Here is a 144,179-nt window from a genome sequence, read left to right as displayed (position 1 = left end):
CCATAAAAACATTGATAGAGAAGTTATGCATTAACTGAATACTTTACTAACTAACGTTAACCAGTTTCTTACTAAAGTAGTTATAGAAACTGTTAATAAATTATTAAAGCACAGACAAGAGGCGTTTAACAAACAACCCCAAACACTCCACAAATAAAAAGAAAACATAACTACTTGCATCATCTCTTATATCAAAATATTGAGGTACCTCCATCAGAAGTTTTGAAAAGTTTGGAGCCAATCACAAAGCAACACAATGGGCTATCTGTACTCTGTTCACTATGGATATTAAAACCGGGTTTCTAGCGTTGTACGTCTGCGAATATACTGCTGTGAAACTGAGGAGCAAATTGGACCTCCATTGGCTCAGTGGTAAATCTGAAAGATTCTACTGTTAAAAGTAGGTTTAGTTACCCGTGGCAACGATACACATAGCCCATGCTCTAGCTTTATACTTAAAAAAGAAGACAAACAAATCTAAATGTCGAGTAAGTGCTCAGTAGCGCTTCGTTGGTTGTTTAATTTCGGCGGATTACAAAAATATCCTTTACCGACAGCAGAGTCTTGTTTTGCGTTTTATCGATTAGTTTAATAAACTAAGGAATTGTACCAGTCACGTTCACTTAGTGCATGCCGGACAATGCTTGAACTGTGTTTGAACCGAAAAAAACAATCGTGACAAGAAGTTTGTTTTGAGCCGCTTTCGATAATTTATTTGTTTGTTTGTTTGTTTTGGAATTTCGCACAAAGCTACACGAGCGAGGGCTATCTGTGCTAGCCGTCCCTAATTTACCAGTGTAAGACTAGAGGGAAGGCAGCTAGTCATCACCACCCACCGCCAACTCTTGGGCTACTCTTTTACCAACGAATAGTGGAATTGACCGTCACATTATAACGCCCCCACGGCTGGGAGGGCGAGCATGTTTGGCGCGACTCGGGCGCGAACCCGCGACCCTCAGATTACAAAGCGCACGCCTTAACGCGCTAGGCCATGCCGGGCCCAATTTATTTGTTACCTTTGTGAACTGTTTAATCCAGTTTTAGCTAGATAGATTGGTCATATGTTGTCTTCTGGCAAATTTGAGGTCCTGAGATTGGAAAATGGAGAATTTGTTTGTTCTTTAAATTTCGTTCACAGTTACACAAGGGCTATCTGCACTAGCCGTCCCTAATTTAGACTAGAGGGAAGGCAGCTAGTCATCACCACTCACCGCCAACACTTGTGGTACTCTTTTACCAACGAATAGTGGGATTGACTGCACATTATAATGCCCCTCACGGCTGAAAGGACGAGCATGTTTTGTATGTTGGGGATTCGAACCCGCAACTCTCAGATTACAAGTCGAGTGCCTTAACTACCTGGCCATGCCGGGCCGACAATGGAGAGATTAGACTATCACTAAGACATGTTAGAATGGTTCAATAGCAGAAACAAGGCGACAAAGCACACAACAACAACAAAAAACAAAACTTTCTGTGACAAGGTCATTGTGTCACTGAGATCTGTAAATCCAACGTCACGGTTGAGATAACTAAATACAAGTGTCTTAGATTTTGTTTTTAGGGACTGGAGAGTACCCCGAGAAAGATAAGTGTGTTTTGTATGCGTATATGTTTCTTATAGCAAAGCCACACCGAGCTATTTACTGATTTCATCGAGGGGAATTGAATCCCTGATTTTAGCGTTGTAAATCCGTAGACTAACCGCTGTACTAGCGGGGAAAACCCTCGAGAAAATCCACTTTCACAAGACAGGCGCGTCCTTGAAACCAGAATTACAGTGTTCTTTTAAACGATCTCCAGGCTTTCTGACCATTGATCAGATGTAAATGCCTCTACACGTTGGGTAATAAAATCCATAAATAGAGGTTTAAACAAACACTGAAGACGAATTTTTTGACAGACTCTGTTGATACAAAGTTAATTTTTTTCTTCAAAACATATTGCAAAAGCTATTACTGGCAGCTCTGGTACATCATGTTTCAGTGACCTGGAAGGATAGAGTTGTTGAACGTATTGTTTGATGGTATAATCTATAAAGTAGCTAAGTTTTAAAACTGATTTTAAACATTAACTGGGACTGATCATCCAGCTTGATCCAGGTGTAAAAGAAATCATATTGAAATGAAGTGGAACAAAAGTACTAAGATGAGTGTAAGATCCGGTGTAGGTTGACTTTGATAACAACCAACATAAATAACAAGATTTTATTTTAAAAAATCCTTAGAATCTTTGTCACGCAGGATGCTAATATAGATGACACTTCAGCTAATATTTTGTACGATTCAAATAATTTACCCTGATGTGCGAAAGGCCATGCCAGAAGCAGTATATAAAAACAGTTAACTGCAGATGAAATGCTATGTTACCCTTTTCTAGTTATAAACCAGCACAGAATGTTATGACTTAAGTCATTACCAGAAATATTCTATGTAATATCAGAGAAAAGTCACGACTGATCATTTTTAATACGCCTTATCTACTGTTGAACTCTTAGGTCATGGTAGGAATTTTGGTTAAATTATGATACTACTTCACTACGAAAAAATAACCAGGGGCGGTCAGAAACTGCTGTTTCTCTTCACCCCACACATGGCAAGAATAACTAGTGTAAGTGAGAATAGGAGTGATGGAGTAAGGTTCCAATTGCTGGCGAATGGTTTATTTTTCCGAATGTGATGGTCATAGATGACCGCGAGTCTAATATGGTATAAGTTTTCATCAGGAGGAACGTCATGGAGAGCTGAGAGTCAGCACGGTAAGGCCCGCCTTTTTACACAAAATAACCTATTGTGGAATTATAAACATAGATTGGAATTTGATGTTGTTCCTGAAATATGGTATTAAATGTTTATATAGCAAACTAAAGTCACCCCCAGTAGCTCAATGTGTAATGTAAGACTCTGTACTTATTACGTTAAAAATTGGATTTCGATATCGTGGTGAGACAGCCGAAACAGGCCATTGTGTAGCTTTGTGCTTGACCACAACAAACAAATAAATGAGCAAGCAAAATAAGTTGTATCTTTAAATTTGGATTTTAAATGTAGTAATTTTGTAATATCTTGAAACATTAAAAACATACTATACCGCATGCTACTCAATAGATTTCTTCTGCTTTTTTCAAACCAACAAATATAAGAATGTTCTCACATCATAATTTTTTAAAGCAACAAAATGTTACTGAAATTATTCTCTGGATGTAAATATTAGAGTCAAAGGTGTGTCCAGTGGTAAGTCTGAAGGCCAAAAACGCTACAAATCAAGTTTCCACACTTGTAGTGCGCATAGTACAGATAGCCAATTGCGTAGCATTGGGCTCCACAATAAACAATAATAATAAAGCAATATCGGTGTACATAGGCTCCAAACGTGAATTACACAGCAGTACGCATGCGTTAAATTCAATCGTACGCCACTTGATTTGCATTCAAGTATAACAGGGTAGTCCAACCTTTTATCTATAAAAAGCAAAACTGTTGAGAATGAAGGCAGTGGAAACCCATAACGTACTACATAAACATTTAAAATGTATAAGATTTGGTGAGTTATTTCATCTCATAGTAAATAAGGTAACTGAAGTTATCTCTAGGTTTAGAGTGTTGTGTTTTGATTAATTATAAGTTCACGACTGAAATAAGATCATTTCTTATGTCGTTTTGTTGTTGTTGGTTTGTCTTCAGTGCTAAGCCACACAGTGAGCTCTATACATCACAAGGGCTTTAATTTTAGTATTTTAAGTCCTTGTACTTATCGCTGACCCACAGAGGGATTGGTTTTGCAGATGCTGCCTGTCAACTAGGTCACGTTGAAGTAAAACAACACATGATAGTTTATTTTTTTCACGTTTAGAAAAGACGAAACAGTGCAGTAAAAAGAAACAGAAACAGTACAGCCACTGCCCCAATTCCTCATCACATCTTTAGTTATTCATATATATAATAAGATTCAGTGTCTGTGTATCGACGTCTAAGTGGTACTAAACGAATTGTCTCAGTCTCATAAGGTTTTCAAAGAGGTAAGATATTTCACCCCACTTTTCGGGATACCCGGAGATTTCTCTACGCTATAATATACACAAACTTCTAAACGATGCCAAGCAAATCGTTTCGGCTCCAAAATGTGCACAAAGATAAGTCTTTTCACCCAATCCCTTAAGGAGCCGGATATTTAGTGAAAACAATTCTACGGTGATTCCCCGAACGTGGAGCCCGAATGTGGCATTGATTTATAATAGTGCACTTAAATAAGTAGGCCTCCGGTTCGTAACTAAGTGAAAAGAAAAACTAAACCTGCTTTATAGCGGTAATGAAAAAGTGGAAAATGTAATATAAAATTTGTATTATAATAATCCTGTAAATGTGGATAATAGGCCCAGGCGTTCGCTGGTAGAAAATATAAATAATGCGAAAATATTTACACAAATATTTGTTTGTTTGCTTAGGAATTAAGCACAAAGGGCTATCTGTGCTGTATCCACCACGAGTATTGAAACCCGGTCTCTAGCGGTGTGAGTCCGCAGACATACCGCTACGTCACTGGAGAGGGGGGGGCTACATAAACGACTTTATTTACTTTACTGGATAAACTTTCTTTCCCGTCGAGATTTCATGAAAAAAAAAATTTTTTCTTTAAATTGTGAGCGCCATCTGTTTTTAATAACAAAAGTTTATACTAGGCGACTTATATCTAGGTATACGTTAGTTTGCGCGCATGTATTTTGTATATATAGTTTCTAGTACGTTCACAGGAGAAGCTCTTCAAATATTTGAAATAGAATATTCGGCGTTATTAAACGAAACACCTCGTTGTGGAACGTATGTAAGTGAAAACTCAAAATTTGATATGACCAACTACGTGCTATAAACATTCCTTCCTGTATTACGAACTATAAACCACAGGCTTTTCGGAGAGCAGGAATGTAAAATAATCTCAGCTAAAGTTTCTGAATATTTTGCACGAAAAATATACACAAATCTTTGAATTAATCAAAAACAAATTTTGTTTTCAAGCCGTAATTTACAGCAAAACATAAACAGAAAGGTAACACAGACATTTTACAACAAGGTCTACGTAGAAGTATAAGATGGGTATTTTAGAACAAGGTATACATAGAAAGATAAGATGGGTATTTTAGAACAAAGTTTATATAGAAAGGTAAGATGGATATTTTACAACAAGAAACTTTTTGTGAAAAGATATTTCATTGTTTGAATACATTTGTTTAAATAACGTTCAAATACAACATCGTATATTATTTGCAACTTGAATGAGTTAATCCGTATTTCATGACGTACAAGAAATACGTGTTGAGAAGGAATAACTTATGTTAATCCTACTACTGTAGAGATGATTATTCACGATATATGGTAACCATTTATTTGCACATTCATTCACATTATTTCTTTTCTTTCCCGTAGATTGTGAATGCATGGGCTAAAAGTCACGTTCATTTTGTACAATTGAAGTTAGGTTTGGGGATTTGCAAGTGTAGACGATCCCTTTAGGAAAGGGTTACATTATAAAACTTTCAAATGCGAGGTTACTTTATTCCAGAATTATGAAAGCATTCAAGACACAGAAGTGTTGAACCGTGACGGTAAAGCATAGTTCCAATAGTAGTAAAACAACACCAACAGCAAAAATAGTTAACTCCATGATTACTAAACTTGTACATTGAATGTAGTGAAGAAGGTTAAACAACGTCCTATCGGAAGTAACCGAACAAAAGTGTGGTCCATTACAACTAAAGTAGAAACCCTCCCTCGTAGTGTAAACAAGATAACACACATGGATTCAAGCAACACAAGAACTGTGTCTACAAGCTTCTTCCAAAGCACATAGCCACAGAGGAGACAAACTTTTGACAGCTTTAAGAACGCTCTCTGGCGCATAACAGATGATAGTATGTCGTCACGTTACACGAGCCATATATTTGCTTAAGTGTCTACAAAACGCTAGGCCATCTATTATATATGGTCTTCCTGGTGATGGTAGTGGTAGAGTGGACAACAATGACGACCTGAACACCCCATACTATCAGGCTGAAATTCTAACACCTTTTTACCACGAAAAAATACCACTTTTGTATGGCTCCATCAAAAGAAAGCAATTAACCAACAGATGTCCAAATCGAGACACCATTTTCTCCAAATGATGCAAACTCAAACAGAGATTCATGCCGTTTCATTTGACATATCCTTCATGAACTTCTATACCTTTGAGTCGCTCAAACAGAAACTGCAAAAGTTGTTGCAAGCTCACTGTTGACGAATTTTGAAAATCGTGTAAAGAGGGGTGGGGAAGATAAAATTGAACTCAGTGTATGGCGGAGAAGTCTCCTGCACTTCAAACTGCAACAGTCCAGATAAAGACGTTTCCAAATTCTTCTACCTAAAGGCGGAATACTTTTGAAACGCGATCTTCTATACTTGCATTTTTACAACAGGCAGTTGCCATCCATTGAATTAAGTTTCATTTTGTTATATTTTGATTTACCAGACCGTACGAATAAACATATATTCTGTTATTTTCAACAGCGTTTGAAAGATGAAATAAGGAAACTTGGCTGTGTTGTTATGACACTTGGATGTTACTACATGATAAAACAGCCATTTGTGTTTCAGATTTTTTTTCCGGCACTGCTTTACTTCCTTCAAACGGTAAAGATAAATAAGTATTTAAAATATAATAAACTAATTCTTCATCAAGAAACAAAATCATAAAAAACAATAAATCGAGAATTATAACTAGTAAAATAGTTTAGATTACTCTGATTTGTAACCAAATTTCTTTGAATTCGAAAACATATTTAAAAAAATTATTGTCACGGAGAGGCCAACAACGTAATTTACTAGATTTCATTGGTCGTGGCTTGGCATGGCCAGATGTTTAAGGCATTAGACTCGTAATCTGAGGGTCGCAAGTTCGAATCCCTGTCCCACCAAACATGCTCGCCCCTTTCATCCGTGGGGTATTATAATGTAACGGTCAATCCCACTATTCGTTAATAAAAGAGTTGCCTAAGAGTTGGCATCATATGGGAAAACATTGTTGCATATTTGCTGTTTTTTTTTTGTAATTCTTACAAATTCTTCAAGAAGTATTAAAAAGAAAAAATAATCGTCACTTTCTTCTAATTCACGTTTTTAAATAACATTGCACAAGAAAGTTTTTGGTTCTTGAACACTGTTGGGTGTTCCTTATAGATTTTTGGCTGCTGATCACGAAAATCACATCCACATTTGCCCATTACGTACCGTGTAATCGAAATCTTCAGTTTTGTCATGTTTTTTTCTTATATTTGTGTCCAAAAATTCTCGTTTCTGTAAGAGACCTGTGAAGAATGTTTTGTGCAGTCTGGGCATGTCCAGGCATGAAATCAGGCCAGGTTGGAAGCTGTTCTGTGGAAGTATGTAGCCTGGGCAGGCCGGAGCCAGCTTGACACTGTCTCAGCAGGCTATAAAAGTGGCTTGCATACACAGATGCTACTCATTGGATTAATATAGTGTGTACGTATTGTTTCAGAATATAGCATTGCGTCAGTCGCACTGTAACAAGTAAGTTAGATGTTATAGACGTTTTACAGGACGATTGGTGTCGGTCAGTATGTCTCGTCAATGTCGTAACAGCCGCGATACATTCTGCTATATTTGTGGCGAGTATACGCTTGTTCATCAGAGACGCTTAATGACTGCTCTTGTGAAGAAAGCATATCATCTCTACTTCGGTTGTAAAATTGGTGATCAAGACCAGGAATGGGCGCCTCACACTTGTTGTGCGACAAGTGCTATCTGTCTGAGAGCTTGGCTCAGAAGCACTCGAAAGACAATGCCGTTTGCTATCCAGATGATATGGCGAGAACAGATAGACCATGTGACGGACTGTTACTTCTGTTTAACTAATGTGTCTGGTTTCTCTACCAAAAACAATGCCGTTTGCTGTCCCGATGATATGGCGAGAACAGAAAGACCGTTGAATACCCTAACCTATCTTCAGCAATGAGACCCGTGCCACATCACGACAGTCTTCCAATTCCGAAACCACCAGAGGAATGGACTTTGGACGAACCAGATGAAGAAACTGCTATGCAAGGAACTGGCAGTGACATTGATCTGGATTTTGAACCGTGCTCCTCAGGCGATCCACATCTCATAACACAGTCAGAATTAAATGATCTGGTCAGAGATTTGGGTCAGTCAAAAGCAAAAGCCGAATTGCTGGGTTCGAGACTGCAAGAATGATGTTTGCTGTCATCAGATACGAAAATTTCTGTTTTTCGAAGCCGCCAAGATGATATAACCAAATTATTTGCACAAGTTGACAGTCTCTGTTTCTGTGTTGACATCAAATGATTGTTTTCTGCTTTGGGTTGTGACCACGACCAGAAAGAGTGGCGTCTCTTTATTGATTCATCAATGTTAAGTCTCAAAGCTGTTCTGTTACACAATGACAACGTTCACCCTTCAATACCTGTTGGCTATGCAGCACATATGAAAGAAACTTACGAGAACATGGAAATGATGCTGAAACACATCAAGTACAACTGGAATATCTGTGGAGATCTGAAAGTCGTTGCTCTGTTACTGGGACTTTAGCTCGGCTATGCAAAGTACTGTTGTTTCATCTGTGAATGGGACAGTCGTGCCAAAGAGTCACATTATTCTGGACAGAGCTGGCCACACTGTAAAAGGTCAGTTCCAGAACAGAAGAATGTGGCGCATGAACCGCTTGTCGAGCCGGCAAAGATTTTTTTGCCTCCTCTTCACATAAAATTGTGACTTATGAAGAATTTCGTAAATGCAATGAACAAAGAAGGCGAAGGTTTTCGTTATTTAAGACAGATGTTCTCAAGATGAAGCCAAGAGCAAAGAGGGCATTTTTGTTGGCCCTCAGATCAGACATGTTATGAGTACAAGTGGTTCGAAGATCTGTTAGTTGGGCCGGAAAAGATTGCCTGGAAAGCCTTCAAAGACGTTGTTGACAATTTTCTTGGCAATTACAGAGCTTCACATTACATTCAGCTGGTAGACAAACTTCTCAACGCATACAAAACAATGAAGTGTAACATGTCACTCAAGATTCATTTTCTCCACTTACACTTGGACTTCTTCCCCGCAAATCTCGGTGCTGTCAGTGACAAACGTGGTGAAAGGTTTCACCAGGACATTGCTACAATGGAAGAAAGACATCAGGGCAACTGGAAACCGTCAGTGCTTGCTGACTACTGTTGGACACTGCAACGTGATGCACCGGACATTGAATACAAACGAAAATCAGGAGCTAAACACTTTTGATTATGTTAAACTTAATAACGTATTAGAAACATAAACGCAATTAAATACGTTATTGCCGGTAAACAGTTAACTGTCTATTTCTCAGAGTTCCTACGTGATGAAGCAAAACTAAAACTATATTTGTGTATACCCACCAGGTACCTGTCACAATCAGCAAAAACTTTTCAGGAAGCAAAACTTTTCAAACAAATTGTTGTGCAGTGATAATTAAAGTTACTTAAATTCACTTTGCGAAACAAAACAACAACAACATTACATTCTTCAGTGTTTAAAAATAAGTATAATAAAGATTGTACATTGTACATTTATGAATCATTAAATAAGATGTCCAAAATATTAAATTCAATATGTAAAGTCAAGTGGCATGTTAAAAATCCGAACAGCAATTTACACATTAGGATCGATCGCGAGGAAGGCATTTATTCCATTCTTTAGAATATTGTCAATATAAATTCATCAAGTAATAACAACATTATTTGGTTATTGTTAAGCGCAAAACTACAGACTGAGTTTTCTATACTCTTCTCACCTCGAGTATCAAAACTAAAACTTTAGAGTCCAGTAAACTTATCGCCGAGTCACTGGGGTCAACTATAGCATTGATATTTGATAAATACTATGACTATACACTTTTTTTTAACGAAATATTCTTTAAATTTTACTTTTAAACCTACTGATGCACAAAACTACAGAATGGATTTTCTTTGCTCTCATCATCTCGAGCATCGAAACCCAAAATTTAGAATTCTGCAAACTTATTGCTGAGCCACTAGGAGTCATTTATGGCATTGATAAATATTACGACTCTGCGCATTTCTTTCGAAATTTCTCTTTAAATTTTGCTTTTAGGCCTACTGATTTATAGAGTGTTGAGTTTTGCAAAAACTTCAGCATGCTTGATAACGTCAGTGTTTTCAAAGCTACGTGTTATTGTACTTTTGCCTTTTGGAATGCAAAAAAAAAAGAAAGAATTCTTAATTTAATTCGGGTATAGTAACATTAAGGGAACAGTTAGCGAAATTCAACGAATGAACAATGCTCGTTTAATCTCTCTCATTCTATTTTGGGCAATTTTAATTTTCCACTCAGGAATACCTTTCGGGAAAGTGAATAGAGCAACATGAAACATCATTACTTTCCAAGTCGTTAATGAGGTGTCACGTGTCTATCTAGAAGCATTTTGTCTTCCAAACCCTCTATATACTATTAGGTATAGTATGCTCTGATTGTCCACTTGTATGCTTGAATTAATTTATTTAAGAAATTAAATAAAAACGGCACCGAAGAGTGTGTTTCCATCTTATACGCAATTTCTGCGAGTAATTTTAGGATTAGTTCCTCTTCACATCTCACAGTCTATTAGATATAATGGAATTTATTCAACGTTAAAAGATTTCTCATAAAGAGCTCATAAATTCGCCCGCATTTTTCTCGAACGAGGTTTGAAACCTATTGAATTTTAAACGCCACATAAATTTAGTTTTATAGATTATTTTTTCTCATCATTCGTTTAAAACTGTTAAAGCATGAAAGGACATTTTAAAACTCTTCATGAATCACGTTAATTTTTTGAAAACTGATATTTAAGGCAACAGTTAAATACTATGGTGTACTAACAGCGTTCCATGGTTTTCGAAAATAAATCTTACCTTCTCTCTCTTTCTCCTCTCTTTATTATGTAAAATATTCTGCAAATTTACGAAAAGAAAGAGACACTACAGGTTTGATTTTTGAAAATAAGCTACGAAGTTGTTTTAAATCTGGGCTTCCTTATGAACGGTGTTTTGTTTTTCCTTCACTGGCAAAGATAAATAGGCCCTTATTGTTCCCCACTCATGAACATCCAAAATAAAGTTGTTCATATGAAAAACATGATGACGTCAATTCAAGTCCCTCTACTTTGTTGGTTGGCATCGCAAAGCTTAATTTGACTGGGAATTGCAGGAGTTTGAACTCGAGTGGGAGTAGGGGTTGTAATTAATGGGATACGTGGGACAAAAACATGCTCCCAATAATAATATTGTTTTACAGGCTAGGTCTACTGTTTGCTTTTTTCACAAATAACATTCTTATTACGAAAACATTTCTTTCGTGTGTGAGGTTAGATGTATGATGTGTTAGTAGATGTATAATTAATAATCTAAATAATCCTATCTATTCTAATACTAATAAAAATATATACTTTTCAAATTGAGCCTATCTTCCATCTCATCCAAAAGCTCTTCCAGTTACACTGATTTGACTTTTATCTCATCGCAAAAAAGTATTATAATTTAAGCCTTACTGTTTTCATATTGTCTATTTTATCTCAGACGGCATAATTGTATTTTATAGGTTAGTCCTACTATTTACTTTTCTCGCACAAGAAGACATTTTAATTCTACATATATTTCTCTTGTGTGTGAGGTTAACTATATGATGTATTAGTAAATCTATAATTAATTATTTATAATTAACTAGACCTATATTACTCTAATGATGTACATATTCTAAATTAAACGTTAACCCAATCTTGCCAAAAAATTTTAAGTGTATGTATAATCATAACCAAGTAAAATATGTTAATTGTAAAGTTACCGGTTCGGTTAGCACACAATAGACGCATATATCAGTGAAATATTTGCGTTTTACGCACCTTCACAACAGAGAAGTGTGACCTACGCAATGAACGCGGGGGATAAACAGAGAAATTTTGAATTTTTTTTATATAGAATGAGTTTTTATCTCTCTTCCGTTTAAGCGTTTACTTTAGTTAATACAGTCTATATAACTATTCCATATATGGTATATAACATTAGGTCATTACTTAAGTTGCATTAGGTTTTGTTAATTACACTGATTACCATAATTACCTTTGTTGTTATTCCTTTTTGTGGATATTATTATTATTATGTTTCGAAACTCATGACTTTGATTTTTCGGTTGTAAGGGGTTGTTCTCTTTTATCGCAAACCTACACAATAGGCTATCTGCATTCTCTCAGTCATGGAAATCAAACCCCTGATTTTAGCTTTGTAGATCCGTAAAACTTATTTCCGACCCTCTGGCTATTACAAGATTTAAGTTTATTCATTAATGCATTTTCCTGTTCCATTTTCTAAGTGGCAGAGGTTCGTTGAGGTCAGACTTACCTCAATTCATGTTTAGAATATTATTTTTCTGCTTTTTATTAAAGTTAACAAAACTAAATTTTAATTAGAGTAACCAATATTCTAACTATTTATTGTATGCTTCAGGGGTTCATGTAAATTGTTTCTTATTATTCTATACTTTCACAAACATTTGTTTTTGGCTGTATTCGCTACTTGATTTCACAGTTAAACAGTAACACCTATCCCATACGTCACGTTTTTCTAATGGTACAGTGTTAAAAAGCTGTTTAGCAGGTTTTTATTAGTCAGAAGACGATGTTAGGGTTAGGTGTGTAACGTTTTGTTTATATACAGTTACACGGATTGCAAGTTTTTCGATGAATATTAAACCTCCGATAGCAGTTAAAGCTAGCATCTAGAGGTCACGTGTTCCGTTGGTGAAGTATTTTTCTTATTTCTTTAACGTTGCAGTGTTGATTAGAATGATTGTTCTATTTTGATTACTTTTTTCGAAAAGTTTTATTATAAAAATAATTTTGCGCTCTTGGCTTAATACGTTAAGTTAGGACTAGCTAAAGACTCTAAGCCGACTGAACCTCCAGATATGTTATAGTGTTTGCGTCCGAAAATGAACTCCCCCCACCTAGTGGTACTTACAACGCTAGAAATCTGGTTTAGATACTCCTGGTGAGCACAGATAGCCCATTGTGTAGCTTTGTGCTTAACTATAAACAAACAAATAAGAACGTCAGGAAATAGCGTTAATATTAATAGTATCGAACTGACGAAACAATTCATTGTAGTGTGTGAGAGAAGTACATTTAATTATCTATCCTCGTTACCAGATTGGTTTCGTTTTTGAACTTAATAGTCTAATAGTTTGTTTCTCTTCAAAAGTTAATGTCGTTCAACTAATTAGTTAGGGTACGAAAAATGCTCAAGTTTTCACTTCTACTTTTGTCATCACGGTCTTGTTCACGTCCTTTCGGTTTTTTGTTTTTATCCTAACAAAATTTTATATCCAGTTTTCAGAACTTCCTTCTTTTTCGTGAGTCATTTTTTGTTAACATATCTAAACAGATCTCAGACGATTTCTTTTTAATTCAGAGGAATAACCACGTTTTATAAGAATGATTGGCTTACGCTAATATAGTGGCTATTATATGCAAGCTCTAGTCCTGGCGCCACTAGCAACACATACTTATAACCTATAATGTCCTATATGATTAATTGGCTTAAGACAAATTCTCGATCATTCGACAGTGCAATGTCGTTAGGATGAAAACTGTCATAGCGTTTTTTTTGTTATTAAAAAAGACTGATGAACGATATATTCAGCCAAAGAATACAACATTTCACAAAAGTAGTGTCTTCAGTACGTTCAATAAAAGCCGAGCAACGTTCACAGAACACCGTTTATGACAATAAAGCACTATGAAACTACACTCTGACTCAATCTAAAGCAACGTTCTTATCCGCAAAATGAAAGCTATGGATATATATATATATATATATGCGTGAAAAACAAACTTCCGAACCCAATAAAACAGATATTGCGACAAGTTTAGGCCTTGTTACTGTTAACAAGGTAACAAAAAAGAAACAAACAACAACAACAAGGGTTTGAAGATGACAACATTTCACAAATTTTTAGTCTAATCTCGAAATCAAAAATTGTTTTCACGATGAGCTCAAAAACTAGAGTTGCAGTCATCTCATTCGAAACAAGACCTCTTAATTTCCGCCTGGTATTTCTGTCTATTATTGTTATTTTATTAATTGAAAGTCTTAGCGCCCGCCGTCTGGTGAAGGATCTATGGAAGGTTTGTTAAGATGTGTACTCCAAGATTGGTGTTTTTCATCCTTCGAGAAATCTTTTTACAATAGAAATTGTCGTAGAAAATAATAATATGTAATCTTGAACATCAGAACCGTTTCGATCGATGATGTATTAGGCAGTTTCAATGACAGCAGAAGAATAGAAATATAGTTTTTACGAGACAAGATATACAAATACCAATGTAGTTTTGTTCGAAAAATTCAAAAATAAACAAGATATACACATACCAATGTAGCTTTGTTCGAAAAATTAAAAAATAAACAAGATATACACATACCAATGTAGCTTTGTTTGAAAAATTCAAAAATAAACAAGATATACACATACCAATGTAGCTTGGTTCGAAAAATTCAAAAATAAACAAGACATACACATACCAATGTAGCTTTGTTTGAAAAATTCAAAAATAAACAAGATATACACATACCAATGTAACTTTGTTCGAAAAATTAAAAAAATAAACAAGATATACACATACCAATGTAGCTTTGTTTGAAAAATTCAAAAATAAACAAGATATACACATACCAATGTAGCTTTGTTTGAAAAATTCAAAAATAAACAAGATATACACATACCAATGTAGCTTTGTTCGAAAAATTCAAAATGAACAAGATATAAACATACCAATGTAGCTTTGTTTGAAAAATTCAAAAATAAACAAGATATACACATACCAATGTAGCTTTGTTCGAAAAATTCAAAAATAAACAAGATATACACATACCAATGTAGCTTTGTTTGAAAATTCAAAATAAACAAGATATACACATACCAATGTAGCTTTGTTCGAAAAATTCAAAATGAACAAGATATACACATACCAATGTAGCTTTGTTCGAAAAATTCAAAAATAAACAAGATATACACATACCAATGTAGCTTTGTTTGATATACACATACCAAAATTCAAAAATAAACAAGATATACACATACCAATGTAGCTTTGTTCGAAAAATTCAAAAATGAACAAGATATACACATACCAATGTAGCTTTGTTCGAAAAATTCAAAAATAAACAAGATATACACATACCAATGTAGCTTTGTTTGAAAAATTAAAAAAAATAAACAAGATATACACATACCAATGTAGCTTTGTTCGAAAAATTCAAAAATAAACAAGATATACACATACCAATGTAACTTTGTTCGAAAAATTAAAAAAATAAACAAGATATACACATACCAATGTAGCTTTGTTCGAAAAATTCAAAAATAAACAAGATATACACATACCAATGTAGCTTTGTTCGAAAAATTCAAAAATAAACAAGATATACACATACCAATGTAACTTTGTTCGAAAAATTAAAAAATAAACAAGATATACACATACCAATGTAGCTTTGTTTGAAAAATTCAAAAATAAACAAGATATACACATACCAATGTAGCTTTGTTCGAAAAATTCAAAAATAAACAAGATATACACATACCAATGTAACTTTGTTCGAAAAATTAAAAAATAAACAAGATATACACATACCAATGTAGCTTGGTTCGAAAAATTCAAAAATAAACAAGATATACACATACCAATGTAGCTTGGTTCGAAAAATTCAAAAATAAACAAGATATACACATACCAATGTAACGTGGTTCGAAAAATTCAAAAATAAACAAGATATACACATACCAATGTAGCTTGGTTCGAAAAATTCAAAAATAAACAAGATATACACATACCAATGTAGCTTGGTTCGAAAAATTCAAAAATAAACAAGATATACACATACCAATGTAGCTTTGTTCGAAAATTCAAAATAAACAAGATATACACATACCAATGTAGCTTTGTTCGAAAAATTCAAAAATAAACAAGATATACACATACCAATGTAGCTTTGTTTGAAAAATTCAAAAATAAACAAGATATACACATACCAATGTAGCTTTGTTCGAAAAATTCAAAATGAACAAGATATACACATACCAATGTAACTTTGTTCGAAAAATTAAAAAAATAAACAAGATATACACATACCAATGTAGCTTTGTTTGAAAAATTCAAAAATAAACAAGATATACACATACCAATGTAGCTTTGTTCGAAAAATTCAAAAATAAACAAGATATACACATACCAATGTAACTTTGTTCGAAAAATTAAAAAAATAAACAAGATATACACATACCAATGTAGCTTGGTTCGAAAAATTCAAAAATAAACAAGATATACACATACCAATGTAGCTTGGTTCGAAAAATTCAAAAATAAACAAGATATACACATACCAATGTAACGTGGTTCGAAAAATTCAAAAATAAACAAGATATACACATACCAATGTAGCTTGGTTCGAAAAATTCAAAAATAAACAAGATATACACATACCAATGTAACGTGGTTCGAAAAATTAAAAAAATAAACAAGATATACACATACCAATGTAGCTTGGTTCGAAAAATTCAAAAATAAACAAGATATACACATACCAATGTAGCTTGGTTCGAAAAATTCAAAAATAAACAAGATATACACATACCAATGTAGCTTTGTTCGAAAAATTCAAAAATGAACAAGATATACACATACCAATGTAGCTTTGTTCGAAAAATTCAAAAATAAACAAGATATACACATACCAATGTAGCTTTGTTTGAAAAATTCAAAAATAAACAAGATATACACATACCAATGTAGCTTTGTTCGAAAAATTCAAAAATGAACAAGATATACACATACCAATGTAACTTTGTTCGAAAAATTAAAAAAATAAACAAGATATACACATACCAATGTAGCTTGGTTCGAAAAATTCAAAAATAAACAAGATATACACATACCAATGTAGCTTTGTTCGAAAAATTCAAAAATAAACAAGATATACACATACCAATGTAACTTTGTTCGAAAAATTAAAAAAATAAACAAGATATACACATACCAATGTAGCTTTGTTTGAAAAATTCAAAAATAAACAAGATATACACATACCAATGTAGCTTTGTTCGAAAAATTCAAAAATAAACAAGATATACACATACCAATGTAACTTTGTTCGAAAAATTAAAAAATAAACAAGATATACACATACCAATGTAGCTTGGTTCGAAAAATTCAAAAATAAACAAGATATACACATACCAATGTAGCTTGGTTCGAAAAATTCAAAAATAAACAAGATATACACATACCAATGTAGCTTGGTTCGAAAAATTCAAAAATAAACAAGATATACACATACCAATGTAACGTGGTTCGAAAAATTCAAAAAATAAACAAGATATACACATACCAATGTAACGTGGTTCGAAAAATTCAAAAATAAACAAGATATCTAAAATTTCTTTAAGGAGATCTGTTCCTATTTGCTGTAGGAGGTGTAATCCGCTAAGCATTTTATAAACTTCTATTAATCATATGTAAGTGAGCTGCGGATAGGAATAGAATTTAAGGAATTATTTGAGATTTTACGATGGAAGAGATTTTTTTCGTTGCTATCTTTATGACGAAGTAAACAGTTAAAAGTAAACCTGCTACTAAACAGTAGTGTTGCAATCCTTGCATTCTATTTTGTTATGACACAGCCAAAGACGAAAACCTTTAGCCACGGCATAGTGACTCATTAAACGGCTCTGAGTTTGTTCTTTTTTCAAGTACAAACGTTTAGCTCATAACTATTTCATATCTAATTACAGTTTTGTACTCAGAAGATCAAAATCCTGCGAATGATGTACTTGATCATGCCCAAGGTCTCATAGATTGATTTACTCTAATCTTGTCTAAAATAATTTAAATTTCAGAGTAGAATGGTAGAGATTCTGATGAGTAGAAATACTCTTGTTTAATATTGCTAACGCAAATAAATAGAGCTAATACAAAGGGGGTTATCATAGATTAATTTACTCTAAAAGAACTTCGAGTGACGCGGCTATTTAGGCTTTCCTTCCGTTTGTGCTCAGTTTGTATCATTAAATGGCTTATCCCATTCAACACCTCGTAGATGTTTGGTTTAAAATCTCTTTTTGAATAAGGAATTATTCTAAGCTGTTTTTTATAATCCAGGTGTCGTTTCTGCTGTAAATAATTACAAGTCAGCTTTTGTAACGTAAAGCATCAATTTTTAAACATTTCTTATATTAATCTAATTATTGCAATGTAATGACTTTTTCGTCTGGTTTATATTAATCGCAAAGCTACAAAACGGGTTATCTGTGCTATGCCCATCTTAAAAATCGAATCCTGATTTTCAGTGCTATAAATCGTCAGACTTGCTGATGAGTCATCAGATGACATTCTTGTTAGTTGAACTTGCGAAAACAAATAGTTTTTAAAACTCAGAAGAATATTTAATATTGAAGTGAAACGAGGTTGATATATATATATATAAATTGACAATTACAGTAAGTTGTCAGTTCCTACATATCTAATTTTTCATGATGAAATGTTAAATGCTATTTCTAATCATGCTTATCACTTCAGTTAATGACTATTTCCTAAACGTATTACGGATCTATTCAAGGGAAAGGATATACAGGAAACTGAGAGAAAATTCAATACTTATCTTAGTTCAAGGCCCGGCATGGCCAAGCGTGTTAAGTCGTGCGACTCGTAATCCGAGGGTCGAGGGTTCGCATCCCCGTCGCGCCAAACATGCTCGCCCTTTCAGCCGTGGGGGCGTTATAACGTGACGGTCAATCCCACTATTCGTTGGTAAAAGAGTAGCCCAAGAGTTGGCGGTGGGTGGTGATGACAAACTGCCTTCCCTCTAGTCTTACACTGCTAAATTAGGGACGACTAGCACAGATAGCCATCGAGTAGCTTTGTGCGAAATTCAAAAAACAAACAAACAAACCTTAGTTCAATGTTTAGAAAAGAAAGTTAATTTTGTATCGATATTAAATTTAAATTATTTGAGATAAATAAAGAAAAACTGCAGAGAATCCTCAATAGCCACGATACTTAAAAGAGAATAAGAGTAATTTAAGACATGCGATATTCTTTTATCTCTTTTTCTATCAGCTACATTTTTATGCACTAACAATATCACGCATGGAGCGCACGAATACCCCATTGAATTTTGTTACTCATCAGAGCCTCTACGAACCTACCCTTATATTTAAATTATTTTAAACAGGATTAGAATAATTTAAACTATGAGGCGCGGTTAAAAACACCAATCGAAATAATTTTTGCCTCCTGAGTTTTAAACTATAATTAGCTCTCAAATCTGTCAAATTGTTTGTTTTTGAATTTCGCGCAAAGCTACTCAAGGGCTATCTGCGCTAGACGTCCCTAATTTAGCAGTGTAAGAGGGAAGGCAGCTAGTCATCATCACCCGCCGCCAACTCTTGGGCTACTCTTTTACCAACAAATAGTGGGATTCACCTCACATTATAACGCCCACACGACTGAAAGGGCGGGTATGTTTCGTGCGACGGGTATTCGAACCCGCGACCCTCAGATTACGAGTCGAACTCCTTAACCCATGGGGTCTGGCATGGCCTAGCGCGTTAAGGCGTGCGCTTCGTAATCTGAGGGTCGCGGGTTCGCGCCCGAGTCGCGCCAAACATGCTCGCCCTCCCAGCCGTGGGGGCGTTATAAAGTGACGGTCAATCCCACTTTTCGTTGGTAAAAGAGTAGCCCAAGAGTTGGCGGTGAGTGGTAATGACTAGCTGCCTTCCCTCTTACACTGCTAAATTAGGGACGTCTAGCGCAGATAGCCCTTGAGTAGCTTTGTGCGAAATTCCAAAACAAACAAAACCTTAACCCACCTTGCCATGCTGGGTCTCAAATCTGTCAAGAGATGATGGAACTATGAGCTAATAGTTTGTATTTGACAAAATAAAAATTCGTGGCCTTTGAGTAAGCCGCTATGTCGCGGCTTATGAAAATGAGTTTGTGGCATTGACATTTCCGATCTATTATTATACACGCTCATGAATTTAGGAATAATCTATTTTTGTAGCTTCTAAAATCTTTTGATTTTTCAAAAAATAATAATTAGTTTCTCATGCAATTGTTAAATAACACAATAACCTTATTTAGTGTTACGTGGTTCTAAACTCTATCATTGCAATTAAATTTGGTTTGTTTTGAAGTTCGCGCAAAGCTACACTAGGGATATCTGCGCTAGCCGTCCCTAATTTAGCAGTGTAAGACTAGAGGGAAGGCAACTAGCTAATCATCACCACCCACTGCCAACTCTTGGGCTGCTATCTTACCAACGCATAGTGGGATTGATCGTAACATTATAACACCCCCACGCTTGAAATGGCGAGCATGTTTGGTGTGACGGGGATTCGAACCCGCGACCCTCGGATTACGAGTCAACAACCATGCCGGACCCTTCAATTAAGAAACATCAATAATATAACCATAACCATTTTTAATAATCTTAGAAGCATAAGATTAGTGGACTGTTTTGAATGTGATTTTGAAACCAGAAACACCTGCTGTTATCCCACGTATAACACTGAATACGCAAAGCAATGTTTTGCAAGTGTTTTCTGTGTAAAGTTACAGATGGTTTTATTAGAGCAGATAAACGAAATAAATATTAGTAGTACGTAGGTTGTTTTTGCATTATGAATAAAACGTACCAGAAAAAAAATATATATATATATTTCAGTTTTTAAGACACAAGAAAAGTGCCACAGTATCCCGTCAGTGATCATCTACATTGCTTATGTTTTATGTTGAATTGGTAATTCTTCATTTCGTGTTCGATTCTAACATGATTTTGATAATGGAGTGAGTAGAAAACTAAACTGGCTAACGCTCTGATAACTAAAACTCAAGATTTGATTGATATCGTTGCTACTGAATCAAGGAGCGCCGTGAGTTTCAACGTTTCAAAGTGTATGTAAGTCATATTTTCTCTTTTTAAATTTCAAGAGTCGGTCGTGAAATAACATTTAGCACGCCGGAATGGGATTCAAGGTTCGCTCCCCGTTACGTAAAATGGCATTCCACATTTTGGTGCCAGGACTGCATTATACGAGTGATGACAAATATCATTATAGAGGGTGAATACGTTGAATTAAAACGCATATGGAACCTCACTACGTCGTTACCGTCAATTTCGTCACTTCTAGTCGTGTTCTATCTGACCACCGTGCATCTTGACGATAGATAGCTCTACAAAAAAGTTTTCATTACAAAGAGTCCCGTCTTAAGATTAGCATGTGTAAATAACACAGCTTGTCCTCGCATCTTTCCCACAATCTGTTTGGTGTAAATAGACGACTGTTTCAAAGCGCTCTTTTCAACAGTCATACTACACATAAATCTATAGACGCTGCATTTGGCGCTTTGACAGGAAGGGATCACATAAATACGTTTCATTCTCTGCTTCAGATACGTGATGGTTAAATGAGAGGTGCGACTGGAAGTCTTATTTTAATAGTTTAGTTTCTTTGTTCTAATTGTCCCTAATTTAGTAGTGATGGATAAGAGGAAAAGCACTACCAACTTTTGAGCTCCTCTTTTAATTTTATCAACGAATAGTGGGATTGCTCATATTATAACGTTTCCACAGCGAAAAGAACGAGCATGTTCAGTGAAGGGGATTCGAACCCGCGAACTCATATTATTGGTCTCGTTTTTAAATAGGGCTGGAAATTCTGTGTAATAAAAATGGTCCAAAAAATCAGTAAGATAATTAGTAGAGTCTATCTTGACCTTGATATTGACTCTTATTACCCATAGCTAGGCGCAATATTTACTCATTGACTGTTATGATCCCTAGCTTGGCAGAATATTCACTAACTGACTGGCTGATAATGGCATGAGACTTACAGTTATGAAGGTACAGAAACGCTTCGTCGAGTTTCACCAAAGACTGCCACTTTCCCTGACTAAGCACCGAGAACAGTTAGCTTTCCTTTCTTGCGTATGTAATAACAATGATTTGTGTACGTATGACTTGTGTTGCCTTTCCTGACCGAGATACTGCATGATTATGCTGCACAATGTCGCCTGAGTATGATGAATGGGTTTTGCTACTGACCTTGTGATCCTGATTTGTAAGGCTCAGCATTTTGTTAACCATTGCTGGGATATGTCTTTTTGTAGGTCCATTTTTGTATAGTCCTGGTATCTCATATTGATTCATATTCCCTTATTGTTGCTTTTAATGCCCTTAAATACAAGTTACATCTCCATCTCGATCTGAGCAAACCTTTATCACATTAGAGTATGAATATTTTGCGTTGAAAAGTGATCAAGTTTCGATGAAATCACACTAGCTACAGAACCTCAAGCAATGTCAAAATACCATCTTGATATATGCCTTTCCGCCACGACTTTATATCGGTTGTGGTTGTCACGTGATATGTGTGTATTCAAAATCGTTTTAATATAGTATAATCAACCTTCTGTAATTGATTATAGTAACCCAAGAGTTGGCAGGTGGAGCTGTTGACTAATTGCTTTCTACTTAATTTATCAGTTCAGGATTAGGAACGACTAGATCAGGTAGCCCTTGTGTAGCATTGCTCGAATGTCCGAAACAAGTAATCTTAATGCCAAAGGGTATCTAAGATATCATCTTTAGTTTATTGTTGTTATACTTATTTCTGCATTCCAAGAGTTCTCCTTTAGTTACTGTATTTATATTCATATTTGGATAATTTTGAAGCTGCTTTATATTATACTTGAAAAGTGTTGTTTAAGTCTGTTTTTTTTCTGTACACAGTCTAATTTATTTAACTTTCAGTTTTTTACAAGCCCCGACAAAAAATTATAAAAAGACACGTTAAAACTTAATATTTGATTTAGTTGTTCTCAAAAGCAAAGTCACACAGTAGGCTGTTTATACTATGTGCACCAAAATATCTAAATCCATATTTAGTGTCGTAAGCTTGCCAACTTACCGATGAGCAACTATATGTACAAAGGTATAAGATCGAAAGCACTTGTGGATCTGAGGTTAAATTATTCGTGTCCAATTTCTTGTCAGATTAAATAGTAAAATTTCACTGTCGCTCTTATAACACATTGGCTTCAAAATGTGGAGCGCGATTTTTATTTTTATTTTGTTTTGCCCATAAAATAACTGGCGGTGACGGTGTTGACTCTTCGCCTTTCTTCTAGACTATCATTTCACAATTAGGAATGGCTTGCGCGGATAGCCCTCGTGTAGTTTTGCGCAAAATTCAATCAATAAACAATGATTTTAGGTGGACCTGTGTAGTTCTCTAAGGCTTCCGTTTTTTTTAATTATTATTCGGTGTATTCTATCTTGGGAATATTGAATAAAACGTAAGAACTAGAGCGTGCTTATATTTGTAGAGCGTAGGAGGAAAATGTCAAAAAGTGAACTTCGTCAATTATTTCATTACTATTGACGTATGTATGTATCCCTTCCCGCCTCCACCTCCAAATCACTGCCACGATGAACTTCGTCAATTATTTCATTACTATTGACGTATGTATGTATCCCTTCCCGCCTCCACCTCCAAATCACTGCCACGAACATTTGGAATTTTGTATCACAATACGGAGTAAATATTATTTCTTTTTAAACTTCATAGATTTTTCCAGCTTTACACTTTCGAAAAAAGAATAAACTAGTAAAAGGCCAGGAATGATCACGTGGTCTAGGATTCCAGTCCCCATCACACCAAACATGTTTGCCCTTTCAGCTGTGGGGGCGTTATAATGTGACGGTCAATCCCACTATCCCTTGGTGAAAGAGTAGTCCAAGAGTTGGTGGTGGATATCGATGACTAGCTACCTTCTCTCCAATATGTCACTGCTAAATTAGGGATGGCGAGCGCACATATCGCTCGTGTAGTTACACGCGAACTTTCAAAGGAAATATTTAGTAACTAAAAATAATCCTAGGACTGAGAGAGTTGTTTATCTAGTGAAAGGGTTAAGCATTAATACTTAAAATGACGTCACGAAATAAGTTCGTTATTTTTTTACTTATTAAAATGAAACCATTGGCCTATAATAACCTACTCTGTACGACTTTCTCAGCAGTTAAAATACCCTAAGATCAACAAACTATAAACCACTTAGTAATACAAATTCAGTAATAATTTCAAATGCTGGTTTTGATTAAGATGCATACCAATAGTAATAACCTTCCTATTGCGTTACAGGTTTTTGAAGTACCAAATGGTTACTTACAGTTCAATAGGTAAACTATAGGAATGAAATTTTTCAGTCACAGTCAGATGGTGTTTGGAAACAGTACAGTAACATAATGACCTATTTGTGTGTTCTGGAAAAACATAAGAACTTCAACGTTTCGGTTATCTATGAATATCAATTAACCGCACTAATGTGTAAGAGTTGCCCCATAACCTGATGCATACAAAAATAAAACACATAAACACACACGTAATATATATACATATTTAAGCAACTATAATGCCAGTCGTCAACTAACACGAAAGTACACTCATCACATGGCAAAACCTTTGTTTTGGAGTGTTAGAAATATATTTCTCTTGAAAGTATTGAATTGGCCATGAGAGAAAAGAATGCTGTGAAACTTAATGGCACTTTTATGAATAGTTTTTTTTCCATCATTAGTTTGTTCTCATTTATCTTTCCTCTTTAGGACACTCTCGAGACCAAAAAACATTGGATATGTAGAAAATATAGCTCAGCCTAATAAGGATTTTCGAGAGAGAAGCAATTGAACGATTCTTTAAATCTAAAGCACATAAGCACTGCTGTAATCAGACACGTAGTTTCGCACGTCTTGCAATCAGGATGATAAAAGGTAAGCAATTAAAACTAAGGTCGTTTTGAGGTTCGGAAATCTGCCTATTCATCCTCCTGGATGGAAAAAACGGTAAACAAAACCAGGGTAATTTACACATTGTTATGATACTTAAGTAATCTCATACCTATCATTACCGAATTATTCAAATAAAATGTGGTTAGTATTTCAGTGTTAATTAATCGTTTATGAAGAGCCTTACGTTCACGCACGTACTTTAGATTTGAATTTTATACTTCTTAGCTTTTGTCATAAAACAATTTTCGATCATTTGGGTGTTGTTGTTTTTTTAACAGCAAAGCCACATCCAGCGATCTGCTGAGCCCACTGAGGGGAATCGAACCGCTCATTTTAGCGTTGTAAATCCGTAGACATACCGCTGTACTAGCGGGGAACTGCAGCATTTGGGTATGAATGCGAGTTTAACTCAAACATATTTTTCATGAAGTATTTTGTACGAAGAATGGTATTTAAAAAAGTTTACTTCCTTTATATATTTTATTTTTTACAATTACATATTAATATTGCACAATTAAGGTGAGTTAATGTATGTACTAAAAATACACCTTTAACTTGAACTGATGTTTAATTTGAAAAACATTATTTGTTTTATGCTTGATGACTCCTTAACGATTCACAAAAGCGTCATTAACAGAGATAACACCTATGTCAGTTGTTTAGTATATTTCCACTGTAATAATATGCATTTCGAAATGGTTCTTTAGCCTTTATTGAAAATAAACAATACGAAATTTTTGTATCAAAAGACACTATATTAAAATTACTTATAAACGGAACCTAAGAATAACAAAATTTAGAAAACATGTTCTTACCTTTGAATAAATATTTCAGCTAGCGATATGCTCAAACAAAATGATTTCAGTTATTCAATAATTGAGTGAACTTCAATTATGTAAAATTAAAAAATATTTTGACATTATTTACTTTCATGTTACTGTGATCTCTTAGTTACTAGGTTTAGCATTCAAAATATTTTTCTTAACTTTAAATCTTTGTAATATTTATGTGGATTTTCGAGAAGCTGATAATTCTTTTCAATTGTTTAATTTCGGAAATTGAAATATACGTAGACAAAAATACAAGTTCCCCAGTGGTATGTAAGCGGACACACGCCGCTGCAATCTGGGTTTCGATACCCGTGGCGAGCAGAGCACAGAAAGCCCATTGTATAGCTTTGTGCTTAATTTTAAACACACAAACAAACAAAACAAAAACAGCCCGACATGGCCAGGTGGATTAAGGCGCTCGACTCGCAATCTGAGGGTCACGGGTTTGAACCCCTATCACACCAAACATGCTCACCCTCTCAACGTGGGGGCATTATAATGTTACGGTCAATCCCACTAGTCGTTAGTAAAAGAGTAGCCTAAACGTTGGCGGTGGGTGGTGATGACTAGCTGCCTTCTCTCTAGTCTTACACTGCTAAATTAGTGACGGCTGGCACAGATAGTCCTCGTGTAGCTTTGCGCGAAATTCAAAAAACAAACAAATAAAACAAAATACAAAAGGAGTTGTTAATAAAATACCTACCTTTCCCCTATTCGTCCTGGTAGCTCAATGAATAATTTTAAACTGTAAGCTGAACAAACTTGGATGTAACATTATTTTCCAAGGAAAAGTCGTTATGAAAAGACATTGATAATTTAAAAAAAAAAAACTCGATCTCGCGATTTTAAATTAACAAATATTTCGATCAGCTTGGAATTATCAAGGAATAAATAAAGTGTCAGTAAGCACTTTCGTGTATCAGTGAAATAAGAGCGAGTGCGCTGTGATGATTTGCAGAGGGAAAACGTGAGAAAATATAAAAACCAACAAATGCAGAAGTAGAAATCATTCTTAAGCATTTGGCTTTTGACGCTCAAAGCGTAATCCACTTTTCAGAATTTAGCCGAATCTATGAAATGCCTATTGAACGAAGAAATATGAGGAAATTTGAAATTACTACAAATACCGAAAATATTCCTCACCTTTGACTTACGATCATTGATTAATGTGTACAGTTATTTAAAAAGAAAGGAAAGCAAGATATATACGTTTATAACAAATCGAATTTTTACAGCAATTGTAAGAATGGACTTAGAGAAGCATTAATATTATATTTCATAAATTATCTGCCTTTACACATCCCTTATATTTCTCTCTGTTCCTCTGGTTACACATCCCTCCTATTAATCTGTGTACCCCTTACTAAATATTCCACCTATTTCTCTGTGTACCTTTGATTACACATCCCTCCTATTAATCTGTGTACCTCTTACTACATATTCCACCTATTTCTCTGTGTACCTTTGATTACACATCCCTCCTATTTCTTTGTGTACTTCTGGTTACACATCCCTCTTATTAATCTTTGTACTCCTAATTACACATTCTTCCTATTAATCTGTGTACCTCTTGTTACACATCCCTCCCATTTTTCTGTGTACCGCTGATTACATATTCCACCTATTTCTCTGTGTACCTTCTGATTACACATCTCTCCTATTTCTCTCTGTATCTCTGACCTTGTTTTTCTTCTTTCAAAAATATTTTGGTACAACCGAATTATTGTTTCTTTCTACATGTCGTGCATGTCAAACTTAACATCTTCTCGTGGCTATACAACAAAGCTTGACTTTCGCATAAGTTCTAAAATGTATAGAGAAGGTGCAGTTTTTTGAGATTCTGCATAATTCTGTGCTAAATATGCTGAATTCGTTCAGGTTTGAGGTATAAACTTATCATTATTCAAGTAACGTTAGTCTATGTGTACGTGAACCGTGAACATGACAATGCTGCTGTGGAAACCATTTACGTGTTAACTTTATATATGTATATCTGCGTATCTCTGTGTGTGTATATATATGTGTACGTGTGTGTGTGTGTTATTTGATAAATCATCCGTCACAAGTTTTAGATATGTCTGTCGGGATTTCCAAAAGCAATATTTAACTAGAATATCACTTTGGTAGTAACAATAAGCACGTGCGTGCGTTAATAACTTGAACATCAAATAAAAAAAGAAGACATTTTAGGCGTTAACTGAAAGGATGACATTTACCGTGGCATTCATCAACTTTAGAAAGTACAAAATAAAATATTAAAGTAACAAATAATTATCGTATATAACTTTTGCATTACGTCTGACCGACGGTGGAGGTGTAATTTTCACTCGTCTGTCTGTGTGTGAGCAGTATAAATAAATGCGTCTTCATTTTATGTTGATCAAATCTGATACGATGGTTGGATTCCCCAGTAATTAGTCGATTCGCTTTTGGTGAGCAGAAGTCATAGGTCAAAGCTACACTGAGGTCAGCCAAACTACTAAAAAATGTTTTACGTGTGAGATCGACCCGCATGGACAAGTGGTCAGGACGTTCGATTCCCCGTCACACTAAACATGTTCGCCTTTTCAACTATGTGTGTATTATAAAGTGACGGTCAGTTCCACTATTCGTTGATAAAAAAGTAACCCAAGAATTGGTTGTGGGTGGTGATGACTCAGCTGCTTTCCCTCTAGTATTACATTACTAAATTACGGACGGTTAACGCAGATAGCTCTCGTGTAGCTTTGCACGAAATTCAAAACAAAGCAAATCATTTGATTTTGGCTGCTTAAACCAGTAAGACCAGCTTATTAACTTTGGGTAAACGTACCTATAAGGTCAGTACCTCAATGATGAAAGTCAATCATTTTAGTTTCAATATTATACGGGATTTTAAATCCACCGAAACTGAAGAATAGGCCCAGCATGACCGGGTGGGTTAAAGTGTTCGACTCGTAATCTGAGGGTCGCGGGTTCGAATCCCCGTAGCATCAAACGTGCTAGCCCTTTCAAACGTGGGAGCGTTATGATGTGACAGTCAATCCCACTATTCGTTGGTGAAAGAGTAGCCCAAGAGTTGGCGGTGGGTGGTGATGACTATCTGCCTTCCTTCTAGTCTTACACTGCTAAATTAGGGACGGCTAGCGCAGATAGCCCTCGTGTAGCTTTGCACGAAATTCAAAAACAAAACAAACAAAAACAAGCAATCTGAAGAACATTTTGAAAAAAAAAAGAAAAAGGCTTTTTGCACACTGAACTACATTTCTGAAAGTGGGGATTTGCTTGGTATATATTGCAGGTTGGATATAACAAAAAACAACAAGCATTGCATGCCAGGAAGGAGTTGTACTTTCAAGGTGCCTTTCTTGTTTTTAATGTATTTTTTCGAGGGAACTGTTAATTCTTTATTTTATTTTAAACTTAAAACTTTCTTTCATGAAAATGATTTCAAGTGGAAATAATTGTGTTAAACTGTCTTTAAAATACTTAAAATATAAGGTACACGTTCTTGTATTTGAAGCGTTTACAACCATGAAACAATTCAGTATGACTGTTAGTGCAGAGAAAGTTTGTGGTATTCTTTAACAATGAAAAGAAAAAACCATTGTTAATTCGGGGTGCTATAGAACAGTAGAACATTGTTAAGAAAATGTCTTTGCAGTTTAATAATTTATATTTGTTAGGAGAAGAAGAATCTTTGTGTTTCTTCAATTCATCGAGAAATTATGTGAAAAGAAAATTTCACGTAAAGACGTTAATAAAAATAAAAATGTATTTTGAAAGTGTTTCTTATGTCTCGTATAGAAGTAAGGACTTCTCTTGATAGTACCAACATTTTAAGCATGTTAAATGCTAAAATGAATACTTTTGTATATGAAAGATCGTTGAAACTACAATTAATATTTTTTCATTCAGTACTTTTGTCGTTACATTTAAAACAAGGAAAACAATACACATTAAGAAATATTTATCATTGCTGTTTTGTTACATTCAAACAAATAAAGAACTCTTTAACAAGGCGTTAATATCTTTTAACCATGATGCTTTTTACATTGAAAATTTAAGTTACAGGAAACGAAATAATCAACTCAATAAGTTACACCAATGCTCTACTAAGCCTTTTTCATCAACAACGCTGAACACTTTATTTAATTTAGAGGAAAACCACGTTGAGCTATCTTTCGTGTCTACCATGGGGAATCGAATACTGGAATTTTGCGTTGTAAGTCCGAAAATGTACCACTTTTTCACTCGGGGACAAGTTAAACAGAACAGTGAGTCAAAAGGTACGTCGAAAATAATTTGAACATTCGGCATTTATACCTCTTCCGGATCCTGTGCAAGGAAGAAGTTGCCAAGCGTAATATTCTGTTTTACTTACGTACAGGATACATATTAAGATTCTTATATTATTAAACGATATTTTCTTGTAAATATTTTATTTGTAACCAACAATGGAAAGTAAAAGAATAGTAAGATTGTTTGTTTTCTTATATCAAAGTCACATCGGTCTATCTGTCGAGTCCACCGAGGGGTATCAAACCCGTTGATTTTAGCTTTGTAAATCCGTATACTCACCACTGTACGAAAGGGGAGACGAAACAGTAAGATCAGTCATAACTGAAACAGGCAAATATAAAAATAGAACTATAAATAATTGAGATGAGATTTTCTATTGAGGAGAAATAAACACTTTATTTAAAAGGTTCTGAACAAAAGAAAACAGAAAAAAGAAAAATAATTTACATTACATTTTGTTGAGAATATTACTGCATGTGTATAGTGAACTAAAAACAATACTCGCTAGAGGGCACAGTCACTGCAGTGAGATGTAACGGCCATGGTTAAATTGTTTAGTGCATGCTGAGGACGTAAAGATGTCAGACGTTAAAACGAAATGTTCGTAGATTTGTCAAACCCATGAAGTCCCAGAAACAATAGTTTATCGTCGATTGAAGAATCCGAGTAAGTTTATTATTGAATAGTTTTATTGGTAAATATTATTTATTAAACTTTAAAGAACAAATAGAACATACAGTTAAAATAACCATCAAGGATAAAAACCTTAAAAAAAGCAACAACAACAACATCAAATAATCCCTGGTGTTGCGGAATGTTGGTTTAAACTGTGTCGGAAGAACACCCGGATGTAATATTTATAAACAGTTAATACTGCTAAGGTTAATACTTCCGACCGACAATGACAACAAAATGTTTTATTTCATTTTGTACAGCATTAAACTGTTCACAAAAAAATGTTGTCACTAGAAATCAGTTTAGCGTATTTTTCTTTCACTCAATCATGTTGTGAGCTTTGTATCGTGGGTAGCAAAAAATGTTTCAAACTTTTTTATTGACAAACCCATCTTTATAACGATCTTTTTCTTTCTCGTTTTCACAGATGTTTGGCAATTAAATTATAATTTCAGTTATAAGTACGAAATCTGAGACGAAAAAATTTATATATACGAGTGGAATTGTTAACGTTTTCCCATCACAGATTCTCATATAACGTATAGTGCTTCGCGGTACGTTTTATCCGTACAAATCTGACAGTACATACTTTTTTTACCTACACTGTTTATCAAAACTTTCTGACTGATTTCTCCATTATCAGCTTTCAGAGACCTCTATAATAGCACGACCCGTTTCAAACTATTGCATTGCACTGTATTACCTACATCGAAAAACAATCAAACACGTTACCTTTTCAAGACGGAAGTATGGAAGATCTCAGAGGGAAAGTACACTTTCTTTTTCAGAAATTACTTTTCGCTTACCTCTGTTTGAAAAAGAGAACTTCTTTGACTCTTGATTTTGATATATTTTCAGAACAAAACCTAAATGCTAGCCTATATTGTTTATTACTTTTAATTTAATTTCAGTATTTCGTATGAACATTTTAAAATCAAACGTCATGAAATGGACTGACTTCCATGCTATTTGTTTTTGAAGTGCGTTTAAACTCAATGAAAGCGGGAGGTGAAGAGAAGATATAATATACTAATATATAATCTACTCTTCTATAGCTTAAAGATAGGAGTATTTTTATAGTCGAGTGTATACGGAGAATGGATGAGACATAAATGTTACTAATGACATTCTGGTTCTTTTAATATCGTATTTATTCATTCTACTCAGTTACTTTTTTACGTTCTGTATTTCTACACTAATTTTATTATTCAATAAAACATGAAGGTAAGTTTGAAAATACATCACAAGCATTAGTAACTAGTTCGCAAGATCAAACAAAAACTTACACATAGTATTACTTAAGGTATCAGTTTTAAGATAGTTAGTGAATTTCGTAACCACTAAAGAAGTATTGTTGATGATAGCACAATATAGATGTGTATTATTCAGTGGATGATAGCGATAGCACAATATATATGTATTATTCAGTGCATGGTGGCTAGAATACAGTATACATATGTAAATATATAGTTTTAGTGAAAATAATACATTTTAATGAAGTTAAATAGTAAAATAAGTAAAATCATAAGGAAGGACTGCGTTAAAAACAACAAATTTAAACCTATGATTAACTATATTAGTTTGTTATAACTCAAAAACAAGCCGAAAGAAAAACGCTGTATCAACTTAAAAGATCTCCTGGTACAAGCTACAGTGTCGCATTATAGACCGTACCCCCAAAACCTATATATCAATTAGTGCATGATGGTCATAGCAAAATATATGTATAGCAATCACATATATAGTGGCCATAACATTATATATATATCGTTCAATGCATGGTAGCCATATATATATGGTTATGTCACATGGAATATGTATGTTAGTCAGTGCACGGTGGCTATATCAAAAAGTATATATATATATATATATATATACATATTCATCTGTTATCACGTAAGTCGATGAAAGATTATATTGAAACTAGTAAACAGAGCAGACTATATAATAATTCTTAAATATTTTGTTTGTTTGTTTGTTTTGGAATTTCGCACAAAGCTACTCGAGGGCTATCTGTGCTAGCCGTCCCTAATTTATCAGTGTAAGACTAGAGGGAAGGCAACTAGTCATCACCACCCACCGCCAACTCTTGGGCTACTCTTTTACCAACGAATAGTGGGATTGACCGTCACATTATAACGCCCCCACAGCTGGGAGGGCGAGCATGTTTGGCGCGACTCGGGCGCGAACCCGCGACCCTCAGATTACGAAGCGCACGCCTTAACGCGCTAGGCCATGCCAGGCCCTAAATATTTTGAGATAGCACAAAAATCTATCTTCAAAGATGAGCCGTATACACCCTTTACTTTGAAAATAGATCATACGTCACTCGGAAGTTACAATATTTTATTTTTTGAGATTTTAACAGCTTCTTTAAGGAAGTATACCAATAAAACAACTTTATTACAAGAAAAACTTACGTGTGGGACAGTTCTGTGAGGACAGAGCGCATGTTGTAGTACAGCTCCCATGTTTACTTATCAGACACCGGCATATAGAAGTGAACAATAATAACAAATCTTGTAGTAAGAGCATTAGTTGTCCTAAAGAACAAAAGCATTGACTAAAGATTCAAGATTATCAAAACATTTTGCAATACATCTTAAAACATTACTTTTAACTAGTAGCAAGGAGTTGTAACGAAATGTTTAACGACTACTTGTTTTGGTTATGATGTATTTCTACTATCTTTGAATGAGCTAATTATTGGGTAAAGATACAACTCTCTACTTGGATTGTTTTAAACTACTTCAGTTAGTTGAGTCTTATCACATAAGTTTAGAAATGTTATTTAAATAACATTTTGCATTTCTTTTTCTTTCTAAATTCTCTAATAAGACCCTTCCAAAAAATGGTAACGCTACGTTTATCCTACAATACATTTATCAAACGATAACAAAATTGAATCATCCGTACAGTTTATTAGTACTATTGTTCGGCATTTTGCTCTAACAGAACCCTCTACTGGCATCGCGATACTCAGAGATGAACTTGTTTAACGCATCCGAGACAACAGTCTGTGTGTAAAGTTGGTCTGGTTGTCAGTGAGCACTCGACTCACAATTTGCGAGTCGCGGGATAGAAACCCAACGCTGAGCATTCTACCATTTATAGCCACAAGAGCGTTATAATGTTGTGGTCAATATTACTATTGGTTAGTAAAGATTAAACCAAAAGTTAGCAGAGGGTGGTCTATGTGCTCTTCTTCAAGTCTATCACTTCAAAATTAGGGACGTTTCGCGCAGGCAAATCTAGAGCAGCTAGAAAGTTCAACAAATACGCATGTGAAGTTCAAAAACAGTGCAGAAAAACGCGTGCTTAAAGAACATATGTATACGTTTGGAATTAGAGGCATTGATTCAGTTTATAGCGCTAAATTTACTTAGGGAAGAGTCACCCATATATTGACGTGTTTATTTATACTTATTTTTGTTGGCACATCATGGCCAGATAATCGAAGTTTTGAATCTCCGTCACACCAAACATGCTCGCCCTTTCAGCCGTAGGGACGTTATTATGTGACGGTGAATCCCACAATTCGTTGGTAGACCAAGAGTTAGTGGTGGGTAGGGATGACAAGCTGCCTTTCCTCTAGTCTTACACGGCTGTATTAGGGACGTGTAGCTTTACGCGAAAAAAAAAAAAAACAAAAACAAATATAAAGCCAAATTTTTTTTTTTTCTAACAAGATTCATCGCTTTCTAAGAGTATTGATGCTAGTAGAGGACACTGTCATGGGAAAGTGCTGAACAGTTTTACTTATAAAGATGTCCCCAATGCGCCGTGGTAGCTATGAAGACTCATGATGCTAGAACTTGGTTTCGATTCCTCTGATGAGCTGCAAATAGAACATTCTGTAGGGTCTTGATTAACTACAAACTAACTAACTAATAAAAATTATGAATGGCTCGTTTGTTTGTTGTTTGATATATGATTTTCATAAAACAAGGAAAAACGTTATGAATTAATGACAGTTTTTGTTAATGACCTTGGAAAAAAAGGACAAACGTTACTCCAAAACAACATGTTTTGAAAGTAATACCATTAGACTCGAGTAACTGTATGAGACCCGAATGAAGAAATACATCGATATCAAGTAATTATTTCTAAAAGTAGTACATTATCACTTGGAGTGCTGAAAATCAAAATATATCTTATTTTTTGTTTGTTTGTAACTTAATCAAAATATTTTAGAAATAATTTAAGATGACCGGCCTTTATTCTATAGCTTGTTTCATGGGATAAGCATGTTTTGTAGGATATAATCCTTTATAGGTTTAGTTAAAGTTTATTCCGGATTGGTATTGAAATATGAATGATAAAGAGTTAAGACTTTTAAATGCAAACATTGTTTAAAATGTTACCATAGTAAACAGAAGTTAACAACATAAAAAGTAATGGTATAGTTTTTATAGTGAGAATCTATAGACTTTAGTGACATTAGTAGATTCTGTTAAAAACAGGAGAGTAAAGCATAATGCGACACTTCTTTGCTATTTTTCTAAGCACTTTCGTAGCTCTACAATTATTCCAAAATCCCGTATATATAAAGAAGGAAAATATTGCTCCAAAAACGCTAACGATACAGAATCGGTACATTATTATTATTAATTTATTGGAGTTGTTTTCGAATTCACTTAGGTTTTATGTACATATATTATTGGAAAGTGACTTTATTTGTTTGTTAATTTGTGCACAAATTCTCAATAGTATACAATAACAAAATATCAACCACGGATCACGCAATGCTGAAATTTTCATATGGTGTTTTGGAATGCGATAAATCGTATTAACCGTAAACTTCAATTGTATATCTATCTACCGCTAGAGGGCAGAAAGCAGGAACTATTGATAATAAGTAACTGCATAACGTTGCTGGACCCGGCATGGCCAAGCGTTGTAAGGCGTGCGACTCGTAATCTGCAGGTCGCGGGTTCGCATCCCCATCGCGCCAAACATGCTCGCCCTCCCAGCCGTGAGGGCGTTATAATGTGACGGTCAATCCCACTATTAGTTGGTAAAAGAGTGGCCCAAGAGTTGGCGATGGGTGGTGATGACTAGCTGCCTTCCCTCTGGTCTTAGACTGCTAAATTAGGAACGGCTAGCACAGATATCCCTCGAGTAGCTTTGTGCGAAATTCAAAAACAAACAAATAACGTTGCTTGTTGCTTTTTTGAAATTTTGGTCCATAGTGAAGCAAGGACGTACAGGTTCATGATCGTCCCAAACTTTGATCTGATAAAATAAGGGGAAGGCAACTAGCAAACAGCACACACCGCCAACTCTTAGACTACTCTTTTCAGACCAAACAGCAAGATTTGATCATCAATTTTATTTATTGTTCACCCACGGTTCAAAAATATGGAATTTGTTTTTGTGGCAACAGGCCACGAGCCATGACCCCTTAAATTTACAATAAAAGCACACTAACCACTGAATAGCGCACGCCTCACCTTAGTGTATTTCAGTTTATTAAGTCTCAAAAACAGTTTATTAGATACACCCATTATAATTTCAGTTACTCTAAAGCAAGTATATTTTATTTATTCAAAAAGCGCCGCCACTAGAAACTCAGTAAAAAAGAACAAGTTGTTTGCAGGTTTGTTTGCAGTTAAGCACAAAGCTATACAATGGGTTACATGTGTTCCGCTCACCACGGGTATTGAAAAGTGGTTTCTTCAAGTTTGATATACGAGTGTGAATTTTGCAGGAAAAAGCACAAGTTTCTTTGGACAACATATTTATTTACTCACATTTCATAAACTTGCCATTTCATGAAAGTGCCTACAAGGTATCTGTTTCGCTTCAAAGTGTATTAAATTACCACACTGTTGTCAAATGATTATGAACTATACCAGTTTGGTTGACATACGTCTTATTTTTAATTGCCATCCCATAGCTGTTAACTATAGCTAATTAGTTGGTCCACAAATTATTTTTAATTGTCGTCCCATTGTTGTTAACTCTGACTAGTTGATTAGCCCACATCTTATTTTTAATTGTCGTCCCATAGTTGTTAACCCCACATCGTATTTTTAATTATCGTCCCATAGTTGTTAACTCTGACTAGTTGATTAGCCCACATCGTATTTTTAATTATCGTCCCATAGTTGTTAACTCTGACTAGTTGATTAGCCCACATCGTATTTTTAATTATCGTCCCATAGTTGTTAACTCTGACTAGTTGATTAGCCCACATCTTATTTTTAATTATCGTCCCATAGTTGTTAACTCTGACTAGTTGATTAGCCCACATCTTATTTTTAATTATCGTCCCATAGTTGTTAACTCTGACTGGTTGATTAGCCCACATCTTAATTTTAATTGTCGTCCCATAGTTGTTAACTCTGACTAGTTGATTAGCCCACATCTTATTTTTAATTGTCGTCCCATAGTTGTTAACTCTGACTGGTTGATTAGCCCACATCTTATTTTTAATTGTCGTCCCATAGTTGTTAACTCTAACTGGTTGATTAGCCCACATCTTATTTTTAATTGTCGTCCCATAGTTGTTAACTCTGACTAGTTGATTAGCCCACATCTTATTTTTAATTGTCGTCCCATAGTTGTTAACTCTGACTAGTTGATTAGCCCACATCTTATTTTTAATTATCGTCCCATAGTTGTTAACTCTGACTAGTTGATTAGCCCACATCGTATTTTTAATTATCGTCCCATAGTTGTTAACTCTAACTGGTTGATTAGCCCACATCGTATTTTTAATTATCGTCCATAGTTGTTAACTCTGACTAGTTGATTAGCCCACATCTTATTTTTAATTATCGTCCCATAGTTGTTAACTCTGACTAGTTGATTAGCCCACATCTTATTTTTAATTGTCGTCCCATAGTTGTTAACTCTGACTAGTTGATTAGCCCACATCTTATTTTTAATTGTTGTCAAATTGCTAGTAACTATTGATATTTGGTAGGTACACATCTCTTTCCTAGTTGTTCATTACCTATTAACTATGACTAGATGGTTGGTACATGTTTTTAATTGTTGTATGATAACTATTAACTATGACTAGTTGGTAGATATACATCTTATTTTAACTGGTTGATTGATAGGTGCTCATCTTATTTGTTACGAACGAGCTTGTATTTTGACATGTTCAAACTGGACACTTAAAATTCGGATCTTGCTAAATGCATCATTCAGTTTCTAGGTGTTTGTTCCCTAACTTCACGTCCATTCAACTTACCGTTAATAGTTTTAGTTAAGCGATTCATTGAATTTAGACAAGAAGATCTCGCAGGCATTTAGAACGTATTATCATAAGATAAGCTGCAGAATAAGTCTCGAAATGCATTATATAGTTATTTTTACTATGCTGGGAACGATGTAGAAACATCGTGAATATAAGAGCTACGTTACTAAACTTTACGCAATAATAATATTAGGTTGTCCAAAAATAAATATCGGAATTCTAACGATTACATTTAGAAGTTGAATATTGAGTAGCTTATCGTTGGTATTGTCGCTTACAAGGTATCTTAATTGTCTGCTGTTTCAACTCTACTCAGAGTAAGTTTCACAACCCCCAAGGCAACATGGACAAGAACGACTTTCCTCTGATTTTTGTCCAAGTTTGAAGTCGTAGAGGAATGCCTGGATCTGTTACTGAATGTACAGTTCAGCGTTGGTTCCAAAGGTTTCGACATGGAGATGGAAGGTCGTGTAAGGAAACCATCCTTAGATGAAAACATATTAATGGAAGCAGTTGAGACGGACCCTTGCACAACAGTGAGTTGCAGAAAAACTAGGCATAAGCCAATCGAACATTGCCAACCATCTGAGTCTGATTAGAAAGACGAAAAAGTTGGATAAGTGGGTTTCGCAAGAGCTGACTGAAGAACAACAAAATCGGCGTTATGCGATCCATCAAGGATGCCGCTCCAAAAGCTAAACGAATTGGGAATCGAGGTTCTACATCATCTACTCTTTTCCACAGATCTTTCACCTACAGATTTTCATTTTTTCAAGCAGTTTGATAAAAGTTTGAACAATAAACGCTTTAAAAACCAGGCAGCTGCAGAAGAAGCTTCCAGGGAGTTCGTTGACAATAGAAACTCTAATTTCTACAGCAGGGGTATAAACAGCATCGTTACACGTTGGCAAAAGTGTTTTGAAGCAAATGGTGCTTACTTTGATTAAAGCATGCTTTACAACACTGGTTTATACTTTTACAAACTTTGCAGTTCCAAAACGACATTTATTCATGGACAATCTAACATCAATGGGAAAACCTCCGTTATTCGGGCAAAATAAATTAAGTTAAACAAATGTATGTTTAAATATGTTTGCTTGATTTGGTTTTTTGAATTTCAAGCAAAGTCACACGAGAGCTATGTGCGCTATTCGTCCTTAATTTACCAGTATAAGACTAGAGGGAAGGCAACTAGTAATTACCATTCACCGCCAACTCTTGGGCTACTCTTTTACCAACGAATAATGGGATTGATCGTTACATTATAACACCTACACGGCTGAAAGGGCGAGTATGTTTGATGTGACAGAGATTCGAACCCTTCATATTACGAGGCGAGTGCCTTAACCATCTGGCCATGCCAACTTCGCTGAACAAATAGACGAGACCAAGTAATTAGCGTACCCGCACTGTGAATGTTAAAGTTCGCAGTCCACCATTGTAATAACTTGCTCCGTTCTTTGGGACCAGAATGCACTACAAACGTGACTGTGAGCGATGGACGCTATTCACTGTCTCCTTTTCTATGAACTTGTAAGTTCTAAATGAAAAATTATTTTTATGTGGAGTTTTGCCCGAGACTCTGAGAGAAACAAACTCTTAACATACTATAGATATAGTATTGTGCAAAAATGTATAGGGCAAGAGAATATTTTTCATTCTCTCCATTTTATTTCGATAATCCTTCTATGCTATCACAAAATGTAAATTTTAACACTATGTAATGTTTCGCTAATCGCTGTTGACAATTGATTGATCCAGAGTGAGAATACTTATCGTTCTTTAGGATTACAATACACTTGTATCAAAGACATGTCATAAGGATTCTGCTTGAATGAACATATTGATAAATTTTAGGGTTTGAAATAACTGTCGTAATACCCCACTGTATAGAAAGAATTACCCCACTGTATAGAAAGAATCTTGCAAAGAGCTAGCATAATGTGCAGGTGTATGCTGAAAAAATCAATGTAATAGTACTCTACATATGAACCTTGATAAAAACAGTGTTTCACATTATATATTAAGTTTTGTCATGCTACGGCCCAAAAAGTGTAGAAAATTCTCAATAGAGCAAAGAGTTCGCATAAAAGCCTTTTGCGGTGCTGGTTGGATTCTTTGACAAATTATTGCAGGCTTCAAATGCTCCCCAAAAACTGTCAAGTACATCCTAGGTCGTGAGACGGAAACAGGTAAATTTTAAAATAGAAGAGAAGATGACAGAACACTTAACCTCAATAATGTTGATGTTATGTACCTTCATTTATTCAGCCTTTGGAAAAGTAGGAAGACTTCCACTGATCTCAAGCATGAGATAAACAATCGTTTATCAAATGACAGAAAAGTGTCCAGATTTACAGTATCAAGAAGACCTCACGAGAGTAGAATATTTGATTGCGTAGCAGTTTAAAAACACCTTTACTTTAATATCTAAATATTGCCAAGATACTGAAATTTGCTAAACTACAAAAACAGAACTGTTAATGATTGGAAAACGGTGTTACGGCCAATTGAAGTCAAGTTTGAAATATTTGGTTCAAAGCATATGCTGTACGTCTGGTGGAACAAAGGTAAAAGATACTTACCTCAATGTATAGCACCCATCATGAAACATGTGTGAAGCAGTGTGATGGTTTGGAGATGTTTTCTGCCGACGTGACAGGAGATATTTGCAAAATGGGTGAAATAATGGACCAACACAAGTACCATCAGATACTGATCCATTATGGTATACCCGGTGGTTTGCGCATTATCAGTAAAGAATTCTACTATCCAAAAGATAATGACCTCAAACACTCATGCAATCTATATAGAAATTACTTAACTAAGAAAGAAGCTTCTGCTAGAGTCATTTAAATGGTGTAATGGTCCCTAAGACTCCGATCTTAATCTGGGATTTGATAGATCACAAACTTGACAAATCAAAAGTTACTTTCAAAGAAACTTTATGAGAGTTTATTAGAAAAATTCGGAGTAAAATCTCAAAGAACAATTTGATTAAATATCTTAGAACAATGTCTGAAAAGTCGGCTGCAGTTTTTAAAGCAAAAGGGGACACTCAAATTATTAACAGTTTGCTTAATTCAAGCACTTCCTCTGAGTTTATGTGGTACGAAGTATGAAGATTTATAACGTTTTGAAATTTCGAAATTACCACTGGATGAAGCTGGTAAAAATTTGTTTTGTTGAATTTTGGGCAAGACTACTCGAGGAATACTCGCACCAGCCGTCCCTAATTTTGAGGCGATAGGCTAGAGAGAAGACATTATCCACCACAAACTCTTGGGCTACTTTTTTGATCAACAAAAAGTGAAATTGACAAGATGCTTTGTTAATAGTCTATGATTTTTAAATCTGGGATGACCAATGGAGACATCTTTCGAGTAGCTTCGCGCGAAATTCAGCACAAAACAACATTGTTAGAAAACTGAAATATCTGTGTAAACTCTGTTGTAATTGCATAAGGTAAACGATTCACGTACTTGTGTTAGTTAACTAAATTAGTTATCAACCAGAAGTTTTAGTTGACAAAACGTGCAAGAAAACCATGCTTTAAGCAACAGTTTAGTAGTTTTAATGTGGGAACAACTGAAACAAATCAAACCATCCTTTCGACAATACTATAGTTGAGCTAATTCGTTGTTTGGAAAATACTGAGGGCGGATAGCGTTTCTGTAAACTATTGCTTCACTTTGTCAATTCTAATAGTTGAAACTCTATAACAATAAATTAAAGTTTATTTCTAATTAATGATAATACACTCAATAACCTTTCGAGTCAATTATTTGTTAAACTAACATAGTTTTCTCAAATTGTCTTTGATTTAGTTATATTTAGCTCCCTTTTAAAACTGCTTTTCTAAACGAGTCATCTATTTTTAAACAGTATTTTTTATTTTTTATTTGAATTAACCCTTTCAAAAACAGCATTTTTTGTTTGTTATTTTCAGATTAATTGCTATATAAAACAAAAATGTTTATTTCCTTTGTCTTCGAAAACAAATTTTTTGATTCGGCTACTTTCCAAATAAATAATATTTCTGTTTTTCTAACTGACGTTTTGTTTGAAGTGATTATGTTAGGCTGTTGCATATGAACTGGCGACCTGGCATGGCCAGGTGGTTATAGCGTTCGGCTCGTAATATCAAGGACGCAGTTCGAATCCCGGTCGCCCCAAACATGCTCGTCCTTTCAGCCGTTGGGGCATTATAACGTCACATTCAATCCCACCATTCGTTGGTAAAAGAGTAGCCCAAGAGTTGGCGGTGAGTGGTGGTAACTAACTGTCTTTCCTCTAACCTTACGGTGCTAAATTAGGGACGGTTAGTCCAGGTATCCTTTATGTAGCTTTGCATGAAATTCAAAACAAACAAAGCACACAAAATGTCTGGTTTTGAGAAGAAAATGTGAAATATGTACATTTTTTGTTGTTTAATTTATTTAATCAAAATAAGATCCTTTAGACTCAACACATTTATAAATGCCATCTTTTAAAAAAATGGACGTCCTTTGATGTAATGAAGTCTTCCTAGACACTTTCAATTGACCTTTGGTTTGCCATCCTTTTATTTCTTTAAAAATGTCCAAATGTTTAAAAAAGTGATAATCTGTAGGGGAAAGATCTAGTGAAAATGGTGAATGAGGTAAAGTTTCATACTGAAGTTCGTTTAGTTTTAGGACAGTAACGCATGAGACATGAGGTCAAGAATTGTCACGAAGCAGTATGGATCCACTGCAACTGATTATTGTTGGATGTTTTCGCGACAACTTTTGACGCATAATTTCAAGTTTTCAACAACATTTCTTTGCTGTAATTATTTCTCCTGGGTTTAAGAATGAATAACGGATAACACCTGTTGACGACCACTAAACACTAACCATTAGCTAATTAGGGTCAGGAGTTGGTTTTGACATATGTTTCTTCATAGTCAAGCCACCGTTTGGTTCATCGTCGATTGTTGTAAAGAACCAATTTTTTCATCACAGGTGACAATCCCATGGAAAAACGGGTCATTTTTGTTGCGAGTAAAGAGTAACGAATAAATTTCAACTCGTCAATTCGTGAAGTACCCATTTATCGAACTTTCTCTCTTCATCTTACCAGTTTCTTCAAGACGCCGAGATAATGTTGAATAATGAACAGTAAGTTTGTTGGCAAGTTCTCTCACGGTTTGGCGGGTATCCAATGCAACTAAGGCCTTTAGTTCTTCTTCATTAATGATTGTCTTAGGACGGCTTCAAGGTTCATTTTGAAGACTTGTGTCATCAGAGCGAAATCTCCTAAACCAACGCTGTTCTGTGCACTCATTAGCTGTGCCATCGCTAAATGCATGACTGATGTCACAAGCTGTTGTCGCCGTATTGTGAACAAGCTTGAACTCGTACAAGAAAATTACACGAATATCAGTTTCATCCATGGTGACAAAATTCAATATAAATATAATTTAGTTTCTAAACTAAAGTGAACTTTAATGAACCAGACAGTATGCTATATTATTCTGACAAATTTACGATAATGCCTCTCTTTCAACCACTAAATATCGAGTTTCAAATTTCCGATTGAAAATCCGACATTTCCTTTGCAGCAGGCTGGTATTTCACTCTACTCAAGTTGATCGCCTTTCAAAACAGATATTTCCTCGGGCTAATTTGCATTTTAAAGTAATTATGTTTTGTTTTTTTGAATTTTAACAAGCTGGCTCTTATTCAAAGTTTATTTCTGTTTGTGTATATTAATTTTTAAACGATAATAAACATAAATTCAGTTTGTTTATTTTTTTAAGTCCAAAACTACACAATGGGTTAACTGAAACTGTGTTCACCACGAGTATTGAAACCTGGTTTTGTCACCAATGTAAGCAATCACACTTACTGCTGAGCCACTAGGGCACAATTTCAGTACACGGTGATGTATCGATAAGCTATATGAATGAAGTAGACAGAATAAACATAGTAAAAAAAATCGTACACTTTAAATCTGACGTTAACAGTAATAATAAGATATATAACTAAATAATAATATATGAAAAAGACCATAAAAACCTATGTGTGCAGAAAAGGTCCTTAGAGGTTGATTCAACATATGGTTTATAAATTCTGACGGTGTTTATAACATCTTGTTCTTTTCTACTTAAGAAACAAGGTTAAATGTTTCTGTGTGAAAAACAAACATGAACCCAATCTTATATAAAAAATATTAACCTAACAAAAAGCTATCTGGTAGACAGTTATGTAGTTATTCTTTCAATACAGATATTAGTATTTTTGTTGTTTCTACAAGGAATACAGACCAGCCAAAAATCCAAATTCTGTGTTTCCTGTTTAAACAGCAAATCGGGGATCGATCCCAGATTTTTAGAATTTAAAGTCCTCAAATGTATGGAGGATTAATTGAGAGAACTGGATTTTTTAAAGATATTTCAAGTAAAGGTAACAACTAATTATGAAATTGATCATAAAATGTCTTTGTATAAAAATTTACATTGGGTTCAGAAAATGTCTAACTAACGAATCTAACTTATAGTAATTAAACTCATTTATGACCTTCAATATTTATTCAACATTGGAAGCTATATATGAAATACTAGTTAAGTAGAAAGATTGTTTTTCCAGAACAGTGAGTACAAGAATATTTTATAGTAAAAAATGTCATAAGACAGAATGATGAGGTATTTCTACAGTTTAAATTAGGTAACAATTAAAAACCAATAAATTTTATGTTTCTCGAAACCGGAATAAAACACATTTTTTCAGTTGTGTTTTGTTGAGTTTGACAATTTTTGAAAACTACTGAGAAAAGTGCTGTTTAAAACGTGCAGGAAAATGTACAATATTAATAACATGATTGGCTGAATGTCTCCCAATGATTAGCGCTAAACTGTGGATTCAAGATTAGATGTTTCGCATGCCGTTAGAAAACAACAACATAAAATCACACAACAATCAAGCTGTGTTGTAAGAGTGATGGTTTCGATTACAACAGACACAGAATTGGCGGTGTATACTGTTTACTTATTGCTTTCACTCTAGTCTACCATTTCAAAATCAGGAAAGGCTTGGGTAGATAACTCGGGTGTAGTTTTGGCAAATATCCCGAACAAATAAAAACGACAGAATGTCATTGCATTTCTAAAATTTCACCAATGCAGTTTTTCACACTCAGCTTGCTTGGTTAATTCCAGTGCTGACTTGAAACGAAGTTTCAAACTATATGTAGCTTATCTTCACCAAGATTCATCCTTCGTCACATGACAACATAAATCAAGATGTCACCTACAGCGTGGTTGTGTGAATTAAACCTTTGTGAGCTCAGCAGATCCACTTGTTACATTTAACACAACAAATCTTTTAACGTCAAAATGAGCTTAACAAAATAAGATTACTTTTATTTTTCGATCATTAAAATCATTATAGAAAACCACTCTGAAAAATAAATACGTTATTGAAGTTTCTTTACTGAACCGTTTAATAATATAATTGGTTAACTAGTTTTTAATGTTGTTTTATAAAGCTTTTCCGGATCACAATAATGAAAGGCAAGCGTGGTCTAGTAGTTAGTAAATTCAGATTGTGAATCTTAAGATTTGTGGCTCGCGACTCGTTGTCACAAAAACTCACTTCATACTCTGAGACTGTGTGAATGTCGTAAGAGTGAATGTGTGTTTTCTTACAGCAAAGTCTCATCAGACTATGCCAAGTCCACCGAGGAGAATCGAACTCCTGGTTTTAGCGTTGTAAATCCGTAGGCTTACCGCTGTACCAGCGGGGGACAAGAGTGAAGGTCAAATTACTACCATTCGATCAGGCCAAAGGTAGATGTCATGGAATAACTTTCCTTTAGTCCGCCAGTTCCAAATTAGCGATGGCTATGTACAGTAAATAGCTTTTGTGTATATTTGCACGAAATTCTGAAGTAAACCAAAGAAACTGCTCTGTAAGAATAATAACTGGATTGATTCTTGACCATTAGCAGTCTTTTTCTTTACCTACATAAAGATTATTTAATCTGTTAGCGTAAGTCCTATGCAGTAACAAAATTAGCCAAAGTTGAAGTTCAACTAAAAGGATTTTTTAAAATGGTCTTTATATGCTTGATTTAATATTTTTAATTTATTGGTTTGCATAAGTAATTCTTGTTTGAATGGAGCGTTTTCTTTTGTTCCATTCATGGAGTTCAGTGTTTAGTTTGTATACAAAATAAATTTCCTAAAGTCTTGTTTTAGATTTTTTTAAAAAAAAGGAAATAAATAACTGAAAGAATTACTTGACTATCGGCCAAGTAATTATTTTGTTTCGTCATTACTGTAAATTCACTAACTGGTCAATCTCTTTTGTTGAGAGGTAACATTGAATTTCGTGAACTTAAAGAAAAGTTACCACTTGAATGGTAAGTATTACTTGTTATTTTAGTAAGTTATTTTATGATTACTCTTCATTTAAAACTATATGTTTTATATTTGTTTGAATTTTTAAATTTCGTGCTAGCCGTCCCTAAGTTTGCAGTATAAGACTAGAGGGAAGGCAGCTAGTCATCACCACCCACCGCCAACTCTTGGACTACTCTTTTGTCAACGAATAGTGGGATTGACCGTCACATTATAACGCCCCCACGACTGAAAGGGCGAGCGTGTTTTGGTTGACGGGGATCCGACCCCGCAACACCCGGATTAGGAGTTGAGTACCATAACCACTGGGCCACGACAGTAGAAACAATTTCATACATCTCTTCATAAGGCATTAAGTCGGTTTTTTCTTTGTAAACTTGATGTTTGAAATGAACCTGCTGCACATTCTTATAAAACACCTTAGCTCATGTTTGAGTAAAGAATTTCTAAACTAACTTTTTAAGAATAAAAACTGTAATATAGATTTATTGATTTGCAAAATTCTTCGTTTTTTTGAGCTAATGTAATAATACCAGTAATTGGTTTTCGGCTTAAATAAAGCAGGTTTAAAACTGTTTTAAACGTATAGTTGACCAAGCATGACCACATGGTTAGAGGCAGGGGTTCGAGTCCCCGTCACATCCAATATACACGTCCTTTCAGATGTCGGGACATTATAGTGAGATGGTCAATCCAACTACTCGTTAGTAAAAGAGTAGCCCAAGAGGTGACGGTGGTTGGTGATGATTAGCTGCCTTCCCTCTAGAGTTTTACACTACTAAATGAGAAACGGCTATCGAAGATGAACACTCGCGTAGCCCAGGTGGTTAAGGCACTCGACTTGTAATCTGAGGGTCATGGATTCGAATCCCTGTCACACCAAACATGCTTGCCCTTTCATCCGTGGGAGCGTTATAACGTTCGGCCAATCCCATTATTGGTTGGTAAAAGAGTAGCCCTCTAGTCTTACACTGCTAAACTAGGAACGACTAGCGCAGATATCCCTCGTATAGCTTTTCACGAATTTCAAAACAAACCTTATTTTGTAGTAGGTTTTTTAGGTTACTATCATTCCCCCACGATTAAAAAAATTGCTCTATGACCTATGTTGGTTGTTAACAAGTTCTATTGTTTCCACTTTCAACTTCCATGAGAACTCGTGAGCTTGGCTAAAGTATATAAAATTTGTATGACAGGTGGTGACCACCGTGAATAAATAAGGAAAATGGACCAGTGGGCTTAACACTAAAAAAATCGTACATATATATATCACACTCAAAAAACAACATTCCTACATTTGATTTGATGAATATGTTTAACGTTTCACGATATGACAGAGACCCTGTATGGCCAGGTGGTTAGGGTTCTTGACTGGCAATCTGAGGGTCACGTGTTTGAAATCCTGTCACACCAAACTCGTTCACCCTTTTAGGGTTATCAAAATATAGGATATGCTTAGGAAGATCATAAAAGTTTAAAGTTTACAATAATGATACAAAAGTTACAACAATGTGTTTAAACATCAGTACCTTATTGATTGTTTCTCATTTTGTTCGAGTTATTATAAAAACAAAACACATTAATGGTAAAAATGTGTAGTTTGCTCGGTGAACATATATATATGTAACTTCATTTATGGTCCGGCATGCTCAGGTGGTTAAGACGCTGGACAATTAATCTGAGGGTCGCTGGTTCAAATCCTCGTCATACCAAACGTGTTCGCCCTTTCAGTCGTAGGGGCGTTATGAATTCCGGTCAATCCCACTATTCGTTGGTAAAAGAGTAGCTCAAGAGTTGGTGGTGGGTGGTGATCACTCAGCTGTCTTTCTTCTAGTCTCTTACTGCTACATTCAGGACAGATATCACAAATAACCGTCGTGTATCTTTGCTCGAAATTCAAACAAAACAGTCTGACAAGAACTAATTCTAACGTGAAGCTAAGAGTTTTTACAATTCTATTACATTCAAGCACAAGTAAATTTTCGTCTCTGTTCACAGAATTAAAAGACTAAAAGAGCAGTCAAGATTAGTATTTAGTTGTATCCCCAGTCTGTCCACGTTTTAATAATACCTCGAACGTCAAGGAACATTCATTTATCACGCAAACCGTCCTAATCATCAGTGTCGTGTAAGCGATATTTCGTGACAAAGACCCTTTGAATGCTCTGCGAAGTCTTATTGGGCAAATTATGCTTTCATGAATGTCAAAAGATTAGATTACTGTATATTAGAATTAAGTGACATATCTATGAAGTTTACAAGTTAAATAACTTCCTAGGTCAAGGTAAGGCGAAAATATCTCCATGTCTTGAATACTTAAAACAGTGTACGGCTACAACATCTCTGTATCCTGAATATTTACTACATCAGTGTACGGCTACAACATCTGTGTAAAGTGAATATTTAATACATCAATGTACGGCTACAACATCTGTGTAAAGTGAATATTTAATACATCAATGTACGGCTACAACATCTTATATCCTGAATTTAATACATGATTTAACTCACGTTTTCAATAAATGTTGTAAGAGTTAAGAGTTTTTTCCTGTTCCTGATGAACGTGATAAAGAACATAAAGCAGGTTCGTTTGTACACTTACAAAGTTTGTATTCCTACACTTAATATTATACGTGACAGTAATTTTGTTCAGTAGTTTGTTGTTTCGTAAACTAACTCTGATATAAATTGCCGTTTTACGTTCATGTCAAACTCAAGGCATGTTGAACGCGAATTTCTGTATCGATAATCTTAGCGTCTTCTAAAACACAGTTATGAGATAATATGCGACGTAATTACAAAGCGTAAAAAGTTTACGTTTTTCCTTATATTGTGTTTTCTAAGTTTACTCAGTTTCAAATGTCTTATGTAAAATGCTAATCACAGTAATGTTTTATTTTATAATAACGGTCTCAAGTGTTTTATCCACTTGGCCAATGTGAAAATGATAAACCTTTGAAGAATAAAACATAATCGTAACTTAACAATACACAGTATGTATAAATAATATGTATAGTAACAAGGTATATATATCAACAATATGGTTCACAACTGTATATGTATGTATACATATGTGTTCTTGTTCAGTTTTCATATAACTTTGTTTAGCCAATAATGAGCGTCTCAAAAACCCCTTCGTATCTCATAAAGGGCTACAGTATCAAAATTTCTTAAGGCTAAAGGTAGATGGTTATTTTCAACAAACTCTTACGTGTTGGTACGAATTTACATGAAAGTTCATGGGCCTCGATCTGAGAACCCCCAAAGCCCATACGATTCTCATACCAGAGGCCAATTTTGAAAGTTACCAAAATCTGAATTTTTTTTAATAAACGCCTTCTTACATGTTAATTCGAATTTCTAAGTTGGTTCTGTCAAACGTAAGAGTATTTTACCCAAAGAAAAACTTGGCAGGGGGACGTTATCGGAAATCTATAAATGTGAGGGAAGAGGAGGGTGCTACTTTTGGAGAGCAAAAAATTAAAATTTATAATGAAATATTCAAAGACGTTACATATCGAAAGTCATTTTGGAATTTTCATTAAAAGAGTGTATTTTGATGGTACCTAATGTTATTTTGAAACATTTTAAATATATTTTATTCATATATGTATATGCGACCGTACCCACCGTACTCCTTCTAACTACGTATACACTTGACCCATGTTTTCAGGGCCCAATTACAATTTTTTCGAACATTCGTTTCTTTATATTCTTTTGAACCAAAGGCCTAAAACTTCAAAATATCAAGCGATTTTTTTTAATTTATGCGAAAGTTTATAAATCAAGTAAACACAGATGTATACAGTTAAGAATTACTTTGTACTTTATTTGTCATTAAAGAAATTAAGTCGTACCAAATGTTCAATCGTTTATTAATTAATACCATCCCTAAACGTGCATTTACTTATTTAGTTTGTATATATAAATAGATACGAGTGTGTTTTATAGCATTTTAAGAAACCATAAGTTAGTTTATACCTAAGCACCAACAAAATCGAGTTTTGTACAACGATGTATTTCACATTATAGTAGGACTGGAACATCTTTACATTGTCTGTAATCGGTTTGTATTTGAAGTTATAATGATGTTATTGAGGTTTAACAAACAATTAATTCAGCTCAAGAAATGTTTTAATATTTTAATTGCTGAGAATCAAGCACATGCTTTGTTTTATATTAACCTGTTGACTGCCAAGTATTTCAGCTGCTACAATGCAACTCTAATGCTTCTTCATTTTGTAGCTTTTTCGTGACGCCATTTTGGATCGAAAGTGAAACAATTTGTAAGTAGGTCAAATGCGTGTATGGTGCTGACATCTAGTGTAGAAGTTAGGTATTACTGAGAACGAATTAGCTCGTCCGTGGCACTGTGTTACCGATCGGCTTGGACGAGTTATCTTATCTACGGCACTGAACAGGTTAAGACAGGCCACGTATAATTCTAACCTCCTTCCTGGAACTCGAAGTACAACGATGAATGACAAAATTTTATTTAACACCAAATATGTTATTTCAATATAGTGCTTGTTCTCGTCAATCGATGTGCAATTTACGTCAGAATTTGTTTCGAAACTATATCTGACGAATGAAGGGTATCGTTAATATGCATATATAACTTTAAAATAATAAGTTATTTTTTATTATTTTCAAAATATTTAATTCAACAGAATGTTACTGAAGTATTTTTTCACACAAACTTTTCCCATTTATAATATTCGTTAATATGCACTTTTTTTATAATCATAGTGATCTAATAAAATAAGCCCCCAGTGGCTCAGCGGTATGTCTGCGGACTTACATTGCTAAAAACCGGGTTTCGATACCCGTGGTGGGCAGAGGTTAGATAGCCCATTGCATAGCTTTGTGCTTAATTCAAAACAGCATAATAACAAAATAATTCCTTACAGAAACGTAGGCAGTCCTGTTGTAAAATACGATACAGTAAAAATTGCTTGAAACGTAGGATTTAAGAAAAAAAGTTTTCAGTGTAATTCGATTTCTTATCATTTCCTAATCGACTAAGATAATGTTACAGCATAAAATTGTGTTTAACGCTTGTCCGTTTCGTATTGTTCTAAAAATAACAGAAAGTATAACTTATGCAGTTCATGATGGCGGCAGGTGAATTACGTTTCAATCATGCATGGCTTTCTTCGCTGTCACTACCATATTAACAAGCATTATACCATTCATGGATGAATTTCCACACATTACAAATATCGATTTGTGTAGGCTTTTGTATCTGAAGAAAATCACTAACCGAAGACGATATGATATAATACATACAATATTTTTACTGAGACAGCTTTAAGCAAAATAAAAATCAACAAAGTATTAGAGCTGCAGGAGGGGCACCTTATATATGTAAGGACCAATTATACATTCTAGTTATTATTTATAAATACTTGATAATGAATGTGAATAATCACAAGTATGATTTTTTAAACACCTGGGTACGTTTAGTAACAAGTATGATAACAGGATGCAATAAGAAAGTTAAATTGTGAATCTGCTTTTTTTTGGTATTGTACCGCCTAGCTCATAGAAACTTTATGAAGTTTCATTAATAATGTTTCAATGCCATGAAATATACACTAAAATTGTAGACTCATGTACTCTCAAAGTTTTTATGTCGACTTTTTGGTCCCCTCGGTGTGGATTCCTGTACGAGGTGAGGGGACCTCCCAGGAAAGGTTCTGCACTCTCAGTTTACCTCCTCTGTGATCTAAACATCCACCTACGTGTTTGCCATGCGTGGCGACCCATCAAGGGGAGGAGAGGATCTTAGTGGTTAAGGGGTCCAACCATAACACACCACTTTGGCCTTGAATTCCTGTAGACGGGCGGCCTTTGGGTGGCCCCCCTTGAGTCAATCGGCTGGCCCACTTGGGCCAGAGTCAACCAAGTACCAGTGTCGGAAGTTCTCAACGAGTGTTGTGGACATTGTGTCTGATGCTGGTGTCATGCAAGGACATTGTAGTGCGTTCCCTCGTAGGGTTCTATGGTGGGTGGGGTCAGTGGGTACCGAAATTTTCCTTTTTTTCTATGGATCCTCCAACAAAAAATTTAAATAAAATAGTGAAAAATCAGTCTATAGGTAAACGACCACGTCTTGAAGACTCTGAGCAGCAATCTTCAACATCTGTAACACCTGTACCCCATGTTCTTTTATTACATTCTTTTTTAGACAAACCTTTAGGGCAAATGTCCCCATTTTTTATTCAAACGGGACTAGAGGGACTTGCTGGCTCTCCAAAGTCAGTAAAGAAGCTTCGATCTGGAGACCTATTGGTTGAAACATTTACATCCCAACACAGGGAACTCCTCTTGAATTCAAAGGCAATTGGGGATGTACCTATTGAGGTTGCTCTTCATGCTACCTTGAATTCATCACGAGGAGTTATTGTTGAGAGGGATTTGAAGAATGTTCCCGAGTCAGAGATTCTCGCTGGTCTCTCCACTCAAGGAGTTTCTGCAGTGAGGCGCATCTCCACTTGCAAAGACGGAGTTACACTGCCGACAAATACCCTCGTTTTGACATTTACATCACCACGTGCACCTGCCACCATCAAGGCAGGTTGTCTAATTTGCAGGGTACGGCCGTACATTCCAAACCCTCTTCGATGTTTTCAATGTCAGAGGTTCGGCCACTCAAAGACGTCCTGTCATGGTTCCCTGACATGTGGTCGTTGTGGTGGCAAGGACCATGATGCCTATGAGTGTCACAGGGACCCACATTGTGTCAACTGCAATGGTTCCCACCCTTCCTACTTTTGTTCTTGCCCAAAATGGTTGGAGGAAAAAGAGGTGCAGCGTTTGAAAACGACTCATAACATTAGTTATCCTGAGGCTCGGAAATTGCTGTCCGCCACTCCATCTCGGACATATGCTGCTGCACCTCGTTCCACAACTACAGTGGGAGTGCAGACAGATCTCTCTGTGTCTCCAAGAGAATCGTTTTCAAAACAAATGAAAAGCCTTTTGACCTCCATGGTTAAAAAGGTTGATGAATCGACCTCTAAACCCATCTCTGTTTCTCCCATACATTCCAACAAATCTCAAGATCCACATCCTTTGGTTTCAAATATAGGCATTTCTTCTGATACATTTTTTCTCTCACCCCACGATGCAAAACAATCATTCGTTTGCGTCCTCAGTCACTGGAATCCCCTTCTAACAACAAAGGCCTGCTCAATCGACCCAGGGCAGGATCCATGGAAGTCGATAGGCGATAGGAAAAAAGACGTGGTCGTAAACAGAAGGGTTCTCCAGCCACTTTGCCTACCCGTCATTAAAAATGGCCATCTTGATACAATGGAACTGTCGAGGTTTACGTTCTAATCTGGATGATATCAAAACACTAATTGCTTCCTACCATCCTGTATGTCTTTCCTTACAAGAAACATTTCTAAAACGTGCTGATACAGTCACCATTCGGCAGTTTTCTCTGTACAGAAATGACAGGCTGTGTGATAGACGAGTACATGAAGGGGTGGCACTATTGGTTGATCAGTATGTGCCCACCCTGTCTTTGTCACTCAACACACCCTTGGAGGCTGTAGCCATCTGTGTTTCCTTGGGTTATACCATCACTGTTTGTTCTCTCTACCTGTCCCCTGAAGAGACATATGATCAATCAGATTTTGATGCTCTCATTGAACAGTTGCCGTCTCCTTTTCTAATCCTGGGGGACTTTAATGGACATTATCCCCTCTGGGGAAGTGCTGTTATTGATAGGAGGGGTCGCTCTGTAGAGCGTATGCTCTCTGATCACAATCTTTCTCTTTTCAATACTGGTTCTTCCACTTATTTCCACGCACCTAGTCAGTCAATTACTGGTATTGATCTCTCAGTTTGCTCCCCTTCATTATTTTTCCATTTTTCATGGAGGGTTGATAATAATCCACTAGACAGTGATCATTTTCCTATACTTTTGAGAGAGACAGGCCGTGGTCGATGCCACTCTACCCGCGTGCCCTGGTGGAAGGTGGATCAGGCAGACTGGTCCACTTTCACTGCTCTCGCAGAACTTGATCCTGCCATCGTAAATCCGCCATCAATAGACGACTGTGTGGCGGCGGTAGCTGACTGTATTATACAAGCAGCTGCTCAGTGTATTCCACAATATCCCCGTCCGTGGTGGAATCCTACTTGCCACTTGGCACGGAAGGCTCAAAAATGGGCCTGGGATACTGACCTTGGAACTGGTGGTAGAAGATATGCTGGTTGTGAACTTAATCCAAGATTCCTTCTGGCTTTGACGTCTTACCCACCTAGCATGTGCACAGTCCCATTGGAAAGCGATGCGGTTCGAAAGGTCAGTGGGCAATACAATTCTGTCCCCCTCTCCATCTTACGCTCTGATGGCCAAGAGGTAGCTGATGTCAGGAGCATCGCCGATACGCTAGGTGAAAGCTTTTGCCGGGTATCTAGCACTTTTGCTTGTTCCTCCACCTTCTTGACCATCAAGACTAGGGCAGAGCGTTTACCTCTTTTCTTTCGAACTGACTGTCTCTTTGACTATAATTGTCCCTTTACACTGGTGAAACTGAAAATGGCCCTTCATCGGTCTGGCAGTACATCTGTTGGACCTGATGATGTACACCATGACATAATGCACTATCTCTCTTCTGCTTTTCTTGATATTCTTCTAACTGTTTTTAACTGGATCTGGCAGGAGAATGTTTTTCCTGATGCCTGGTGCCAGGCTATTATCTTACCTTTCTCTAAACCTGGGAAAGATCCCAAGATTCCTTCAAAGACCTTAGACAGGATAGTTAATGCTCGTCTTGTTTGGTTCCTCGAATCAAACAACCTCGTCTCGCCCATCCAGTGTGGGTTCCGACGACAGCACTCCACCACGAACCACCTAATTCGACTTGAAACATCAATCAGAGAAGCCTATCTCAAACGCCAACATCATCTTGTTTTAATATTCTTTGACATTGAGAAGGCTTATGACACAACATGGAGGTATAGCATTTTGCGAGACCTCCGTATATATGGGTTACGTGGCCATTTATCCATGTTTATTAAATTTTTTTAAAGGACAGGAGATTCCAAGTTCATGTGGGTTCGACACGTTCCCGTTCATTTGTACAGGAACTTGGGGTCCCTCAGGGCTGTGTTTTGAGTGTCACACTTTTCAGTATAAAGATAAATGCCCTCACTGAACAACTCCCTCTCACTGTTGCGAACGGGCTCTATGTCGACGACTTTCACATCTTGTGTCAGTCGTCGAACATGAGATATATTGAGCGGCAACTACAAACTGCCCTCAATCGTGTACTGAAGTGGACTACGGCGAACGGCTTTAATTTTTCTCTCTTTAAAACCTTTTGCAAGCACTTTTGCCGCCAACTGAGTATTCACCCTGATCCTGAACTCCGTATCGGTGAAGTTTCGCTGGCAGTGGTCCCTGAGACCAAGTTCTTGGGGTTTATCTTTGACCATTAGCTGACCTTTATACCACACTTAAAGCAGCTACGGGTCAAATGCACAAGAGCACTGAACATCCTTGTGTCCTCTCTACCGCCAGTTGGGGAGCGGATCGATGTTCTATGTTAAAGATATATCGTGCTCTTATTCGTTCAAAACTCGACTATGGATCAATGGTCCATGGCTCTACACTCGGCCTTAAAGATGCTGGACTCCATTCATCATTAAGGACTTCGACTCTGCACTGGGACTTTCTGCACCTCCCCAGTTCAGAGCTTATACGTGGAATCTGACGAACTTTCTCTGTACCTTCGTTGTTTACAACTGTCTTTACTATATTCTTCAACACTTCGTTCCTTACCAAAGCATCTCACTTGAGGTTGTGTTTTCCTTTCTCAGTGAGCCTTACTTTTTCAAAACAGACGATCTACCATTGCTCCTTTTGGCCTGCGCATTCAGGCGCAATTGGATGGACTGGGTCTGTCTTTGGATAACATTGCAGAATCCATTGGTCAGCCCATCCCCCCATGGCTTATTAGAGCCCCCAAATGTGACCTTTCTTTAAGTCATCTGAAAAAGGCAGATACTCCCGATTGGAAGTACCGTCTTTTATTTACTGAACATCTTTCGAACAATCATTACATTCCAATTTATACGGATGGTTCCAAATCAGGTAATTCTGTGGCTCTGCCATGGTTTGTTGCGGTTTGGTGGTTGCGCGCAGAATCCCCTTTACAGCTCTGTGTTCACTGCTGTTAACCTGATGCCATATCTCTTGCCCTGGATCACATTGAAGCTAAGCAGTACTTCGACTGCACTATTTATACTGACTCCCGTAGTTCTCTGCTGGCGTTGGAATCACTTCACGTTGACTCACACCCTGTTCTCGCCGATATTCAAAAGCGATTGGCATATTTCTCATTAACATCTACTTCTATCCAGTTTTTCTGGATACCAGGCTATGTTGGTGTTCGCGGGAATGCGCTTTCAAACACGACATCTAAATCTATCTGCTCCGACACTATCACCACTGTGCCTGTCCCATACATGGACTATGGTCCTGTATTCAAGGCTCGGCTCCATGCCAGCTGGTAGTCCACTTGAAGTGAGCAACGTGACAACAACCTTTTTCAAATAAAACCCTATATTGGGCTTTGGCCGTCTAGCTTCCATAAGGTTCGGAAGGAGAAAGTTGTTCTAACTAGACTACACATTGGTCACAGTTTTTTAACTCATCGTTTTCTTTTATCTGGAACTGATGCACCAGTGTGTAGTTTGTGTAACACTTAAATCACTGTAAGCCACATTTTACTTTCTTGCCATCGTTACGACTCTAAACGATGGCAATATTTTAAACATGTTTTTTCCCAGGGTTTATCTGTGACATTGGACAATTTTATTTGTGATGGTGACACTGTCCACCTTGATAAAGTTTTTAGTTTTTTAATGGCCATTAATCTTTTTACCTCATTTAAGTGTTTGATATTTATTCATTACACCTTTTTAATTGTGGTTCCCTTTTCAGAATATTAATCTCTCTAGTTCAGTTTGACATTGGAATGGCCAGAACATTAAATAACTCGACACCAGGACTGGAAAGGCCAACTTCAGGTGAGTAACGCTGCTGTTTGAACTACCCGTTAGTCGTCCTGACGAGTTGTTATTATAATTTTGCTGCATGCCTTTTAACACTTTTATTACTTTACTTTTTGGTACTGGCCATAATGACACATAACCCGGAACCAGGACTGGAAAGGCCAACTTCAGGTGACTGATGGTGGTTCTTGTACTTACTTGTTAGTCTTCCTGGCAGGTTATGATCATTATCATTTTGCTACAGAAAGTCCTTTACAACTTCTCTTACTCTGCATTCTCTCTTAACATTGTAGACTAGGTGTCAACATTGGGTTTATACTTTTTCTGTTTTTCAATGATGTTTTGTTTTACCTTCATTTCCTTTATGTATTTTACTACATTTAATTTATTTTTACTTTTTTACTGGACGTTTGGGACAGATAGCCTAGCTGCTTTGTACTATAAAACACTAAATCAATCAACTTTTTGGTATGTTGTGGCGTCTTTTTTTTTGGCTCCAGTTTATTCAGGTTGGACGTATTCATTCGTACTCAATTTGTCAGCGGTAGATTTACAGACTTACACCCCTCAAATCCGTGGTTCGATTCCCTATGGTGAACAAGGTACAGGTAGTCCATTGTATAGCTTTGCACTAAGAAGACAACTTTGTATGGCAACTCTGAACGAAAGCTCCACCTACCATGAACAATAAATCATATAGAATATCCGTAAACACATGGATTAAGATTGTTGGTTTTTTGAGTTTCGCACAACCCTACTCGAGGGCTATCTGTGCTAGCCGTCCTCAATTTAGCAGCGTAAGACTAGAGGGAAGGCAGCTAGCTAGTCATCACCACCCACCGACAACTCTTGGGCTACTCTTTTACCAACGAATAGTGGGATTGAACGCCCCCACTGCTGGGAGGGCGAGCATGTTTGGCGCGACGCGGGCGCGAACCCGCGACCCTTGGATTACGAGTCGCACGCCTTACGCGCTAGGGCATGGATTAAAAGAAATGGCATTACACTACAAACAACCAATAAAAATCAGTAGTTTTCTGAATTCCTCCAATACTTAATCAGCTGACAGTAAAATCTTATCATAGCAAAAGTTATTCTATTTCAGAGATTTAAATTATATTATTAAATTTTCAAAAGGATTAACTTTAACTATCTTGAGTTCCGTGTTGACTGCTTAATGAGTGCTCGTGGACCATGAGAATCAAGTGCATAGTATGACGTCACTATAAGTCTTCGGATTATCTAAATCACGCCATTCTTTACTGATATTTTTATTAAACGGGAGTCTTTGTCGGCGATAGTAGACAACGAATGATACATATAGTTAAACTGTTATCATAACTATTCTGTACTGAAAACCCGTAATGAGGTAATGAAGAATTATTTTATCTCAATTTTCATCAATCTTTTTGTGATGTAATGACGTACATGTTGTTACTAAAATGAAATTCTATTTACTATTACTGAAGTAAACTCAAATACTATTTTGTCGTAAAAATGATTTAAGAAAATTAATCAGAGGTGTTTCTCAACAGTCCACTGAATATGGTATGCAGTATCTGAGACTGCCTTTATCTTTGCTGGTGGTAATATCACTAGTTCTTTCGCAGAATATTACCAGCTAAGACAGGTGGTACCTGTAAGGATGTGAGTACTATTAGAAGTTATAATAGTTATTGAACGGGGTTTATAATACGTAGCATAAGCAGTTTAAATTATTGAAATAATTGGTTCTAAACAGTAATAATACTGACATGAGGGTAAGTTATAATACTGACATGAGGGTAAGTAATAATACTGACATGAGGGTAAGTAATAAAGATATATCCCACTATATTGTTTGTGGGTGATATGGACACACCCGATTCATCACAGAAATGACTTGGTGGGTAATAAAACCCATGGTGTTTGATAATAGTGTTGGTTCAATAATTAGTAATATAGCCTGTTGCGGCTGATACCAGTGTTAATTATATTAGATAATATATCCTGTTCTGATTAGTAATATCATTGGTCCTACAGTGAGTAATATAGCTTATATTGGCAGGTAAAGATTATGGTTCTATAATAGGTAATAATTGTGATTCTGTAAAAGAGAATGACATTTTTTTTCTTATGGAAAATATGTTTTGTTCTATCGTGGATAGTATAGTGATAATAATACAGGTTTTGTAGTACGTAATAATACCCGGATTTATCTGGTAGCAGAGTCGATTCAGAAGAGTAATATATTCGGTTTATCTTATAACATTACGGGAAGTAATAGTTGCTTCATTGTAATTGTCTGATCCAACGATTGTTAAGTAAACTACTTGTGGCTGATGAAAACTACTGACTTTATTAGGACGTATAATAGCTTGAGATAGCTGATAACAGAAGTAGCTGTTAACTTATTAACATAGCTGAAACTAGCTGTTAATAATACTGGTTCTACACTGACTGTAATACAGTCAATTCCGATTAATACTATTACTGGCGATTTTTTCCTATCTCATTTTAATTTAAATGTGCTTCTAACACTTCATAACAAGAGAAGATTTGTTTTATTTCAACCACAGCGTATTTAAAATTCTTTATACACTCGTTTCGAAAAGGAAATTCTCACTAACAGTACGTATTGTTTGTTTGTTTGGCATTAAACACAAAGCTACACATTGGGCTATATCCGCTCTGCTCACCACTGATATTAAAACACGTTATTTAGAGGTGTGAGTTGGCAGTCAAATTGCTGTGCCATTAGGGAGCAACAGTAGGTAAATTCCCAGGAAATAAATAGCATGACTGTGAACGTAGGATCTATAATGATTTACAAACCAAAGAAATTTATTATTCATATATAATACCCTGCAATATTTCCAGGTGGTGGTTGTCATCTCGCGATAAAACGTGATTAAAGTTCGGCAGGTAATCATACAAAATAACTGGCGTAATTATAATTAAAAAATAATCGAAAGTGATCTTAGTACAGCTATGAAACGGCAAAATTACTATTATAAAATAATGCCAGTCATCTTCCTTCTTTCGTTGTTATGAACTTTGTGACCAGAGTTTCGTAGAGTTGGTGTTATGTTCATCAGTTTTAGAACTGGATCAGGTTTGTCTTTCATCCTGCTTCCGTATTTGGACTTCAAGGACGTAAATGAAGAAAATAACATCTCCCACAAGTCTGTAGTAGCAGATGAATTGCTTTGTTTGAGGGTACTTGGTTTTCTCCACTTTTCTGAGTCCCATACTTCAGGCCAGGCTTGGCCAGGTGGTTAAGGCGCTCGACTCGTAATCCGAGGGTCGCGAGTTCGAATCCCCGTCACACCAAACATGCTCGCCCTTTCAGCCGTGGGAGCGTTATAATGTTACAGTAAATCCCACTATTTGTTGGTAAAAAAGTAGCCCAAGAGTTGGCGGTGGGAAGTGATGACTACCTGCCTTCCCTCTAATCTTACACTGCTGAATTAGGGACGGCTAGTGCAGATAGCCCTCGTACAGCTTTGCGCGAAATTCAAAAAACAAACGCGTAACGTGCACATATTCTTACTTGCTTATACGAGTACAGATGCATTTGAAGGTTTTTAAGTGTTAGCTTTGTGTCAGGATCTACAACATTTTCCTTTCTGTAACAATAAAACTATTAAACTGATAACGTGAGAGGAGATCGCGGACTACCGCTGGTCCTCAAATCACAATTTGGGAACCTCTATTTGGACCATACTTTCTCAAATTGTGTGTGTATGAACGTGATATATTTCAAAATCTGCATAAAGAAATGGATTGTTTGGTCTAGGTAACATAATGAGTTTTGAACACATGTCACCTCCATTGCTAATTTTATCTTTGTGTTTTAGTGTCAGATATGCGAAGAATTTATTAATGAAACCAATTAAGTGGCAAGTTAAGTCTTTTGTTTTTAGAAAATAAATTCGTTTTTTATTGTTACTTCTATTTCTTGTTAGTATTCTATTACCTGTTCTTTCATCCTCTATTAACGTTTTGATGTAAGTTAGGGTATCATTGAAATACCGGGAAACCTCGAAAAAGTAACACAAATATAAGGTGTTCGAAAAAAATAAACACATTTTTATTTGGCCCTAAAAGTATAAAATCTTGTGATTGCCAAACAATGAATATATTTATGAAAGACGGATAATGAAAGTTTATGTTTCCCTAACTATTTTTTACACCACATGTTCAACGCAGGTTACATAAACATTTATCGGTTACAGCCTGTATTCAATGTGTTGATAACACCTGAAAAATCAGCATGATATCCATCACTCATGTGAATTTGTTTCAGGAGATCTCCAACACTCATCACCGTCTCAGAAAACAATCTGGTAAATTTCAGTCGTTTGCCTTTTTGCTATGGAGTTAGTTCACTTTGTTAGTGGATTTTATAAATGAATGCATGTAAAGTAGCCATAAAAATGTGGTGAACGGACGTTTTAGGGATGTTTGTCTCTCCTGATCATTATTAGACAGATTTTCTTCGACTATGGTTTACTATGTCTCTTACTGTCTCCACATTTGTAGCGGTGCTAATAATGTGATAAAAAATAAACAATCGTGGCAAGTATTTCAGTATAAAATCTATCGAGGAAACGTTTTGGAATATCACTGGTAGTTTTCTGAAACTTGATGTGGGTAAGGAGATAAGTTTAAATTTGAGGTGTTGGAGTAAGTAAAGTCCTTCTTCTTCTCAGGGCAATGAGGGATCTCAAAGTTCCAATATCTAGGCTTAGATATGGGAGAAGACAGGAGTCCTCCAAGGAAACCCACCTTCACTGGTTAGGCGCCAAAAAGTCTAACTGTTCAGTGTCCGAGTCTTGGAATATTTTAACAACATGATAAATTTTAGTGTCATGTTAGTATGGGAAGGAAGGAATTTCATGATGTAGTCTCAAGAGGATTTATAGTTACCACTAGATGGTCATCTGGAACGGTCGCCATCTGAAAGAATGAGGTTCGTTGAAGGAAGGTTCTTGATTTGTGGTGAGGTTGGATGTGTTCACTTCATCGCTGGATTAAGGACAATGGAAGAAGGAGCTGATTTAAGTGATTTGACTGATTTGAGTGTTGTTGGTGTGTCTGTAGAACCAGGGTGGCTTGCCGAAGGTTCTTATGGTAGGTGCTGGTGTATATGATTTGAGGCCAAAACAGTAATTGTAGAAATCAAGTGTGAAAGGTCGATTAAGTGGAGAGGAATTTATAGACTGTTGATCATCATGGGATGGGAGTGGATAGGTCTGGGTGCCTTTTATCCATTTGTAAGGCTTCACTTTTGTGGATTTGGTAGTGGAAGTAAAAGTTGTGATCAAAGTCGATGAGTCTTTCGTGTTTCTAGAGTTTCAGTTTGATATATGTGGTTTGCTCTGAGGTTTGGATCGACTTACTGATTGGCGGGAAAGTATAGTCGTGATTGATTTGTATGAGAATGGGCTGGCCGGAGCGAAGGGGGAGCGTTTTCGATGGAGCTTTTCTTTTTGAAGTGAAAGCGATAATATAAGACACCATTAGATAGAATATTATCAGGATGACATGATGATTTTGATGAACTGCGACGATGATACTGTTGTTCTGGCGCGAATTCTGTGAACGACATGGAACTTGGTTTTATGTTTTACTTCGATTGATTGGTTGGAATTAAGCACAAAGCAACTCGTCACTGGGGGTGCTTCGGTTGAGTATCGACTTTCTGGAGTGATTGTAGAGTAAACACCACTTAGGAATATAGAGAAGAGATTGTTGGATCTTCGAAGGGTAGATAGAGCATGAAGAGGTTGATCAGAGTTTCAGTGGCTACATAAATAGTTGAAGTCTGTGGTTAAGGAAGATACCATCTCCATGTAAGATCCTGATTTCAGTTAGACCAATTGATGTTCCGAGTTTAAATTTATCGATAAAAGCGATGATTTATTGCGGATAACAATCGATGGATAAGCCGTCAAGGATTACAGAAGAGACCGTAAAAAAGGCCGTTGGAGACTTAACGTATTTTAGGGGCGTAGCTAGCGATAGGTCTGTCTTGCTTGGTTTTTAACATGGCAATGCTCTAGTCCAAGCCATCTGCCTTCTGCCACTATAGTGGCAAACTTGGTCACAGTCCGAAAAATAGTTCTTCTAGTTGGAGCTTTTGTATTAACAAAATAGCTGCAACAGCTGATCCGTATTTGTACCACATTTTTTGCCTTGTAACACCACTCAGTAAAGCTAGTTTATTGAAAAAATGTCAGTCTTATCGTGCTCAAACTTCATGGTTCCCTGAAACAAAATATTGTGATTAGTTATGTGTATCACAGAGTATAGATATTTAAACACATGACCCAAAATAGATACATAATTTTAGAACACCTTACATTGATCATATTGTTTTCTTTGCATTGTGTCCTGATACACACTGAGAAGTTAGATACGTATCTGATACACACTGACAAACTACACTATGTAACAATATTTTTACTTTCTTTTGTTCCTGAACAGCAATTACTTATGCCTAAAGTATTTAAACACATGACCCCATAATTTTAGAACATACATTGATCATACTGCATTGTGTCCTGAAGTTAGATACGTATCTGATACACACTGACAAACTACACTATGTAACAATATTTTTACTTTCTTTTGTTCCTGAACAGAAACTATTATTTTCCAATTACTTATGCCTAAAGTAAATGGAAAAGATCTATTTTTCTCTTCAAACTTTGCTTTAGTGGCCTTGGTAATGAAATTTTCAAATTTACCCATTTTCTAGAACATTTCAGGTAGATTCAATGCTGAGATCTCGATGACTTGATCAGAGATTTTGGTCTAACAAAGTCGAATGTCGAGCTTTTGACATCTAGGCGAAAGGAGTGGGATTTGTTAAATGAAAGTGTGCAAGTCGCAAGTCAGAGGAAGTGTCACCGACATTTTTCAAGCTTCTTCACTCGTCAAGATGGGCTCTGCTTTTGCCACAATGTATCCGGTCTGTGCAAGGCAATTGGAATTGCCTGTAACCCGAACGAGTGGCGCCTCTTTATTGATAGCTCATCCAGAAGCCTTAAAGCTGTGATGCTCTATAATGGGAATAAGTATCCGTCTCTTCTCCTGGCTCATTGGTGCACCTCAAAGAGGAATATAACAGCGTCAAGACCTGTCTAGAAGCCTTGAAGTATGATGAGTATGGCTGGGAGGTTATCGGAGACTTTAAAATGGTGACATTCCTGGTGGGTTTCCAAGGATATTTTACCAAGTTTACCTGTTATCTTTGCCTTTAGGACAGCAGGGACACCGCAGCGCACTACAATAGGAAGCACCGGCTACAACGGACCGATTTCTTTGGGGAGGCACAATGTCAAGTGTGAGCCACTAGTGGATCTCCAGAAGGTGTTGTTCCCACCATTGCATTTAAAATTGGGTCTGATGAAACAATTTGTCACAGGTCTTGATAAGGAGTCTGCAGCCTTCAAATACCTTCGAGACTTCTTCCCTAAGCTGTCTGAGGCAAAGGTCAAAGCTGGTGTCTTCGTTGGACCACAAATAAAAAAGATCCTGGAGTGAATAGAATTCCCCAAGAAGCTCAGTAGGAAGGCAAAAAAAAAGCTTGGGGCAGCTTTCTCGTAGTGGTTTGGGGCATCTTGGGGAATCACAAGGACGATAACTATGTGGAACTGGTTGAGATTCTGGTAAAAACTACGGCAAAATGGACTGCAGAATCTCCCTTAATGTCCATATTTTTGACGTTCATCTTGATAAATTTAAGAAGAACATGGGAGCATGCTCAGAGGAGCAAGACGATCGCTTTTACTAAGATATACTGGACTTTGAATGCCGCTACCAAGGAGGGTATAACGAAAACATGATTGGATACCATGGTTGGAGGCTGATACGTGAAAGTGATTTACATTACAGTCGCAAATCTCGAAAAACTACTCACTTCTAAACATTTTTGTTCATTTTTGTATAATTTTAATATAAATACATGTAAATCTTGATTCGTATATTGTTTTATTCAGACCTTATGCAAATGAAAATGTGAAAATTTGCCCGTTTTTACATAGAAAATAGGTTAATTTCTAAATTCATTATCTAGGTCACGAAAGCAACGTTTGAAGGGAATATTCTGTACTTTTACAGCATAAGTAATTGAGAAATAACACATACTATCCAGGAACAAAATTTGTGTTATGTACGTTTCTGATACACGTTGACAGCGAGACACGTACCTGATACATAAACACACACACAAAACTAATCACGTTGACCATGTTAAATAGTTGAAAAAGTTGACAGGCATCAAAGAATGAAGATAAAAATAATTACAACGCGATCTAACAAACTAATGACTACAATACAGTTGGAAGTGGGCTCGGGTATGGCCAGGTGGGTTAAGGCGTTCGGCTCGTAATCTGAGGGTCGCGGGCTCGAATCCCGGTCGCACCAAACATACTCGCCCTTTCAGCCGTGGGGGCGTTATAATGTGACGTTCAATCCCACTAATCGTTGGCAAAAGAGTATTCCAAGAGTTGGCGGTGGATGGTGATGACTAACTGCCTTCCCTCTAGTCTTACACTGCAAAATTAGGGACGGCTAGCGCAGATAGCCCTCGTGTAGCTTTGCGCGAAATTCAACCAAACAAACAAACAGGTGGAAGTGTTATTTCTCACTATACGTAACTTTACCCCAATGGTGTGTTTTACCATAGCTCAAGTTTCTAGTGTCAATCGAGGCAAAAGTTTGGACTAGACGTACGGGATGAGTTCCCTGGGATATTTTCACTTTGAGTAATTTCATCTATAATTCTTATATTTATTCTTAAGTGACAACAAATATTTCTTAGAAACGTGTTTGAAACAGTAGAATAAATGTTTTACCAGTTTATGTACTTACATCACAGGCACCAATACACTACAACGTCTCGTAAATGAGCTGATGCTACTGACACTTTTTCACTAACTTAACCACTAGGTGGAGCAAGCGTAGGAAGAACGTCTGTATAATTCCTCTGTCTTTCTCTTCCCAAAATGCATTGGGAATCGGTTATAATTCACATTTTTCTATTTATTAATAAAACACATATGATAAACATTGTTCTCTGTAAGTTTTAAGTGTTTGGAATACAGCGTATCAGTAAAAATCGCTGGGTTTTATTCAAACAGGTTTAATTTATCTCACGGTACTCTAGTCCCACAAAGCTTAGATAATACAGGTTTGATCTCACTAAAGCTACTGAGTTGTAACGTTCTTCTACTGTACAGTAAATGTTTGTTTCTTTGTTGAATTTCCAATTGGCTGTTTGCATTAACTGTCATTAATTTTGAATGGATAGACAAGATAGAAAGCAACTAGTCAACAACATGCACCATCAGTTCCCAGACTACCCTATATCAATTAATAGAGTGATTGCCGTTACATTATAATATCTTCATGTCAGAAAGAACGAACATGTTTTTCACCAGTTTTGATAATCTGTTATTAAGAGTTTATAACGCTAAAAATCGCGTTTCGATACTTACGATGAGTATAGTTTAGAAAGTCAATCCTTTGTGTAGCTTTGTGTTTAACGATAAACAAACAAGTTTTGATCCCGGATCATAAGATTAAGTTGAGACCTCTAACCAGATCATGCTAGGAATTGCGTAGTAATTTCAACCGTCAGGTGGCTAAGTTATTTTTTTACTATATTTAACATTTTTAATTTATATCATGCATTCTCATTACTTGTTGTGGCAGGCTAAGACTCATCCCCGCTCCCTGACTATGATATAGTTATCTTTTATTCAGAATATTTATTGCACGCAAATTAACCACCACAAAGCAAACGTAATGTGTGAAAGTATAATATAGATTAGTTACCACTAGGTCTCTTCAGTTCGTTTATCAAATAAACCACGTTTTTGTTTGTTTGTTTGTTTTGAATTTCGCACAAAGCTACTCGAGGGCTATCTGTGTTAGCCGTCCCTAATTTAGCAGTGCAAGACTAGAGGGAAGGCAGCTAGTCATCACCACCCACCGCCAACTCTTGTGCTACTCTTTTACCAACGAATAGTGGGATTGACCGTCACATTATAACGCTCCCACGGCTGAAAGGGCGAGCATGTTTGGCGCGACGGGGATGCGAACTTGTGACCCTCAGATTAAGTGTGGAACGCCACCTGGCCATGCCGGGCCTAGTTTTTAATTAAATGACTCGTATCTAGGAATATATTAGTTTTATATAGAATATTAAGCTCTATACTTGGAACATATTGAGTTCTATAAAGACTATTTATAACGTTTTTTCACTTCTTCAACATTTTAAATTCCTCACACAAATCTGTGTCATATTTGTGGCACAGTCTTATTGAATATAGATAGATCATCAATTATAGAGATCACGTTAACGCGAGTATTTGTGGTGGAGAAGCGACACTTATTGACAGTAGTTTAAGTGTGTGGTTTGAACAACAGAGCCAAGTGTGTTGTGACAACCGTTTCACACCATAAAAAAGTAAGATAGTTTATAAGGTACGAGTCAACAAGTATAGCCCACTGTTCTCGACACTGTTCGATCTATTTCAAGTTTTTTTAAGTATCGGTTAGTGATGGAGGTGATGTGTAAAATTAATTTTATGGCTGGTTAGATCTCATTATCCAGGTGTTACCTTCAGCCATTAAGCCGGAGAAACCACCTTTATAAAATCCGCGAGAAGCGACGTAATACGGAATAGAAATCCTTTCATCTTAACAAGGTTAAATGTCGCAAGTCATTTCTTGTGTGGAACAATGTGTCATTTATATGATAATACCAACACGGCCCATGAAGCCCTGAGGTCTTGTGTAATTAATCGAAATATTAAATAGCATGCTAAATCCATACGTTTAATATTTATAGCTGGAATTATGTTTATCTCTTGCCAGTCACTCGGAACCGGCATTCCGTTATTTAACTTCTGTTAGAAGTACCATAGTTTCCACTTTACATATTTAAACATGTCGCAATCTACGATTTCGGTATAATAATCTGTGGTGACAACACCTTTTGCTTTTTTTTTTACTGCAAAGGTTTACGTGAACATTTTCAACGTTTTCTATGAAAACTCGATAACCAAACTGATAACCGCAGTAAATAAACACTTGATTTTACACTGACTAAATTTTCACCAGTTATTACAACCACACGTCAGAAAGTTGTTGTATTCTTAATTACAAACAGATACAAATTAAATTATGTAGGAGGAAAGGCAGGACTGCTTCAAGGAAGATAGGGACACATAGAGAGATGAGCACTTTAGACTGCCCTTCACATGTAACAAACTACCTCGTACTTCAGACTTTGATGTAACCACCTACCCTTAGTTAATTGGATAGAGACAGCTACTTGTGACACCGAAAAAGGTGTTGTTTTTGTATTTTTGCGAGTATATACTCAGTGGCGGCGCCAAGAAGGGGGCGCTCGAGCCTCCCCCCCCAATATTGTTACCTACATATATTCATAAAATATGTAAAACGCAATCGTCGTTGTTGCTTAACAATTGACATCAAAGAGACATAGATCTGTAGAACTCAACGTCTTCATTAAGACGGAAGTATGTGTCATGCGTCCCATAGGAACGTACTGAATGCACTGAAACTCATGCGCTGTATTGCCGCTCCATGTGTAATGCCATTCTGTCTTGAGCTTTGACGAAGATTAGACAACCTCGTTGAGTTCAAGTTACAACAGATCATCAGGGATTTTACTTGATAAACCAAAGGTTTCACGGGTATTTATCCATTAATTTCATTTATCGTTTATTGAAAAGTAAAACATAGCATGCATGTATAAGTGCATTGCCAAGAAGAAAGACAAGGGGCAGGAAGTATCCACACCATTGGAGCTTGCAACCATGCTGGAGCCATACAAGGATGCCTTCATAAATCTCCACAAACTTGTATGCATCGCTGTGACCCTGCCTGTCACTTCAGCTGCCTGTGAGAGAAGTTTCTCATTTCTGAAGCTTCTCAAGACATATTAGCGCAACAGCTATGGTAACAACCACACCAGCAGCCTTGCTGTCATATCAGTAAACTCCAGGAGGGCAAAACAACTCGATATTGATACTGTTATAGACACGTTTGCTGCCAATCACCAGAACAGGCGCATTGTTTTGAAGTAATATTAACTATAAACACAACATGATGAAAGATAGTTAGACTGATAATGACCTTACTTTTCCTCAGAGTGTATTAACTTCACATGGGATAATTCGTTTCTGCTATGTAAACTATGTCTTTGTGTTATATTTCTTTTGATTTGTAGCTTTACTCTTAATGGTATATTAAATGTTCAATCTAAGCTAATCTTGATTTTCTTTATTATTATGTATTACCTTGGGTGGAATTTAGGTGAGCTTCCTCTTTTACATATACGCATATTTTCATAAACAGATTTCTAATTTGTAATAATGAATTATTAATCAAAGTATGAGTTTCCAATGAAAACTGCATTGAAAACAGTTCAAAATAGCACACCTTCCTGAAATGTAACTTGGTATTTACATTATTATAATTTACCATCTATACTTCATATTGATGGCATTTTGTGAAGCCCCTCCATAGTTTACCTCAGCTCCCCAACGAAAATATCCTGACGCCGCCACTGTATATACTCACGGACTTTCTACACTTTCCGTCCCTAATTTAGAAGTGATAGATTAGAAGAAAGGCGATTAATCAATACCACCTACCGCCAGTTCTTTAGTTACTCTTTATTAACGAAAGGTAGAACTATGGGAAAAAGTCTGGGGAAAGATGGATGAGGCAGAACCTCGATTCCCAATCCGTTAAATTTTTGCAGCGTTATCCTTGATGGGTCTCATAACGCTGATTTTGTTGATCTTCAGTCTGCTCATGCGAAACCCACTTATCCAACTTTATAGTCTTTCCAATCACACTCAGATGGTTGATAATACTTGATTTGCTTGTGCCTAGCTTTTCTGCAAGCTCACGTACTGTTTTGTGAGGGTATGTCTCAACTGCTTTCCTTAACGTGTTTTCATCTAAGGATGGTTTCCTTCCACGACCTTCGTGGTATTCAAACCTTTCATCTCCATGTTGAAACCTTTGGAACCAAAGCTCAACTGTACGTTCAGTAACAGATCCATGGCCGAATGCCTGGTTGGTGTTCCGTGTTGTTTCGGAAGCTTTTCGTCCAAGTTTAAAGTCGTAGAGGAAAATCAGACGAAAGTCGTTCTTGTCCATGCTGCCTTGAGGGTTATGAAACTTACTCTGAATATAACTGAAACAGCAGACAATTAAAACACCTTGTAAGCGACAAACGTTGGCTTAAACAAACCATCGATAAGTTACTCAATATTCACTTTCTAAATGTCATTGTGAGAACTCCAACATTTATTTCCGGACAACCTAATATTATAAAAGTAAAAATACCGATTCAATCGTAGGGTTATCACAATGCCCTGGCTTTTCTATATATTAGAAGTTGTTAATCCAACAGATTTTTACTGATAATTATTCAGTGAAGATGCCACAAATTTATTTCATGAATGATAATAATTTTGATTGGCTCCCAAAGGAATTTACTGATGTGTGACTGCCTTGACTGTAATTTTCTGCGTCTTTATTGGTCAATCTTTTTTCGCAGAATTTATTTCAGTTAGCTATGAGGTGGTGGTGGTAGTACTTCCCCCATCATTTTTGACAGGCTATACGCTAGTATTCTACAATATGCAGTATGTAATCTACGTTATTAATATTAACAGAGAGTTTATTCCATAATATATCTGTGTGTGTTGTGTGTATATACATGTAACTATTATTGTTATTAGTGCCTTACAACAGTATTGGCTAACAAATGGTCATTTTCTACTTGTATCTGACTTTCTAGGTTTGCAGTATCATTTATTGCTTTCATACAGTTGTAGAAACTGTGGTCTGATTTCTTTTAAAATTATTACATTTTTATAATATTTTGACAACACCTATCGGTCATATTATGCTTTCAGTCGTTACACATTTCCAAAGTCAGTGCTTACTCTATGATCTACTTGTTATTGAACAATCTATATGCTTCAAACTAAATCAGGGCACATACTCTCAGGTACCACTGTGTTGTAATTAAATAAACTAACAGTTATACACAGTTTAAACTAGAGCAGGATACACACTACAAGCACCAATATGTTTTATGCAGCATAACATAACGTTTTAGAACAACATAGGACCCACTGATCCATCTTGGCTGTTCCATCCTCTAGACTAAACTATTAACAAATACATTTTTAAAAATCTTAAACTTAGCCCTTATCATTCATGTGCTTATTAAGATTTTAATTAAACGCACTTAAATTTACTGCCTCTACAACATTCTAAGGCAACCCCTTCTGAGGGCCAAACACCCTTTAGAAAATAAAACTGTCTTAGCTGAAGATGCCTCATATTCTGCTGAAATGTGTCACTTACTACTGCTGTTATCACAGTTAGTATGGAAAATGTTGATACATTAACGTTATTGATTACTTTCACAATCTTAAACACTTTTATCATATCCACACTAACTCTTCCTTTTACAAGATAAAACAATTTTAACGATCTTAATGTCTTCTCTGAACTCTTTCCAACAATTCCATGTCTTTCCTAAGATAAGGAGCCCATGATTAGACACAATATTTTAAATGTGGTTTAACGATTCACTCGTACAATGAAAGTATAACCTCTTTAGACTTGTATTCAGTATAGCTACAACATAAAATCCTATTTGTCCTGGCACTAATAACAGCACACTGCTTGGATAACTTTATAGAATGATCGACTATTACCTCAAGACATTTTTGCTTCATAACACTGTTGATGTTACTCTCATCCAAATTAGACTTATAATTCAACTATGATAACCTACATGCATTATCTTGCATATATTATAATTAAAACCCATTTGCCCAACTTACTAAACAATCTAAATCCATTTGTAAATCAGCAGCACCCTTTCTACGGCTAGCAACACCCAAGACCTTAATATCATCTGCAAATTTTCTATCCAATTTGCTAACGTATCCTCCACATCATAAAGATAATTTTTAAAAGCCTTTTAAGTGGAACCTTGCCAAATGCTATCTGAAAATTTAGATATACCAAATCTACACCCTTACCATCATCTACATAACGAACAACATTTTTAAAAACTGTTAAAAGATTTGTAAGGCACGATTTTCCCTATCATAAAATTCTACAGTTTGTTAAACAACTTTGCAAAGTATTTTTTAACGAATTTTCCAAAATTTTTCCCACAACTAATGTAAGACTGATAGGTCTGTAATTATTGGGACAATTGTTATCACCTCTCTTGGAAAGAGGAGTTACATTGGCTAACTTCCAATCCTCTGGTACCTGCCCACTATTCAAGGACTGACAAAAATAGTAGCAAGTGTCTCATATATCCCATCTTCAACATCCTTCAAAATCCTTGAAGGAAATATTATCTGGTCCAGGGACCTTATCATTTTCTAAGCTTCCCAGTTTTTTATTAAACAGATCACAATTAATGCTGTCATTTTGTTTGATCTCCTTTCCATCTAATAGCAGTACAAAACCTGGAATACTGCTTATTTTACCTGAAAAAATAAGTAACTTTAATATCCTAGCCACCTCATAATCACCAGATACGAGCCTTCCTTTATTATCCCTCAAGAGTCATAACCCTATCCCCCTTGAGGGATGGTCATTAAATACATTACTCTTAATGTATTTAAAGAAATCCTTACCGTTAATTTTTACATTTTTCAACCAATCAAAAACCTGATAGTTTTACTCAGTTTAAACTAGAGCAGGATACATACTACCAGTACTAATATATTCCATTTAAAGAATAAAACAATAGTAGAATGTGCTTACATTAACCGAGATAAATGAGTAATACTTCAGTTTTAAACTGGATTATGACATCACAATGATAGACCTAGAACTAGATTATAGTCGTTATGAACTTGTCTTCTTCCCTCCTGCTCTTCTTAGTTCTTGGCATGCTTATCAGATGCCAATCTGTGACTGGTTATCTGTTGGTCTGTCTTGCTGTCTCAAGTTTTACAAAGATTGTTTGGTGCAATGACAATTTATTCTTTTCTTACTTCTGGTGTTCTCGTTTCATTTACTATTTTGAGAAGATTGTTTGTTTGTTTGTTTTAAATTTCGTACAAAGCTACTCGAGGGCTATCTGCGCTAGCCGTCCCTAATTTAGCAGTGTAAGACTAGAGGGAAGGTAGCTAGTCCTCACCACCCACCGCCAACTCTTGGGCTACTCTTTTACCAAAACGAATAGTGGGATTGACCGTCACATTATAACGCCCCCACGGCTGAAAGGGCGAGCATGTTTGGCGCGACGGGGATGCGAACTCGCGACCCTCAGATTACGACTCGCACGCCTTAACACGCTTGGCCATGCCGGGCCACGTTTTGAGAAGAGATTAAGTCATTTTTTACCTATACTTTACCTTTGACCTCAGATTTTAGAAAAGAAGTAGGTTCAATAAATCAATTTAACACAGAGATACGATACTCTACAATCTAAAAGTTTCAAAATGTGAACATTTTGCCCCTGAAATGAAAAGATCCATCTTTCGAAAGCAAAGCGCTCGGGTTATAGGGTATCGTATTAGTCACTATTTCACTAACCTCCCTTTTCCTATTGGGCTCTGATTGTATTCACCAACAAAACTATCACACTAAAATTTACTTTTATCTGTTTTATTTTGTTGTTTAACTCACTGTCTCTTCTTTCCTAAATGTTTCACTTAAACTCCATCTTCCCAGGCGCAGTTTCGTAATCAGCCCTAAATTTTCTTCCTTTTGCATCGCTTGTTTTAAAGTTCGCGCAAAACTACACGAGGTCTATCTGCGCTAGCCGTCCCTAATTTAGCAGTGTAAGACTAGAGGGAAGGCAGGTAGTCATCACTACCCACCGCCAACTCTTAGGCTACTCTTTTACCAACGAATAGTGGTATTGACTGTAACATTATAAGCCCCCACGGCTGAAAGGACAAACCGTTTGGTGTGACGAGGATTCGAACACGCGACCCTCAGGTTATAAGTCGAGTGCCTTAACCATTTGGCCATGCCTGACCCACTTGTTTTGTTTTTCTTATCGATAGTTGGATCTTTGCACTCTCTGTAAAGTTACTGTCACAAATTTTCTGGAACATCTTATTCCTTCAACAGGTCTTTAAAAACTCTAATCGAATCTACATTGAGAATTCCCTTTCTATAACCTTGCTATTCTATAGGTGGGGAGGCCATATGATTTATGTTAAATTCTAGTGTTACAATATTCTTTACTGTTTGTAATGGGTTAAATTTCCAACTCAGTAGTCGTATCTGATACTTTAATACCAAGACAATGTCTTTCTCTATAGTACGATAAATCATTACGCTGCTTCCTTTTCAAATATTCGCCTCTTGTTTGTTTACACAGATCAAGAGATGCAAAGCAATCGAATTGCGTGGTTAAAAAAAGTGAGAAATGTTTAACCGTTAAGTGTGGTTTAGTTCACGAACGTGATCTTACTTGTATTGTGATGCTGCTTGATAAAATTCCATACTTGAACTTAGAGTACTCAAAAGGTGTAGTGTTACAAAAAAATACATTATGTGCACCACAGCGAATCTACGTTCTCAGATGGAGGTTCGACAATGTGAGTATTTAGTTCGTATTTAAAAACTAATGTCTATCGAGAATAAATACATTTAGCGTGGTGTATGGAATAGAGGATTGATTTGTATTTTTTGGCAAACGTAATTATAGATATGATGTTATATTTTTAGAAACTCCTAGTGTCTTTCTAAGGTTAATGTTCTCTATTTTCTTAAATCAAGAAAAGCGACAACCTCGCATAGTAGGAAAGTGTACCTCGTCATGACTAACCTCTCTCTGGGCGAAGCAGTCACGAGAACATATCACAACATTCCTTCATTTCTTCAAAATACGGAGAGAAATAATCAGAACCATCTTTTGAAGTTGATATAGATATTACCGATATTAGCATTATGAACGACACCTACTGGACAATTAACGAACCGTTTCTGAATGTTTCATTGGAGGAGATACAATGCTTTATCAGTTTTTACTCCACAGCCAGTTTCTATATCACCGAGAATGGTAAGATTAATTTATTTTCTAAAATAGATTCATAATTAAATAATCAGTTATCACTAAATCAAACTGCATAATTAGATTCTTTAACGTTTCTCTTTCAGCAAAAATATTATAGCCAACAAACCCAATTGACACCCGTAACAGAACCCGATAGGACCGCTGCACATACGAATGAAAGTATAATGAATAATGTAATTTATTACAGATCACGTAACGATACTTTCTACTTCTATTCATGTTAAATAAATTCTGCTTCTTGTTTTAACTTATTTACCGAATCTCTGAGAACGATATACTGTATAATGGTAACTTTGCAGCAGCTAAATTTGTACCGAATGGTTGGTTATTTCTAGTTGGTTCTTTTCAACGAACCTTTTGCTTCGTTTTCCGTTAGTAACGTATGCCAACATAGCCAGGTGGTTAGGGCGTTTGTCTCTTAATCTGAAGTTTGCGGGTTCAAATCTCCATCACATCGAACATGTTCACCTTTTCAGACGTGGGGCGTAATAATGTTTGGTTAAGCTCACTATTCTTTGGTAAAAGAGTAGTCCAAGAGTTGGATGTGGGTGGCGATGATAGTCCTCGTGTAGCTTTGCGCGAAATTCAAAACAAAGAAGAAAACCCTGAGTAATAGCGTGGTACCAAAAGAGATATTAACTCCTAAAAAATTGCTAACATTTACGAATGACGTTTAACATCTCTTGTTAGAAATTATGAGAGTTTTTGTTAAATATGTAGCTAAAGTATGAAGGTCTCTTACACATTTCCCTCTCTAGTCACTTCGAGGTAAATCTCTCAGGGCTTTTAACGTTAAGCATCGGGTTTCGATAGTAGTGGTGGGCACAAAGTAGATAGCACATCGTGTAACTTTATGCTTGAAAACAAATAAACAGCAAGTAGAAGTAATGTTACAGTATCTAGATATTTTAGAAGGTTTGATGTTGCGGTTGTAATTCTGGAAAAGTCTAATAATTACTTAGAACATGAACATTTGAAAACATTTCAGGAGTCGTTGCGTTGGAAATGTTTTCACAAGCTCGATCGTAATACAATCCCTTAAGCAACTTATTGTTCAAATTTAACAAAATTCATTAGTTTTGAGAACTGAAACTTGTCAGAGCAATCCAACAAGTGGAGATGGTAATTTGTGTGTGTGTGTTAAACCTCGATACATCAAAACACACCTACATGACCCTCACACTTTTCCATCTCGTGTTTTATCTGTTCAAGTCGGACAGAGTAATGAATTTGTAGTTAACAGAATCGGATGATGAATCTGTTGATCTAATCGAACGTTAATATCACAGGTATCGTTGGATTTATGATGGAATTCAAAAAAATAAGTGATCCTCAGTGGTACAGCGGTAAGTCAACAGACTTACAGCGCTAGAAACCGTGTTTCGATACCCGTGGTAGGAAGAACACAGATAACTCATCGTATAGGTTTGTGTTTAACTACAAACAAACAAAATTAAGTTGCTGTTTGTTTTTTAGTTTGTTACAAGTTCCTAGTATTAAACCGATTGATTGCATGGTTCTTGTTTTAAACCTTTTGGTCACAAAATTCCAGTGTTAAACTGGTAAATTACATGGCTTACGTATTAAGCGAACTGGTTACTAGGCACCAGTTTTAAATCATTTAGTTACATGCTTCTAGTGTTAAACGAGTTGGTTATATGGTTCACGTGTTAACCGGTTGGTTAAAAGGTTTTAATGTTAAACCGATTACGTGCAATATTCTTGTGCTCAACAGGTTGGTTGCAAGGTTCATGTGCTAAAGCAGTTGGTAACATGGTTTTAATGTTAAACTGGTTAGTTTTAAGGTTCTAGAATTCAATGATTGATTGAACCAGCTAGTTGCTAGTGTTTCTTGGCAATAATGTAAAGAGATTCCGCGATATTTATCAATTAAATTGTCAATTAATATTCAAAATAATTTGTTTCTATACGAACCAAGTAAAATCTTTGTTTTTAAAAAAATGGCTCAAATCTATTATTTTCTCTAGTGGGTAAAATCAAGAGTTTTTACTTCTACGTTTTTACCATAGTCTAATAAATTCGTGAGGCTCCTCTTTACAAATTTTAAATGAATTAATCACCAATATAGTTCTTTAATGAGGGATGATCTTTGACTTAAGTTGCTTCACCTTTTTCACGACCTGGTATAATAATAATATCTCACTAAAGGTTTTAAAAACAAATTATCTTGCATATGCTTCCCCCTCTCCCAGTAACACAGTGGTGTTTCGATACTCGTGGTAAGCAGAACACAGATAGCCTTTTGTGTAGCTTTGTACTTAATACCAAACAACGACTCTTTCACAACTCCCTTGTTTTTTTAATCTCACGTTTAACTTCTTTCGTCTCTTTTTTATGTTTTCCTTTGGGTGTCCCATGGCTTTATTCTCGCTTCTCATAATGGTTTCATTTACTTGAAAATTTCTATGTTTGTCTTTGCCTTGAAGACTGAGAATCACTAATTCTGATGTCTTGACAAGTTTGTATTTCACGCCATGAATTACAATTGGTTTATTGGAATATCAGAATTAGCGTTGTGAGAGCCCCCTGCTGGTACAGCGGTATGTCTACGAATTCACAACGCTAAAATCAAGGATTCGATTCCCCTCGGTGGATTCAGCAGTCAGCAGATAGCCCGATGTGGTTTTGCTATAAGTAAAACACACACACACACTTTTTGCTCAAGGTATCACGTTTTTCAATATTGTTTTTAACACTTAAAATTTCACCAGGTACAAAGCAAATATTGCGATTGTTTTTTCACTCGTGCTACAAACAAAGACGCAGAAATTCAAATACGGATGAAGCATGATATCTTCTTTCCTTCGGTTCTTTATTTAAAAAGATCCGTCGGAAAACATCACCATCCGTGCCGTAATATCTTGACCAGAAATTTGTGTCATTGTTGTTTTAAACGTTAATTTAGTATTCTAACATTAAATAAACATTAACTTATGTAAATGTTACAGTTACGACCTATTTAACGTTCTGTGCGAAGGTAAATAAATATATTTGCATTATAGAAAAAAGCCATTATAGAAAAGTTGTAATTTATATTCATTGATGCGATTTTCACTTCGACCTTAAGCATATTTATCTCCAGAAATATCTAAAATATAATTATATTATAATATGTACTCGTATACACGTTTGCTTTTTTTTAATCTATACAGCTGTACAATTTCTGTTTTTTGTGTTGTTTTTTCTAATGAACGTTTTAAAATCTTACATAACAATATCAGCGTTTGGGTTGGTCTCCAGGCCAGGCGGGTTAAGACGTTCGACTCGTAATCCGAGGATCGCGCGCTCGAATCCCTTTCAGCCGTAGAGGCGCTATAATGTGACGGTCAATCCTACTATTCGTTGGTAAAAGAGTAGCCCAAAAGTTGGCGGTAGCTAATGATGACGAGTTAGTTGCCTTCCCTCTAGTTTTACACTGATAAATTATGGACGGCTCGCGCAGATAGCTCGTATATATTTGCGCGAAATTTAAAAACAAACAAACCTTGGTCTCCACTGGTAGCCATTTTTTGTTTATTATGCTCAAAATATTATGCTGAGTTAACACTGAGAAATCTGCTCTAATTCCTTTTAAACACTCTAGTAATGTTAACAATTTTTAATTTTAGTAGCGTCACTCTGCTTGGTTTTATTCGTGGGATAAAATTGTGTAATGAAATAAGCAACGCTTGTTATTTTTTTATAATAGAATTAAACTATAGCTCTGATGAATTATGATTTTAACACTTTTTACAGTTTCCGCTGCTATACTATTAACATTGCTTTTGAAATACTTAAGTTATTTATTTAAGTAATTAAAGAGAAATAGAATGTCAGAGAAAAAAACCTTATTATTTCTAGACGACATTTCTGTTTATTATGGTGAAACATTTTTTTCCAAAACCGTCAACTTTCATTGTCAAGCAATGGATCTCTAGGTTCGTTTTAATCGATAAATTATGTCCACAGTATTCTTAATACAAAATATTTGTTTCCGCGCAAAGCTGCACAAAGGATATATATACATATACAGTGGTACCTCGGTTCTCGAACTTAATCCGTTCCATAAGGCTCTTCGAAAACCGATTTGTTCGAAAACCGAATCAATTTTTCTCATAAGAAATACTGTAAATTAAATTAATCCGTTACAGACCTCCAAATATTGCGCATTATGAAGCATTTGAGTAAAAATATTGCTTATTTATACCTGTATAATAATACTTACATGTCCACCACAAAAACTATAAACACAATAAAAAACAATAAATGAAAATTTAACTGCACTTTACCTGTGCTGAGGAGAGCTGATGGCGTAAGTAAAAGGTGGTGATGAACGTGGAGAGTAGGAGGGTTATTATTGTTTGGAAGGGGAGTCACCTTCCATAAAAACGTCAGGTAACTCTCCTTCTGGGGCTCTTTGTCTTTTCTGTCTCTTTGCACTGCTACAACCTGCTTGAAACTCACTGGACCTATTTCTCACTAAAAACTTGTCTAATGAGGTTTGTTTCTGCCTGCATTTTAAAATGTTTCTGAAGTAAAATATGGCATTGTCATTGAAAAGGTTTATGCTGCGGTTTGCTACAGCTTTGTCAGGATGAAATTTTTATACAAAACTTTGTAACTCTCCCCATTTTCCATACATTTCCTTGATTAGTGAACCAGGAACATCCCTTCCCTCTTCCCTCCTTCTCATCTGAAGACACTTCTTCAGTTGCCTTCTGTTGCTGCTCCTTCTGAAGGTCTTGGAGTTCTTCCATGGTGAGCTCAGTGTTGTGGTCTTCCACCAACTCCTCCACATTACCACCACTCACATTCAAGCCCATACACTTGTCTAGTGAGACAATATCCTCGACAACAGGCTCAGCCTCATAGCCTTCAAAGTCTCTATCTGCTACTGAGTCTCGCCACAATTTCTTCCAGGCTGAGTTCATGGTCCTCAAAGACACTTCCCTCCAGGCTTTGTCTATGATCCTCAAGCAATAGAGGATATAAAAGTGATTTTCTAGAACTCTCTGAGGATTAACTCTGTGTCAGAGGTCACTTCAAAGCACCTTTGAAACAGTGCTTTGTTGTAGAGTTTCTTAATGTTTGATATGACCTGCTGGTCCATGAGCTGAATGAGAGGAGTCGTGTTAGGGGGCAAGAGCTTCACCGTAATGAAACTGTACTCCTCCACCAACCCGTCCTCCAAGCCTGGTGGGTGAGTAGGTGCATTGTTTTTCACAAGAAAGGCCCTGAGTGGCAACTGTTTTTCCGTGAGGTAATTCTCTACACTTGGGGAAAACACTTCATGGACCCACTCCATAAAAAATTGCCTGGTTACTCATGCTTTACTATTAGACCTCCACATGACATTTGGTTTACTTTTCAGGACATTATTTTTCTTAAGAACCCTCGGGTTCTTAGAATGGTACACAAGCAAAGACTTAAGTTTTAAGTCCCCACTTGCATTACTACATAACAATAGAGTTAGTCTGTCCTTCATTGGCTTGCGTCCTAGCAGTGACTTCTCCTCCTTGATGATGTAGGTCCACTTTGGCATTTTCTTCCAAAAGAGGCCTGTCTCATCACAGTTGAACACTTGTTGGGGAATAAAACCCTCAGCTTCTACATAATCCTTAAATTCCCTAACAAATTTATCAGCAGCATCTTTGTTAGAACTGGCACCCTCCCCATGTCTCACCACACTATGTATGCCACTTCTCCTCCTAAATTTTTCAAACCACCCTCTACTAGCCTTAAAGGCATCACTTGTATCAGCACTCGTTCCAGGGGTGTTTTTCAGGAGGTCAGCATGCAACTTCTTTGCTTTCTCACAAATGATGGTCTCAGAAATGCTATCACCACCTGTTTTTTGTTTACCCAAATCAACAACAGTTTTTCTACCTCTTCCATTGTTTGTGATCTTTGTTTCGTAAGCACTGTCACTCCTTTTGCAACATCAGCTCCTTTGATGACCTCTTTATTTTTCAGTATGGTGCAGACTGTAGACTTCACCATACCAAACTGTGTAGCAAGGTCTGACACGCGAACACCACTCCCATACTTCGCTATGAGATCTTTTTTCACCTCTATTGTGGCTCTAACAACTTTTTTTTTTTGATTTACTGCTTTCATTATCCTTCTTTGACCCCATGGCGGCTTATTTATTCTGAATATTTAGAAAAACAACAACAACAAAAAGAAAAACGAGAACGTTCACAGCAGATTTTAGCGGGGGTGTGGACTGAGCGACAGATGCAGGTAAAATGTTTTGGGCAAGCTTGGCGTGGGCCGAAGATGGTCGAAGGGTCGTTCGGGTCATCAGTCGGGTTATTTCGGGGGTTCGGGCCACGACAGCTTGGTTCGGGAACCGAATTTATGTTCGACAACCGAGATATTTTTTTCTCAAACAATATGTTCGAAAACCGAATTGTTCGAGAAGGGAGTCGTTCGATAACCGAGGTACCACTGTATATATATATATATATACGTATAGCAGTTTCTGATTTAGAGTGTGGAGGGAAGGCAAGTTATCAACAGCACCCGCCGCCCATCAAACGCTTCGGACACTCTTGTCTGACCGAATAGTGATACTTAACCGTCATTCCTATATATCTCAGCTAAGGTCTTAAAATGCGGAGCGTGTTTTTTTTTTTTTTTTCAGAAACAAAACATGATTCATGAGCCTTTGGGCTAACTTATCGAACACTCCAAATACCGGACCACACCCAGCCTTGAAGCAGAATATGAAATAAACTCAAGATTTAAGCTTTATATTTAGTTCAGTGTAAACCCTGAGTGATATTTTGTCCACCAACGTTCACCTGTTATCAGTATTCGTCAAGGTTGATATCGTTATAGTACTGCGTCGAGAAACAGATTTGTGAGACATGAAAGTAGTCTTGGTAGCGTGACGGTGAGGCACGCAGTAGAACATGTCAAGAACAGCTATCGTACATTTTCTATTTTTAGTAACTGAATTTCATAATACACTGTGCTTACCAGAAGAACAGAAGTTAAAAAGTGGGTTAAAAAGAGAGAGAGAGAGAGGGAGACAGAAAGAAAAATAGAAAATAGGGTTCTTACCCACTTTTGAGTGTCCTGAGGAAAAGTGATCTAAACAATCTAAAGCAACAGGTTGAGGAATCAGCTAGATACCTGATGAAGGCGTGTATTGTGTACACGAATTTATACAATATTACGAAAGTATTGTTTTATGCAAAAGCTACTGAAACTGTATGTGACTTGAATTTATATACCAACTTAAAAAATAATATATATATATATATTTATTAGATGGGCTTAAACATATGGTCCGGCATAGCCAAGCGTGTTAAGGCGTTCGATCTCGTAATCCAAGGGTCGCAGGTTCGAATTCCCGTCATATTAAACATGCTCGCCCCTTTCAGCCGTGGGAGCAGTATAATGTACGATCAATCTCACTATTCGTTGGTAAAAGAGTAAAATAGGGCTTAATAATACAAGAAAAATATATAAGTATTTGTAGACTCCCCACCCCCAAATAAGATGAAAAAGTAAAGTAATTTATGCACCACAACGACAATCAGGAATTAGTTAATGAAGATACGGTTTTGTACATCAAAGTAAAAATGTAATAGTTTATACATTAAACGCCATGCAATTAGCTACAAATGCTTTTGTTTAAATTTCGCGCAAAGCTACACTAAGGCTATCTACGTTAGCCGTCCCGAATTTAGTAGTGTAAGACTAGAGGGAAGGCAGCTAGTCAGCACCGCCCGCTGCCAACTCTTAGGCTACTATTTTATCAACGAATAATAACGACCCCACGGCTGAAAGGGCGAGCATGTTTCGTGCGACGGGTATTCGAACCCGTGACTCTCGGATTACGAATCGAACGCCTTAACCCACTAGGCCATGCCGGGCCTAAGCTACAAATTAAACTAAGCCTTTGTATATCAGGAGAATAAGTGAAGGTGTAATAGATTGTATACCACCATAATAACGGGAAAAAAAAAGCATTTTATGAATTTCAAGTACCAGTGAAGACATGGCAATTCATGAACACGGACATTACACTAAAAAGAAGTACAAATCGTATATTTATTTACAATTTGTATAAACTCGATTTATACTATTATTCATCTATCCTGCTTGATCTGGTACGGTTTGGTGGGTAGGTTGTTCGAATCCCGTCAACGAACATACTAGCCCTTTCAGCATCGGAGATGTTATATAGTGGTGGTCAATCCTACTTTTTATTGATCAAGAAAAATCCAACAGGTGGCGGTGAGTGGTGTTAAGTAATTGATTTCTCTCTAATCTATCGCATCTAAATTAGAAACGGATATCGCAGATAGCCGTCGATTAGCTGGGCGTGAAGGTCCTTAAACAAACAAACCATCCTTCTCTTGTAGGATATACCAAGCTACGTCTTTACTGAACGCAATTGTTATATCGTATGTTGGCCCATAAGCGCACGCATCGTAAAATCAATAATTTTGTTCTTGGCGATTGTCATCAAACTTGGTTACCGTGTTGTATAATAATGATAGAAGAAATAAGTTTGCAATGTTTTCATGTCTATTCTTTTCTTTTACTCAGTAATTTAGACTATTCAGTTATTTTAAATGCCAGAATAAATGGTATATAAATGTGCCACAAAATGTGAGTTAGTTACAGATCCAGGACGATTCTTCCAGGTTTGCAAACTTCACATGCTGTGATTATTCATTTTACCACTTTATAAAAATATATCAGGTCATCCCTTAAGTAATGTCCGATTTTAGGTTCAGAAAAAGAGAAAGGATTTCAAACGCTTTTAATGTTATTTAGTCAATAATGTATGTTCCATTATTATTAATCACTTTCTGCCAACGATTCCCAAGCTTCTGAAGCCACTTGTACACAATTCTTGGAGTTTGAAGGAAAATAATGCAGAGAGAGTAGTTTACATTTCCGTGTGTTCCAAGCTCTTTTCCATCAAGATAGCTCTGCAAACTTTAGAATAGATGATAAGCAGATGGGGTAAGGTCTGGAGAATAAGGAAGATGTGGAAGTTTTTCCCAGTTTAGTTCTTCAATCTTTGCAGATGTGATCCTTGCTGTATGGGGCCGTGCATTATCCTGATGTAACACAACACCTTTGCGATTGATCAAAGCAGGCCTCTTTTCTTTCAGTGCAATATTCAAGCGCTCTAACTGTTTACAGCAGAAGTCTGATGTAATCGTTACATTGAGTGGCAGCAACTCAAAGTGGATCACACTAACAATATCCCACCAAACGCTTAACAAGATTTTCCTAGGGTGAAGATCCATTTTAGGCTTGCTTTAGCAAGTTTACCTGCACTGAGCCATTGTCTGCGGTGCTTAACATTTTTATAAAATATCCGTTTTTCATCTGCAGTCACTAACCTGTCCAAAAAAGGTGAGTTACGTTCACGAGAGTGCAGAGAAGTGCAAATGTCCACTCTTGCTCTGATGTTGGCTTCTATCAAATCACGGAGGACCAATTTTCCAAGTGTAAACACCTTTACAAGCTGTTGCAGATGACGATGAATTGTTAAAAATGGATTAAACGAAGCTTATGTGCTAGTTCTTCAACTATTACAGCACAATATTCATCAAGTGCAGCCAGCAGCAAGTCATTATTAAACTCAACAGGACGACCTGAACGTGGTGCATCACTTAAGCCGTAGTTACCTGATCTGAAATTCTGAAACCACCTTCGACATTTTCTTTCATTGACAGGCTCTGCACCATAAACACTTTGAATGTTTTGTGTAGTTTCTGCTGCAGTATTGCCTTTCTTAATCTTATAAAGCATTATATGCCTAATGTGCTCCTCAGACACATCCATCTTCATGAGGTCTTATTTGATTAATGATCTGAAAAAGTGGATTTGGGTTAGTTTCTTTTATTTGTCTGAACATTTTTATACACGTCCTACTACATATTTTAGTTATTAAAGCCTTTTACAATGAAAAAATGATGATGCACTTCCTGTATTAAATTTTCGAATATGACCTGATACCTTTTTGGACAGAATGATTGTTTTTCCGGATTACTTGCACATCTTGGGGACCTTTTTTTATACACACGATATGGTATTCAATGTTTTACTGTCACTATAATAAAACAAATACAAGCATTTACATCACTTTATTTGCTGTTGTTGTTGTTTTTAACTTCGCGTAAAGCTACTCGAGGGTCATCTGCGCTAGCCGTTCCTAATTTAACAGTGTAAAACTAGAGGGAAGGCAGCTAGTCATCACCACCCACCGTCAACTCTTGAGCTACTCTTTTACCAACGAATAGTGGGATTGACCGTCACATTATCACGCCCTCACGGCTGAAAGGGCGAGCATGTTTAGTGCGACGGGGATTCGATCCCGCGACCCTTGAATTACTAGTCGAGTACCTTAACCCCCTGGCTATGCCGGGGCCCAGAATAGTGACTAAATACACTGTTAAGGTTCAATTAAATGCTATGTACTTGCGTAATAAACTCTGTGAAAAGTTTGTTTTGCTGATCCATGGTGGTCACTATGTTGTTGTTGTTGTTGTTTTGAATCAAGCACAAAGCTATCCAATGAGCTATTTGTGCTCTGCCCACCACAGGTATCGAAACCCGGTTTTTAGCGTTGTAAGTCCGCAGACATACCGCTGAGCCACTGGGGGGCTGGGCACTATGCCCAGAAGATATATCCCATGCATCATATACGCCCTCTCGGTGTTTGTATTATATACACATAACAGAAAGTTAAATCTTTGATTATTAATAACATGTCACCTTCTACAGGTACCTCCCGCTAGTACAGCGGTAAGTCGGTGGATTTACAACGCTAAAATCAGGGGTTCGATTACCCTTGGTGGGCTCAGCAAATAGCCCAACGTGGTTTTGCTATAAGAAAACACACACACAAACCTTCTTCAATATTAATGCGAAACACAATATAGCCAATAAAAATCAACTTTCGAAATTATATCGAGTACTTGTGACAGTTTAAAATAAATTGTGTGTAAAAACTGATGTTGTTTTTGCAAAGACGAAAATCTTAGTGCCTTTCAAGAATAAGCTAAATAACAAATCATTGCTATCGCCATCTAGCGGTATTCTTCTATCTGTTGTGATCTTTAAATGATAACAGATGTAAGATTAATAATTTAGTTACTGTTTTAATTTTGACTATCCTCTTAATAATAAGTTTAATTTTTAATGAGCTATCAACATCGTAATAAACACAATTATGTATTATTTTTATAATTTATACAAATACTAAGTAGGAAATGCTTTAGATAGTGTCAAAAATGTGGTTACCACCAGGTACAAAATAAGTTTTGCAATTATAAAGTTTGTAATTCCTTTTTGGTTCACAATTTAGTAACCTAAAACGATTTTCGTATGTTTTTGTTTGTAATTAAGCACTAAGTTACAGAGTAGGCTCTCTGTGCTCTTCCCACCAGGAGTATCGTAACCCGGTATCTAGCGTTATTAGCCCGCAAACATGCTAGTTTTCCATTGGGGGTACATTTCAATATGTAAACAGGTATAACTACAGTCTATAGCAGAAGGTACGACGTATAAAAGAATGTATCATGCCACTATTTAACAAATTATATTTACGTTACAGATTATATTTTCAATTTTACTTTTAGTGAAAAATAAATAAACCTAGAGTATGATAAATGTAAGTCGTTTGGTTGTTAGCGAAAGCTCACAGTGGTGCAGTTTCTCTATTTCTAAGCACCAATAAAACTATATATACGTCAAGCAGTGATAATAGATTTCACAATAATTTGAAATAACGTAATATCATATATTATCGTTCTTTTCACGTTACTTTATTATTTCACTGCATTATTATAAACCAGCGTTAGTTTTAGCGATAGCTTTGATAAGTATTACAAGTACAAAGGTTATATATCAGGTTTAAATCAAAATAGCTGTAGCCTGGCATAATTTTGTCTCACATTTTTATGCCCTTCCACGTCCAGACTTTGATAGTATTTTTGCACCATCTGTGAGGTGACAGCACTTTGTTAGTTGTGTTATAGTTTACCAACACATATTTCCTATGCCGTGTTACACATCCACAAATACAACGAGATATTTTGTTTACGGCATGTACAAAGTACGTGACTTTAGATAAAAAAATGTACAACTACAGATATCGATGAACATCTGTCGACATATTTTAATCTAAATATAAATCTTTGTTGCCTTAACAAGATGGATAACGTATATACGTGTTAACAAATAGACCTCCTTTGTGGCTCAGGAGTAAATCAGGAGACTAATCATGCTAAAAACTGGATTTCGATACCTCTGGCGAGAAAAGCACAGATGATCCATTGTGCCTAATAATAAACAAAGAAGCAAACGCAATTTCAGTTTCAAGTTTTATTTCGAGTTATATTTTAACTATTCAGGTTGTCTCCGTTTGATTTAAGCATAAGCATGTAATTGAGCCACTACAAGACGCTTATGTCTATAATATTTATGCGACAGGAATCCCAATGCTCAGAGATATATTCCTAATTTAGAGCTTCTGACCAGAGAGAGTGGCCCATTATCTGAGGTGTTTTTTGCGTGTTTTTTTCGGAAGGTGGTCTTTCCTTCAAGAAAGATAAAATTCAAATTTTCGAAAGCGCTCAAATTATGGGTTTCTTTTCTGATGTAAGATTTTTGTGTTTGTCCGTTTTTGAATATCGTGATAAAGAATACTTCAGTCAGTAACCCATAAAGAAAAAGCCTATAAGTTTATTTCAATACTTATTAAATGATTGTACGAGTACATTGGATTTGCTACCAGTTCAAACGCATAATCCGAGACAGTTGGTCGTTTGTTAGAAAATGGATTTCATGGACTGATGCGAGTGAGAAATAACATTAGATGTCCTAAAAAATGCTATTTTAAAGTCTTAAAATCTTGAGACGTTTATTGTCTGCACTGCACGTAAATTTGAAGTTCTGTTTCGGATCTTTTCAGGATTTTTCTCCACGTGCTTGCAGATACTTGTGTAACTCTCTAAACGCCCCTCTAAATGTTCTTTTATACTTTTATAGGCTGTTCCAAACAGCGTGCAGCTGAACCAAAGTAATCTCGCGAACAACGAGAATACACGAAATGATAAACCGCGTAAGAACTTTAAAACCTACCAACCACGTGTTTGAATTTTAAAAAAATATCTGTTCTGTGTGTAGATTTAAAAACCACTCGAAGATATATACGTATTTATAATATTCTTCCTTAAATGCAACACACTGACATATAAAACACGATTATGTCGTAATTTATTCTTTGAGGGGTGATAAATCCACTTAACAACTTCTTTTCGCCCCCTTACCAATCTAGGTTAAACGAAAATCCAAATTTTCAACAATACATTTCATTTGTAATATCGCAGCTGAATGCTGATCTTCTGCATTTAACATAAAATTATGTGCTGAATGTGAATTTATTAATTGAACAATTATTGTAGAAGGGATTTGATGGAATGATGCGAATGAGAGATAACATTTATCAAATTATCAATAATAACGCAACAACAGGACGGTTGAAAATGAAGCCATAGAACTGAAAATATTCTGTACTGAAAAGCTGTGAAGCTCATGATTATAGATAGCCGTTACTTAGTAAGTAATATATAAATTATCCCTTTCGAGAAATATTTACATTAATTGAATTGAATTTTCAGTTAGTTTAATTTACTTAATTAGAGTCAGTGATCTCTTTTAAATTTCTTAAAATCTAATTAGAGTTTTTATACGCTTCGATGGCTTATGTATGTGTGTGTGAATATAATATTTTCGAAAAGTGAAATATCTGTTGAAATTTGTAGAATGTTCAAATAGTTTGATTTAAATAAAAGGTAATCTAGTGTATTTCTTTTCTGTTTGTGTCTTTGAGAAAATTACTTCTGACTGGAAACTTATGATGCTTATTTCTATTTCCGAGTTTATTATTTTCCTTTACGTTCAGTCGGTAAACGCTTTGCATCTTTTCATTGGTTGAAATGTATTGTTCCCCGTTATTTTAGCAGCAAGTCTACGGATTTATAACGCTAAAATCAGGGATTCGATTCCCTCACTGGAGGCCCGACATGGCCAGGTGGTCAAGGCACTCGACTGGTAATTTGAAAGTCGCAGGTTCGAATCCCCGTCATATCAAACATGCTAACCATTTCAGCCGTGTGGGCGTTATAATGTAACGGTCAACCCCACTATTCGTTGGTAAAAGAGTAGCCCAAGAGTTGGCGGTGGGTGGTGATGACTAGCTGCCTTCCCTCTAGTCTTACACTACTAAATTAGGGACAGCTAGTGCAGATAGCTCTCGAGTAGCTTTGCTCGAAATTCAGAACAAACCAAACCAAACAAATCCCTCAGTGAACTCAGGAGATAGCCTAACACTTGAGATGTATTAATTTTTAAGTATTTCGTCTCAGTTTTTGAACTTAACTTAAAATATTTTTAACAATCACTGCTTGAAACTGCTGGGAAGAATTAATTAATGTTTATTAATACCAAATAATTTCACATTTTGGACAATGTGTGTCTGTAAAGCAGAGTATTTAGGTGATTTGGATTAATAAATTCAAGAGTGTAATAGATTTGTTATTGTACATTTATTTTAGTTCCTGTGCTTGTTTCTGTATAGTTTTCTTTGTTGTATGTGATGTATATTCTTGACTGTGTAATGCGCAAGTCCCGCCTGCTCTTGAAACTTGTAGATAATTCTTGAAAGTGAAAACCAACAATATTTGTTGACGAAAACGCGCTAGATTATTGCTGAAAATTCTAGAAACTCGCGTGGTTGGTATAACAAACGACGTACCGAGAGACAATTATTATTATTGAACAGCTACAGGCAAAGTGTTATAAGCCCGCCCCCCAGTGGCTCAGCGGTGTGTCTGCGGATTTACTACGCTAAAAAGCGGGTTTCGATACCCGTGATGGTCAGAGCACAGATAGCCCATTGTGTAGCTTTGGGCTTAATTCGAAATAACAACAACAGTTATAAGCCTAGGAAGCTATAATTGTCATTAACCTTTATTAATCAAAAAACTACAGAATTTGACCAGGAACGTTATGTATTTCGTACATTACAAACCGTTCAATTTCAGTGAATTACATCTAACGTTATTATTTCTATGAGGACATTAAATATATCTTTGCTGAAAGGAGTCAGCTTGTAGCCAGTGTGAGGCCAGCCTAGAAAAAAAACGATCTTAGCTTAGGCGAGGCGTAACATTATCAACTCAGAATTAATTCGCTTGTCGTGGCCCTGGACCATCGATAAAATATTCAGTTCTATACCGGATATAAGACTCAGTATTGTTTGTAAGTTTGTAAAACGTTTGTATGTAAACCATCATTTATAGTAATTATCAGTACTAACCATTATTATAAATTATGTTGTTTTCTTCTTGTTGTTTATATATTAAAATATGTATATATATAATATAAGACTTAGTATAGTTTGTAAGTTTGTAAAACTGTTGTATATGAATCATCATTTTGTAATAACTATTAGTAATAACCGTTATTATTATAAATTATATTGTTTTTATGTTTGTATATTAAAATATATTTGTGTTAAAAAAGGAAATTGTGTGTATCCATCTTGTTGGCAAACAACATAATTTTAATATATATTAACATTTACTTAACTACTAAGCTCAAATTAAAATTGCAGTTATTTGAAATAGTAGTACGGAATATAATAAATCACAGACTCATCCGAAATAAATTATAATGTGTAACGAGAGGCTAAGCCTAGAGATAAATTATTATATATAAAATTATGACAGAAAGACAGAGAAGTTTATTTTGATAATGTGGGTACTTTTCTTGAGTTGATATTACAAAAAAATTATGTTACACGGGTATGAATACCAGTAAAATTTAACATTGTTTAAATAATTCGATAATTCTTGTCATATGTTTTTATTATAAAAGAGGAATATTTTTAAATTCCTTTTGTTTTAATTACGCCTGCGTTTGCTTGTTTATTTGCATAATACTTTCGAGCAAAATTAGCTTAACGTTATCAAACATTTATAAGTTATATATTTTCCTCCATAAAATATTTCCTTTTTTCCACTTGAAAAAACGTTTTTAAATTTTTAATCGCAATAAAGTTAGAGGAAAAACGGAGATAATGAATAATTCAAATCTGAAACGACTGTCATTGTTTGTTTGCTTTTGAATCTGGCGCAAAGCTGCACGAGGTATATCTGCGCTAGCTATTCCTAATTTATCAGTGTTAGATCATAGGGAAGGCAGCTAGTCGTCATCACCCACCGCCAACTCTTGGGCTATTCTTTTTCCAACGAGAGATTGGCCGTTACATTATAACGCCCTCACGGTGAGGATGTTTTGTGTGATAGGGATTTGAACTCGCAACCTTCAGATTACGAGTCGAGTGCCTTAACCACCTGGCCTTGCTGGGTTCGAAACTAGGGTGATATATATAAAAACAAAGAAATAACAAAGACACGTTGTTTTTTCATTTGTCTTGTTCTAAATAATTATCTAGATAAATTTGGTCAGTTCTTAGAAACATTACTAACATGGACGTTTGTAACCAACACTTTTGTCTGTTAGGAATGAATTCTATCTTGGAACCAACGAAGACATACAAAATGGAGAAAGTAAAATCATAGTTTTGTTGGAATGAATATTTCTTTCGGGAAAAATACCACATTTCCTGTCTCAGTCAGATATCAAAAAATAATAAAAAATAGAATGTATTGGGTGTTTGGTATAGGAATAAATTCAAATGTCAACTTCAATTTTAGCTTATAAATAAAACCATTGAAACGTCTAGTTATTTCTCGCTTTTCCATACAGATATTTATCATTCGTGCAAGCAAGCCTGTTAAAGTGTGAACTAGCGTATAACCATAGACTGTTCTTTAATTTTTTTATTTTGTTTGTTCTTACGTAGTAATCGAACTAAACTACTTTTAAGTGTCAAGATATATGTTTTTGCGTGTTTAGATGGGCTGTAGCTAGCTGATTAATTTTATATTGTTTCTAGTTGATTTCACGGATTTGTTTTGGAGCTTGGTAACAAGCAACTAATTCTTCCTTTGAACTTTTCGTGCCCGTATCCGCAAAATCTTCTTTGTATGGGGATTGAAACCTGTACAACATACGATACAGTACCTTAGTTTAATTTTAATTTACGTTTTGATTCATCAGACAAAGACCAGAATTTGATTCAACTTACGTCATGTATGTCATCAAAAATTCATTCATAAACCTTCCGATGTTTTTAACGAAACGATACTTAGTACGCAATAGTGTCGTGCTTATAAGTAATCTGAACTATAGTTATCTCTATAGCAATGTCACTGACTTCTGTTATTTAGTAGAAGTTTATCATAATATTATACGTATTTATCTGCATGTTACTGTTTCCAGTCGGTGTTTATGATAACGTCTTTTTTTTTTTTTTTTTGTACAGGCTGATGAATTAACAATGCAACCTCTCCACGTGACCTAAAGTACAATTAACTACATTGATAATAAAATTTCTCACTTGTTTTTAGGGTAATGGTACTAACTATACTTCCAGATAGTACTTCGTATTGTAACACCACATGGGATGGAGTTTCATGCTGGCCTACATCACCAGGTGGCGCAATGGTTGAAATTTCTTGTTTTGGAGAGCTTCATGGAGTTCGTTATGACACAAGTCGTAAGTACACAAGTCAGGGATATTTAAATTATTTTTTAAAGAAAGATTTTCTTCATAAGTGGCCCATAACTGGCTAAAAATTAAATTATTTAAACTAATAATTTAAAATAAAGTAGAAAGTATAACAATATGTCAGCCACATTATGTGTGTTATATCCAGCAAGCTAGACTTTTCGCTCAGTACCGCTGTTTATCAGTTCGTTTGGGAACATGAGAGACACGGCAGACACGGTAAAGGTTGAGATGCTATTAATGTTATCAAATTACAAGAACAACAACTGTAGTAACATGAAACATGTTAAGTTGGTGAATAGTAATATTTATCACATTTGCTTAGGTCATTTATAAACCAGAATTAGGGTGAGGGCTAATAATACATTATTATTTATTATTCAACATTAATCATTTAATAGTAGTAGTACTCAGTTTTGTTTCAGTACTGATCATTCAGGAGAACTGGAGTACCAATAACACCATTTAACAACATTTTTACTTGTTATTGTTCCTGGGCAGAAAGTGTTATTTTCAATTGCTTATGCCTAAAGTAAATGGAAAAGACCTATTTTTCTCTTCAAACTTTCCTTTTGTGACCTGGAAGCGTATAACGAAATCATGATGGGAGACTATATTTAGGGGCTGTTACGTGAAAGTAATTTACATTACAGTCGCAAATCTCGGAAACTACTCGTTTCTAAACATGTTTCTTCATTTTTATATAACTTTGGTATAAATACATGTAAATCTTGATTCATATGTTGCTTTATTCAGACCTTATGTAAATGAAAATGTGCAAATTTACTCGTTTTTACATAGAAAGTAGGTTACTTTATAAATTTCATTATTCAGGTCACAAAAGCAAAGTTTGAAGGGAATAATTGCCATTTTCTGTACTTTTACAACTTAAGCAATTAAGAAGTAACACATACGATCCAGGAACGAAATCTGTGTTATATAGTGTAATTAGTCTTCAAGGAAACAATCTTATACGTGGAGTGGACCAAAAAACTACAACATAAACTTTGAGGAAATATATATTCCTGAAAATGGTTAAAATATCACGGCATAACTTTCAAAGAAATATACATATATAGAGAGAAAAAACTGAGATGATGTATTTATGTAAATACACAAAGAAAAAATTTTAATTGTGTAATATAACTATACAGGCACTTGAGACATGTCAGTGTTCAGACTGTGCGTTTACACCTTAGTGAGGGTTTAGCGAACCTCATGATACTATAACTGTGGATTGAAATTTTGCAAGACACAGTTATTTAGCTATTTTTCCAGACATGGCTATTCATATCCCAATCTCACTTGCAGTAAGAACATTCTGAAAGTATGAAAAAACATACTAAGAAAATAAAAGATAGACCTGGAATGATGAACTATTCTAAAACGAATGGATTACATGTATGAACTTCATTGTCCCATAAGAACTACAGTTTTTGCCGCTTAACTTCTCCTGAAAGTTCCTTTATTATTATTTAATTTATAGTTTCAGTCGTCGTCTTTTTAATCTAATTCATTTCGCAGAAGAAAAGACTATTGCTATTTTCTAATGTCCCGTCGTTAGCGATTCTATTTAATTATAACTTCTTATTCAGTTCTACCCAGCATGGTATTGTTGCTTGGATAAAATGAGATCCCAGTTTAATACATGTCTGAACAATCGAGGACCACAAAGTCTATAAAGAGAGAACTTTTTGTAAGATAAAGTGAAAACAACCTACACATGCTATTAAAAATAACTTTATAAAATTAAATTACTACGTTTTAATGACTCCTGTACATAAGTATCTATTCTATATAAACAATAAAATGTAATAATGTTAACATACATACACGTAAACATATGTATAAAATATAAATGATAAACATATTTCGAAATAAATACGTAAAGTTTAGAAAACAGCGAAAAAATATCAGTGAATCAAGAAAAAAATGTCAGTTATATTAGCCTAACTTTAGAGGTAGATAGAAAGGTAATTTAAAAACATATTATATTAGTAAATTATATTGTACAATTCGTTAAACTGCTAACTACAACGTCTTTCCAGTAAAACGTAATTAAATGTATCAAATGTAAATATAATTTTAGCGCTCTGGCGCCAAGCTAACTCAACGGATTTAAGTTAGGCCTAAATCATTATACTAAACAATAATGTAATTATTGCTCATTTAAAACTATTGGTACAACGTGAGAGATATATTAAATACATCAAAAATAAATCCCTAAACATTCTTTCTTTTCGTGTTTTAGAGTTTATATTTATATTAAAGTTATTCATAAGCAGTTGCAATAATTACGATAGTACATAATGTATACAATAAATAGAAAATTATAAAAAACTACGACGTTTGATGCTTGGCTTTTTTAGTAATAATAGATAATTTTACTGTTTTTGATATATTGTTTATTTGTATAACTCAGTTTATAATACACCATAAATTATGACTGTTATGAATTTAAAATTTCAATGTTGTGATTTATTTAATACATGCTTTTCCGACACTGTTTGTCCTGGCTGGCTGGGGCGATCAATTCTGTGAATCGCATAATCAAAACCCGTTGCCGAACGTGTTCACTCTTTCTGCCGTCGGGCACGTTAAATGTCACGATCAGTTCCACAATCGTTGGTAAAGAATATCCCAAGAGTTGACTGTGGATGTTTTTGACTAATTGTTTTTCCTATTGTCTATCACTTCAAAATTATGGGCAACTTGCATAAATCGCCCTCGAGTACCTTTGTGCAAAAAGTAGATAATAAACCGATACTGTAACTCTGTAAATGACTTTTTTTTTTTTGTGGCGACAGTAACTAGTCCTTCAATTTTGTATCACTTACCCAATCAATATTGTTAATATTGGCTATTATCTGGGTGTGGCGACATTTATTTAATGGTTATTAACCGATAGTAACTACTCTCTAGATGAGGTTCATGGTTTTGCCCATAATAGATATTATGTGTGTGTGAGGGCAATTACTTAATGGTTTCTACCGATAATTGCCACCACCTGAACGTGGCGACAGTTAATGGTTTTTGTCATTAACAGCTACATTCTAAGTGTGGTGACAGTTATTTAATGTTGTTTTTTTAACCGATAGTAGCTACTATCTTGGTGTTGCGACAGTTAATGATTTTTGCCGAAAGCACCTACTATCTAAGTGTGTCGAATCTTATTTAATGGTTTTATCGATAATAGATACTATGTGGGTTTGAAGACAGTTACTTAATAATTTTTGCCGGCTACTATCTGGGTAACACTTGTTTGATGGAATTAATACGTTGCCGTTGTTGTTTTATGTCAACACTTGTTACGGTATGAAAATGTAAATTTTATATTCTTAAGACGGCTGGTATAAGTATTAAAACTTTAATTAAAATAAAGTACAGAACAACGTCTTGAGAGTACATTGTTACTTTAAGGGGGTTTCTGGTCATCACGAGTGGTAAACTTTATTTAACGTTTCTTATGCAGCACTAAATTGTCTCTGTATATGGCGACTCCAATTTAATATTGTTTTGTGTGTGTGTGTGTGTGTGTAGTGGTTGCTTTGTGGTACCAAACAGAAAATGGGATTGTGAGATTGCTATGGGTAGAAGAGAGAATGTCACGGATAGGATACTTCGCTTTTGAGATATACGGTCACTAAAAAAACTTCTCTATTAAATTTCTTCGCACCACACATAGACAATAGTTCTGTGATATCACTCGGTGGAAGTACACATTCAGCGGTCGCAGTAATAGCTTTAGATCGATTCACCGCGGCTTTAGCTAAGCGGCTCTCAGTGTAAACCTTATATAGGACATGTAGATCGAGATAGGGTGGGAATCGTTCATTCAGAACAAACGTTTTTTGACTGCCCTTTACGCTTGGTTCATCCATGATTTTTCTGGCAGTGAGCCCTGGGATAAAAGCTGTCGACTTTCTACTGTGGGATTCTATCAATCACCAAGTTCGTTTAAAAAGTAACATAATGTAACGACAAAAAGATATTTTATTTAAAGCTGTTGTTGAAAAGGAACAAATGGAAGATAAACATACTTCCTGGAAAAAATAAATAAAAGATTGCGTAGCATTTACTTTGGAAAATTACATGCAATATTTTGTTAATAAAAATCAAGTTGTTCTATAACACATCAGAAAATGTCGAGGACACGTAAAGACAAACATTAATATAATATACATATATAACTGTACGTTTATGTGTACTGTTTATGTTAAAGTAGAGGTTCTTATAAAACGAATAAAACTGGTTTAATATCACGAAACTTCCTGAGGACCTTGAAGAAAGTGGTGCTGTATTAATTAATCTGTGCTAAACTGTTTCTATATTCACAGAAAATGCCAGCAGAATGTGCTACGAGAATGGCACGTGGGCTAGAAGGTCAGATTATTCAAGATGTACACATCTGCAAAACGATCCAGATCTTCTGAAGGTGAGTAATGTGATGAACATCATAACGAAGATACCACAACGTCATTACCCCCTTCCAAAACTGCTTCTCTGCACTGTATAAGTAGAGCAAAAACTAACAGTCAAACATCTTCAGGGCTTCATTACTGCATTATATTTTAACATATTTTTACTACAAAACGTTTAATTTCTTAACCGAAACGGAAAATAGTTTAATTATAAGATAGCATGAAATTGGCATCAGAAATAAAAACGAATGTTTTACACTTATTGAGCTGAATCATTAGCTGAATCAAACTCATAAATCTAGTACGTTTTAAAATAATATTCCGATAATTTTTACTTTTACAATGATTGTGTGACCATTCACTTTCTTTTCTCTTTTTACCAAGCATCTATTTAAATTATATTTATAGAGAAAAAATATATAGTATCATTTCTTCTAAAAGTTACAATAGTTTATGTTTCGTCAGCTTTATAGTAAAACTTTATAAACAGATTTTGGTTTTTGTTGTTTCTCTTTTGTTTTAAGTTCCTAGATGTAGTAGAATTGTGCATAAATTGAGAGGCAGTACCTAATTATGTCTTTAGGTCTTGTGGGATGTGAAGGAAGCCACTACTATTTACTTTGTTGGATACGGGATTTCTCTGGTTGCTCTCTTTATCGCTTTGTGGATCTTTCTGTATTTTAAGTAAGTTTTAATATCTTCTTTTCCCGGATTGTTATTGAGATATTATTACTCGATCTCGTAAAAGACTTTGACGAAATAAAAATTGTTTACATTACGTCAGAAAACTATTTTAATAAACTTTAACATGCAACTTTTAACGGCAAAATTGTAAACACCAGCTGACCAACTCCTTGTTTTATAAATCGCTATCAAGGAAGAAGATAATTTCACAAACGGATGTAGGGTTTTATTTTTACTAAGATTTGTCACAACCGCGTCAAGATAAAACGTACTTTATCCAGTTAGTTAATGTCTATATGAAAATAAATCGTTTAATATGTCGTTAAACATGAAAAGTAAAGTAAATGGAAACTTTAAAAGTAAGAAGAATTAATGTCAAAAAAGGGTAAAATGTAGCATACAATCTAATAGGTATTAGCTTATGATAAAATATTGTATAGGAAACTATCTGAATGTAACAATACTATATTAACAATGTGCAACAACAACATTCGATAACACACCCGAGTTAAAGAGATCAGGTTCAAACCAATTATCAAGAAAAAGGAAACAATCACCAGATGTCATCTAGATATAATGATTGGAATATGAATATTTTCAAGTACGTAAATGCTTACCAGGTGTCATATAGATTTCAACGATTGAGTGTGTGTATTTTTCGTGATGACGAGAAACCCACTTGAAGTAAAAATGTATCTCAAGACGGCTTCCAGTTAACCTGAAGATGACCTAAGAAGGTCGATACGTTGTTCTCTATTTTATTTTAATAAAAGTTTCAATACTCATACCAACCGTTTTGAGATATATTGTGGGTGTTTTATTTTATGTTCTCCGTTAGTACAACGGAAAGTCTACGGATTTACAACGCTAAAATGAAGGGTTCCATTCCCCTCGGTGGATTCAGAAGATAGCCCGATGTAGCTTTGCTATAACAAAACACACACACAGTTTTACTTACAGCAAACCCACATCGGGCTATCTGCTGTGTCCACTGAGGAGAATCGAACCCCTGATTTTAGGGTTGTAAATCCGAAGATTCACCGCAGTCCCAGTGGTGAAACTGAGCGATTGAGAAATTAGGCTGATAACATAAATGTTTAAAGTGCACTATTTTATGAGTAGGTTTTTTGTTTGTATTACTCCACCCATTTTTAAAAATATATATATATATACTATTATTATATTAAAATAATTTTTACATCAACGATATGTTGAAAATGTTTTTTTTAAACAATGTTTTGTTGTTGTTTTTGGAATTTCGCACAAAGCTACTCAAGGGCTATCTGTGCTAGCCGTCCCTAATTTAGCAGTGTAAGACTAGAGGGAAGGCAGCTAGTCATCACCACCCACCGCCAACTCTTGGGCTACTCTTTTACCAACGAAAAGTGGGATTGATCGTCACTTTATACACCCCCACGGCTGGGAGGGCAAGCATGTTTAGCGCGAGGCGGGCGCGAACCCGCGACCCTCGGATTACGAGTCGCACGCCTTACGCGCTTGGCCATGTTTTTTCCTTTTTTAAACAAAAACAAAAACACAAATAAAGAAAAAAATATACAACGATTAAATCATTCGGTTATGACAGGAATCGAACTGCGGCGTCGCTATAAGAGATTTGACGACATTGAAATTAAACATGGACAGGTGTTTAAGGCACTTAACTGGTAATCTGAGGGTCACGGGTTCGAATCCCGGTTACACCAATTATGCTCGCACTTTCAGCCGTGGGGGCATTATAATATTACCTGTCAATCCAACTATTCGTTGGTAAAAAGAGTAGCCCAAGAGTTGTCGGCGGGTGGTGATGCCCAGCTGCCTTCCCTCTAGTCTTAAACTGCTGAATTAGGGACGTTAGCGCAGATAGCCCTCGTGTACCTTTGCGCGAAATTCAAATCAAAACCAAACTGAAATTAAATGTCTAACCAATTATATAGTTTCGCCAGTAGAATACTTGTTTATATCAGAAAACCGTTTAAAACGGAAAATAATTGTTTTGTTTCGGATATTTTCACAAAGCTGCTTAAAGGCTACCTGCAACGGTCGTTCTTAATTTTGAAGTGAGTGTGCGTGTGTGTTTTACACACCGGGCTATATATTGAGTCCACCAGGGGAATCAAACCCCTGATTTTAGCGTTGTAAATCACTAGACTTACCGCTGTACTAGAGGGGGACTTGAAATGAGAGACTAGAGGAAAGCCAGCTAGTCAACAGCATCCACCACCAACGTTTCGGATTCTCTAATCGAACAGTGTATTCGACTGTTTTTTTAAAAAAACGTACCCACCACCCCAAAGTATGGAGTTAATTGTTACTTGTTTTTGCGGCAACGGGACAAGAATCTTGGACCTAATATCCGAAGTCTAATATGCTAATTTGAAGGGCAAGATACGGACCTGAAATTAAATATTTTGGATAATAGGCATTTGTATTTTTTTCTTCTTTTTCCTGTTTAATATTTTATGTTTGTTTGTCTGTTTTCAATTTCGCGCAAAGATACACCAGTGATATCTGTGCTAGCTGTTCTTATTTTAGCAATTTAAGACTAAAGGGAAGTCATCACCACTCACCGCTAACACTTGGGCTACTCATTTACCAACGAATAATGGGACTTAACGTCACCTTATAACGCCCCCACAACTGAAAAGGCAAGCATGCTTGGTGAGAGGGGGATTCAAACCCACGACTCTTAGCTTAGGAGTCAAATGCCCTAACCATCTGGCCATGCAGGGTCTGCATATTGCATAACTGTTTATTTTTATTCGCTAAACTAAAGCAACCCTAACGTTGAGTGACTGACCACAGATTAGTTTTCGTTCTGTTTATTCCTGCCGACTTGACGTAACATTGGTGATGACCAATAAGCAGTCAGTCGCATGGTTATTATTTATATCTTAATGTGAATACTAGCTTACTTTTGACTTCAGTAAGGTTATAAATACTGTTAATACAGTAATAAGGTATTGATATAAAAATTGAAACGAATAAATAAAACATTGTGATTTACGGTTTAACTTTAAAAGATCATTTTTTCGTTTCCCCCAACATCTTAAGCAGGAAATAATATATTATGACGTTTGAGGTAAGCTTAAATAACTTAACGTAGCAGATTACAGAAAACTGCAGTGTTTACCTTAAGTTGAGACGTACGGTTATTGTTTAGTTGAAGTTAAGTACAAAGCTACACAAAAGACTAGCTGTGCTCAGTCCCAACGGTACCAAAACTCGGTTTCTATCGTTGTAAGTCCGCAAACATACCGCTGTACCACTTGGGGTTAAACGTATAGAGAATAGCATTAAGTGTGTAGTCTCCCGCTAGTACAGCGGTAAGTCCACGGATTTACAACGCTAAAATCAGGGGTTCGATTCTCCTCGGTGGGCTCAGCAGATAGTCCGAGGTGGCTTTGCTATAAGAAAAACACTTATCAAGTGTGTTTTTTTCTGTTTTTTTTAGAGATCTCAGGTGCTTAAGGAATACCATTCATACCCACCTAATCGTAACTTACATCCTAATTGACCTAGTATGGATCATCACTGCATCATTGCAGATGGGCCCATCATCATCATTGCTAAAAACAAAGGTATGTTATTATTACTTCACTTTCTACTATCCAATAAAGATAAATATCAATTCCCATGCTCTCTACGTTTTCTAAGTCGTTTTAAATAAAAGTCATAACTTCAAGGACTACAATAAGCACAATTTTGATGGATTATCTGAATTATTTTAATTAACTAAAAAATAAGCGTCATAATTTTATTTGCAAATTTCACTTTAATGTTTTCAGTAATTTTAGAGAGGTTAGATGTTAGAATCAAATTATATAATTCATTAGTAATACGAAGTGTTATATAGGGAAATAATGCAATTCAAATTTTAATGGATGACTTTAATAATGTAATTAACGCAGACAAAAGTGAATGTTTTTCTCATTTAGTTTACTTCTCCGTTAAACTGGGATAATTTTCTATGGGCGGTGTTTCTATTTATGCGTTTTCAGGTCTTACTTAAAACATTGTGTTTCTTTCTCGTATATGTATTGTATAGTTCGGTTTTGTTAGGAAACAAAATAAGTTATAGCGGCCTGATGAAGGTTTCAGCACAAAGACCGGAACGTTGTCCATGTTATAACTCCAAGCAGCTCCACACAAGCACAAAATATATAAATATGCTAAAATAGTGTTTAAAATAACTGCTTGAAATTTTGTGCTATATTATTTAAAATGCAAAAACGCGAGAAGGCTAATGAGAGTTTAAAGTTTTGACAGTTGGTAAAATATTCCATTTTAACTTTAACAACTGCTGTCAGACAGAAACATAAAACATTAGAAGTAGCATTCAAGTGGATTTGTTTGGGTTTTGTTTTTTGAATTTCGTGCAAAGCTACTCGAGGGCTATTTGCACTAGCCGTCCCTAATTTAGTAATGTAAGACTAGAGGGAAAGCAGCTAGTCATCACCACCCACCGCCAGCTCTTAGGCTACTCTTTTATCAACGAATAGTGGGATTGACCGTAACATTATAATGCCCCCACTGCTGAAAGGGCGAATATGTTTGGTGCGACGGAGATTCAAACCCGCAACCCTCAGATTACGAGTCGTACGCCTTAACCCACCTGGCCATGCCGGGCCATACAAGTTGAAGGCTTATAAAACTAAGCTTTAAATACACTTGCGGAGCAATAGACTTGATTGAACTTGGAAGCTAAAAAGGTAAATACGCCCTCTACATGACTGGAAATTGACCACATTGAAATTGGGCAAACTTCATCGTTTAGTAACAAAATATAAATAACAATAGATGACAACCATCTTATCATGTCATATCTAGTGTCAAAAGTGTTAAAGGGTAATCGTTATAAAAATTTGAAAGAACGCATGTTCCTCAAAGGATATGTAGAGATTACCTTTATTAGAACTTATAATTGTCATAGTTGGAGCAACTCTATCTTAAATGTACTTGAAATGTGGGCATCTAGTGGTTTCGAATGGAAATAAAGATCTCCATTTTGAGGTCTTCTTTGATCTAACTCATATAAGTACAGAGCTTTATTTTGAACGTAATTTGTTAGCTATCTCAAATAATAACACCATAGTTCTGTAAAAGTTCCAATTTCATAATCTGAATCAATAGGTTGTAGCTTGTATATATATTTAAGTACTTTAGAAACAGAAACATATTCAAACGTAAAATAGACGGAGTGCTAAGTATTACATTGCATATTCAAGTATTTTGGAAAATACAAGTTTTAAGTCTTAGTTCTGACACAAAATTTAACGTGATAAACAACTGAAAGATCCAAACAGAAGTCCCGGCATTTGCTCTCACCGCTTCACACAAAACGTTGTAACAAATCAAATAGCCGGATGACACAACAGTGTGAAATGATTCGTTACAAACTGTTACAAAGACTTGTTAACGAATTAAATCACAAAAATATACGATAACTTATATAGATTAGTAGAGGAAATGTTTACCGTATTAACTTAATAAAATGAACACTCTGTAACAAACAACATCTGATTTTGTGATTTTTACAAATTGGTACAAAATGTCCTTTAAACAGTAAACTATTCAAATATTAGAGAATGATGCATTACTATTCAGTATAATGATTCACTTCAACAAAATATGAAAATTTATACTGTTAAACAACTAAGAAACTTTGTTTATTGCCGTTGTTTTGGAATCTTCACACAAAGGTGCATGTGGGTTCTCTGTATGTAGTCATTCCTAATTTGGCTGACAGACTAGAGGGAAGGCATCTAACTGAAAGAACCCATTGCCAACATTGGGGCTACAACTCTTGTCAGATTAAATAGTAGGGTTTACTTATCACTATCATAGCGCACTCACAGCCCAAAGAGAGAATCGTGTTTTATTTTGCAGCAACGGGACACAAACCTAGAATTTGCGATGGTTTAGAAGTTCGGGAGGCTAGCAATTCAAATGCACTCGGCATTAGAGTATGACAATCCACCACAGATTCGTACAGAAAAATCTGTTAGCAATTTAAACCAAAATAAACATTAAAACATGATCATTCCATACAGTTACGTACGGGGGGAAAATTAATAACCTAAACCATGATGATATACTACAGCTTCGTACAGAAAAAAACTATTAACAATCTCAACCAATGAAAAACAGTTTTTGGCGTGATAATACCATATAGCTTCGCGCCAAAATAAACCCCTGGAAAACGTTAGTCTGAAACATTTTAGCAACATTATCACGTCATCTTAATTTATTTAGCTGTTTATTAATAATACAGACCTGCAATGTTTTTATTGTCTTGAGTAATACCTATACGCTGAATCCGTAAATTATATCCGTTTTTCTCCATCACGTACAGATTTTTCACAAAACGGCATATGTAGTTTTATACACGTGAACCATTTTCATTGAAATCGGGTCACAATTTGTCATGCTTAAATCTTTCACAACCACTGGCTATGGATTTCTCTATTGTCGACATGACAATCTTATCAATCGTTCTAGAGCCGCGAGGAACAAACTCTTGTATACAAACGCTTAACAGGCCACATGACGTGTCATTTTTGTATAGCATTTGTTTTTGCGTGTACTTTGACATTATTTGTTTCTTCACTCTTACTTATTCGTCACTACGGTAACAAGAAATTGTGTAAATGATCCAAACATATTATATTATATTTGTGGTAAATTTGATCTAAATAAGAGTATGTTTTTTTTCCTGATTTGTAAAAAAAAATCCTTACGTGATTGAGAAAAATAACGAATATTATTTTCGAAATCTGCGGAGCTGAATTACGGAACGTCAGTTATTTAAACTAAAATAAATTTTATAAAATTTAAACCTGCAGGCCTGTGTAATTCTATTATCGGATATTTTCCAGAATAATACATATTTGCATGATAGTTTTAAAATCAAGTGTAATATATCTTGATCTTTTCTTGGAGTACTTTTTACTAAAAGAAAGCAGGGTTTAAAAGCACCACTTTCCGAAATTTGAAAAATTGGTTTAAATATGTTTGCCAATTCAAATTAGATTTGTTTTGGATGCACATCTGGCTTAAATGTTTCTCAATAGTTGGTGTATTATTTTCCAAAAAAAAAAAATGTTTAATACGTATTTTGCGAATATTTATTAAGCAGAATGTTCAGGCTCGAACGTAGTTTAGCGGTCAGCGTGTTGGATTATGAATCCCAAAGTCCAACGTTTGTGTCCCGTCGTCACAAAATGGCGCAAACATTTAGACTGTGGGTAAGTTATATTATTGAGAGTCAAAATCCACTGTTCAGTCGATAATAGTTGTCTAAGTGAATGCTATTTATTAGCTACATTTATTTCTAGTTTAACTCCAAATCACGGACAACCGACTCGGAGAAACCTTGCGCATCTGATGAGAAAATATCCGAAAACGGAAGCAAACAAAAGGCTATAAACATTTTCCTTAATATATTTATATATGTGATCATTTTCCTTGAAACCCTACTGAGTTATAACCTTATTTCTATCTAGACGGCCTGTATCTTGACTATTTTCCTGACGTACCTAATGGGGACGAATTTCTTTTGGATGTTTGTGGAAGGTTTATACCTTTACATCCTGGTGATTAAAACTTTTTCAATCGACTTTATTAAATTTCATCTGTATGCTGCGATTGGATGGGGTAAGCCTGTATGCTGTTTTAAAACATATATATATATGTATACATATGACATAGCCATGTGTTTTTTAAATATTTTTATTGAAAGACAAGTGAATCATTATTTCTTGTGCAATTAGTTTTTTGAGACATATAGCACGGTGATTATTTTCCATATAAGCATATGATTTTAGTACCTTTTTTAAATTGCTGTTAACAAGTATTTAGTTGGTATATCTTTTGTCAGTCCTACTTTTCGTACTAACATTCAACAAGGTAATAAAGTATCAGAAATGTGTTAAAATTGAACATTATAGAACGAACTTACCTTACATTTTTCCAAAAGGAACAACATTTTAGCACTTCCTATGTTATTACTGTATTTGCAAAGAATAAAACAGTGTGTAAAGGTAACTTTATATCACTATAGGTCTACCTGCACTCGTAATCCTTATTTGGGCCCCTGTAAAGGCTTATTTCTCCCCATTGACTGGTGATGTATTCCTTCAACTCGGGTAAGTTACAAAAAGTAACATTAAAGAATTGAATTACTACTTCAATTTCTATAACTTTCTCACCACCTGATAAAGACGTTATTAGACATGAAATTTACAACTGATTTATTCTGCCAAATGGATGAATATCTATAAAAAAAATCGAAGTACTTCTCAGTTACCTCAGAATAATGTATTCGATTAAGGAATATTTATATATATAATTCTTTGTTCTTTTTGCAAGATGTAATTAGTACAAAAAGAGACACTAGAAACTGGCAACACCCTCTGATCATTGAAGAATGACGCTTTTGAACTAAGACAGATCTGTACACTTGGTAAATACACACTACTTAAATCTTTTACGTCTGTAGATTTGCAAAAAGCCCTGTTATGGCAAGGTGGTTAAGACACTCGACTCGTAATCCGAGGGTCGCAGGTTCGAATCTTCGTCACACCAAACGTGTTTGCCCTTTCAGCCGTGGGGACGTTATAATGGGACAGTTAATCCTATTATTCGTTGGTAAAAGAGTAGCCCAAGAGTTGGCGGTGGGTGGTGATGACCAGCTGCCTTCCCTCTAGTTTTACACTGTTAAATTTGGGACGTCGAGCGCAGATAACCTTTGTGTAGCTTTGCGCGAATTTAAAAACAAACCAAACCAGATTTACAAAAAACAACAAAAGAAAACACGATGGCTCTAAGTATAAATTAAGTGAACTTCTCTCGTGAAATAATTAAAAAAGCACTAAATAAAGAAAAGGTATCTTGAAGTGCACATTTTTGGAACATTCAGTTAAAACAAGTGAACTGTTTAAATAAAAACTACACCTTTATTTACGGATCGTTCTAAGGCTTAAAACTACATGCATGTCATTGTATAATTCCACTTGATCAACTAAATGATAAACAATAGGCCAGTTAAATGACTAAATAAATATAGGTTTTTATGCAAATTAGATAAACAGGTACTGTAAGCTAGCAATGAGAATAACAGAGATAGTCCATTGTGTAGGTTCAGGCTTAACAACAAACAAACAAAATAACTCATTTATAAATCTTTTACATCTGTAATAATTTCATTATTACCTAAGGTATTTCAAATATCACTAAAGACTAGTTTACGTTTGGTCAGTTATGCCAGAGATTTATTTAAAGTGGAGAGACATTCGAATATAAAATCTTCAAATACATGTATACAACTGTTACTTACTCTACAATTTTATTGTATTAACTAAAAATAATTAAATTTTCTAAAGTTAAGATCCCAATTCTTAAAGGAGCTAAGTGATAGAACTCAAGATATAATAAGCTAAGGGTTCATATCACAAGTATCATTAAAAGGTTAAGAGGTATCATTCAACAAATGATACAAAAGTTACTAATCCTAATTTTTTTTGGGGAAATAAACAAATAATTTTTTATCTGAAAATATTATCATAATACCAGAATGTAATGTTCTTCAGAAGCCCTAAAGTAACTTGTTTTCTATCACCATTTATTCTAGATGCCCATGGCAGAGCAAAGACAATTACGACTATATCTTTATAGTCCCTGTAATCGCTATTCTCATGGTAAGTAGTTTTTAAAATTATCACATTAAACATCTCTACAAACGCTTGTAAACAATTACAAAGGGTTTGTCAAGAAAGCGTCATACATTCCTTAGATAGCGAAAAGCATTGTTAACTATCGCTCATGGGTAAAGAATTATTGAGAATTCTTTACATGAAGGAAATATTGTTTAATACCATGCACAGGTTAAACGTTGTTGAAGATTTCACACGAGTAGAAGGTGTAGCATATTGTATATTGGTTAAAAATTAAGTATCACACATGGATAAAACATTGTTCAGTACCACACATGGGTTAGATGGCTGAAAATGCAAATAGTGTATTGTGCCAGTTGTTTTATTTCTTATAAGAAATTATAATTATTATTTCATATAAACACTTTTTATAGCGTGCTTAAATACATTGTTATTATTATTTTGTTATAGTATAAAACCTACAGTCACTAATTGCTAAAGAGACGTCTATTTTGATATGGAGAATACCCTACATGTTATTTTACAAAATAGAATGGTTACGCCACAATCGTCTGATTTAACTTAATCAGCTAGACGGCTTAAATCAATACAGTTTCATCTAGTATGCAGTGTAACATGAAACCAAGGCCTATTCCTTATACATACGAATAAACTTAAACCTCAATAAAAAAAACAGTCGTAGTTTTTCGTCAGAAGTTTCGGTCAACGTTAAGCGTACGGTTTTAGAGAAATTATTACTTAATATATTTTAGACTTACATACACACTGCTTAAAATACATGTAATGAAAGTATAGAAATTTTAAACAAAGCGAAATTTATTTAATTCGTGAAGATAATTAATGTACTGCTAAGATATTGTATGAATACCGTAATGAACATATACATTGATACACTTGACTTCAATACTTATTATATTAATAATAAGGATAGAGTACCCTAATTCGCAAGATGTTTAAAAAGGACTGTGCTATTCTATTACCTGCTAGGCCCGGCATGGCCAAGTGTGTTAAGGCGTTCGACTCGTAATCCGATGGTCGTGAGTTCGAATCCCGGTCGCACCAAACATGCTCTCTCTTTTAGCCGTGGGGGCATTATAATGTAACGATCCACCCCACTAGTTGTTGGTAAAAGAGTAGCCCAAGAATTGGCGGTTGGTGATGATGACTAGCTGCCTTCCCTCTAGTCTTACACTGCTAAATGAGGGACGGCTAGCGCAGATAGCCCTCGCGTAGCTTTGTGCGAAATTCAAAACAAACAAACAAACTGTTATCTGTATGTGTGTGCGTTTTTTTCTTATAGCAAAGACACATCGGGCTGTCTAGTATCTGTATATAGTTTTTGCTCAGCTCTAACGTATATTTCTAAATTTTTTGAAAGAAAGTGTAATATTCACATGATATCAATTAACAAGTATAGAAATTTATGGCTGTTTACCATATTATCAATCGTTTAGATAAAATAATTATTTTAGATTAAATCAGTATTTATTTTTTCCTCTTCTATTTCAACTTGGTTTGTATATATATATGTGTGTATAGAATATTAAGAATGAACAGTCAAGTAAAATAAAGTCAAAAGGAAAGACTGCGTTAAAAACACCAAACCAATACCTCTGGCTAATGACATTCTAATAAACAAACCCAAACGTTTGGCTAATGACATTCTAATAAACAAACGTGAGCCCAAACAAAAGTCAAGGACGTTACACAAATCAAAATTATCCCCAGAGTGCAGGCTGTAATGTCGAATATAACATGTATCCTAAAAAGTTTTGTAGGTGACTTAGGAAATAGGACCCACATTGCAGTGGGGATACATCGTCTATCCGACTTAACTTTCGTTTGCCAGGCTCTCATGAAGAAAGTTATAAATATAAACTATACAATAACGAAAATAAAATAATAATAATGAAATAAACTCAAGAACTTTCATTTCTTGCAAGAGAGTTGTGGAAAGGTGACTGTTTACCGAAGTAAAGAAGTAAAAATTAAGGAAATTTTACTGAGAGCTTCTGATAATTATTTTTAGTTGTTAATAAGATCATTTGAACAACTTGGGACTACTTTTGAGCTGATGAACATCTTATAGTATGAAAGGCTTGTTTATAGTCTCTAAATTGATAGTTACAGTGAACTTAATGGATGGTGGTTGGGAGTTATAATAGTTAATTTAATTAACTGGTCGGGATTCTATACTTGTATAATTTGTTTAACGTCTTACTAATTAGTGCTTTAGTACTATAATGGTGACTGGAATGCCATCTTCAGGAGTTAAGCTAATCTTATTCCCAGTTGGTAGTAGCTTAAAAATGTATCTCAGAGCAGCTGGTATGGTTATTAACACTTTTACTAATAAAGCAGAGAACAATGTTTCGACCTTTCTAGGTCATCTTCAGGTTAACAAAGAGAGAGTTTGCAACTGACCGTTGCCGGGCACATGTCTTCGGACGAGAGTATAAAGGGTACGGGATTATAGATGGCGTTGCAATTAGATGTTAGGTTATAACCTAAGCATAATTATTAATTAGTATAGGTGTAAAGGTGTTTCTTTATATAAGTTTAATTTTCATTTTATTTCACAGAAAAGAAAACTAAAACACAAAAAGGTATTAGTTGTATAAATAACTTAAAACAAGACAACAACATCAAAATTCTAAAAGCAGATAAAGGCAGTTCTATGTTATAATGAACACAAATGAATACATTCAAAACATGAACAACATTTTATCGGATGCAAACAAACTTAAAGTGATAAACATAAATCCAATAAAAACACATGAAAACCAATTAAACAAAACACTACTACAAGTGAAAAAATACAACACAATCTCAGAAAGACTGACTCATGCACAGCACAACTATACACCTGGCCAAAATCTTAAGGACAATGAACATGAAGAAAAAATATGCATTTTGCGTTGTTAGATTCAGCTACTTACTTGAGTAGAGCGTCGAAAGATGAAAAAAACAAAAATAAAACACTTTTTAGTATTTAATAAAGAAAATGTGAACACTATGAAATTAGCCTAAATACTAGCTGGTCAAAAGTTTAAGACCATACCAAAAAGAAGTCTTAAACAGGGTAGGAAATGCCCAACAAGAGGTCTCAGTAGTGAGTTACACGGCCGTCATTGCGAATAACTGCAAACATTCGCTTTGGCATGGTCGATATAAACGTTTGTAGAAGGCTGGTTGGAATGTTATTCGAAGTGGTGAAGATGGCTTCACGAAGATCGTGCACTGTTTGGAATTGACGTCCATTTCTATAGACTTCCCTTGCCATCCACCCCCAAACATTTTCAATGGGGTTCAGTTCGGGCGAACACGCTGGATGGTCCAAAAGAATCACGTTATTCGCCATGAAAAAGTCCTTTGTCCTGCGGGCATTGTGGACTGCAGCGTTGTTCTGCTGAAAGATCAGTCATTTCTACACAAGCGAGAGCCTACAGTCAATAAGGATGCTCTCTCCAACATGTCAATGTAGCCAGCTGCTGTTTGACGCCGCTGTATAACCTGAAGCTCCATTGTTCCGTGGAAGGAGAAAGCACCCCAGATCATGATGGAACCTCCTCCACTGTGTCGTGTAGAAAATGTCTCCGGTGAGATATCCTTATCGTGCCAGTAACGTTGGAAGCCATCTGGACCATCCAGGTTAAATTTTTCTCATCAGAATACAAAACCTTCTTCCACTTTTCTACGTTCCATGTTTGTTGCTGCTCAGCAAAGTTTAACCAAGCTGTTTCGTGGTGTGGAAGGAGGCGTGGCCTTTGAAGACGTTTACAGCTTTTAAAGCATTTCTCTCGTAGGTGCTGTCTTATTGTTCTTGAGCTGCATTCTGCGTCTGTAAGGTACTTAATTTGGTTCAACGATCGGCTGGTGTCTTGCCGGACAACCCGTCGAATCCTCCTGCTCAACATTGGCGAAATTTTCTTGGGTCGACCACTTGAAATTCTCGTTTCGTATCCCCAGGGTCTTTTAAGAAATTTCCAACAGCAGTTTTACTACGCCCAATCTCACCAGCGATGGCTCGTTGAGAGAGACCTTGCTGTTGCAGATCGACAAACTCGTTCAAACTCTGTCAACTTTCTAGCCTTTGCCATGTTTTTACCCAATGTAACACAGATGTCAGTGGGAGATGTGGACAACGTTAATGCTTCAACACAAATGACTAAATTTCGTTACGTGTTTACCGATTAACGCTTCGTTTCAGTGTGATATTAAACTTTTGACCAGCTAGTATTTAAGCTAATTTCATAGTGTTCACATTTTCCCTATTAAATGCTAAAAAGTGTTTTATTTTCTCTTTTCTTATTTTCATCTTTCGAAGCTCTACTCAAATAAGTGGTTGAGTCTAACAACGCAAAATGCATATTTTTTCTTTATGTTCATTGACCTTAAGATTTTGGCCAGCAGTGTATACGGCATGCCCAAACCTCACAAATCCGATTGTCCACTACGACCTATAATGTCGACCTATGAATCATTTAACTACAACCTCGGTAAATATATAGGTGGGCATTTTATAAATATGTAACATCAGCTGGCTCCTTTTTCAAAGACTCTTTTAACTATAAATATATTCTTAATCAACTAAATTATAAAGCCGTAATGGCCAGTTTTGATGTGATCTCCCTCTTCACAGAAATCCTAATCAATGAAACCTGCAAGACAGCTTTAGAACTTTATATTCAAGACCCCAACCAATTGATACACATTCTTCACAACCTATTAGCAACCCTTATAAAATTCATTACCACCAAAAGTAACTTTATGTTCAACAACAAAAATAACCTACAAACAAATGGCCTAAGTGTGGGGAATCCCGTGTCACCAGTTCTAGCCAACATTTTTATGACACAGATTGAATCTCAAACGATCAGTTCAGATTTACACCCACCACTATACTGGTACAGGTGTGTTGATGATATTATTGCTGGATTCACATCTACAGAACACATACTTAGTTTTTCAATCACGTCAACTTCATACACCCCAACATTAAGTTCACCTGTGACACGAAAAAAACTAACCAAACAGCATTTATTAGCCTCAAGATCATTAGAACTAATACACAATTCAAAACAAATCCACAGAAAAATCATCCATACTGGATTATACATTCCATGGGACTCAGCACAAGAAAGAAAACAAAAATTCAACATATTAAGAAACCAAATAAACACAACCACAAAACTATGTTCACCCGATACAATTAATGATGGAATCAACATCAACAAATATCCTCTAAAAACCGTTGAAAAAATTTCACACCCTGAGATCAACAGCACAAACAACAATAAATCCCAAGCTACAACAAACTACAAAACCTTACACTGCTGCATACCATATGACACCGAAATCAACGAAAAAAAACATAATTTGTAAAAAAACTTATAAAAAAATTCACCATTGCAGTGAACACCAAATTTATTCAAAAACCAGGTACAAAACTGAAGTTTATACAATGTAAAAACTACACTAATAAGCACAACACCAACATTATTTATAAAATACAATGCAACAACTGCCACGACTTCTGTATTGGAGAAACAAGCAGAAAAACGGAAACAAGATTCAAAGACACAAAAAGAAACCTTTCTTTTGAACACTGCAAGTCAAATAAACACACTATAACCGTAGAAGACACTCAGATACTAATTAGGAAAAAATATATAAATGGAAGCAAAATCAAAGAAGCCCTACTTATACAATATCGGTAGACTCAGCAGACAGCCCAATGTGGCTTTCCTATAAGAAAATACACACAAATACAATACACTTATAAAACAACTAAAACCGAAATTAAACCAATATAAAGGAACACTTTTATAGCGACACTAATTAATAACCTAACATCTAACTGCAACGCCCTCTACAATTCCGTACCCGTTTATACTCTCGTCCCTAAAGCATGTGCCCGGCAACATCAGTTGCAAACTCTCTCTTCGTTTTCTTGAAGATGACCTAGAAAGGTCGAAACGTTGTTCTCTGCTTTATTAGTAAATGAAAAATGTAATTTATTTATTAACATGTACTAAATGTAATATAGAATATTTGAGTCAAAATTCAGTCCTATTGTATAAATGTATAAATTTGCATAGATCTCAAGTTAAAAACAGTTTAATGAATTTATATAATTAAAACATTTTAGGATTCACCCTTCTACTTCTGTTAATACAGCTGTTAAAAAATTGTTAATGAAGACGCCATATACTTCAATGAGAAAACTTAGTTTGAAACTAAGAACATTATACCCTTATGGATTAAATCAAGATTTTAATAATTCTATTGCTTTGAATTTGAATAATGATTATTGCATTGCTAATTTTCACTTTAAAGATAACTTTTTCATAAAAATAGGAAAACTAGAGGTAAAGGAAACAATAAATTAAAATGGGTTAATTTATCAGAATTTTGTAGTTATTTGAATTATAGTTTTTATTCTGGTATTAGTGTACTTAACCTATTTTTTAAAAAAGATTTATCAACTTTATCTTCGCAAAATAAAAGCATTAATTAATGTAATAAATAATTTGATTTTCAAAATGATCAAGCAAAATACTTACTTGTAGATATAGTAAAATATCGATTAAAAGACAATTATTTTTCAAATATTGAAAAAGAAAAAGGAAATTCAAACATTCATATTTGATAATTAATTTTAGACACAAAATATTTAACGATTTGCAGATTTCTAAAATTATTCATCAATCTATAAAAAGTAATACTTTTTCTTGTAAAAACCTAAAGCCTACTGACAGTTATAAATACGAATTTCCAATTGGTCCATTACTATATAATTATAAAAGTTTTTAACTAACCTAAATTTAGGTGAAGTTAATAACTTACCTTGTGAGTATGAAAATAGTTTATTTATTGATACTTTTCATAAACATATTGTTACTGGTAACTTGGAAAATTATAAAAGATATATATATTACGTAAATACTCAAAAATGATCTGAATATAGAATAGCCACAAAAATTTAATAAGAATAATATTCGAAAATGTATTGAAAATAATATTGATAAATATATTTTAAAACTTTACTTTATTACATCTTATCTGCCTAGATGTTTTTTTTGGTTCTGTGTACTTAAAAATTATAAAAATAAAATTATTCCATATAAAATTAAAGAAATACCATACAGGTTTATCGTTTCATCAGTTGAAAAATAAAATTCAAGAATTGCAAGAAAATATATGGTGTAGTTTCCATTGATAAGGCTAACTGTAACAATGGTATAATTTGTAAACATTTTATACATTAATTATGATAAAAGAAACTAATAGTACACAAACATTTTAACTTGTTAATCAATCCAAAGATACAGCAGTTAATAATGTAGATTTACCGTTTCTTTGCTATTCCCAAACTAGATAAACCTCTAATTAAATTTAGATTTATGTCCAGTTCCATAAGAACAATTATCGAACAATATTCTACTTGATAAAATAAAAAATGTAAATGTTAATAATGAAAAACATACGTTTTGTATAATAAAAAATTGTCAACCTATTTTAAAATATCTGAAAAGTGGGAACAAATAAATAATATTGAAACATTTGATTTTACCACATTATACACCACAATTCCATTGAAAAATTTAATCTTTATTTTAAATTCATTAATACAACAGTTCTGTTACCATTTCAAATAACACGAAAAAATTAACTCCAAGAATGTAAAAGATATATCAAGTTCCTGTATTTATAATAATTATGTATTTTTCAATAAACAGGATTTTTAAACAAATAATAGAAGTTCCAAAGAGAGCTAACTGCTCTACTTGTATAGCAAATTTATATCTTTACTATCATATTATGATAATGTATTTAATGAACATTACATAAATCCATATATTTTTACATTAACTTATATATATACATATATATATATATAAGATTTCATTAGTATAAAAAAATCGTGAAGTAAATAATGTTATTAACACTATTTATTCAGCAGAATTAGAAACTGAAAATACTTCAGTATCTATATATATGAAGAAACGGCTAGTTTTGGTTGAAAAAATTTTTACGTAGAGGAGCGAACAACGTTTCGACCTTCTTCGGTCATCGTCAGGTTCACAAATAAAGAAAGAGGTAACTGACCGGAAGCTGACCACATTTTTGAAAGGGGTTATGTAACTGAGTGTCGGGATGTAGAGGGCGGTATTAGATGTTTGAATATGTAATTTTATATTATTTATTTTATTATTATTATTTATTATATTATTTTTAATATAGGTATAAAGGTGTTCTTTGTATTGGTTTATTTTGGGCTTGAGTTGTTGTATAAGTAAGGCTTCTTTAATTTTGCGTTTGTTTATGTTTGTTTCTTTATTTAGTATTTGTGTGTTTTCTATAGTTATGTTATGTTTATTTGATTTACAGTGTTCGAAAACGTGTGAAGGTGACTTTTTATGTTCTTTGAATCTCGTTTCCATTTTTCTACTTGTTTCTCCAATATAGAAGTCGTGGCAGTTATCACATTGTATTTTATAAATAATGTTGGTGTGGTGTTTGTCAGTGTAGTTTTTACATAGTATAGACCTCAGTTTTGTGCCTGGATTTTGTATAAATTTAGTATTAACTGGAATGTCATATTTTGTTACTAGTTTTTGCCAAATGTTGGTTATTTTTCTGCTGATGTCGGGAATATATGGCATGCAGCAGTATATGGTTTCGTGATTTTTTGATTCATAAGATATACTTAGTTTTGTTGGTTGATTTTGCTTTCTGTCTAGGTGTGTGCGTATAATGTTTTCTACGGTTTATGGAGGAAACTTTTTTGATGTTGATAAAGTATTGTTTTATTTTATCTAATTCATCATTAATTTTATCTGGTAAGCATAGTTTTATGGCTGTGTTTATTTGGTTTCTTAGTATGTTGAGTTTTTGTTTTGTTTCATGTGCTGAGTCCCAAGGAATGAAAAGTCCAGTATGGGTGATTTTTCGGTGGATTTCTGTTTTAAATTGTGTATCGGTTGTTGTAATTTTGAGGTTAGGAAATGATATTTGATTGCTTTCTTCCTGTTTACACGTGAAGTTAATGTTGGGATGTATAGAGTTAATGTGATTGAAAAAATTAAGTATGTGTTCTGTAGATTTGAATCCCGCAACCGTGTCATCTACATATCTGTACCAGTATAGTGGTGGATATAATGCTGTGTTAATTGCTTGTGTTTCAACTTGTGTCATAAAAATATTGGCTAGAACTGCTGATACTGGGTTGCCCATGCTTAGGCCATTTGTTTGTATATAGTTGTGGTTGTTGAACATGAAGTTTATCTTCATCGTGGTGAATTCTATGAGGGTTGCTAATTAGTTGCTTGGAACGTCTACAGATGGGTAAGGGTCTCGGATACAGAGTTCTAAGGCTATTTTGCAGGCTTTAGCGGTTGGAACTTCTGTAAAGAGGGATATAACATCAAAACTGGCCATTAAGGCTTTATGATTAAGTTGATTTAGATTAGACTTGAAATTAAAGGAGTCTTTGATGAATGAGCTGGCTGATGTTACATATTTGGAGAAAGCCCATGCTATGTATTTACCAAGACTGTAATTAAACGATTCATGTGTGGACATGTTTCTACATATATATTGTTCTCTACAAGTGGGTTTTTTCGACATCACTGATTATCACTTCTATATCATTACTTAGATATAGAAATCAAAATAATTTATAAGGAGATCAATATAAATATTTTGATAAAAGAAAATACTTTGCCTTTACAATTTATGGTTTACCTTCTTTTACTAGTAATGTACCACACCCTTTTGTTGTAAGCATTATAACTTTACAATTATTCAGTTATTGTAAAATTTGTAATAAATTACAATATTTTATCAGTAGTGTTATAAAAAATAATAGCTAATAGATTTAATAAAGAAACTTTAAATAAAATAATAAACTATTCTGTAACAACTATAAGAATGTGTTAGATAAATATAAAGAAATAAAAATCAGAGAAATTTTATTTATAATTTCTAACAACTATTTTTATTGAATAAGAAGGCCCGGCATGTCGAGGCAGTTAAGGCACTCGACTCGTAATCCGAGGGTTGCGGGTTTGAATCCCCGTCACACCAGACATGCTCGCCCTTTTAGCAGTGGGGTCGTTATAAGGTTACGGTCATTCCCACTATCCGTTGGTGGAAGAGTAGTCCAAGAGTTGGCAATGGGTAGTGATGACTAGCTGCCTTCCCTCTAGTCTTACACTGCAAAATTATGGATGATTAGCACAGATAGCCCTTGTGTAGCTTTGCGTGAAATTCAAAACAAACGAAACCAAATAAAATTATTTAACAACTTGGCACTACTTTATGTGGATGTACACCTTACCGCAGCATACAATGGCTCGTTTAGAACATAATAGTCACAGTAGACTTGGTGAATGGGTGGTGGTTAGGAGTTATACTAGTTTATTTGGATAGCTGGATGGGACGCTTCATGCTGGTATAGTTCGTTTGCTATACTGTCAATTAATGCCTTTCTACCATATTGGAGGCTGGAATGCTAACTTCAAGAGGTAAGTTTCAACTTACTTACTTCCAGATGGTAGTACATAATTTTTATTTCAATTAATTCTTTTTCTTCTTAACTTGGGAGAGCAGTCACCTTCCCACAACAGTCTGCAGGCAGTGAAGGGTGCTATAGATGTGGGATGTTGTGGGCTTGAGCACCCATATCTCGCGCTCCTAATTTTAATTTCTATATCTATTACTATTTTATTTTTTATGTGAGACTGGCGAATGAAGGTTAAGACTAATAGACGGTGCATCCCCACCACAATGTGGGTCCTACTTCCGCAGTCACCTCCAAAACCTACGGTACATTTTATAATCACACATTATAGCTTGTACCCTGGGTTCTTTTCAATTAGTGCAGCGTTTTTTTTAATTTATTTTTGTTTCAGCTTGTTTTTCTAAGTTATAACAAACTAATATAGTTAGTCAGAGGTTTGGATTTGCTGTTTTTAACGCAGACTTTCCTTATTAATTTGTTTATTCAATTTCATTAAAATGTATTAATTTTCACTAATATATATATACATAAATACCGTTCCCTGCCTCATTCATTGAAACTTATTTGTGTAACAATACGTAAAGAAGTAACCAAACAGTGTGTTATACCGATTTAACCACTTGTTTTCTAGGTAAACATTTTTTTCTTGGCGCGGATTATGTGGGTTTTGATAACAAAGCTGCGAGCAGCTACAACTGTTGAACAGAAACAATACAGGTAATCACTCAGAATAATAATAAGAAAGGCATAATGAGCTAAAGTCTCAGAGTTAATAAACTTACAGATAACATTTACTAATTAAAATTTTCGTAATTGTAGTCTATTGGAAGTAGAGAAACCTTAGAAACCCCATGTAATATTTCCTGTATTTGTAAGTTTCTGTATTTTCTTACAAGTTTTGATTATTAGAAAAATTACGCTTTATTTTAAAATACTCAAGAATGTTCGAACTCCTTGAAAACCTAGCACAATACTTATAAATTAAATGCACAACTGGGAAAGTTGGTTTCTTTAATAATATACTGAAACTGTGAATTGTCGTTACATAACTTGCTGTGCCAGCGTTATGCTTTCAAGTGGTTATTTATCAGTTTACTATTATATTAGCATAATATGTTTCCATATACAAATATGAGAGGGCATGTTGTAGCAACAATAAACTGCTGAAAGTCATATCTTTTTACCAAGAAGTTTCGTGAAAATCTGAGATCATTAAATTGTGTTTTTAATTAATCATGATATCTAATCAGAATGACAACCATTCAAGAAACGCGCCGTTCAATTTTATTTGAATTTTGTGAGATGTATATTAATAAACTGATACTGAATGGAGTGAAGAAGAAACAAAACTGCAAAATTAATTTCCATATGATTCAATATGCTTTTGTTATCTCCTCATAAACTTAATTAAGTTTGACAGTCGGGAGTACCGAACAACTTCGTACGTTTATTCAAGTTTTCTTTGACTAAAGAAATTGTGTATCAACTAACTTATAATGTCTTGTATCTTTAATCCACATGTGACTCACTCAAATGAAAGAAAAAATTTATACTAAGAGCATTTTTTGTGTTTATCATAGAATAAAAATACTATTGAAATTACATTTTTTTTATAAGTAGAAAGGCAGCAAAGGCTTTGCTAGTACTAATTCCGCTGCTAGGGGTCACTTATGTCCTGGTCATCGTAACACCAAATCACAGAACTGCAAGAATTGTGTTTACCTATCTGCAGGCAACTTTACTCTCGACTCAGGTATGTACCACAGTGCTTTTACTATCGCTACCTAGTGTCACAGCGGTATGTCAACGGTCTTACAATGCAAAAAATCAGGTTTCGATACTCCTGGTAAGCAGAGAACAGATAACCCACTGTGTAGTTCTGTGCTGAATTACAAACAAACAAAACTAGCTTTTAACTATCGCTACATTATGCTGCATAACGGACTATTTGCTCTATGTCCACTGAAGGGATTAAACTCCAAACTCCAGCGTTATAAGGTCTCAAACTTACCGAGGTGCAAGTAATTAATTATAGATTTTCTCAACGCAGATATAAATAATGTATATATATTCTGTTATTAACCTGGAAGGGTGGAATCTTTCGTTTTTTTCCGTTCACGTAATTTCAACAGAGAAAACACGCATAAGAAGAGGCTGTTAACATGGTTGAAATATTGCTACAGAAACGTGACGTGTCAGATAAAGTGTTCAATATTACTAAAACCTAGTTTCGTATCATACACGTTATAACTCTCAAATGCAATGAATAAAGTCGTTAAACTGTTTTACCATGTTATTGAGGTTTAGAAGAGTGAGGCTTTTTTTTTTTTTTAATTAACTGTAACCAAATTTTCCTTGTTTATCTTTCCGGAAGAGTAGGATAGGTAGACATTAACCCAAGCTTCTAAAACGCTGATATACCGAATAACTTTGATTATTTATTCTGGTAATCCATATTTATTCATTTTTTGCTTTGCTTAATTGCTGGCACATCTCTCTATATGTGTGTGTTTGAACTAAAAATGACAATGAAAAATTATTCAGAATTTATATAATATAATTTCCTTTCTATTTCCATAGTTTGAGATGTGAACTACATAGTGTCATTACACATTTTGTAAAAAACATAAATAGTACCTATCTGTTTACGATGTGGTATTTAGAAGTTAAAATATTGAATTGTGTTTTAGCACTAATAAATGTTTATTTGTAAATAGCAATGCTATTTAACTTCATTTTAACTCGTTCCAGGGCCTTACAGTAGCCATTCTATACTGTTTCTTCAATGGAGAGGTATGTGTGCATGTAAATGAGTTAATTCTATTATTTTCTAATAAATAGAGACGTATAAATAATTTTAACGTAATTCTGATCGATTCAGAGCGTTCTGACTTTTACGTTATGTACCTGTCTTAAAATAAAACTTCACGTTTATGATTTATCATTTGTCTTGAGTTTTAAAGAAAGACAAGATGTCTTGTTTTATCAGGTGCGAAACTCACTTCGTCATCACGTGGAACGCTGGAAAATGGTTCGTACACTAGGGGGCGCTCCTCGTCATTCCATCAGTTACCGACCGTCCCAACATGGTGAAGTCCTAAATTCTTATACTAGCCGCAGATCTCGTGGTAGAGGGAGCTGCATTAGTTTCACTACTACCACGTCCTTCATCAGTGGTAGCAACCACAATGCACACGGTGGGCACAACAAGCACTGTGAGACGTCATTCGCCATGCTTACAACAAAACCCGATGCGATTTGAAAAAAAGAAAGAAAATTTAACACCACCATATATGTGCTTTGATTTAGAGGAATGAACTCAGCCTTTTCTCAAATTTTATCAAACGTAGATTAATTGTTCAACCTGTCGGTGTAAAACTTCAGAAAAACAAAACACATTGTTAGTCTCGTGTTCTGTTATGCATTTTTTTTTTAAATGTGAAACTATTCTTTCGTATTCCACGCTATTTTAAAGATTTAGTATAAATTTGCTCAATGTTGTGGATACATGTGAACAGTTTGCTTTTCCGTTACTTATATCCAAATGAGATAGAGTAATTATCAGTGTCCGTGTATTTAGCTCCTTTTTTTTTTTTTTTTTATCTAAACACATACAGTGCTTGGGAATTTAAATTAGAAAAGAAGTTATTACAGCGTCATGTAATGATGTAAACTAAGGTACTGTCATAAGTGGTGCATTTATTCTATATTAGTTAACTCTACACTGTGTTCGGAGAAACTTTGATGCGTATCCTGGTGGTAGAAAAACAAACAACTTGTAATAAAATTGGAAAAAAAAACAACTCGTGGTCATGTTATTCTTCTGCTTGATGAAGTCGAAAACCCTCCGTATGAAAGGAAATAAGTGGTTTAATTCGTCTCTCACGCACGTCAGCGTCGATTTGCCTCCTCTCCCGTCATCCCCTCCCTAGCCCTTGTCAGGATTTATCTAAAAAATCCTAACCGCTTTGTTAGTGTTAGTGCTAACTTTATAAAACGAGTTAACTTGTATTTTTTTCCCAGAATACATTGCGTTACATCAACTTAATTACACTGACTAACTAGATTATTAACGTAACGTTCAACACATATTCTGTGTTTACAATAAAACATTAACGTGCAACCAACTTAAACCCAGATGTGACAGATAATAGTGAAGCTGTAAAGATTTCTATATAAAAACAGTTAAATCATTTAGCTAGATCCGTCACTTTTCTAGAATTCCATAGAATTGCAAAGCTGTATATAAACAGTCTCCCCCAAAAAGAAATAGGCCAAGTTGTCCTTATCGATAATTCTTCTGTCTAAGTTTTACTGTATCTCTCTGTATAAGTGAAATTAAGGGTGACAAATTAAGTTAACTATGAGAACAATCTTAGACAGAGTAGAATTTGTTTGTTTTGGAATTTCGCGCAAAGCTACACGATGGATATCTGCACTAGCCGTCTCTAATTTAGCAGTGTAAGACTATAGGGAAGGCAACTAGTCACCACCACCCACCGCCACCACTTGGGCTACTCTTTTACCAACAAATAGTGGGATTTACCATCATATTATAACACCCCACGGCTGAAATGGCAAGCATGTTTGGTGTGACGGGGATCGAACCTGCGGCAGAGTAGAAAATTAATTCAAAACTAGCTGAGGCCCAGCATGGCCAGGTAGGTTAAGGCGTTTGACGCGTAATTTGAGGGTCGCTGATTCAAATTCCGGTCGCACCAAACATGTTCACCCTTTCAGCCGTGGGGCAATATAATGTTACGGTCAATCCCGCTATTCGTTGGTAAAATACTAGCTCAAGAGTTAGAGGTGGGTAGTGTGACTTCCCTCTAGTGTTACACTGTTAAATTAGGGAAGCCTGCGCAGATAACCCTCGTATAACTTTATCCGAAATTCAAAACAAACAATTCTTTTAAACGCAAGACTACACAAGCGCTGTATCCGCATATCTGTCCATAATTTTGAATTTATTGATTAAGTTGAAGACAGCTAGTTAACACTAGCAACAGCCAGTTCTGGAGGTACTATTAACTGAGTAGAGAGTGAGATTTGACAGTTCTTTTTAAACCGCAATGACCACCCGAGAGTGCGGGGCGCGTTTCCATGGCAACAGGAACTATTGGCTTTATAGTCCTGGAACGGTAAGCTCTAAAATACGACATCTCTTTGAACTAACAGCAACAACAAAGAGGAGAGTGGCAGATTAGAGATAGAAATGTTTAACTTATTTTGGCAGCACAGTAACACATTAGTAATCACATTAAAATACAGAATCTCTTTGAACTAACAGCATTTAGAAGAGTTGAGGATTAGAACTATAACTCAGCACTTCATTGCATAAGAATTGCCACGAAGTAGATATCAAAGTTTTGAGTTTCGTGCAAAGCTACTCAAGGGCTATCTGCGCCGTCCCTAAAATTAACAGTGTAAAACTAGAGAGAAAACAACTAGTCATCACCACCCACCGCCAACTCTTGGGCTACTCTTTTACCAACAAATAGTGGAACTCACCTTCACATTATAAAGCCCTCACGGCTGAAAAGGTGATCATGTTTGTTGGGGTGGGGATTAGAACCCACAACTCTCGGATTACGAGTCGAGTGCCTTAACACGCCTGGCCATGCCGGGCCTGCTATAAATATCAAACGAGGCGTTAATGAGCATAAGTTCATGAATAAAGTTACAGAGATTGTTTTAAAAATAATACCCTACCTTCGTGAGAAGATTTGTTTGTTTGTTTTGGAATTTCGCACAAAGATACTCGAGGGCTATCCGTCCCTAATTTAGCAGTGTAAGACTAGAGGGAAGGCAGCTAGTCATCACCACCCACCGCCAACTCTTGAGCTACTCTTTTATAAACGAATAGTGGGATTGACCGTCACATTATAACGCCCCTACGGTTTGGAGGGCGAGCATGTTTGGCGCGACTCGGGCGCGAACCCGCGACCCTCAGATTACGAAGTGCACGTCTTAACGCGCTAGGCCATGCCGGGCCCTCCGTGAGAAGAAGGAATCTGTTCATATGGTGTATATATTTATATGTAAACATATATATTTAAACATGATAAAACAACTTGTATTTTGTAATTCCAACCTGAACAGCATTTTATGCTGCACGTGTGCTGAACAACTGAGTATGAGCTCCTTAACTTAATAAAACAGTAAGCTACGGTATGCCATAGAAATATAAGGTGATTTAGTAAATAGGAAATCGTCTACTTTTACGCATAAATTTACGAAAACAAAACATCTTGAAAAGCACAAATCGAACCATCGTTGATGAGAGCATGACGTTAGAATCGCTTTACGGTTCTAACCGGTTTGATATGATACAGTAAATATATGAAAAAAAAAAAGGTGGTTAATAGCTGCAGTAGATACATGATGACGTAAAGACGTTTATAAAATGCGCTTGTTAAATTATCCAGTTATCGAAGTGTTTGTTTCAGGTGCTGTAGATAAAAGAAGATAAACGGTCCTTGTAACTGCGTCGTTTACCACCACCTAAAGACAGAGACGTGACTATTATACGAACCTTAAAAAAGCCCACTGAATGCAACCAAACTAGTAAACTGAAAAGATATCACTGCTACAATTATGTGTAGTTGCTAGGAAACTACAGATAAAGAAAACGTGATAGTCGACTGCTTTAAAAATAAGTTCAGACAGGTTAAATGTTCTTCCTTCATTATTTGACCGCCCCATAAGAATCCTATAATTACGTTTATAGTCCTAACTAGGTAAACTTCAAATGAAGTTGTAATTACAACAGAAGATAACAGAGTATCTTTCGGTATTTCATCGTGCATGTCACAATAATCGAGTGAGGGTTGGATCTGTGGTAGAACTCCGGCTTTTCAGATGAGACGAGCCTGATTCGACAAATATTCCCGTTCCCACTTTAAGTTACGAGTGCGTTATGTGAGTGACAGTCAGCTCCTTAGTGCGGATGGTCGGTGGTACTGTAATGCTGTCTGATTTCCCTCTTGTAAGTACTTAAAAATTATGCACATATTTAGTCACAATATGATTGTAACATTTCACTATTAATTGGAATCATAATGTACGTTATACGACCCAGCATGGCCAGGTGGGTTAAGGCGTTCGACTCGTAATCCGAAGGTCGCGGGTTTGAATCCCCGTCACACCAAACATGCTCGCCCTTTCAGCCGTGGGGGTGTTATAATGTGACGGTCAATCCCACTATTCGTTTATAAAAGAGTAGCTCAAGAGTTGGCGGTGGGTGGTGATGACTAGCTGCCTTCCCTCTAGCCTTACACTGCTAAATTAGGGACAGCTAGCGCAGATAGCCTTCGTGTAGCTTTGCGCAAAATTCATAAAACAAATAAACAATAATGTACGTTACAATGTTTGTGTCACTATACACATATTATATTTCATCATTTATGTCACGATGTGTGTACGTGATGCTTTACCGTCTTCTAATCAACTGAAAATACAGAAATAATGCCAGAAACAAATGCAATATAAACCTCGCTCCCAGTGGCACAACGGTATGTCTCCAGATTCACATAGCTAAAAACCGAGTTTAGATACCTGTGTTGGGTAGAGAACGGATAGTCCATTGTGTAGCTTTGTGCTTAATTCTATAGAAACAAATAAAGTATAAACCTATACGGTATATTTTCAGTAACGTGATACGAATATCTGTCAATTTAACCTTATATTACTGTCTAAATGCTAGTAAGTTATGCTATATGTACATTATTAAGTAATCCAAGTTTATCTTGATAACATTTCCATTCATTCGCAGTGAACTTAAACGCTCTAAGCTAATTTTGATTGTACGAGCTTCAACGAGTTGATAAGCGAAGTTTCAAACGTAAGTGATTTATGGTGATATTATGTGTGGCCATAACAATCTCTTAGGCATTTTAAAGAAAATGGTGGATAAAAATACTTAAAATATTTCATTTCTTATCTTTTATCTTGTATAACAAAAAGTTTTTGAAGTAAACACGTTTATCTAACGATATTCCTTTATATTAAACAACATGAATATACGTTTAATCTGCTATTTGTTTGAGGCATGTGACAAAAGAGAGTAAGATATGACTAGAAGCATAATTTCGGTGAGTCCATCTCACTCTATTTTGTTCGTTTTGAAACAAAAATCTTTATTGGTTACATTGTGAACTGTTGCCTAGGGGACGGACAGATTTTGTCACTGATTTTTTTATACTGTGGATCCTCACATGTTACAAGACGCCGTACTCTATTCACCACAACTGGGGTGTGTGTTTTCCAGGTCCCTTAATGGATGGTCTTATTTTCTCAAGTTGATTCATGTTCCCTTACTTTCCTTTGTCGCTAAGTACAAATGATATCCTCGTCTCGAAAACTTGAAATCCTTGGTTTGAAGATATGTTGATGATTTAAAAGTACGAATCAGGTCCTTATGTCGGAGTGGTTGTCATGTGATTTGTGTATTCAACATATTTTTAACATAATGTACTCAACTATTTTTCACCTACTACTAGTCCTAAGCAGTCGAAATTAAATTTGTTTATATTCCATAAGTTGTATTGACTTATCATGATTGCACACAAGTACATAAAGCTTCGGTTAGCCACTGCCTCCCGCTAGTACAGCGGTAAATCTACAGATTTACAACCCTAAGATCACGGGTTCGTTTCCCCTCGGTGGGCTCAACAGATAGCCCGATGTGGCTTTGCTATAAAAAGTACACAAACACACCCTTTAGCCACTCTAGACTATTATAATGTGCAACTTCGCATGTTTATTAGCACTTCCAGAAGAGCACTAGATAATTTGAAAATATTTTAAAATGTAGTCCAGTGCTACATCGACATCTCGTTTAAAAATGTTTGTTAATACATCCAGAAATACACTACATTACTTTTGTATATGCAGTCCATTCTTTAAGAAAACATGCTATTTACGTCGACAATTATGTGTTTTTTTGTGGATCGTTAGATGTTGCTGTGTCATTCATTTTGTTTTTATTTTCTCTAACATTCTGCTAGGAGGACAATAAAAACAGATTTAACTAGTATAACAATCTTGTTTTATAACAACTATAAAAAGGTAAATAGATTTTTTTCAATTACTGATTATTTTTCATTTCATTTTTCTTTTCGGTTTTATGTTGAGAAGTGTTTCATAATTCCCTTTATTCGTGAACAGATTTCAGTTTCAGTAAAATGATAAACAGAAACGTATGTAATACTGTTGTAATACAATCTTTGGTTTTACACCGATACATCCATAAATCTTCAAAAGAAATGTACATCAATAACCGATTAATGAGCACAACCAGCCATATCGTGATAACATCCGAGCATGACGATATAGTTAAAATTAATTTATAGAAGAACAGATCCATCTCAAACGTCTCAGAGAGTCGATAAACGAAAAATCTATGGCCAACGTTTCGGTTAAATAGCCATTGAAGGAAAAAAATACATATAAGTAAAATTTAGTCCAAATAATCGGTAAAGGCGAAATCTCTGAACAGTGTTTAAGGTAGTTAACTACTTAAAGAGAAATCTGTAGCCAACATTTCGGACCATTAATCAATAAAAGTGAAACCTGCGGCCAAATAAATGCTGAAGAAAAAAATCTGTAGTCAACGTTTCGGCCAAATACCCAATGAATGAGTAACGTATTACCATCTTTTGTGAAAATAAATACTGGTGTAGAATTGTTTGTTTGTTTTAAATACTGGTGTAGAATTGTTTGTTTGTTTGAATTTCGCACAAAGCTACTCAAGGGCTATCCGTCCCTAATTTAGCAGTGTAAGACTAGAGGGAAGGCAGCTAGTCATCACCACCCACCGCCAACTCTTGGGCTATTCTTTTACCAACGAATAGAGGGATTGACCGTCACATTATAACGTCCCTGTGGCTGAAAGGGCGAGCATGTTTGGTGTGACGGGGATTCAAACCCGCGACCCTCGGATTACGCTGGTGTAGAATAAGAAGACATAAGTGTCTGGCCAATTTTACCATAAAATAATTGTTGAAGGACAAACGTATGGTCATTGTTTTAACTATATCGTTTATTGGAAACGTTGACCACTTCCATACAATTTTTCTTCTCACAACATTTTCAAACATATATATATATAAATCTGCAAACGAACCACAAGATTATTTTGTCATGGTATAATATATTTAATCAAATTCAGTAATTTATAATTTAGTTTATCTATTAACATACATTATAAATTTATCTTCCTAAAGCAAAATTAGTGTCAATTAATTAAAATAATTCACTTGATTCATAATTTCGACTCATTCAACTAATTTATTTTACAAAATAGAAAATCAGAAACTAAACTAAGTGTTTTAAAATTAAACTATAAAGGAGAGTGCTAAAATTATGCACTTTAAAAATTGATAAAAAACAGGAGAATATTCAGCACGTGAGTTATCAAACTTGTTTTTCTTACAATGTTCACAGAAGCCCTCGTTATTAGAGAGAAAAAACAAACAAACCGCAAAGTAAGGATTTATGCACTAGTCGAAATGCATTTTCCAGTTTTGAACAACAATTGATGAACCAGTACATTGTAACAATAATTAAGAATGTGAGAATAGTATGCTAAGTCAGATCTATTTTATTACTGTGCGTATTTTATTTCTGATAAATGGAGGTAGCTTGCTTCAATCAGAAGTTAATGTTAATTGACTAGTTTGTTTGTTTTTTTGGAATTTCGCACAAAGCTACTCGAGGGCTATCTGTGCTAGCCGTCCCTAATTTAGCAGTGTAAGACTAGAGGGAAGGCAGCTAGTCATCACCACCCACCGCCAACTCTTGGGCTACTCTTTTACCAACGAATAGTGGGATTGACCGTCACATTATAACGCCCCCACGGCTGGGAGGGCGAGCATTTTTGGCGCAAACCCTCGACCCTCAGAATACGAAGCGCATGCCTTACGCGCTTGGCCATGCCGGACCTTTTCAAAAGATAAAATATTTAGTTCATCACATTTTGACCTTAGTCATCTGTTATGAAGTAGAAAAATCAAAACCATTACAAAGATTGTTTTTAAGTAAAAGCACACATTTACTAAGAAAATATAATGAATTTGACCAAATATTTATATTTATATTTATAAATTCAGATCAAAATATAATACAAAATGAGTTGCATATCGTTTTGCTATCCTTCTAACATTACCGCCTTTGATCACAAATCTTGTGACTAAATTAGATATAGAATATAATTTGTTAAAAAATCGGTAAAAGAAAGTTTCACCACATTAATGAAAATTAAAAGGAAGAAGATATTAGATGCCTCTAATAATACGAAACTAATTATAGCTTTCGTGTACATAAATAACGTACAATTACTGAAAGTCGATTGTAATAGGATTGAAATTATTTGAGGAAGAACTGGGTAGATAAATACTGCTATAAATCTTTTGATAAGTTGCTTACTTGTGTTAACGAAAAGTTACGTAACGGGTGACTGCGCCTTGTACGCTGCGGGAATTCAACTCTGAATAATAGTGTTATAAATATGCATATTTCACAACTAATTAGAAGTGAGGTGTTTTTCCTATTATTTTATTTGTTTGTTTGGAATTAAGGACAAAGTTACACAATGCGCTGTTCCCATCACAGGTATCGAAAACCGGTTTCTATCGTCGTAAATCCACAGATATTCCGCTGTGCCACTGGGGGATATCCTGTTATTTTTGTAATTACAGGTCTGTCATATTTTAAGTAATTAAGTTTTCAAGTGCGACACTTATTAGTAATAGTCCTGAAATAAAAATGATTGAGTTACATTTGTTGTTGGTAAAGGTTATTTACAAAGATGTCGTGGGAAGTAGGAAACAATCAAATAGAAATTTATAGGGGCGGTCTCAGTTATTCTTTTGTCTCGGACAAAATTCAGTAACTGAGGCCTCATAGGGATAAGAAAACTTAAAAGTAGATTAAAAATATAGCAAACATCCATGTGTGGGGCTCCGAGCAATTGTTCAGATAGCTCAATAGGTAAGATCGCCTATGGTTTCATAACAAAATGAAAAATATTCTATGTCATACGCCCTCCCAGTGACTCAGCGGCATGTCTCTGGACTTACAAAGCTAAAATGTGGTTTCGATACCGGTGCCGAGCAGAACACACGTAATCCATTGTGTAGCTTTGTGTTTAACTTCAAAAACACAAAATGTATATCATACACCATGTTTTTTTTAATATAAACGATAGAAAATAAACATAAATAATAAACAAAGAATCGGTAATCTATTATGAAAGGATCTTCACTGAAGATTTAAAATTCTCAAAATATTTGTTTGTCCGCCTAAGAACCGACAAAACGAACTGTGTGCAGTATCTAACTTAGTAAGATATAAAAAGAAAAAAAAAACAATATAATGAAAATAAACTACAATGTATCTTGCGTGGACAATAACATTTCAGGTACAATTAATAGTGTCACTGATATGCTTCCAGTAGTCAGGTCTATATACCAAACACAGTCTACCCAGTCTGGACATAAAAGTACAGATGTCAGTAGTAGAATGCAACCTACTTAAGTTAGATGATCAGATCAGGTTTAAGAATGATTTTTTTTATATGATGTAAACTCAACGTGGATGTGATCATCGTTCTGTTCATTCCTACTTCGTGTTTTGCTTTGAACTTTGATCCCATTTATGGAGTTTTATCAGTAGCTAATTATTTCTAAATGTTCAACAAATTTCGTAATCTCAAAATTCAGTGGTTTTGATATTATTCTCTTGACCCACCCCTTAATGGTCAGATAGCCGTAATGTTTCCCATGAACAATATATAACTATTGAAGCTTCGTGTCTCAATCTCGACATCAAGCACCTAATTAAGATGTAACGCATATTTTAGGGTCATGTTATTTCATTACATATATGTATATGTACTTGGTTACTGAATAAAGTTTACAAGAGAGAGATATACTCCTCTTATTTTGCTTGATCAATTACCAAGTTATAAAAACACATGAAGTAGGAATGGGTAAAACAATGGCCATACCCACTTTGAGATTGCACCATGTTCAAAACCACCAAGTGTTGTAATGTTTTCCTACCTTTTCCAACTTGTTTTCTGACTTTTTGGTGTTCTAATTCCTACCTCTTTTTTATAATCAAATACGTTTTACACTTGCTATTATAATAACTGATTCACATAACTCTCCAGTCTTCAATATTTCTATTATACCTGATCTACAATACCATTGCATCTTCAATATGATTCTCATTCCTGATTTACGATACTCTTTCATACTCAGTCTTTCAAGATGGTTCTTTTAATTCGTTTACAATATCCTTGCATCTTCAAACAGTTCCGATTTTTGGTTTGCAATATCCTTACATATTCAATATGGTCCAGACCTCTGACTTAAAAAAAATCTTACATTCTTAATCTTTGAAAATGGTTATTTTAATTGATTTGCGATATCCTTTCATCTTCAATACGGTTCTCGGTTTTTGTTTTACAATATCTTTACATATTCAATGGAATTTTTTATAAATAACTTACAAAATCCCCACATCTTCAATATTACTATTATAAGTGATTTGCATTACTCATAAATCTTCAATATTGTTCCAATCCCTGATTTACAGTACAATTACATATTCAATATGGTTCACATTTCTTATTTATAATGCTTTTACACCTTAAATGTTTGAAGATGATTCTTCTCATTGATTTACAATACATTTTCATTACGGTCCAAATCTCTAATTTACAATAGCCTTACACCTCCAATATTGTTCTCATCTCTGATTTATAATACCCTTACACCTTCAATATTTTTCTTATCTCTGATTTACAATACCTTTACACCTTTAATATAGTTCTTATTTCTGATTTACAATACCCTTACATCTTCAATATTGTTCTTATTTCTGATTTACAATACCCTTACATCTTCAATATTGTTCTTATTTGTGTTTTACAATTCCCTTTTTTCTGTGTTTGTACCTGATTTACTACTTGTACAAGATGTTGATAATTTATTTACGGAACTTTAAACACTAATAATTTTTGACATAGACATGATAGAAATAAACGGTAGACAGTACATAAAATTCTGTTTCATAAAGTTTTACAACAATCAATGCTTTTTATGTCAAATATCTAAACTAATCAATACATCAACAATAGGAGAAAAGTTGAGCTATGTGCTATGGTCAACTGAACTAAGTCAATAACACCAGTGAGGAGAAAATTTAGAACTCGTTACAATAAAGATGCACAATATCGTGAGTTAATTAACAATTGGGTGAAAAAGTTTAAAGAAGCTGGGTTAGTGAATGACAAATGGCAGTTATGTTGAAATTTAAAAAATTAAGCTTTATTGTAATAAAACTTCGTAACTTATATTTTGATGGCCGTTAGCAGTTTGTTTCCATTGAAGTTATTAATATTTAAAGTGGTAGAAGGATCTTATGAACATCCCGTGCAGGGTAAAATGCACTTGACGTACGACTGACAATATCTTATGTTTTAAAGTAAAGTTTCAACCTCCATGTGGAAAAATAATTCTCTAGCAACGTGATGAGTGAATGAATAATTGTCAGAACAATGCAAGTTTTAGTACAAGTTGCTCAACTTTAAGATACATTTGTTCGTGTAAATATTTGTAATTTAGCAACAAGTGTATCTTAGAGGAAGAATGACATAAACAGACAAAGTCTGAAAAAACAGCTACATTCTTCTGAAACCACAGAAAACACTAGCAAAATATGAGCAGAATTAATACTTCTCAGTGCAAGCTCTTTATCTTATGCTGAGTAGCAATGCACTTACACGTTCTCTGGACTCGATCAGTGTCTGTGGGATTACAACCAGTTTCTGACAGAATTCTGAAGAATGGGATTTACTAGGACACTTTCGCAGGAATAGATCGAGGATAATCTATGTTCGTTGGGGGATTGTGTCCAGTGATGGCCAGGTCATGGCAGAGTTGTGATGTCCTGGCTCTCCTTCCATTTTTCTTTCTCGGGGAAAGGATGGGGTGTCAATTTACTTGTGCTAAGTCTCTGTAGAGCACCTATTAAAACAAGACTGGTGATAAACTTACAAAACCTACCCAAAACTCTTACTATATAAAACAGATCACACTTTTACCATGACCCAATGGCGACACGAGGTTTTGCTCAGAAGCGAGGGCAGATTTATTTCTATTTGGAGGGACTATTTGTCTCAAAAGTTTTATCAGGGTGGATCAATAACCCAAATCTGAGTCTCGTTAAAGAACAAAGCTTTTCACATTTTAACCACGTGGCTCTGTATATTTACTTTTTTCGTTACATTTTCAAGTTTTTACTGGAGAACAGACTTTTCTTCAGTTGCTCACGTTAAAAAGAAGCGTTAAAGTCACGAGAGTAAGTCTTAGGATTAATTTAAGTATTATCAACTGACTACATTCATTAGAAATTTGTAAATACATTACTTAAAAACAGTGATTACGAAGGACTAATTAATCATTGCTTTTTCAGTCAATGGAATCATAGTTAAACGGTCCCTCTCTGCCTTAAGAAGCCTACAAAGACCTCTGTTAATAATTAGCTCAAGCGTGTCGTGTACAGAAGAGAAAAGTAGTGAAAAATTGCACTTACTTCCAGTGTATAGTTTCTTTATTTAATCATTAAAGCACGTAAACGATATTGAAATATCTGTTTGAGTAACTTTAGGACGAAAAAATAATTAATGTGAATCTTAACTCGAGCTCAGTGTGTTACTTAATCCGCGAAGTAACTTGAGTTAAGAGTAATAGTTTAAATGTGGTAATAAAACACAATTTTCTTGTTGCTTCAGGTTTGGAGTCATAATGTAAAGCACTTGAGGGATGGTACATCGTTAATTCATCAACGAGAAGGTGTAAATTGCAAAAATTAATAATAATGAAAAGGTCCAGTTATTTGTTTAACTAAAATTCCATCCGGATAACTTTTCTTAGTGTTTTCGAAACTATTCTTACAACATTTGTATAGAATAATTTTTCACTGGAACTTTTAGCTGTACAATAACGAAATATTGTTGTTATATCTTCATCAGCCCATCACAGGTTTGAAAGTTATGATTATGTTTTACGCAGTAAATAATTCTAACGGTCTCATGGAATGCGTACATACACGCACAAAATCTAGAAATTCCAGTAATTGAGAGAAGAGAACGGTGTTAAAGAGGTATTTTGCTCCTTCGTCTAAATCCGTGTTGTCTTGTTACTTAACTTTAAAGGTGTCGTTGCTGCAGTCGTAAAATTGTGGATATTCTAAACTGTCAAGCTCGTTTAACATTCAGATAGTTTCTTAATGCTACCTTAAGCAACTTAAGCAGGGTGTATAAACACTAGTTACGGCTGTGTTTACGGTGGCAACATTGAGACATGTAAATATTAGTCCTTATGCCCTAAAGACTATTAATGTAAATTAGTCATTATAAAGCACGCAACCGTAGTAATTAATGTCACATTTCTTAATTAGTTTCTCTCGGTAAGTAATGTTTGTATAATAAAAGTTGTTGTTTGTAGCATTAGGGATAAAGAGACGATTATAAAAGTTGTCAAGTTGTCGATGCAAATAATGTTAAAAATATTATAATCTGTACAGACTCCTCGTGCAATACATGAGCTTCATATATACATTCGAATAACATCTTTGACAACAAATTATTTAAATTTACAGTGTTTTACTCATAAGATATGTAGTCTATTTCACAGATTGATATGCAACCCATGAAGTTTTTAGCGAGTTTCCTTTCGCGCGTTCTTTATATTAGATAAGAGATATCCGGCGTCCTTTCTAGGAGTCATGACTCGTAAATCTCGTTCCTACAGACCAACTGAATTTATTTACATGTCATTTTTTGTACACTTTCAATTTAGAAACCATTTATTTTGCTCATTTTGAGCTTTTTTTCAGACTACTCTATAAATTAATATACAAGAATCCATAACAAGCTTATTACCAATACTTATAGGACGCGACAAAAACAGGGGTTTAATTGTGTTCAGATATGGCCATCTTTGTGCAAGGAATGATTGGAAAAATAACCTAAGTTATTACATTTGAAATTGACAAATTTAATGAAAAGTTCTGAAATATCAGGCTTTGCATGGCCAGGTGTTTAAGGCGCTCGACTTCTGATCTGAGAGTTGCGGGTTCGAATCCCTGATCCACCGAACACGCTTGCCCTTTCAGTCGTGGAGAAGCTATGATGTTACAGTTAATTCCACTATTCGTTGGTGAAAGAGTAGTCCAAGAGTTAGAGATGGGTAGTAAAACCTTCCCTCTAGTCCTACATTGTTAAGTTAGGAACAGCTAGTGTAGATAGCCCTCGTGTAGCTTTGCGCGAAATTCAAAACAAACTGAAATAACAAACCGGTTTCCAATTTTTTTTAAATATTTTTTCCACATTTTTTTCAGTTTTTTAGGTTTCCGTCCAGCAGTTGGATAACACTAAATTACGGACTTACAACACTAAAATTCTAAGGTTTATTTCCTGCAGGGGACAGAGCAGATAACCCAGTACATCTTTGCTCTAGAATGAACAAAAACCTTAAATGATTGGATAAAATCACGAGAGTGAAACAAATAACAATGTATAACGACGTCTTAATAATGCCTTTGCTATTTCCAAGAATTAGCTTCCGAGTTACCACTGAAACTCTACGAATTTATGTGATAATTAATGTGTAGCAAAATGTTTACTTTTCGAATCCTAGAGGTAAACTAGAATATAACATAACTACATACATAAATTATTTAAATAAAATATTTAATGTAAACATTTATTTTAAAATAACAAAACTTTCACTATAGATGAAGAAAAACATGGATTTTTGAAGGATCCCAGTCAATATAAAAACATTTAACGCGTTTTAAAACAGTCTTGCGAAAATATTCAAGATTCTTGAACGTCATAGAACATCAGAACTTTTCTGTCTTGAGATTATTTTTTTAGTATCTGGTTTGTAGATGTAAAGAATTCCTTTATATCAACAAGAAACTTATAATAAAATACAGAATAACAGAAGGTTTCGGTCTTGAGAACATTCTTTAATATTGGCTAATAAACGTAAAAACGCCCTTTATATTAGCAAGAGACTTATCATAAAAAGAATTTCACAAACTTGCAGTACTTTACTGAGAAACACATACGACTGTGATAGACCGTATGGGCCTATTTTTAGGAGATTTTGGATTCTTCTCAAAGCAAACACGCTTTATAGAAATGCTTATTTCATATTACAGTCAAGAATTTAAGGGTCTATCGTGAGCGAATTTCACAAGATGTAGTAGGTCAGACGAACAAGTTGAATAACATTTATGTCTAAAACACTAAGAAAAAAAGAAAAAATGTTAATGTATTCCTCACTGATTTTTGTAACAAATACATTTTGACTTTTGAAACCATCCACAGATTTATCGCTGCCGTTATTGATAGAAAAGAAATAATAAAATTGGCCACAGGACAACACATTAGCAATAAAAATAACATTCAGGAATATACAATGGATATATGAGAAAATTATTAACTTTATAATAAGTTTCACTTTCGTCGGGATTTGAGGTAAGCTTTCACCTCCACTTGTTTCTTACTTTGTGCCAAGTAACTAGAAGTTAAACATCGTGCGTTACTTCTGAAATGGTCCGGAATAGCCAGGTGGTTAAGGCACTCGACTCGTAATCTGAGGGGCACGGGTTCGAATCCCCGTCACACCAAACATACTAGCCCTTTTAGCTGTGGGGATTATAATGTGATGGTCAATCCCGCTATTCGTTGATAAAGAGAGTAGCCCAAGAATTGGCCTTGGATGGTGATGACTAGCTGTCTTCCTTCTAGTCCTACACTATTAAATTAGGGATGACTAGCACAGATAGCCCTCGTGTACTAGCTTTACGCGAAATTCAAACCAACAGAATACTTCTGAAATGTATATATAATAATCCAATATGAACTAAGTCAGTTATTATTTGAGAAAGTCCAAATTTTCAGTTATTTGTTACAAATTATTATTAGGAGAAAGAAATGTTAAACCACTTTTTTCTACTTCAGGTGAAGTGGTAATAGTAGTATTAGTGCTGAGTATTTCCAACCTAAACCACAAGTTACATCATTTAAACCACAGTAAAAATAAAAGAATATAGCAGCGGTAATACGGTGTATTTTCAGCTTAAAAGACAGTTCCAATTATTTCACTCAGTGTGGAAACAGAAAGATATAGTGTTAGTAATAGGATATATTTTCAACCTATACCACAACTTGGACATCAAAAAGGTTAATCAATCAGATCAAACACTCTTAATATCCAAGACAAAGTCAACCTTAATTTAAAGCTGTTAACTAGCGTGCAAGTGACGATTCAGAAGCACCTGCCGCCTTTCTGGCTATTCTGATGCGGAAAGTAAGATATACTGTTACGGTTAAAACTCTTTAATAACTGGAAGTGTGTATAGTGGATTATCACGAATCGAACCTCGAACCTTACTATTCGTAGTAGCTTCATGGATAACACGTTTTAAAAAAGAAAGACTGTTAAGCTGCTAAGTCATGCTCTGTAATTTTAAAGGTCTAGTTATAAATTATGGATCAAACTTAGGAAGAGAAAAACATGTTTTTATTATTTATAATATTATTAGTTTATTTATAAAATTATATTGTTTCGTAGTTAAGTAAAGAGTTATAGATAGAGACATTTCACATAGCCAAGAGTTTGGTTTGGTTTGTTTGGAATTTCGCGCAGAGCTACACGAGGGCTATCTGTGCTAGCTGTCTCTAATTTTGGAGTGTAACACTAGAGGGAAGGCAGCTAGCCGTCACCACTCACCGCCAACTCTTGAGCTACTCTTTTACCAACGAATAGTGGAATTGATCGTAATTTTATAACGCTCCCACGGCTGAAAGGGCGAGCATGTTTAGTGTGACGGAGATTCGAACTCGCAAACTTCAGATTACGAGTCGAGTTCTTAACCATCTGGCCATGGCGGCCCTCATAATCAAGGATGGTTTGAATTTTTGTTTATAGCTAAACACTGACTATAACAATGTTTTGTTGTTTCGCTAAAAAGGAGTAAAGACATGTCTTTTAACACACTATTTAACTGTTTACAAGTATTTTAAACTATTATTTAATTAATTGTTTCGATGTGTTTCAATACTTTATTTAATTAATTGTTTCGATGTGTTTTAATACATTATTTAATTAATTGTTTCGATGTGTTTTAATACATTATTTAATTAATTGTTTCGATGTGTTTCAATACATTATTTAATTAATTGTTTCGATATGTTTTAATACATTATTTAATTAATTGTTTCGATATGTTTTCATATGTTGTTTCCTATTTATACTCAAAATGTCGCAGTTAAGAAGAAAGTTCGATTGTACTCTTTCTCGCATAAAATATAGAGTTGTGTGCGTGTGTAACGATCCGTGTTTGAAAACTGTGTCGATTTTACTAAAGGTAAAACATTACGTAAATTTACGTTTAGTTGTAAATAAAGTGTCATGTTTCAGAACCGAATCTCATGAACTAAAGCCATCCAAAAGTAAATAAAGTCTAGAGATTAAAAACATTGGTTAAAACTTGACTTAAAACTTTTACGTTTTATCTTAAAATAATATATTTCAATCTTTACTACCACTTTATTTTCATTTGTTTGTTGTAAAGTATAAAGCTCTACAATGGGCTATCTGTTTTCTGCCCCTCCCCGTGAGTATCGAAACCCAATATCTAGCGTTATAAGCTTACCGAATTGCCGCTGAGCTATCAGAGACCATTTATTTAAGGTGGATGTGAATAGAGAGGGTTAATAGCGTTCGAAACGAACGATATTCGAGATCTAGCTTCGTATTTATAGGTACATCTTTTACCATTACTCGTGCAGGGCTCTGATTATCCAACGTTTTCTGACACCGAAGTTTCCATTGAAATAATCTACTGCGAAGGATGTTGAAGTCAGTCTTACATAACACGTCATAACAGGCATTTTACGTTAAGTGAAAAACGTGCAGCAGTTCTTGAGTGCAAGATGGCATTAATATCATTTTTTTTTGTGGTTCGTAAACGAAAAATATGTGTTGTGGATTTGACGCTGTGCTATAACTTAATGGTGGCATGGTCGTACACTACTGAAATTTCACGAGACACGTAATAATGTCATGAATTTTTTTTTATTTGGATAATGGTAACTAGAGTTAAACCTTACTTTATTATTAATTAATCAAGTTTGAATTTTCCATTTAAAAAGAATATTGCTACACATTTTGGAAAGATTTAATCATCTTGAATTTATCTGGATCTGGTTGTGTGTGTGTGTGTTTTTTTATAGCAAAGCCACATTGGGCTACCTGCTGAGACCACGGCGGGCAATCGAACCCCTCATTTTAGCATTGCAAATCCGTAGACTTACCGCTGTACTAGCGGGGGTCTAGGGATCTGGTTTCAGTCGTACGGATACACTCAAGCATAATCCAGCTTTTTGAACGTGCTTCCACATCTCACATACTGTATATTTTTCTCAGTTTTCTTCAGTTCGTCGTTTACTCACCAGTGTTAATGAAGGGGGATATGTGCACGTGACTTATACTTCTCCACAAGGTCAAAATGCTTGGTAATTGTCTACTCAAGGTCTATATGTCAGGGGGGGAAAACAGCTAGTTAATATTCAACATCACCAACCACCAACTCATGAGATGCTCTTATCAAAAGGTGAAGCTTGACTGTCATTCTTATAACGCGTCCATAACATCAAAGTGCGGAACGCGAATTTTTGTTATATATATTTTTTGTGTATGTGTTAAAATGACGCCAACAATGCAATCTCGAATCTAAATTCACATACCAACAAACTACTAAACACCAGCTGTATAACTTCGCGTAAATTCACTGTTTCTATAAATACCGAGGCGAGAGTGACCCAGTGGTCGGCGAAACGGACTGTGGAGCTAAGTTTCTGTACTTTACCTTCTCCTATGTGGCCCGGTACGGCCAAGTGTGTTAAGGCGTTCGACTCGTAATTCGAGGGTCGCGGGTTCGAATCCCGGTCGCACCAAACATGCTTGCCCTTTCAGCCGTGAGAGCGTTATAATGTTTGGTCAATCCCACTATTCATTGGTAAAAGAGTAGCCCAAGAGTTGGCGATGGGGGGTGATGACAGGCTGCTTTCCCTGCTAAATTAGGGACGACTAACGCAGATAGCTCTCGAGTAGCTTTGCGTGAAACTCAAAAACAAACAAACCTTCTTCTATTGCTAAAATGGTAAAAAAAACATAACGCCACGCACTTTTGCATGGTCGCATTAAATGAGTGGCATTCAAATTTCAGTGATTGGTACAGAAAATCCAAAATTAGAAACGACTAGAGCAGATATCCTCACCTTTGCGCCATGAGTGTGTTAACTGATTGACAGTAAAATTTCAGTGATTAGTCTAAGAGTAAGTCAGAAGATGACGGAAGATGGTAATGATAAACTGACTTCTTTTAGTCTCTCTTCAAACTTAGAAACGATAAAAGTAGGTATATCTCAAATAACTTAGCGCGTATTCCATCGCCAAAAATACACAAACACTAACCTCTGAAGCCATTAACATAGAGACTGAAGAACTAATTGAAAACCATAAAACAGATCTTAATTGGACATACTTAAAATTCGGATTTGATTTTGCAGTACTCCAGTGCTTTGAATTCTTAGGAAAATTCTACATAAACAAAAGAGACATAGTGTGAAAAGTCTGCTATCTCTTACTCTAGAAAAAGTATTCGTGATGTCTATAGAAAGAAAAACAATATAATTATTCCATTATTTCCCATCATGCACACGGTGAAAAAAGTTGATGCTGCATCATACAGTTTTAATAACCCGGATGAACAAATGTATTTTAAATAAGGTGACTCTGTCCATCAAAGGATAGAAATTCGTGACTAACAAAGAAAAGGAAAAGAAGCAAGAACACGCTTTTTTAATTTAAATATCACACTGATTCACATTCAAGGAAAAAATACTCTGAAAAATCACACACCATAGGGCATATCAACCGGCTCTAAGCACACGACAGCAATAAAAAAAAAAACGCACATTAAAAGTCGTCTTTCCGTGTTCTTTCACTTGAAAATATAAGATAAATAAATAATATTTCAACTTTTTCTAAAATGTTAAGTATTTTCTACAAAAATTCATTAATAAGTCACTAAAAAAGACAGCAATGACACTCACCAACGAAATACACAAGAGAATAGAAAACAATTAAGGGTAGATAGAACAGCTCATAAGAAAGAACATGGAACAAACTAAAACAAAACAGATAGCGAAATATCAATCATACCAAAAGCTGGACTGAAAGAAAAGGATTTACTAATTTAACCATATAATAATGGAGACTACACAGATGATTGTATTCACTAAATTACCTGAGAAAATCGTAAATCGGTGAAACTATTAGAAACCTAAAAGCAGTATCTGATAAACGCTTAAACGAATCATCATACGCAACTGAAGATAAAAAAATGTAATCATTAAATAAATTACGAAAACGTGAGTATATTGGACAAAGTAAAAAATTAAAGACACGTAAGTAATAATTTTGTTTGTTAAACACAAAGCTACACAATTGGCTTTCTGTGCTTTGCTTATTGAGGATATCAAAACACAATTTTTAGCGTTGTAAGCCCTTATGCTTGCTTTTAAACCAAAGGGGCTAGCAATAAGCATACACAACCTATAACATAAATATATCAGAAATAGGGTTTCAATACCCGTAGTAGGCAGAACACAAAAAGCTGATGGTGTAGCTTTGTGTTTAACTTAAAACAAAGAAACAAAAAAACATAAAGATATACGAGAGACGTCCAATTTACCTTCATTGAGTACTCTCTATCAAATGTGACTTTTGTTTAAACCATTTAAAAGGCAGCATACATTCCATTCGTTTTTACCAACTGGAGAACCTATGATAATTAATTGTTTGTTTGTTTGAATTTCGCGCAAAGCTACACGAGTGTTATCCGTGCTAGCTGTTCCTAATTCAGCAGTGTTTGTTTGTTTGTTTTTTGAATTTCGCACAAAAATACTCGAGGGCTATCTGCGCTAGCCGTTCCTAATTTAGCAGTGTAAGACTAGAGGGAAGGCAACTAGTCATCACCACCCACCGCCAACGAATAGTGAGATTGAACGTCACATTATAACGCCCCCACGGCTGGGAGGGCGAGCATATTTGGCGCGACGGGGATGCGAACCCGCGACCCTCAGATTACGAGCCGCATGCCTCAACACGCTTGGCCATGCCGGGCCTAATTCAACAGTGTAAGACTAAAGTGAAGGCAGTTAGTCATCACCACCCAATGCCAACTATTGGGTTACTATTTTACCAATGAATAGTGGGATTGACAGTCACATTATAACGCCTCTATGGCTGAAAGGGCGAGCATGTTTGGTGTGACGGGGATTCGAACCTGCGACCCTCAGATTACGAGTCGAACGCCCAATCCACCTGGCCATGCCGGGCCATCTTGATGAATAAGCATAATATTTATGTAAAAAGGAAGTAAAAAAGGAATTTCATGTCTTGCCAGAGGTTTACAAATATTTTTCCAACCAGTATTTGTGTCTCAGGTTTGTACATTAAAACTAGGAAAAGGAAGAATGTTTAACAAACTTTGTCTGAATGTCTCTTCCAGAAATTTTGGGATAGCTTTCGTCATGTTGTTACGGCACTATCTCCAAATAATAAAATTATGTACTAGTTCAGCTGGAAAGAGATCAGCTTTTAAGCTTTCTAGTTTTAGATTTATTTCAAAATTATTCATATTTTAGAACAAATATTATCACTACTAGTTGCGCTACTCATATTATTCGCTAAAATGTTACATGCCCACAAACGATTTCACTTATTGCCCCTCCCCCAGTAGTATAGCTGTAAATTTGCGGATTTATAACGTTAAGAGCCAGGTTTTGATACCCCTTGTGGGCACCGCGCAGATATTCCATTGTGTAGCTTTGTACTTAACCACAAAACAAAGAAAGTTGTATTTATTGGAACACCATAACTGAAAATAACTTCACACCTACAACACCAGCTATCCTGGCATATTGATGTGAATCCTTACATTTTTGTAATTCCGGAAATGTTTGGATTGTTTTGACTAGACAAAAAGAACATGTTTTCGAGGTCTAGGTGACTGGACCAAACCTATATGGACTATATATGGACTCTCGTACTGTTGGAAAAATTAACTTGTAAATGTAGCAATAAAACATGCTTGAAATGTTCTAGATGTGGTTGTGAATGTCATGGTTTAAATGTAAAGCTAAAGCTTTACCGTGAGTTTGGGTTGAATGAAGAAGAAACGTATTCAAATATGTTCCAATCGATTTAGCACACAACTGAATCGGACATTCGTCACATAATTACTACATTGACAGCGAAACATAAAAATTGGCACAGCAGTATCATTATCTTCAAAAAAGAGGCGATTGATATCATATGTAAGAAATAATTAGTGTCAATACCTTGCGAAACTAACGGCAGAGTAAATCCCAAATATGCAATGTTGAAATTGAAGCAGACACATTACAAGATGATTTCCCTAACGATTCTCAAATTAAAAACGTTACTAGTGCAATGTAACGTAAAAGAAGAAATATGGTATAATATCCAGTGTGGTACCACTATAGTATAATATCCAGTGTGGTACCGCTATGGTATAATATCCAGTGTGGTACCACTATGGTATAATATTCA

The 144,179-nt window shown here is 35.2% G+C and overlaps 1 protein-coding gene across 4 annotated transcripts; it reads left to right on the top strand.

Annotated features, from left to right (window-relative positions):
• Window positions 1-30,574: 30,574 nt before the first annotated feature.
• LOC143246429 (diuretic hormone receptor-like) lies at window positions 30,575-122,254 on the top strand. 4 transcript variants are annotated; one of them, XM_076493127.1, is made up of 13 exons: window positions 30,575-30,711; window positions 75,168-75,450; window positions 93,011-93,133; window positions 97,483-97,580; window positions 98,150-98,250; window positions 101,702-101,828; window positions 105,753-105,903; window positions 106,310-106,394; window positions 107,879-107,945; window positions 119,081-119,166; window positions 120,070-120,202; window positions 121,201-121,242; window positions 121,439-122,254. In XM_076493127.1, exons 2-13 carry the CDS (start codon window positions 75,339-75,341, stop codon window positions 121,709-121,711), a joined length of 1,398 nt encoding a protein of 465 aa, XP_076349242.1. In that variant the 5' UTR covers window positions 30,575-30,711; window positions 75,168-75,338; the 3' UTR covers window positions 121,712-122,254. The 4 variants fall into 4 exon arrangements, with proteins under 4 accessions (XP_076349242.1, XP_076349241.1, XP_076349245.1 ...); XM_076493126.1 differs by having other exon boundaries at window positions 120,067-120,202; window positions 121,439-122,246; XM_076493130.1 differs by lacking the exon at window positions 121,201-121,242 and having other exon boundaries at window positions 121,439-122,253.
• The last annotated feature ends 21,925 nt before the right edge of the window (window positions 122,255-144,179 follow it).

Source organism: Tachypleus tridentatus, chromosome 3 (assembly GCF_004210375.1).
Source record: "Tachypleus tridentatus isolate NWPU-2018 chromosome 3, ASM421037v1, whole genome shotgun sequence".
Classification (NCBI taxonomy): Eukaryota; Metazoa; Arthropoda; class Merostomata; order Xiphosura; family Limulidae; genus Tachypleus; species Tachypleus tridentatus.
Note: the sequence above shows the minus strand (reverse complement) of the source record. Positions and strands in the feature narration are given on the sequence as shown.

Coding starts and splice junctions, on each gene's coding strand:
- LOC143246429 (XM_076493126.1), top strand. CDS start 75,339: ATGAACGACACCTACTGGACAATTAACGAACCGTTTCTGAATGTTTCA. Junction 93,134..97,482: donor AGTTCGTTATGACACAAGTC/GTAAGTACACAA, acceptor CTATATTCACAG/AAAATGCCAGCAGAATGTGC. Junction 121,243..121,438: donor ACTGTTTCTTCAATGGAGAG/GTATGTGTGCAT, acceptor TTGTTTTATCAG/GTGCGAAACTCACTTCGTCA.